Genomic DNA, 143,801 nt, shown 5'->3' on the forward strand with positions numbered 1-143,801 from the left:
AATTCAAAGTAAAAACAATAGAGCATAAAACCCAAGTGTGCATGGGAGGATGGCTTTCTTCTGCAAGTGCTAATTGGGAAATGTTGCATCTGCTTGTTGAAACAGAAATGGTTTTAATTAGGGGCTAAGTCAGTAGTTGGCTGGTGTCTCATGGTACTTGTTCTCCTAATCAGTCAGTTAGGTGGCTCATTCATTCATTGAATTCATTCATTCATTGGTAGTTTAATTCATTCATTCACTCATTCATTCATTCAACCAAGCAGCAAATGTTGAGCTCAGAATAGCACTTCACAAAAAAAGTCATTGAGCTGAGCTCTGTGGCTCACACCTGCCATCCTGAGGCTGAGATCTCAGGAGAGTGGTTTAAAGCCAGCCTGGGCAGGAAAGTCCGTGAGACTCATTATCTCCAAGGAACCAGCAAAAAGCCAGAAGTGGCGGTGTCTCAAATAGTAGGGTGCTAGCACTGAGTGAAAAAGCCAAGCAAGAATGCAGAGGCTCCTAGTTCAAGTCCCAGTACTGGGGCAAACAAATGAACAATAGAACAACAACAACAATAAAAATGGCAGCTGTCTCCGCCTCTGTAGAGTTTGTCATCTAGCATTGAAAAGACAGGCAATCAACAGACATGTAAAGGGTCGGACATAGTGTGAGGTGGTGAAAGTTCTGGAGAAAATAAAGCAGAACAAAGAGTTACAAATTTCCTGGGCTGGGGGTGAGGGGAGAGATTGGGGGTACGCTCCAGAGAGGCTTGAGAGGTCTTGTGAGAGCCCAGGGGCCTTGGAAGAAGGAGCTCCCAGGTAGAGGGGCAGAGCTGAGCCTAAGTCTGGGGTGTCCTTGGGGGTCCCCTCTGACTCTCAGGAGCCCCAGATCTCCCAGCTGCAGATGGGCACTGTGATAGACACTGCTCGGTGGGCTTGTTCCTCACCGTGGGGTAGACACAGTGGCTGTCACCCCAACTCTGCCAGCGTGTTCTCTGAGGGTCAGGTTGGATCTTTGCCGTCAGTGTCATTAAGCATCAGTTCTGAGCTGGGGATTGGAATCTCAGAGCTTGATCTGCAAACTTGGCCCAGAAAATCAGATCTTGCTAAATAGAGGGTTCAGTGAAGAGGCCCGGCCTGGGAGAAAGGAACGGAAACTCTATCATTGCTCTCTTGGCATGGTGCTATTAGGAGCAGTTTCTCTCATTTGCTCCTAGTCTCCAGAAGGCACTCAGTGATGAGCACCATTGAGATCATTTGCTGACCTCAGAGCCCCGACACTGCCTTCCTTCCTCCTTATCCCAGGCTGTGATGCTTGTCCAGCATGCTCTCATGTCTGTCTTAAAAAAAATCATGCTTGATGCTGGAGGGATCTGAGCAGGTTTGTTTGAATTTCTGCCTCGGCTACTTTTAAGCTCTGTGGCCTGAGAGAGCGCCTGCCTCCATTTCCCCAATCTACACAGATGGTGCAGGCCATAAATAGCAGCCTCTGTGATTCTTCCAACTACCAGCTTCCAGATTCTTCTGCTTGGAAGAGGTGCCTGTCTTTCTACTTTCCTGAGCCCTGCCTTGGAGCCCTCAGAGACGGTCCGGAAAGAGACCTACAAAACGCAAAGTTCAGACTCTTGATTGCCCCCCTGGGGAGCAGGAGGTAATGATCCCGGGTGGTTAATGCACTTCCTTCTTTGCTCTCCCTGCTTTGCAGGTGTCCAGACAGACTGGCAGGCCCAGAGGCTGCTCCCCTCCACGGATTCACTGGTGGCATCACCCTAAAAATCTAGGCAAGTGGACAATGGCTTCTTCCCAGACTCTCACACTTCCACACCACTATCCGGGTTGTTTGACCCCCCCCTTCGCCCCCCAAATCCCTGCCTCTCCACTCTGCATCTGTAGGGGGACACTTGGTCAGAGGGTCTGGCAAGATGGCCTCTTCAGGACTGCTCAGGGGTGGGGACATACAAGGCTGAGGGGCTCCTCTCTGATACCCCTGAGCTGGTTCCCTGTGTTTAATCATGGTTACATTATGACCTAATACATGCTGACAGTGGTGGCCTGAGCCTCAGAACGGGCCAGGAATCGGGCCGACTGGGGGCTATGTTTTTTAAATTCTACATCAGTGTGACTGAGTCCTGGAGATAGCCACAGAGAGGCAGGACTAAATGGCCAGGCAGAGCAACTCACAGCATAGTAGACAGGAAGTAGAGGAACTGAGGGTACATGGGGGACAGAGAGAATGAGAGGGGCCAGGTGATCTCCTTCCTGCAGGCCCCTTTGAACATTTCCAGAACCTTCCAAAAAATTGTGCCACTGGGTGGAGACCAAACATTTAATACATGACCCCCCCCCACTCCTTTGGGGGAGTGAGGGGGCACTTCATATCTAAGCGATAACAAGGACAATGTAGATTGTTCAGGCATCTTCATTTCCCAGCATCCTTTGTAGCTAGTATGGCCATCTTCTGCATGCCACACACAGCAGTGGGTTATTTACTCAAAGATTCTGGCTTGGTATCTACTTGGCTGTCATTGTCTCTGGTCATGGACGGTGGACTTGAACTCTGATGTGGGTGAGACCTGTGTGTGTGTTCTCTAGGGAAGTGGCGTACTGAGGTCAAAGGAACCGGGCGCCGTAATGACAGTATGGAGCAGAGCATCCATTTCCGGGAGGTTCCCCTGAGAGAGATGAATTTCGGTTCCTCTGTTTCAGGAACTTATTCTGTGCTGTAAGTCAGTAAGCAGGGATCTGAGCTAGCAAATTACCAGCAAATGTCAATGTGACCTCATTTGTGCCCCCAGGCTACTGAGGCCTGGGGACATTTAATTTACATAATGACCCTGTGGCTTGCTCAGCCTGTAAGCCTGGGAATTAGGAGAGCTCCTGGGGACACTGCTGTCTCCTCTGGGGCTCCTCTGGGGCTTGTCACAGACCTCAACAACCCTCGGCTTGAGATCCCCGTCCTGCAATGCTGTCTGTCTCTGGGTCGCATCTTCTTTGCCTCTTACAGAGGGGGCTTGAAGAATATAGGTAGCATCTGTCCATGTAGTCAATCGGAAACAATTGTTTCTGCCTTGCTCTGGGTATGTGTGTGTGGTGTGTGTGTGTGTGTGCGCACGCCTGGGTACTGTTAGGAAACTGAGTCATGAGTGTTAAGAAAGATCAAGACTCATTCTTTGGAATTTCTTTGTCGAGTCCTGTTGGGGGTTTTCTTGTCCGAACTGTCCTGCTTGGCAGGTGTCACAGTAGGGGTGTCCTCCTGACGCTGGCAGTCCTGTACTTTGAAATAAGGTCCGGGGTGAGGCTTCCATGACAGTCAGGAGGAGTCCTGGGTGAGTAGATGCCCAGCACTATGGGATTGAATTTAGGGCCTCATAGTCACTTGGCTTTTTTGCTCAAGGCTAGTGCGCTACCCTTTGAGCAACAGCTCAAATAAGAATATCAAATAAGTCTCAAGAGAGAAGAGTCTCATGGACTTTCCTGCCAAGGCTAGCTTGGATCCTCGATCCTCAAATCTCAGCCTTCTGAGTAGTTAGGATGACAGGCGTGAGCCACTGGTAGTACCTGGCTGTGGTGGTTAATCCTATCCACTGACAGCATTGACAGGCAACTAGGAACTCGGTAAAGTACACTATTGGGTGAGCCTGTGAGGGTGTTTCCAGAGATGATTGGCATGTAGGACAGCAACTGTGGGTAGAATGATTGCCTTCAATGTGGGAGGAACCATCCAATTGGCCTACAGCGCAGATGGAACAAAAATGGGAAGAAATGGAAGCTCCTCCCCATACACAAGCTTAGTTCTTGGGTAGGATGCAATTTTGCTGCAGCATTGCTGTGGACTTCCAGATTTCAGCTTTCTTGGCTGCTGCCTCCTCCTTCTCCTCCTCCTTTTCCTCCTCCTCCTTCTACTCTTCCTCCTCCTCCTCTTCCTTGTCCTCCTCCTTCTCTTCCTCTTTCTTCCCCCTTCTCCTCCTCCTCCTTCTTCCTTCTCTTTCTCTTCCTCTTCTCCTCCTTCTTCCTTCTCCTCCACTTCCCCTTCCCTTCCTTCTTCTTCTTCCTCTTCCTCCTCTCTTTCTCCTCCTCCCTTCTTCCTCTTGCTCTTCCTCCTCCTCCTTTTCTGTGGCATTTCTTTTTTTTTGGGGGGGGTCTGGTCGTGGGGCCTGAACTCTGGGCCTGGGTGCTGTCCCTCAGCTCTTCAGCTCAAGGCTAGCGCTCTACCACTTGAGCCACAGCACCACTTCTGGCTTTTTTCTTTTTGCTTATGTGGTGCTGAGGAATTGAACCCAGGGCCTCAGGCATGCAAGGCAAGCGCTCTACCACTGAGCCACCTTCCCAGCCCAAGACTCTTTTTTTTTTTTTGGTTGTGGGGCCTAAACTCCACTTCCAGCTTTTTCTGCTTATGTGGTGCTGAGGAATCGAACCCAGGGCCTCATACATGCAAGACAAGCATTCTACCACTGAGCCACCTTCCCAGCCCCCTTCCTCCTCCTCCTTTTGTGCCAACACTGGGACTTGAACTCAGATCCTCACACTTTTACTTGGCTTTTCTGCTCAAGGCTGGTGCTCTAGCACTTGAGCCACACCTCCACTTCATGCAGTTTTCTTAAAGCATCTTCACAATAACCAGGGCCTGCATGTCCGAATGACTCCCACTGCTTCTTGTGGTGATAATTACTCCTTGTCAAATCAGGCCTAATGGCAGTTATTAAGTACTGCTCACAGTCCATGGTAGTGGCAGGTGTCTGGACACTGGCACCTTGCTTCTGAACCATTGCTCCTGGTGCTCAGCCCCCTGGCTGCCTTTGTTTACCTACCTGCTTCTAGAAGTCCAGGAGGAACTAGGCCTCTCTCCACTCCCAGCACATTACTTGGTTAACTCCTAGAAGCTGCAGTGTAGCCATTAGTCTGCCCTTTCCAAAACAAATACAACACAAGCCACCTCAGTCATTTACAAGCATTTGGTATCCATATGAAGAAATGCAAAATAATCGGGGCATGGTAGCGCATGCCTGTCATTTCAGCTACTCAGGAGAAGGAGATCAGGATGATCAGGGTTTGAAGCTAGCCTGGGCAAATGGTGCAAAATGGTAGGTAGTGAAACGTCATCTCAACCACTGCATTAAGTGTGGTGGTTCACACCTGTTATCCCAGGTAAGTAAGGGGTCTTAGTAGGAGAATCACAGTTCCATGCTTACCTCGGCAAAAGCACAAGAACCTAGCTGAAAGAAATAATGAAAGGAAAAAGGGTAGTGGTGTGGCTCAAGTGGTAGAGCATTTACCTAGCAAATGCAATTCCCCGAGTTTAAAGCAGTTAAAAATGATTTTTAGTCAGATGCTGGTGGCTCACGCCTATAATCCTAGCTTCTTGGTTCCAAGCCAACTGAGCTGTGAGACTCTTATTTCCAGTTAACCTCCAAAAAGCTGTTGAGTCGGTGAGACTCTTATTTCCAGTTAACCTCCAAAAAGCTGGAAGTGGTAGAGTGCTAGTCTTGAGCACAAAAGCTCAGGGACAGCGCCAAGATCCTGAGTTCAAAGTCCTCTCTCTCTCTCTCTCTCTCTCTCTCTCTCTCTCTCTCTCTCTCTCTCTCTCATACACACACACACACACACACACACACTAATATGCTTCTTTTAAAAATGATATATGTTCTGGCCATATGAGGATCTAGTTGAAGTTTTGCCAAGCTTCTTTGAGGCTTTCCTATTGTCTTTCTGATCTAGACTCTGCATCTGCCGTATGATCACACACTTCCTCTGTGTCCCTGTCTTAATCTAGGGGAATCCCTAGCATGGAGTATTACAGGAGGAACTCACACTCGTGGGGACATTGAGTCCCCTTAACTTCATGGCCACACGTTCTAGAAGGCGTAATGTGCTACCAGAGCCTCGTCACCCCATTCTGCTTGGATCTGCTTCTCGGCCCCATGTGTCCCCATCTCTTCCTAGATGTGTGCTCAGAGGCCAGGGCTGGGGCAGGGGAGGGGAGAGAAGGAGAGAGGGGAGAGGAAGAGAGGGAAGGGAGGCCTTGAAGACTCATGCTTACAATTCTAGCCACTGGGGAAGGTTGAAATCTGAGCATCAATGTGTTAACGTCAGCCCAGGGAGACAAATCCTGTAGGGGAGAGGAGGAAGGAGGAAGACAGGGGAGGGGAAAGAAAGAGGCTTTCAACTTCAATTCTCAGCCTCCTTAACAGCTAGAATTATAAGTGTGAGCCACCAGCGCCTCCCTTCCCCTCTCCCCCCTCCCCTCCTTCCCTTTCTCCCCTCCCCTGCTCCTGCCCTGGCCTCTGAGCACACATCTGCTTCCTCATTTGTTAACAGACACCCCAACTTGAATGCCTCCCAAATGGAGTTCTCAGTCCTCTCACCCCTTTTCAATTCTACTTTTTTTTTCTTTTTGCTGGTTGTGGGACTTGAACTCAGGGCCTGGGAGCTGTCTCTGAGCTTTTGCTCTCAAAGCGAGTGCTCTACCACTTTGAGCCTCAGCGCCACTTCTGGTTTTCTCCTGGTTCATTGGAGATAAGTCTCATGGATTTTCCTGCTCTGGCTGGCTTTGAACCTTAGTCCTCAGATCTCAGCCTCCTGAGTAGCTAGGACAACAGGTGTGAGCCACTGGTGCCTGGCTCCCCTCTTTTCAATTCTTTTTTTGGTTGGTTGTGGAGCCTGAACTCTGGGCCTGGGCACTGTCCCTCAGCTCTTCAGCTCAAGGCTAGCGCTCTACCACTTGAGCCACAGCGCCACTTCCAGCTTTTTCTGCTTATGTGGTGCTGAGGAATGTAACCTGTCTCATGCGTGCAAGGCAAGCACTCTACCACTGAGCCACCTTCCAGCCCCCCTTTCAATTCTTATTTGAGGCCCTGGTGCTGTGTGCAGAGTCTGTTTTCATTCTTTTCTGAACTTCCCATTTATCACCAATGGATGGGGAGTCTGTCCACTGCTCCTGCTGTCCGTGGCCCCCATGCTGGGAGGGGCTGGCCTTGTCTCTTGCCTGGTTTGCAGCCCCCGTCTGTGGTTGGTCTGTTTCCTTCTGAGCAGCCGGAGCCTCTGGCCTTTAGAAAACATAAATCCAATGGGTCATTCTGTTGCTTACGCCTCCTCGTTACCATGGCTACGGAGATCCTGCGTGAGCTGACCCTGGCTTGCTTCTTCAATGGAATCTTGAAAAGTCCTCCTCCCTGTCACATCCCAGTGGCCCAGCATGTTTCTTTCTTATATCCCAGCACAGCAAGCCATACCTCCAGCCCTTTCTGCTTTCGCTGGTTTCCAGATAGGCTCTCATACTTTTTATTCAAGCCATCATTGGACAGTGATCCTCCTTCCTGGCATTTGCCATCCTGGGATTACAGGTGTACTCTACCATGCCTAATTTATTGGTTGAGATAGTATTTCCCTAGCACCTTTAATTTTTTTTTCTTTCCTGAATACCAGAGTCTCTCTCAGCTTTTTTCACTCAAGGTTGGAGCTTTACGACTTGGTCCATACCTCCACTTCCAGCTTTTGGCTGATTAATTGGATATGAGAATCTCTTTGACTTGTCTTCCTGGATTGGCTTCATACTACAATTCTCAGGCTTCAGCTTCTCAGATCTCAGCCTCCTGAGTAATTTAGGATGACAGGCACGAGCCACTGGCACTTGATTTAGTGTCTTTTAGAATGTGGAAATTGGTTGGAAAATGCAATGTATTCTGTTGTTTTTATTCCAGACAAATGCCCAGGATACACAGGCGGGGCAAAGGAATCAGGGAGAGGAAGAATAATAAGAAAAAATACCAGGTTTCAAACTGGAGTTTAGCCCCATTAGTTTTAAAAAAATGAGTAGTAGATGAATAATTAAACAGAGTGAAGCAAGGTGGTGGGCAGCAGGCTTTGGAGAAAGATGATCAGTTGAAGGTTGGATCACAGGCTCCGCCCCAGCCTTGGGGATGGCAGTGAGGCACAGGCCATTGGCCAGCAGCCAGTGCTGGTGGGAGGGGCCCTGCTGGCCCTGGCATGCAGAGAAGACGATCCATTGCTGGCTTAGCTATTATGCTCAAGGCTAGCTCTCTACCACCTGAACCACAGCTCTTCTTTCAGCTTTTTGATGAGATTTGTCTACTCTGGCTGGCTTTGAACTGCGATCCTCAGACTCAGCCTCCTGAGTAGTTAGGATTACAGGCCTGAGCCACTGGCACCAGCCAAACAGCGTTTTTTGTTGTTGGTGGAGGTGCTGGTCCTGGGGTTTGAGTTCAGGGGTTCATGTTCTCGCTTGGCATTTTTTGCTCAAGGCTGGTGCTCTACCACTTGAGCCACACCAGCCTGCAATTTTATTTATGTCACATCCCGGGGAGTAAGAACAGAGCTATGGGCATCTCTAGCAAACTTGAGGGAGTCACACACGTGTGGCAGCATTTACTGTCAGCAGCCGGGCCTACCACTCTTCCCACAACCTCGATGCCCACCGTTTCAAATGTCAGGGTGGGCCTTGACTAATCAGAAGTGGCAGCTGATGCAAATCCCATGTCCACATAGTTTCTTTATATTTCTTGTGCCTGTGATCTCAATGACCACAACACCGAGCACACAGTAGGCTGTTTACTGCAAAGCTCCAGGCAGGACTCATTCTAAAGCTGGGATCCAATAGTCTCACTAGCTCTAGCATGAAGAAATGACACAAATTATTACAAATATTACAATTAAGAAAGCCCAGCGCTGGTGACTCACGCCTGTAATTTTTGCTATTTAGGAGGCTGAGATTTAAGGATTGCAATTCAAAGACAGCTCTGGCAGGAAAGTTCATGAAACTCTTCTCTTCAATGAAATTTCCAAAAAGCCAGAAGTGATGCTGTGGCTCAAATGGTAGAGCTACTAGCCTTGAGCTCAAAAGCTCAAGGACTGTGCCCAGGCCTAGAGTAAAAGTCCCAGGACTGGCACATGCCCATGCATGTGCGCGTGCACATATGCATGCACACACACACACACACACACACACACACACACACACACACACGGCAATGGGTCATGAGTCAATAAAACTTTATTTGTACAACCAGGCAGTAGACGAGAGTTTGGTTTGTAAGCTGTGGGTATCTGACCCCTGCTTTAGGGGGTCACTTTAATAAAGTAACACTAACTCTCAGTTTGGAGCACAGGGAGTTGGGGTCCCCCCACATAGCTGAGCTTTCTGGGGGCCATTCTGGTCAGTGCCTCCATTCGTGATCTCTTTGTATTGTGCTTCAGTGGGATGGGTTTGGGCCCTTGGAGTTTCCTCCTCATCCACATGTAGCATTGTGGGTCAGACCTGATAGGGTGCTGGAGAGTTAGTTCACTCACACTCCAACTTCTCTGTCCCTCCCAGGCACAGTTTGTACTGGATGAAGATGGGGTGGAGCCACGAGGGGGTTATGTCTCTCTTTTATTCATGTGACACCATCACTAGATGGCGCCCCTGCTCAGCTCCATCACTGAGAGTGGGGGCTGGCATCTCATGATGCCTTCCAGGCCCAGAGCATGGGCCTGGACTTGGGGCCCTCTCGCGCTGCATCACACTCTTCTTCCTCCCCTTCTCCCTCTTTACCTCTTCCAGCCACATCACCTCTCACACTGTCCTTTAAACATATCCTACACACTCCTGCCACAGGACCTTTGCATTGCCTGTGTCTTCTGCCTTGGATTCTCTTTCCCGCTCCTCACGTTACTGGCATTGTTTGCTAGCTCACCTTGGTCAGGGCTTTTAGGTCATCTCATCCTGTCTTTCTTGTGTGTGTTGCCTTCTCATTCTCTTATTTGAAACGGCAGCTTTTATGTTCTCCACCTCCTCAGACTCTACTCCTCCTCTAAAACACAGACTCCAGGAAGATGGAAGGCTGTGTTGCTCACTGTGACATTTGTAACAGGATAGAATCTGGCACAAAGTTCTCCACAGAGTGGTTGCAAGTTTCTGGTTGATGTAATTCAACCAGAACTTTTATGAATGAGTGAACTAATTTACCAGACTTCCGTTTGATGGGTGGATAGGGGCTCCAGGTTTGTTTATTTATTTATTTACTGCTTTATGTGGTGCTGAGGAATGGAACCCAAGGCCTCATGCATGCAAGGCAAGCACTCTACCACTGAGCCAACTTCCCAGCCCCTGTTGTTTTTGTTATTTAAAGTAAGGCTGCAAACTCTAGGCTGTGAAAAATCTTCACAGACAAATGACCTAGTTTCTTTAGCAAGGACTTGCCAGGAGGGAGGAGAAATGGGTGGAGACGGAGGTGGCTTACAGATTCAAGCGCATAGCAACATGCGAGCCTCTGTTGGACCCTGATGCGAAGAAATAAAGAAGAGGCCTTGCTGTGTAGACCGTCCTGCCCTGAATCTTTCAATCTTCCTGCTTCAGCCTCCTGAGTGCTGGGATTACAGGTGTGCACTATCATACCCAGCCTTGAACAAATTCTTACAAATAGGAAATTTGAATGCAGGAGAAAAATATTGTGCATTGTAGCCAGGTGCTTGTGGTTCACTCCTGTCATCCTAGCTACTCAGGAGACTGAGATCTGAGGATCGTGGTTCAAAGCCAGCCTGGGCAATTCCATGAGACAGCTCCAATTAACCACCTGAAAGCTGGAAGAAGTGCTGTGGCTCCAAGTGTTAGAGTACTAGCCTTGAACAAAAAAGCTCAGAGATGGGCTGGGAAGGTGGCTCAGTGGTAGAGTGCTTGCTTTGCATGCATGAGGCCCTGGGTTCGATTCCTCAGTACCACATAAGCAGAAAAATCCAGAAGTGGTGCTATGGCTCAAGTGGTAGAGCATTAGCCTTGAGCTGAAGAGCTGAGGGACAGCACCCAGGCCCAGAGTTCAGGCCCCATGACCGGCAAAAAAAAAAGCTCAAAGATGACCAAAACAACAACAACAACAAAACAGAAAAAAAATATTGTGCATTGTATTGGTGTGTTATAATGGAACCGTGGCTGTGGTAAAATTAGTAAAGTTCTACCTGTTTTTTGTTTTTGTCAGTCCTGGGGCTTGAACTCAGAGCCTAGGCACTATCTCTGAGCTTTTTCTGCTCAAGGCTAGTGCTTTACTACTTGAGCCACAGGGCTACTTCTGGCCTTTTCTGAGTATTTTGTTAGAGATGAGTGTTTCATGGAGCTTCCTGCCCAGGCAGGCTTTTGAACTGTGATCCTCAAATCTCAGCCTTCTGGGCAGCTAGGAGTACAGGTGTGAGCCATCAGCACGACTGGCTGACATGTGAAGCTTTTTGAATCCAAAACTTCATAGGTTTTGCTTTTTCAGGTTAGGGATTCTCAACTGGAAAAGTTCTGGCATGCATCTAGTCCCAAACACCTCACATAAGGGGCCCTCAGCGTCTACTTAGTTTGTTTTTTATGTTTTTGGGTTCAGTCATGGGGCCCGCACTCTGGGCCTGGGCACTGTCCCTCAGCTCTTCAGCTCAAGGCTAGCACTCTACCACTTGAGTCACAGTGCCACTTCTGGCCTTTTTTTTCTTATGTGGTGCTGAGGAATCGAACCCAGGGCCTCATGCATGCAAGGCAAGTGCTCTACCACTGAGCCACCTTCCCAGCCCAGCGTCTACTTAGTAAAGTGAGCGCAGGAGGTGAGCTGGTGGACCTGCAAGCTTGGTCACCCAGGAGTGGGGAAGGAAGGAGAGGGACTGAGCGAAACGAGGCCCTCCAATAACATTGCCCCAGCCCAGAGGCGCCTGCCAGGGCCTCTGCAGAGTGCACGAAACATTCTGCCATTTTCCACGGGGAGGAAACATTTAAAAGTCGCAATGAATCATCTCTGTGGAGGCAACGGGGAGAAGATGGCGATGAAACAACAGGGAATCACCCCAGCTCTCTCTCACCAAACAGAGATTTGGGGTCTTAACATGCACTTTTCCCCTAGAGATCGACGACAACAAATATATAAACAAGCAGAGAATCACAGGAATGGAAGAAAAAAAAGCAACAACTAATAACTTGTGTACATAAGGAGGGGAAATCACAAAGAACTCTTCCTCATTCTGCTCTGCAATGTGGCTAATCCGTGAAAGCAGCCCATGGCTGCCCAGGACTCCGACCAGAGCACTGCAGTGTCCAGATGCATAAAATGCCCCCAGCACCAGACCCCGACAGCACAGAGAGAGCAGAGACCAGCAGTGAGCCACCACGACACCCAGACCCAGAGAGTTCCCGTGGTGCCACTGCTCAGCCCACAGCCAATTCCAGGATCAGTGAGTATCCTGACAGGGATCCCGCCCATGGGAGACCAGAACTGATGGTGAGCCACACAGGTTGGCCAGGACACCTCCCTCCCACCCAAGAAGGGACACCATGCTTGAAGAGGACAAAGAAACCAAAGCCCTCCTTTGTCCCTCCCACCCCACCTGTTGGCTTCCGGTGTGAGGCCAGTGGGACTCACACTGGGTGGACGCAATGACTCTGCATCCATCACAGCCTTGGGTATTGACAGGGAAGCCAGGCCTGTTTGAAAACAACACAGAGAAAAGTCCATGCACCTGCAGAAGCCCGCCCCCTTCTGAAGCCTCAAACCCAACCTGGAGACCTGACGTCAGTCTCCTCAGCCCTCCACAGCAGGCAGGTCTAAGCCCAGCTGCTGGAGGATCACTCCCTCGTCCTGAGCTGCAAAAGGTGCATACATTTGTGCACAAGCTAGAGGCCAGCTGCTAGCTGCCTGGGGGACAAGAACCAACCCAGGGCCAAAGCTCAAACAAACTCCTGCTCACCCATGGGAGCCCATCCCTTCTGAAGCACAAGGCTATCCCAAAGGCCCAAATCCAACCTTCCCATCCCCCACTGCAGACTGGACTGAGCTCCTTTCAGCTAGCCTGGGGCCTAGTGCACGCACAGGCTTGGGCTAGCCCAGGGACCCAGTGTGGGCTAGTCTACCCAGTGTGAGCTAGCCTGGGCCAAGCACGGTTGCGATCTGTAAGGCATGAACAGGCCACGGCCCTGACAGTCCCTGAACCCAAATGTGTAAATCACAATGGAAGATGACAAGATTTATGAACAGTCAAGACAAACCAAATCCAAAACCCAACATCAGTCCAGGGAAGGACCCTATGACAGTGAAAAAGAGATGGAGGATAAAAGAATCATGAAAGAAGTGATGACAAAAATGGCCAAGGAATTAAAAAGGGAGATGCAAAACCATTTCAAGAGTACAAAGAAGAAATGAAAAAATGCAAGACCTCCAAAAAGATCCAGAGATACACATAGACACGATATACACCTCATTAAAAGATGAAATTAATACTGTAAGAACTGATTCCAGAAGCCTAGAAGATTCACTTTCCACAATGCAAACCATAGTGGAATCCATAGGTAACAGAATAAGTAAAATGGGAAATAGAATATCAGGAGTGGAGAATAAAACAGAGGAGCTAGAACAAAAAGTCAAAAGTATGGAGAAAACACACAGAACCTACCAAGAGAAATCCAAGGAATGGCATTCAGCTAAGAGATCAAATTTATGCAAAATTTGGGATCAAAATTATGGGATCGACAAGGGGGAAGGAAGAATTGGATAGCATCGAAACCTGCTCAGTAAAATAATAGAGAACTTCCCCAATCTTAAGAGATGAAATCTCACCCACCTAACGGGAGCATATAGCACCCATAGTAGACAGGATCCAAGAAGAAACATTTCTTGATACATCGTAGCAAAAACATTAGACTTGAAAAGCAAGGAATTGATTTTAAATGCTGTAAAATCAAAGAAGGAGCCATATTACAATGGAAAGAAAACCAGAATCACTGCAGACCTCTCCACACAAAGCCTCAATGCAAGGAGAGCTTCGAATGGTATAAATCCAAGTACTGAAGATCAACAACTGCCAATGTAAGTTGGTGTACCCAGCTGGTGTACCCATTCGATGGTGAAACTAAAACCTTTCATGACAAAAGTTAAAGGAATTCATGAACACTAAACCAGCACTACCAAAAATACTAAGGGGAGATATACAATGCGAAGAAAGCAATCAAGGAAACACATCAGACAAAAATCACTAGACCACCAATTTAGCAAGTATAGGAAGAGGAAAGAAGCAAAATATAGGAAATCAAGAAAATAGTAGGAAACCTGACCCATCTCTCTATGATAACCTGAAACATTAACTGACTCAATTCCATAATCAAAAGAAAAAGAACAGCAGATTGGATTAAAAAAAAAAAGATCTACCCATTTGTTGTCTCCAAGAGACCCACCTCACAGTCAAAGATTAAAAACAAACTCTGCATGAAGGGATGGAAAAAGATCTTTCATGCAAATGCACCCTACAAGAAGGCAGGAGTAGCCATATTGATATCTGATAAAATAGATTTTTCATAAAAATCAGTATGAAGAGACAAGGAAGGTCATTACATATTAATAAAGGGAATGATCCATGAACAGGAAATCACAGTGATCAATATCTATGCACCAAATAATGGAGCACCTAAATCCATTAAATACTTTCAGACTTGGGGAACAAGACAGATGCAAACACAATAATAATGGGAGATTTTAATACCCTGCTCTCACCAAAGGACAGGTCAACTGAAAAAAAAGATAAGGAACCCTGTGAACTAAATGACACCATAATCTAAATGGACTAACTTGGCATCTACAGAGTTTTCCACCCAACAACAACCCAACTCACATTCTCAGCAGCCCATGGAGCATTCTCCAAAATAGATCATATCTCACAGTACACACAAAGAACCTAAGCAAATACAAGAGGATTGGCATAATTTCTTATAACCTATTAGATCACAGTGGACTCAACAACAAAGCATACTGCAGAAATCACTCAAATACATGGAGGCTGAATAACACACTACTGAAAAACACCTGGGTCACAGAGGAATTAAGGAAGAATTTAGAAAGTTCTTACAATTCAATGAAAATAAAAACACATAGCAATGGAACCTCTGAGATACAGCAAAAGCAGCGCTGAGGGAAGGTTCAGAGCCCTCAGCACACACATAAAGGAAACAGAACCAGCTTAAGTAAATAACTTCATGATGGAATTAAAACTGCTCAAAAAAATCAAATCTAAAACTACAGATGGAGAGAGATAGCAAAGATTAGGGCAGAAAGCAGCAAAATAGAAACTAAAAAACTACATAAAAAATCAATGAAACAAAAAGCTCTTTGGGGGGGGGAATTAATAAAATTGACAGACCACTTGGAAGATTAATGAAAAAAAGAAGAGAGGAAATGCACATCAACAAGATCAGAGATGCCACAGGAAACATAACAAACATCCGGGAAATCCAAATGATTATCAAGTACTACTTTAATACCCATACTCAATAAAGAAGGAAAACCTAGCAGAAATGGATGAATTTTTAGAAACATATAAATGGAACCAAGAAGATATAAACCAGCCAAACAAGCCAATATAGAGGAATTAATCAGAAGGCTTCCAACAAGGAAAAATCCAGGTCCAGATGGATTCACTGTGGAATTCTGTAAGACTTTTTATTTTATTATTTTATTATTTTGTCGGTCGTGGGGCCTGAACTCTGGGCCTGGGCGCTGTCCCTCAGCTCTTCAGCTCAAGGCTAGCACCCTACCACTTGAGCCACAGCACCACTTCTAGCTTTTTTCTGCTTGTGTGGTGCTGAGGAATCGAACCCAGGGCCTCATGCATGTGAGGCAAGCACTCTACCACTGAACCAACTTCCCAGCCCTGTAAGACTTTTAAAGATGAAGTAATACCAACACCTCTCAAGCTTTTCTGTGAAATAGAAGCAGAGGGAGCAATCCTAAACTCATTCTATGAAGCCAATATCAATCACACTCATCTCCAAACCAGGCAAAGATCCAACAGAAAAAAAGAGAACTGATTTCTCTGATGAACACAGATGCAAAGCTCTTCAATAAAATATTAGCCAACAGAATCCAGAAACAAAAAGAATCATACATTATGACCAAGTAGGCTTCATCCTACAGATGCAAGGCTGGTTTAGCATACACAAATCAATAAATGTACTTCACCACATCAACAGAGCCAAGGTCAAGAACCAGATGCAGAAAAAGCCTTCAACAAAATACAACATCCATACATGTTAAAAGCCCTGGAGAAACTAGGAATGAAAGGAACATTCCTTAAAATAATAAAGGCTATATATGATAGACCAACAGCCACCATCATACTCAATGGGGAAAAACTAAAACCATTCCTCCTAAAATCAGGAACAAGGCAAGGATGCCCACTCTCTCCACTCCTCTTCAACTCCTCTATATAGTTCTGGAATTTTTAGCCAGAGCAATAAGGCAAGAAAAGGACATTAAAGGGATTCATATGGGGAAAGAAAAATTAAACTATCCCTATTTGCAGATGACATAATATATTGAAAGGAGCTCCAAAATAACACCAACCCCAAACTCCTAGAGCTAATCACGTCAGCAAAGTAGCAGGATCCACAATTAATCCACAAAAGCCTTTCTGTATGCCAGCAACATACAAGCAGAAAGGGAAATCAAGAAAATCCCATTTGCGATAGCTCCCAAACAATAAAATACCTAGGAATTGATCCAACCAAAGATGTAAAAGATCTATATAGTGAAAACTATAAAAATCTAAAGAAAGAAGTCAAAGAGGACACCAGGAAATGGGAAGACCTTCCATGTTGATGGATGTAAAATCAATATTGTGAAAATGGCCATACTGCCAAAAATGATAGATAAATTCAATGCAGTCCCCTTCAAAATCCCAATGACATGCTTTACCAAGATAGAGAAAACAATCCAAAAATTAACATGGAACACAAAAGACCTAGAATAGCCAAAGCAATTCTCGGCCAAAACAAAACAAAAAACAAATTAAAAAAAAAAGCAATGCAGGTGGTATCACAAGACCAGATTTCAAGCCCTACTACAGAGCCATAATAACGGAAACAACTTGATGTGGCACAAAATAGACCCAAAGACCAATGGAAACAGATTAGAAGACCCAGAAATAAAACCATGTTTAGTCATCTGATAATTCGACAAAAGAGCCAAAGACATACAGTGGGAAGAAAACAGAGCCTATTCAACAATTGGTGCTGGGAAAATTGGGCAGCCACATGCAAAAAAGCTAAAAGTGGATCTCAGCTTGTCACCAGGCACTAACATCAAAGTGGATCAAAGACCTCAACATCAGACCCCAAATTGAAACTACTACAAGACAAAGTGTGAGAGACATTAGGACTTAGAGGCACTGGCAGGAATTTCCTGAGTAGAGTCCCAGGAGCACAACAGATAGGAGAGAGATTCAACAAATGGCACCACCTTGAAATAAAGTTTCTGCACAGTTAAGGACATAGTTACTAACTTAGAAAGACAGCCAACCAATTGGGAAAGGCCTAACATCCAATCTATACAAGGAGCTCAAGAAACTAACCCCTCCCCAAACTTAAGACACCAATTGCTAAATGGGCAAGGGAGCTAAAAAGAGACTTTACAGAAGAAGAGGTAAGAATGGCACAGAAAGACATGAGGAAATGCTCATCATCCCTGGCTTTAAAGGAAATACAAATCAAAACAACCCTGAGATACCCTCTTACCCTAGGTAGACTGAATATTTGGAATTCTGATGGCAACACTTGCTGGTGGGGGTGTGGGGAAGAGGGAACCTTACCGCACTGCTGGTGGGAATGCAATCTAGTACAACCACTCTGGACTGTAGCCTGGGGGTTCCTCAGAAAACTAAGCCTGGAGCTTCCTTATAATCCAGTCATATCACTCCTAAGCATCTACCCTGAGCAGCATGAGCTGCAGGAGTGAGGACACCTGCACACCCATGTTCATTGCTGCACTATTCTACTCAAATAGCCAAGATACGGAAACAGCTCAGATGCTCCACAATAGATGAGTGGACCCCCAAAATGTGGTACCTATATACAAAGGGATCTTATACAGCCACTAGAAATAATAATGTCATCTGCAGGGAAATGGATGGACCTAGAACAAATCATGTTAAATGAACTAAACCAAGTTCAGATAGGCAAATGGCTCATGCTCTCTCTGATAGAAGTTAGATCTAAAACGCACTGGGACATGACAAATTACACAGGATTCTAGATACAGTGAGACAAAAAGAGGCTAGTCATAGGAGAGAATCACAAAGGTGCAATACCCAAGCACCTCTTTATATGTATATAAAATAATAGGGGGCTGGGAAGGTGGCTCAGTGGTAGAGCACTTGCCTTGCATGCCAGAGGCCCTGGGTTCGATTCCTCAGCACCACATAAGCAAAAAGAAAAAAAGCCGGAAGTGGCGCTGTGGCTCAAGTGGTAGAGTGCTAGCCTTGAGCTGAAGAGCTGAGGGACAGCGCCCAGGCCCAGAGTTCAGGCCCCATGACCGGACCCAAAAAAAATAAAAAAAAGAATACAAATCTTAAAAAAAAAAAATAATATACACACTGAAACGAACTCCAAAGATATGGAAACAAAGGGCTCTTTTCTTAATTTGTTTTTCTTTTTTTCTGATGACTCTGTATTCTGTATATATGGTGTATTCCTGTGCACATCTATAGGGGATGGGGGGAGGGGCACGATCAGGAAAAAGGGTGAAAAAGTGCAGCAGTAGAGCTCACTGCACATTTTTGTTTTGTTTTGTTTTGTTTGTTTTTTGGGCCCGGTCGTGGGGCCTGAACTCTGGGCCTGGGCGCTGTCCCTCAGCTCTTCAGCTCAAGGTTAGCGCTCTACCACTTGAGCCACAGTGCCACTTCCAGCTTTTTTCTTTTTGCTTATGTGGTGCTGAGGAATCGAACCCAGGGCCTCAGGCATGCAAGGCAAGTGCTCTACCACTGAGCCATCTTCCCAGCCCACTCACTGCACATTGATGAAAATGAACTATGCAACTCGTGGGTGGAGATGGGAGAGGGAATGGGAGGGAATGAGGGAACAGGTGATACTACACGAAAGGAAATGTATTTATTATCTGATGTATGTAAAGGTAACGTCACTGTAGGTCACCTCCAAAACAACATTAAAGTAAATTAAAATCTATGTGGGGGCTGGGAAGGTGGCTCAGTGATAGAGTGCTTGCCTTGCATGCATGAGGCCCTGGGTTCAATTCCTCAGCACCACATAAGCAGAAAAAGCCAGAAGAGGAGCTGTGGCTCAAGTGGTAGAGCACTAGCCTTGAGCTGAAGAGCTGAGGGACAGTGCCCAGGCCCAGAGTTCAGGCCCCATGACCAACAAAAACAAAAACAAAAACTAAAAAACAAAATCTATGTGGAGGTAAGGTGAGGTGGAATTGGTGATCTATGTATATATGAAATAAATAAAGTATATAATAAATATGTAATATAGAATATGTATAGAAATATTTATTGGTATAAATTGAATATAGGAATATATAGAATATATAGAGAAATATGGAAAATGTAGAATTCAATATAAATATGTAAAATATAAATATATAAAATATATAAGAAATAAAGCATATATATTCACATACATACACAAGCACACACACACACACACACATGAGAAATAAAATTGAAGCCCGACACTGGTGGATCACACCTGTAAACCTAACGACTAAGAAGGCTGAGATCTGAAGACTGTTTCAAAGTCAGCCTGGGCAGGAAAGTCTGAGACTTTTTCAGTTAACCACTATAAGCCAAAAGTGGATCTGTGGCTCAAGTGGTAGAATACCAGCTTTAAATGAAAAAGCTCAGAGACAGTGCCCAGACCCTAAGTACAAGCCCTAGGACACACACACACACAAGAATCCATAAAAGTGCAAAAAACCTCAGTCAGTTTGAAGTGTTCCCACTTTCTACTGAGGTTCAGGGAAGCTCTGTCTTAGGTGCTGGCTCCTTAATCATTTGAAAAATGATTTGAAAAATCATTTGAAAAATGTTTCGTGTTGAATCCCCATGCTTCAGGATATCTTGTCTAGTAGAGTAACAGAAATGCAATTTCCTTTGTCTCCTTAATAAAATTTAGTGAATGTATTTGGAGCCAATAAATAATCATTTATAACATAATTTTTATGAATGAAAGTATGTATCTATTTACATATTTCTTGGTACATTTCTATAAGAGTTATTTATTTATTTTTTTACATAGACAAATTGGAACATATCGGTTGGGTTTTGCATTTTGAAAGAGAGTATTTGTTTTGGACAGCAAACGATTTTGTGTATATGTGTATGGGCACTGGTGCTTGAACTCAGGGCTTGGGTGCTGTCCCTGAGCTCTTTTGTGCTCAAGGCTGGCACACCACCATTTGAACTAGATCTCTATTTCTGGCTTTTTGGTGGTTTCATTGGAGATGAGATTCTCACAGACTTTCCTGCTCAGGCTGGCTTTGAACCTTGATCCTCAGATCTTAGCCTCTTGAGTAGCAAAGATTACAGGCATGAGCTGTGGGATGCTCCTTTGAATTTCTGAGCCCAGTGTGGGTCTTTTTGTCTGTTCCTGTGTCAGCTGTTTTTTCTTCTTGGCTAGTTCTCAGACGTCATTATCATTTGCTTGCTTTTTGCCAGTACTGTGTATAAAGCAAGGGAAATGCACAGAATGTGTGTCTGTGTGTGAGGCAGACAGACACACAGACATAGAAACAGAGACAGGGGATGGGTGCCTATCCCTGCCTCATTGAAGTCTTTTTTGGGGGGGTGGGGTCAGTCATGGGGCTTGAACTCTGGGCCTGGGCGCTGTCCCTCAGCTCTTCAGCTCAAGGTGAGCATTCTACCATTTAAGCCACAGGGTCACTTCCGGTTTTCTGGTGGTTCATTGGAGATAAGAGTCTCATGGCCTTTCCTGCCTGGCCTGGCTCTGGACCTTGATCCTCAGATCTCAGCCTCCTGAGTAGCTAGGATTATGGATGTGAGCCGTGGGCGCTTGGCTCATTGAAGTCTTCCTGAGGACAGTGGGCCCCTCACCTCACTGCAGCCCCTTATTCCAGCCTCGAACTCCCGAAGCAGCACCGTGGCCTCAATGGGGCTGTTCGTGGTCCTGTCTCGAAGCCAGACTCAGAATTCACAGTTCATTGTTTCAGAGGCTTCGTCTGTGGAGATCAGAGGGGATTTGGTTTCTTGTGAACTTTCTTGGTCCACGACACCCGTGGCAGGAGCCTGTGAGCCCAAATGCTTGCCAGTGAACATGCATTTCCTCTCGGTGCACGAGGAGGAGTCAGGGTGGAGTGTTTGGAGACTACGCTTCCCTCCAGGGCCTCGCCAGAATATCCTGAACTCCACAGATTGTTCACAGTTCACTATGTGTACTCTGTAAGTTGAACAAGAGAAATGGGGAGAGCATCCCTGACATTTATCTACCCATGATCTGTCATCCATCCATCCATCCATCCATGCATGTGTCCATCCATCCATCCATCCATCTATCCACACATCCCTACATCTATCCACTCACCCATCAATTCATCCATCCTGTGTCTATCCATCCATCCATCCACACATACACACATACATACATACATACACACACTCATCCATCCATGTGTCCATCCATCCATCCATCCATCCATCCATCCATCCATCCACTCACTCATCAATTCATCCATCCATGTTTCCATCTATCCATCCATATGTTCACCCATCCATCTAGCTGTCCATCCATCCATGTATCCATCTATCCATCCATTCATCCATCATCTGTCCATTCATCCATCCATCCATCCATCAATCTATCATCCATTCATTCATCCATGTATTTATCCATATGTCCATCCATCCATCCATCCATCCATCCATCCATCCATTATCTATCCATGTCCATTCATCCATCGTTCATCCATCCATCAATCTAGCATTCATCTGTCATCTGTCCATCCATCCATCCATCCATTCATCCATCCATCCATCCATCCATGTCTATCCATCCATTCATTTATCACCTATCCTTGTGTCCATCCATCTATTCATCTATTCATGTATCAGTCTATTCATCATCTGTCCAGTCATCCATCCATTTAAATTACTTATATCATTTGTATCCATCTCTCAGCTGTGGAATGTAGGTCCAGGAGAGCGTGGATACTTGTCTTTTTCTTTTTTTCATCCATCCATACACCCACCCATCTATCTAGCCATGTATCCATCGATCTGCTCACTCACCCAGCCCCTTGTCCATCCACTGAATACTGTGTGTCCACAGAGCATGGGGCACTGAGCTGGGTGCTTGGACACAGAATCAAAGAGTCAGACACAGTTCGTGACAGCAGAGTTTATGGTCGATCAGGGGAGCTAGATGGAGACTAACTGATCCACTGTTGAGTGCACTGGGAGCCGCTGCTGTGTGAGACATGCTGGCTTCCTGTAAGCCCAGCACTAGGCAGAAGCATGCATGGATCGCTGCACCTCTGTACCAAATCCCCTCCAGGATGGCTCCTAGCTTCCGCCCTCCTCAACCTCAGTCTGGCTCCATCTAGTCCATTTCCCCTGCAGCACCAGAGCCAGCGGGCAGTAGACTAGATCTTACTGTGCTCACCCACAGACCCTGAGGGCCCCCCCAGCACCCCAGCTCTAGCCCACCCCAAGCCCCTACTCCTCTCCCCCCTGACACCTGCCCCGCCTCACCAGCTGCCTCCCCCCCCCCAAGAGCAGGCATAGTCCCTTCCCACAGCTCTGCATTTTCCTTTCCCTCCACCAAGAATACTCATGTGGGGCCAGCCCTCCCCTCCTTTTGTCTGTATCCAAATGTCACTTTCCCCTGTCACCTTCTCCCTTCCCTGATTAATTTTTTCCTCAATGTTTATGCTAACACCCTATGCATTTTAATGACATATCATTTATTATCCATTGCTTGGCTATGGAATATAGGTCTAGGAGAGCCCACATATTTCTGGTATTTATTTATTTATTTATTCAATGCCGATCATTGGGGCTTGAACTCAGAGCCACAGCTCCACTTCTGGCTTTTTTTTTTCTGGTTAATTGGAGATCAGAGTCTCATGGATTTTCTTCAGGATGGCTTTGAAGTGTGATCCTCAGACTTCAGCCTCTTGAATAGTTAGGATTACAGGCGTGAGCTACAGGTATGAGCCACTGGTACCTGGCTACTTGTCTGCTTTGTTATCAGCGGGATACTCAGGACTTGGAACAGGGTCTGGCATACCCAGAGTTCTGTTTCCTCCTCCCTCTTCTTCTCTCCCCCTCCCCTTCCTCCCCATCTGTCCCTCTCTCCCCCCTCTTCTCCTCTTCCTCCTTCCCTCTTCTTTCTCTCTCCCGCTCCCTCTTTCTCCTTCTCCTCCTCTCCCTCTTTCTCCCTCCCTCCTTTCCTTCCTCTCCTCCCCGCTTGTACCCACTAAGAAAAGCCTATGCAAGACACAGCTAGGATCAGAGCGCTCTTACCCAGCCACCTGACATGCTGGCCCCCTGGCCTTGGGTCTCTAGATTCCAGAATGGTGACGATTACCATGTGGCACATCTGAACTGTTGGATGCAACTATGAATCCAAGCCAGGTGCCAAGCAGCTCTGCCCAGGGCCCCGCTGGCCACACAGGGTGGGGAGAAAAGGCCTGGCGGGATGAAAACACCCAGGGTTGTCATCCAGGGTTGTGGTGAGGAGCAGGATGCAAGGGCGGCTGGGGACGCATTCCAGGCGCGTCCTGAGTCCTCTGGGGCCACAGCTTTGGCCTTTTATTCCCTTAAGCCCTGCAGTTACTCCCTTCGACCGCTAGGTGGAGACCGAGCAGAGGGGAGTCAAAGACCCCAGGCCCTTCCTGGAAGCTGGGGGCCCGGGGAAGGCAAGCCCCTTGCTTTATCTCATATTCGCCATACCCTCCTCACACCTGGCTCTCCCAGGGCAGGTGGGGCAGGAGGCAACAGGAAGAGGCCCAGAGGAGGATCACGGGTGGAGGTTCGCAGCCGTGGATGGAGTCCTTCTGCTGTGTCTCAGATGCTGGACACACTGGAATCTAACCTTCAAAGCAGTCTAGACAGGTGCTGGCCAGCTTTTCCATCCTGGAGGTTTAAGTATGGGACACACACAGTTTGTGAGATCTCCCTGCCCCCATCTTAACAAAGAAGCTCAGTGTTGTAGTTCACGCCTGTAATGCTACTCAGAAGCCTTAAGTAGGATTGTGATCTGAGGTCTCCCTGGGTGTGTGTGTGTGTGTGTGTGTGTGTGTGTGTGTGTGTGTGTGTGTGTGTGTGAGACCCTAAGTAGCAAATAAAGCCTTATGATAAAGGGCATAGGGCTGGGGGAGAGGTGGTAGGGCACTGTCTAGCCAGCATGAGGTGCCGAGTTCAATTCCCAGCACCACCAACAAATAAAAAACAAATAACATAGGCCAGATGCTGGTAGATCACGCCTGTAATCTTAGCTACTCAGGAGGCTGAGCTCTGAAGATCATGGTTCAAAGTCAGCCTGCGTAAGAAAGCCCGTGAAACCGTGAAACCCATAACTACCCGAAACAACAGAAGTGAAGCTGTGGCTCAAGGGGTGGAGCTCCCAGGCCCTGAGTTCAAACCTTGACTGGCACAATATGTAAATATGCGTATATAAAATATAATGGATGCAATTACATATAAAATAGACCAAGTATATATTATAAATAGATTATACGCTTATGTGTTATCTATCTCTATCTGTATGTATAAAATACATATTGTTTCTTGATCCACCCAGCCCTTGTGGGCCCTTGGGCTGTCTCCACACCTCAGCTCTAGCTGACTGGGCAGGGATGAACTTGCAGGCCAGGCAGGAAACAGGAGGGAGGAGGCACCAGAGCTCCTCTAGGCTGGGAAGGTCGGGCTGCCTGCCCCCAGGGCTGGGCTTCAGGGCTGGCTCCTGAGGCCCAGGGTGAGGGTGGTTTGGAAGGTTCTGGATTGACTTGCTTCTACCCAGTGGCTGGCTATTCGGGATGTGTTGGTGATTGCCGGCTCCACGGCAGCCCCTGGGGGCCATGGTGGCACAGTAATGAGTCCGGGCCTCTGCTCTGCAGAGCCTGGAGCCCCCGACAGCAGGCAGCGAGTGCTTTAAGCCCTGGTCTTGGCCCACTTCACAGGGGAGAAGAGCAGGCTGGGGAGCCAGCGCCAGCGGCTGGGCCGGGTGGGGCCCAGCGGTGGGCCTGGGCCGCAGGGCTGAGCCCCTCAGTCTCCCAGCTGATCTCCACGCTGCCATTTCCCGGGGAGAAGGGAGGTCAGTGTTTCCTTACATGAAATCTGTCTTTGGGGAAGTTCCTCTGCTTGCCTCTGGGGCAGAAGGAAAACCCACATCCGTTTCAACCATCTCCACGTTCAGACAAGCGGCCCCCCCAAACTCACTCTCCCCCCAAAAAACCCCAACAAAGCAGCAAGAAGCCCTAAGAAGCACACATGCAATGTCCAGGGAAGAAAGTGACTTTGGAAGGCAGGGCATGGTGCTACATGCCTGTAATCCCAGCATTCGGGAGGCTGGGAAGGAAGGTCAGGGCTTGGAGGCTAGCCTAGAATGTTTACCTAGAAAGACTGTCTCAAACAAAGCCCACAGAATAAATGCTAAGATCAAGTTAGAAATGTGTGTGTATGTGTGTGTTGCACACTGATCCTGGGACTTGAACTCAGGGCCTGGGTGCTGTCCCTGAGCATTTGTGTTTAAGGCTGGTGTTCTACCACTTGGGCCACAGCTCCATTTATGTGGTTCATTGGAGGTAAGAGTCTCAGGGATTTTCCTGCCCAGGCTGGCTTTGAACTGTGATCCTCAGATCTCAGCCTCCCAGGTAGCGAAGATGACAGGAGTCAGCTAAAGGCAACTGGCATATTTAGAATTGTAAAAAAGATAGCAGCAAAGCAATCATGTGAGCAAGAGACTGGGAAGACTTCCCAGTCCATGTGCGTCAAGGATTCTGGGTGACCCTTCTGTGTTGTGTGCTAAAATGTACTTATTTTTAATGTAAAACAATCTCTAAAACAGTTATTATTTTTTAAAGACAACATTGAATATACATTCTTACCAAGTCAGCTGTCATCAGAAACGGTTTCAAGGAAATGAAAACGACATGCAAAGTCTTCGATTTTTACAGGGTAAGCTAATGCCCGATTCTGGAAAAAAGTAATTTTCTTGAGTGTCTTAGTTTCATTCAATAAGCAAAAGGTGAAGGCAGGTGAAATGAGCGTTGATGTTTAGCCTAAACATTAGAGCTACTAAATAAAGCAAGGAGAGAGCGGGAGGAGGGAGTTCAAAAGGGGAAAATCACAAATGGAACAAGAAAACCTAAGACCAATAACAACTGATAATGGCCTCCAAGACTGGATTCTTCAAAGAAATCAACAAGAGAGACGCAACACCTCTTGCAAATCTAAGAAAATCAGCCCAGTTCAGAACAGAACAAGAATCAGAAGCCAGGCGCTGGTGCCTCACACCTGTCATCCTAGTTACTCAGGAGGCTGAGATCTGAGGATGGCAGTTCAAAGCCATCCCAGGCAGGAAAGTCCATGAGACTTTTTTTTTTGGCTGGTCATGGGGCTTGAACTCTGGGCCTGGGCACTGTCCCTGCACTCTTCAGCTCAAGGTGAGTGCTCTACCACTTGAGCCACTGCACCATTTCCAGTTTTCTAGTGGTTTATTGGAAATAAGAGTCCCCAATGACTTTTTCTAGGAAAACACAAATTACCAAACTTGACTAAAGAAAGAAGTAGGACATGTTTAGTAGACTTACATGTCCAAAGAAATGGTTTGGGCTGGGAAGGTGGCTCAGTGGTAGAGTGCTTGCCTTGCATGCATGAAGCCCTGGGTTTGATTCCTCAGTACCACATAAGTAAAAAGAAAAAAGCCGGAAGTGGTGCTGTGGCTCAAGTGGTAGGGCGCTAGCCTTGAGCTGAAGAGCTGAGGGACAGCGCCCAGGCCCAGAGTTCAGGCCCCACGACCGGACCCTCCCAAAAAAAAAGAAATGGTTAAAAGTTTTAAGAAAACCCTACTTCCCCCAGAAAGATTTGGCAGCTGAGACAATTTGCTGATGAATCCTCTTCAATATACAAAGGAAAAGACAAGTCCAAAGGACTTTTCATCGTTATGGCAAATACAACAGAGGGTTTTAGCTGGGCGCTGGTGGCTCACGCCTGTAGCTACTCAGGAGGCTGAGATCTGAGGATCGCAGTTTGAAGCCAGCCCAGGCTGGAAAGTCTAGGTGACAGAGGGGCTGGCCCATTCGCTGCTAGTCCTCTTCTTTTCCCAGCACCCAAGGCAGAGGCCGGAAGCTCAGAGAAACCTCTGAGCCCACAGGTGCCGCGGGGAGCTGGGAAATGTTTTCCTCCTTCGGGTTCCTGGAGGGGAGGCTGGGAAGAGAGGCCAGGCCAGGCCAGAGCTGGGTGAGATGACCCCAAAAGGTCTTCTTTTGGCAGATGTACCAGCCTCCATAGCTCTGTTTGTTTCCTAGCTTCTCTTGGAAAAAATAATAATCCACTAGTAGTAGCACATTGCTTAACACTTCCTTGCTTCGTGCTGTGTGTCTAGGCCATCCGGTATGGATACTCAGTCTGCACACTGCACAATGCCAGAGGGTGCCATTTCTGTAGACTACAATAAGAGTCTGGTTCTCTGGACTGAGGGAATCTCAACACTGCACGTGTCCTTTACAACCCAGATCATCTCACAGAGGGTCAAAGGCCCAGCTCCGTCTATTAGCAGAGTTTATTTCTAGCAGGTGCATGAGGGTTGAATTTTCTTCTCTTCTTTGGGATCCCTCCCCCATCCCCATTTTCCCGCCATGAACACTCCTTCTTTCTTTAATCAGAGACCAGAGGGAAAGCGACAATAAAATATGACATTAAGAAAAGAGTGCCTTGCGGGCAGAGCAGGGGCCGGTGTTTACTTGGAAAGAAGAATCAGGGAGGCAGGTAAGAAGAGGGCGTGCGTGTGTGTGTGTGTGTGTGTGTGTGTGTGTGTGTGTGTGTGTGTGTGTGTGTGTGTGTGTGTTTCAATGAGGCCAGGAGCCCAGGGAATATTCTGGAAGGTAGGGTGTGTGTATGATTACCATCTGCATCTCCCGCCCCTACCCCTCATGCTGGGGAACCCACAGCCCCAGCGGTGGGGGGCTGGGATGGAAGGCTGCTTTTCCTCCCCATCTCTAAGCAAGGCCAAGGAGAAAGGCTGAGCAGGAAAAGCCTGATTAATTGCCAGCCATCGGGGAGCGAGTCAGAGTTCAATTAGGATTGTGCTTGCTAATGAAATCCAAGCAGCTACAAAAGCAGCTCTGGTTTTGGGGGGGGGATGTAAATCTAGAATTTGCAAAGGGTTGAGGGCAGAAACGTTTCTGTGCATCAGTGGTGGGGATGGAGAGGCCCTGTGGCCCTCCACTGAACATGGCAATGCTAAGTTCTTCTTCCTCACCAGACTATTGGAAAAGTTAAACAGTGTGGATTTCTTTTGGTCCTGGGACTTGAACTCAGGGCCTGGGCACTGTCCCTGAATTTTGTTTTTGTTTTTGTTTTTGCTCAAAACTAGTGCTCTACCACCTGAGCCACAGCAACTTTTCTAGCTTTATTTATTTTTATTTTTGGCGATTCATTGGACATTAGAGTCTCACAGAGTTTCCTGCTCAGGCTGGCCTCGAACTGCGATCCTCAGATCTCAGCCTCCTGAGTTGTTAGGATGACAGGTATGAGCTACCGGTAGCCAGTAATATTTTTACATTAGGTATGCCTGAGTACAGTTCATGCGCGACATTAAATTAACATGTCATAGGGCGTTTTGATGGTAAGGCTAGAGCCAGAGATCAATGGCGCTTACAATTGTATGGAATTCCTCCCTTTTCTATTTTCCAAGACTCTCAACTCATAAAGCTATTCTCGGCTGATGAGAAGATGCCATAACACGACTGCTGAAGGTATTTATTACTAACTTGTAAAACGGCAGGAACAGTCTCTACACACTGCCAAAAGCTCATGAACACGTTGGAGCATTTATTTAGTGAACCGATGCTTCTTCATTTGCTGGTTTATCTGTTTGTTTGAATTCAGCCTCAGACTTGGTACACAGGCACCCGACCACTGAAGCCACAGCCTCAGTCCTTTTATGCTTGGTTTTTGTATTTTTATTTATCTAGTTATTCATTTGGTCTGGTCGTGGGGCCTGAACTCTGGGCCTGGATGCTGTCCTTGAGCTCTACAGCTCAAGGCTAGCACTCTACCACTTGAGCCACAGCGCCACTTCCGGCTTTTTCTGCTTATGTGGTGCTGAGGAATCGAACCCAGGTCCTCATGCATGCGAGGCAAGCGCTCTACCACTGAGCCACCTTCCCAGCTTTTAGTCTTAAAGAGGGTCTTGCATACCTCTCCCCTCCAGGCAGGCCTCAGCCCTCGATCCTTCTACCTCTGTGTCCCTGATAGCTGGGACCACAGGCGGGAACCCCTATAACCAGCTTATTAACATGGGTTCTTGCTAAGCTTTTGGTCAGGCTGAACCATGATACTTGCTGCTGGGATTACAGGCGTAAGCCACAACACCTGCTCAACGACTGCCTATTGAGTGCCTCACATATACCCGGGAATGACAGAATGGCTGGTTTTGTCGAAGGTCCATGAGGACAAATGAGCGCTTCACAGGAGGTCTCTAGGGCAAGTATTATGGCTGAGTAAGTGGACTTCATTCTTTGTCCCTGGGCCTTAGTTTTCCTATTTACAAAATGAGGATGCTCGCCCTTCACCTGGTTGTCTGAAAAATGATTACAGTCATGTGTAAAGTGACCTAGGGCCAGCAGGTAGAAAATACTTATTTAAGGCCAGTGGTGGTGGCTAATGCCTTTAATCCCAGCTACTTAGGAGGCACGTAGAGAAGGATTGTGATTTGAGGCCAGCCTGGTCAACAAGCTAGCACAAGACCCTAACTCAGAAACTTAGCCAGGTATGGTGGCTTTAGTCGGCAAATCCTAGCCCACAGTTAGGAGGATCATGATCTGTGATCAGCTCCAGCAAAAGCACAGACTCTGTCTGGGGGGGCGGGGGAAGTAAAAGGGCTGGGGCTCCAGTGTTAGCACATACAAAGCCCTGAGTTCAAGTCCCAGTACTATAGTGGCCAGAAAAGAAAAAGAAACACACAAAGCTTATTTAGCTCATGCCCGTAATCCTAGCTACTCAGGAGGCTGCGATCTGAGGATCATGGTTCAAAGCCATCCCGGGGAAAGAAAGTCCGTGAGACTCTTACCTCCAATTAACCACCAGAAAACCAGAAGTGGCGCTGTGGCTCAAGTGGTAGAGCATTTGTCTTGAGCTGAAGAGTTGAGGGATGGCACCCAGGCCCAGGGTTCAAACCCCATGACCAACAACAACAAAAGCTTATTTAGTGGTAGCCCTGGTGTTAGACAAATGATGGGAAAGGGGGAGGGAAGGGGGGCAGAGAGGAGGAGGGGAAAGAGGGTAGTCCTGGGACAGACAGCTTGAAGTATGTGGGAAAAGTAGCTCGGTGCAGGCAGCTGATCCTGGGGCTTGGCCAGGGGACCACAGGTGCCCGCCCACCCAGGCCCAGGGGTAGAACATCTGTGTAGCTCCTCTCCTGCTCAGCTGCGCCCTCTTCAGGCCAAGCCCCAGGATTTCCTGTGTGAGTTGCCCTCTGCCCCAGGGCTTCTGGGGAAGAAGAGGAAGCTGGGCAGGTTTCTTATTGCTTTGTCCTGGGGTAGAGATGGGCCAATCAGGACAAGTTGGCTGCAGGGGGTGGGGAAAGCCGGCCTGGGGGCGCACACCAGCACTCTGGAGGCTGGGGCAGGGGAGTGGTGAGTTAGAGGCCTGCCTGGGCCCATGGTCCGCAGCCTGGAGGGGCCTGAACTCACCTCAAGGCCTTTGCTCAGGGGTGCCCTCTGACTAGAATACACTTCTTCACCCATCTTGGCCTGGGTGGACTCACAGGTATGAAGTCTTAATTCTGGGGCTGCTGAGGCCGCCCTCCTCTCTCTATTTCCTGTGGCTTGTCCTTCCTTCCCTGGTTCTGTTTGTGTGTCTGTCCCCTCCCACACCCTGTAGGCATTTGTAGCCTCCAGCCCAGCTCTGAGCTCCGTGCAGAGAACAGATCAATAAAGACCTGAGGGCTGACAGTAATAAACCAATAAATAAACGCATACACTCCAGCCAGGAGCCAAGGACGCAGGGACCAACTGTGCCCCTAGGTGGCGCTGCTGGAGAAGAACAGCTGTGTAAGGCGCAGGCTACTGGGTTTTGTGGCTGAAGGGATGGACTTGGCATTATTCAATAATTTAGTTCTGATGAGTCAGATTGCTGGCATTTAGCCAGGTGGGGTCGCTCACGCCTATAATCCTAGCTACTCAGGAGACCGAGATCTGAGGATCCTGGTTTGAAGCCAGTACCAGGAGAAAAGTGTGTGTGATTTCTTTTTGTTGTTGTTTTATGCCAGTCCTGGGTCTTGAACTCAGGGCTTGAACACTGTGTGCTCTAGGCTACTTCTCTACCAGTTTGAACCACAGAGTCATTTCTGGCAATTAATTGGAGATAAGAGTCCCATGGACTTTCTCCTGCCCTGGCTGGCTTTGAACCACAGTCAAGGTCCAAAGCCCACGTGAGTATAAACGTCTTCAAGAGTCCATGTCCAATTAACCAGCAAAAAGCAGGAAGTGGAGGTGTGGCTCACATGGTAGAGTATCAGCCTTGAGCCAAAGAGCCAAGTGAGCGTTAAGAGGCCCTGAGCCCAAGCCCCAGTGCCAGCAAAATTGAAAACAACATACAAATTGGCCTTGGAGTTGGAACGTTCGAGTTGAAGTCCAGCTTTTACCACTTAGCCAGCTGTGAAGCCTCGGGCAAGTCATTGGCCCCCCAGATCTGCGCCATTGGCAGCTGAGGAATTCATAGCCCCTGCGGGCACCGAGCAGGGGCGCAGATGGTTTGGGGGTGATCAGGAGGGGAGTCGGGGCTGGACCTGCTCACCCTGCCAGGAGGTCCCTGGGGCTGGCTCTTTCCCCAGGCCTCCCTGATTGCACCAGCCAGAAAAGTAGAGTTTGGGGGGGCCGGGGGGCTGGACTGGGGGCGCTGGGAGGAGCCCCCTCTCCCGGCCACCAGCCTGAGGCTTCCCCTGCCCGCCTCCCCCACTGCCAGGCAACCCAGCACGGCACAAAGTGGCCCTTTAAATGGTTTTTATAGCAGCATAAAAGCGCCGGTGGGCGGCCGGGCTCCTCCGAGTCACCCCAAGCTGGTAGTAAATTGCGTCTCTTGGCAGAGGCCGCTGCGGGCAGCGCCTGGATCAATAGCTGAGCCCTTGCTGGGCGGAGGGCAGAGCCGTGCAGGGGGACAGGGCGGGGGGCTGGGAGGAGGGCGGGGAGGAAGACTGCGTGCAGGGCTCTTGGTGGGTCTTTAGGGGACAAATGGAATCTGGATTTCAGAGCTGGGGAGGGGGAGCTGTAACCACATCCAGAGGCTTCCCTTGTCCCCGCTTTCTCTCCCCTCCAGGAGCAGAGGTGACATTAGGATACCGTTGTGATGCTTCCCTGGACCCCACAAACTCAGATGTGACTCCAGAACCCCCCCCCCCATATCGGCCTGGAGGCCTGCGGCTCAGGCAGTGGAAATGCCTGCCTAGCTAAGATAGGTGCTGAGTTCAAATCCCCAGCGCTGCCAAAGCTTCCATGTCTAACAGTGCCGAGGCTCAGGGTGCTCAGGATGAAAGGGACAGGCCCCTCTGGTCCTGGGACAGCTCTTCAGAAGAACCCAAGGTATTTATATGAGGGTGTTGCAGCTCTGATCCATGCTTTGATCTAAGGTCTCCTCGTCCGAGGTAAACTGAGAGGAGAGGAAGAAAGAATCCAGGGAAAGAGGAAAGCTTTTTGTAGTTAGAGATGACCAAGCAACTGGTTGGTACACCTGTCATTCTAGTCAGGAGGCTGAGAATAGGAGGATCCAGATTTGAGGCTGGCCCACACAGCTGTTTTCCCCAGCTGACACAGAAGGCTGAGGGTGGGAAGATGGTAGTGGCCAGGCCAGCCTGAGCAGGAAGGCCCATGAGAGCCCAGGTCTGCAGAGGGCACACTGGGCTTCGGGGTACCTCTCATCTGTTTCAGTGATGCTAGGAGGCCTAAAGTGGCAGGTTGTGGGTCAGGGGCCCACTTAGGTGGAAAACAAGACCCTATCCAGTAAAAAGCTAAAAACAGGGCTGGAGGTGTGGCTCACATAACAGAGCTTCTGCCTAGCAAGCACTAGGCCCTGAGTTCAAACCCCAGTACTGCCAAAACAATAAGAAAGGCTATGAAAAGAACTGTCCATATACGTATTCCAGGGATGAGAACAGATGGATATTCACTCTAATGTCATTATTATTAATAGTGGTGCTGGTAACTGATTTTTTTAAAACTCAGTTTTTTTCTTGTTCTGGAACTTGAACTCAGGGCTTCGGGGTCCAATTAACTACTCAGAAAATTAACTGGAGATAAGAGTTTCATGGACTTTTCCTTCTTCTGTTGGCTTCAAACCATGATCCTCAGATCTCAGCCTCCTGAGTGAGTAGCTAGGAATTCAGGCATGAACTACCAGTGTCCAACTTGAAGAATGAGGGTTTTTTTTGTTTTGTTTTGTTTTTGACTTTTGCTGGTTCTGGGGCTTGAAATCAGGGCCTGAGCACTGTCTTTGAGCCTCTTTGTGCTCAAAGCTAGTGTGCTGTACCGCTTGAGCCACAGCACCACTAGCTTTTCCTGAATAGTTAATTGGAGATAAGAGTCTCAGGGATTTTTTTTTTTCTGCCTGGGCTGGTTTCGAACCACCATCCTCAGATCTCACCTCCTGAGTAGCTAGGATTACAGGTATGAGCCACAGGCACCTAGCTTTGAATATGGAGTTTTGAGGACTTTTCTGCTTGAGCTAGCTTTGAATCATGATCCTCCAAATCTCAGACTCCTGAGTGGCCAGGATTATAGGTGTGAACTACCAGGGCCCAGCCATCTTCTCTTACTTTTGTTCAACAAGCACTTAACATTTCATCTAGGAAGCTCTTTGTCCCCCGGCCTCTTACCTGCATCTTTAAAACCAAAGGAGGATCAAGAAGAAATGGCATGATTCTCTTCCCTGAATTTCCCTTCCTGCCACTTCCCTAAATAATGATGTCACACAAATCCTAGGCAGAAAAGTCTGTGGGATTCTTACCTTCAATTAATCACCCCCCAAAAAAAGCCAGGAATGGAGCCATGGTTTAAGCAGTAGAGCGCTATAGCACCTTGAAAAAAAAAAAAAAGCTTAGGGACAGCGCCCAGAGTTCAAGCCCCAGGACTGGCACCAAAAGAAAATAAATAAAATTAAATGCCAGGCCCCAGTGGTTGTCGCGTTCTGTCTGCTGAGATTCACAGCATTTGACATCCAATTATAATTGTGGGGTCCTATAAAACAGCCCATTAACTGCCACGATGAATTCTGATCGCTTGTGGCAGGCATGGGGGGGGGCTGCTTTAGGGCTGAGGATTCGCATGTGGTTCACAGACAGCAGAGTCTTTCTGCTCTGGACGGATGGAGGGTCTGGGCCTGAGGTTTGAAGGCGTGAACCACATGCAAATCTTACGGGCTTTCCTGCCTAGGCTGGTTTGAAACCTTGATCCTCAGATCTCAGGCTCCTGGGTAGCTAGGATGACAGGTGTAAGCCACTGGGGACCCAGTCCCAGGAAACACTTTTAAATAGTCTTTAAAGAACAGATCACATTCTTTATCTGGCCCTGAGTCTAGCTGCCCCCCTCTCTCCCTCCCCACTCAGCAGCAGCAGCAGCAAAGTTTCCTGGGAGAGCAGAGCCAGGTGAGGTACTTAGGTGACTGGGTGACCGGATGAGCAGAGTGGCTGGGGTGACCCAGGTGACCCTGGCTCTTCTTACAGAGGACTCCATGGCTCTGGGCACGGGTGCGGGCATTCTGGTTGCCTGGAGCAGGGGTATAAATCAGGCAGATAAAACAGAGTCCATGGTTGCAATAGACACTTGTGAGACCAGTCCGCAACTTCTACCCATGCCCAAGGAGCCCCCTCCCAGCTCCCCACTCATGAGCATCAAAAGTACTGATAAAAGCTGGGCGCTGGTGGCTCATGCCTGTAATTCCAGCTACTCAGGAGGCTGAGATCTGAGGATTGCGGTTCAAAGCCAGCCTGGGTAGGAAAGTTCATGAGACTCTTATCTCCAATAAAACCACCAGAAAACTGGAAGTGGTGCTGTGGCTCAAGTGTAGAGCGCTAGCCTTGAGTGAAAGAGCTCAGAGAAGAGTGTCCAGGCCCTGAGTTCAAGCCCCAGGACTGACAGAACAAGGTGTTGACAAGGGTCCTCTGGGCTAGACAAATGGGTCTCACATTTGGATACTCAGCAAAATGAATTCTCCTTTAATGGCACCTGCTCAGTGCTATGAGCTTGGTTGTCCTTAAGTGAACTTCCAAGAGAGACCCCCCTCCCCCAATTAAGGCCTCATGTTTATGCACCACATCTCATGAATCTCATTATAACAGAATGCACCGTGGCCATGGACATGCGTAGTTGGAATGCTGCAATGTAACACCACCTGCCACTCAAAGCTGTGCATCATGAAGGGCCTTCTGGTGGGAGGGGCCTTCTGGTGGGAGGGGCCTTCTCTCTGCCTTTCCTCCCCCTCCTCCTCCTTCCCTTCCCCTCTCTGACCCCTTCTCCCTCCCCCTCCCTCAGCCCAAACCGACCTTCAGTGGTCCCAGATGCCCTTTCTCGGGGGGGCCCAGAAGCTCTCAGGTCCAGCTTGGCATCTTTCCAGAGCACCCCAAAGCTTCCTGTCAACTTTCTCTCCTCTCCATGTTTACATGCCAGTACTACCTGGGCCAGAAAAAGACACAGGCTTCCTGCTCTCTCCAGATTCCAGATGTTTTAAGTTTGCTCTGTGTGTGTGTGTGTGTGTGTGTGTGTCTTCTGTGTCTGTGTGTCTGTGTGTCTGTGTGAGTGTGTGTGTGTAACAGCAAGAGTATGTGACTGCCAAATGGCCACTGGTTATCATCACATTTAATGGCTCCTAGAATTCTGTGAGGGAGGGACAATGGCAATCAGCCCCTTTTACAGATGGAGGAACTGAGGCACAGACATCTTTCCTCGATCAAACTTACTAACAAAAAAAAGAGAGAGTCAAAATTAAAAACTGGGTCATTTAAATTCAAAGCTGACCCTTGGGATTTAAGCCATGTCTTTTATTGGCTAAAAATGATATTTTTAAATTTTTCTCTCTTTCTCTCTCCCTCTTTTTATTTTTCCTTTAAAGCAATGGATTTTCAACTCACAACAAACTGTGGGCTAGGGATCAATCAGAAAAGCTCTTTTCTTTTTACATTTTTCTTTTCTTTTCTTTCTTTCTTTCTTTTTTTCTTTTTGGTCGGTTGTCGGAACTCTGGGCCTGGGTGCTGTCCCTGAGCTCTTCAGCTCAAGGCAAGCACTCTACTACTTGAACCACAGCACCACTTCTGTTTTTTTTTTCTGGTGGTCAATTGGAGAGCAAAGTCTCAAAGACTTTCCTGCCAGAGCTGGCTTTGAACCTTGATCCTCAGATCTCAGCCTTAAGGCGTCAGCTACTGGTGCCAGGCTATCAGAAGACTGTGCCTGCTTAAATTCTCCCATCTTTTCTCAGGTTTTTTCTTTTCCTCTCTCATTTTTCTTTCTGGAAGGAGATCTTCCTGTCCATTCCTGGGTTTTAAGGATGAGTTCCGAGCCAGGCGCTGGTGGCTCACACTTGTAATCCTTGCTACTTAGGAGGCTGAGATCCAGAGGATTGAGGTTCAAAACCAACTTGAGCCGAAAAACCTGTGCAACTCCTTTCTCCAAGGAAAACAGCCAAAAAGCCCCAAGTAGGACCGTGGCTCAAGTGGTAGAGCTCCAGCTGAGCAAGTGTCTACTAAATTCAAACTTGGATGCTGGCAAAAAAATGAAAACAAACACAAAGAAAGAAAGGAGGAAAGTGAATTCTGTCCAACAGCATATGCATCCTTATGGAGTCTTTTTTGTCTCCGATTAAGGAGAGACAGGAATTCTTAGTGTTTTGGAGTTTTCTTTTTCTGGACTGGAGCTGGCAGCTGGTGATGAGTAGGCCGTGGATATTTGGCTGCCCAAGAGAACTTCCTGCCCCAGAGGTGGCCTTATTTTTTCCTGGGGATGATGGCAGCAGAGGTTAGCAGGGCCTCCCGTGGGCCTGCCAGCCCATCTGGGTATTTGCCAGGGCTACCAGCTCTGGAGACCACCCACGCTGCGTGTCCTGTGTCCCTCCCAGTCCCCATTGCGCTGAGCCTGGGGATTTCTTCATGGAAACCTTCCATCTGGCTTCGGCTTGCTGCCAGTTAGCTTTCCTGTCTCTGAACACGAAGGAAGGTCTTTCTCTCCCCCCATCCATTCTTATCTCTCCGTTTATGTGCCCATTTCAGTTGGGATTTATGAAGAAAGAAGAATTAACAGCATGGGCTTAAATGATGATAATAAAAATGCAAATTGACAATTTCCCTTTTATCAAGACGAAAGACTGGAAGGACAAATGCTCTAAGGTAATCGGGGCCGGGGAATGATGGGAAAGTTTTATTCTTTGCCGTTTTTCGTATCTCAATTGGATATCTATTACTTGCACTTCATAGTTTATCTTTAATTCCCCAAATGTCAAACGGGGAGAAAATAATGGAACATACATACGTGTGCTCACCATAAGAGTTTAACACATTAGCACTGGCCTAATGGTTATAGATCTTGATTTTAAGGTCATTGATTGACTGATTGATTGATTGTGTGTCTGTGTGTGTGTGTGTACTGGGACTTGAACTCAGGGCCTGGATGCTGTCCCTGAGCTTCTTTTGTGCAAGGTTAGCACTCTACCACTTGAGCCACAACACTGCTTCTGGCTCCTTTTGGTGGTTAATTGGAGATAAAAGTCTTGTGGACTTTCTTGCCCAGGATGGCTTTGAACCAGGATCCTCAGATCTCATCCTCCTGAGTAGCAAGGGTGAATCAGAGGTTTCAATACTTATTTCAGAGACGCTAATGTGCGTGTAGGAGAAGCTCATTTCTTATGAGTGGGAGAGGCAGCGAGCACTGTTAGCTGAGTCTAGATTCCTGGCGGTGAAGGACTGAATTCTGGTTTGGGGGTAGAATCTGGGGGTGTGTCCATGAATCTGGTGTCCAGGAAGCTTTATTTCCATTTCAGGGCCTGCACATCAGTTGTCTTGGCAGATTTTTAGAAACACAGTGTGCTTTTTTTTTTTTTTTTTCCACCCCTGCCCTGCAGGCCTGCATGTCCAGGGAAAGACAGGAATCTGGCTGCAAGGCATTGCCAATCCGTGCTGTATATGGTGTGTGAGACCTGGGATTCTGCATTTCCACAAGCACCAGGTGACACAGTTCATTCAGGTTGGCGGGACACACTCTGAATACTGAGCTTTCAGGAGACTTCACATTGCTCCAAAGAGCCGCGCCCAGTTAAAGCCCAGTCCCACCGGGCAGAGTTGGCAATGTGCTGGGTTAATTTTTCCTATGTAGTTTTGGAGGTACTGAGTTTTGAACCTTGGGTTTTGTACTTGACAAGGTAGGCACTTGGCCACTTGAGCCATGTGCCCAGACCCTGGATTGCAACATTTCTAGCTAGCACTTTATTTATGGAGACTTAGGTTGGGCCACAAAATCCTCTAGGTTTTGCTTGGTGTGTGTGTGTGTGTGTGTGTGTGTGTGGTGCTGGGGTTCAAGGCTAGTGCTCTACCACCTGAGCCACAGCTGCTCTTCCAGCTTTTTGGTGCTTCACTGGAGATAAGAGTCTCATAGACTTTCCTGCCTGGGTTGGCTTTGAACTGTGATCCTTAGAGTTCAGCCTCCTGAGTAGCTACGATGACAGGGCAGTGTCTGGATTTTGTTTTCATTTCTGATTGTCCCAATCATTGCCAATTATTAAAATGGAGACTTTCATTAGAGTCCTTAAAGTATTCTGAAAGTGTGATCTACTCTAGATAGAAAAGAAGAACTTATTCATATAACGTCCCAACTCATTCCCTGCTCTTTCCAAGGGGGACAAATCACCTCATTATTAGTGCATGAGAAGATTTTGTTTTGTCCACTGATACATTTTAAAAAGCCTTTTAAAATCAAGTGCCTGCGGCTCATGTCTGTAATCCTAGTTACTCAGGTGGCTGAGATCTGAGGACTGCAGTTCGAAACCAGCCCTGGCAGGAAAGTCTGTGAGACTCATCTCCAATGAAAGCCAGAAGTACAGCTGTGGTTCAACATGGTAGAGAACTAGCCTTGAGCAAAAAAAGCTCAGGGACAGCACCCAGGCCCTGGGTTCAAGCCCAGGACAGGGGAGTGTGTGTGTGTGTGTGGGGGGGGAAACGTGTGGGAGGAGTCTTTTAAACATTTTTGTTTATTTATTTAAATTCATTTAAAGGTTTGTTGGGATTTGAGGGAGTCCAGGGAGGGGCAGCCCCACTTTTGTATCTGAATTCTGAGCCCATTGAGAAAGACACCAGAAAGCACCAGAAGACAGGGGACTGCAGAATATAAGCTGTGCTGAGTGTGTTTTTGTGGCTCCTGGCCTACCAGGAGGTTTTCTGTTTACACCCCCCACACCCTCCTCCAGAGAAAGGAAGGTGTGAATCTGCAGCGCTAACCACTCACCACGCATGCGCCTACACTACACGGCCTGGGAAGTGACAAAACAAGGCTAGTTTGATCAGTTTGCTCCTTCTGAGAAGAGGAGAAATAGCAGCGCTGTGTATTCTAATTCATTACTGTTAGCAGAACTGGTACTCCATCTTTATTTTCTTTTGTGGTTCTGAGGTTGGAACTCAGGACCTCACATTTGTTTGGTTTGCTTGCTTACAACCGATACTGTGTCTCAAATGGTGTCTCCCAAACCTTCACAAACTGAAGACTGAGGTCTTTTATTCTGCTCAAGGGATGGAAAGCTTTGGTTCAGTCTCAACACAACCTAGTTCAGAAAAAAACAAACCCCTCAGGCTGTTGATAGATTACATAAACATAAACGATCCACAGGTCCAGTCCTGGGATCTAAAGCTTTTAATTCTCTCTTTTCTATCTCTTGTTTTTCAAAATTCAAGGTAAGAATTCTGATGGGCAGGTTAGCAAGTTCCCGCTTTAAAACTGTCATAAGCCGGGCACTGGTGGCTCATGCCTGTCTTCCCAGCTACTCAGGAGGCTGAGATCTGAGGATTGTAGTTTAAAACCAGGACAGGCAAGTCTGTGAGTCTCTTATCTCAAAATAGCTACCAAGAAAAGCTGGAATGGGAGCTGTGGCTCAAGTGGTGGAGCGCTAGCTAGCCTTGAGCAGAAAAAAAGTTTAGGAATAGTGCTCAGGTCCTGAGTTCAAGCCCCAAGATTGGTACCAATTCCCCTTCCCCCCCCCTCCGTCCCCAACAAAACAAAAACAAAAACAAACTGGCATAAAAGGAAGTGGAGGTGTGGCTCAAGTGGTAGAGCTTCAACCTTCAGTAAAAATGCCAAGCAGGAGAGCAAGGCCCTGTGATCAAGCCCCAGTACTGATACCAAAAAGAAAACAAACAAAAAACTAGCATATACTGAGAAGATGCCCTTTAAAAACTGGGTGCAGTTTTCAGAAGACCCGAAACCGCGTCTTACTGCTGTGACACTTGGAGAAGCCTGTGTCCTTTCATCCAATGGGAGCCAAGGTTACATTCACAGGACCTAAGAGGCAGCTTGAAACAACCAAGCCCATTGGCTGAGTGGAGCCAACCAGCTCCATCACCTACATGTCAACTGGGACAAACACCAACCCTATATATGACAGGAAAATCTTGGCAACCAAGTAGAAAACATTAGATGAATTCATTCTAAAAGTTTCTTCACTCAGCTACCTGGTGGCCGTTTGTCATCAAATTTCCCCAGAATGTTAATTGTTATACATTTGCATTCAAAATCAAAAGGAGTCTTAATATATGATTCTATAAGGGCTAATGACCTCCCCCCCTCCCCCAAGAGAAATGTCTCAGAAAAGATGGCGCATGTTGGGTGCTGATGGCTCACGCCATCAATAATCCTAGCTACTCAGGAGGCTGAGAGCTGAGGATCCTGCGCTGAAGCCAGCCCAGGTAGGCAAATCTAAGAGGCTCTAATCTCCAATTAGCAACAAAAAGCTGGAAGTGGAGGTTGGCTCAAGTGGTAGAGCGCCAACCTTGAGAACAAAAGCTCAGGGAGCACACAGTCAGGCTCTTAGTTCAAACGCCAGTATTATTCCCTTGTACTTGTGTGTGTGTGTGTGTGTGTGTGGCCACACATGCATATGCATGTGTGCTGATCCTGACGCTTGGTTTCAGTGCCTTGCACTCAAGGCTGGTGCTCTACCACTTGAGCTGCGCCTCCACGAAGGATTTTATTTCCTTACCTCACATTAATATTCTTCAAAGGCAGAAAAAATAACCAAAGGCAGGAGAGAAGTTAAAGTCCTGGCTACACTATCTTTGTGTCTTGAAGTCTTTGCCTAGGGCATTCTATCTTGGTGTGTTCCTATTATGCAGAATCCCCTTGCTCTGCTTTTCTCGAAGCCTCTCAGCACCCCAGTCCTGAGGACTCTGTAGGGTCATGTGCCCCTTACAGCCACCCACAGGAGCCTCGGCTGGGTTCACCTGGGTTCAGCGAGGCCCAGGCGGTCGGTGGAGGTGCAGCTCGAGTCCAGCTACAACTGTGCCTCCCCTTCTTCTCTCTGTGCCTAGAGAGGAACCGAACCCCCCTTCCAGAAGCCTGGGGAAGAGCACAGCAAGCCTGCAAGATGGACAGCAGCAGGCGGACTGGCGGGCCACGCCCACCCGGCACCTGTCAGTCAGCCAGGACTCAGCCACGCCCCACCCCGCACCTGTCAGTCAGCCAGGACTCAGCCACGCCCTCTCGGTACCTGTCAGCCAGCCGGGACTCAGCCACGCCCACCCGGTACCTGTCAGTCAGCCGGGACTCAGCCACGCCCCACCCGGCACCTGTCAGTCAGCCGGGACTCAGCCACGCCCACCCGGTACCTGTCAGTCAGCCGGGACTCAGCCACGCCCACCCGGTACCTGTCAGTCAGCCGGGACTCAGCCACGCCCACCCGGTACCTGTCAGCCAGCCGGGACTCAGCCACGCCCCACCCCGCACCTGTCAGTCAGCCGGGACTCAGCCACACCCTCTCGGTACCTGTCAGCCAGCCGGGACTCAGCCACGCCCACCCGGTACCTGTCAGTCAGCCGGGACTCAGCCACGCCCACCCGGTACCTGTCAGTCAGCCGGGACTCAGCCACGCCCACCCGGCACCTGTCAGTCAGCCGGGACTCAGCCACGCCCACCCGGTACCTGTCAGTCAGCCGTGATTCAATCCACCAGACACCTGTCACCCAGGCAGACGCATCACCGGTCCTGTGAGACTCAGGGAGTAAAAGAAAGGTAGTCACACACCATCCCGCTGCCTGGATTTTTGTCAGACATGCAGTTGATGAGGAAGAGGCACAGAAGGAAGTTTCTAGAAACCCGATGGTTCCTCCTTTCCACCGTACTTTTGTCTTGTGCTTTCCTTTTCTGTGTAACCCGGTGATGATTGCTTTTGTCTGTGTGTACTTTGGGGGTACAGATCCCAAAGGATGGGGACCCAGAAGGCAGAATTGCAGCTGACTCAGAGATTGGATTCTCTGGAAAAACCCCAAATGATAAAGGGACAGAGTTTACTCCATCCGACACTTCTAGTTTTGCCTTCTGTCCTGGCCCATTCCTGCTGCATTATCCATCAATGGAGAAGGTTCGGGACGGTGGAAGATGAACGCCTGACAGGTTCAATACAACACCACGGCTTGAATGCTGTGCTCTCAAGTGGCACACCGGAGCGATGGGACAAGGGTCTGAGCTGGCTTTGAACTGCGATCCTCAGATCTCAGCCTCTAGAGTATTGAGGGTTACAGGCATGAGCCACCAGTGCCTGACACAGAACACAGTTTTTGTGTTTGAAGATATCTGTCTTTGCTCTCCTTCCCACGAGTGGTAAAAGCCACATGAACTCCTTATCTGCTAGAAAATCATAGGGGCACTGGTTTATTGGTCTAAATTGATTGGTCAGCTCTCTGGTGCTGGACTCAGGATGATTCACATCTACGTAAGTTGGGGAAAGGAGATGCTAATTTGCACATCCACATTCACTGCTGCACTATCCACAATTGCCTAGCCACAGAAACAGCCCAGATGCCCCATAATAGATAAGTGCATCCAAAACAAAATGTGGTCTCTATCCACAATGGAATTTTACACAGCCATTAGAAAGAATAATACCATGCCATTTGTGGGGAAATGGATGGACCCAGAACAAATCATGTTAAGTGAGGTAAGCCAAGCTCAGAGAGACAAACAGCACAGATTTTCTCTCATATGCGGAAGCTAGATCTAAAATACACCAGGACATGATAAATTATGCGGGACTCTAAGCATTCACACACAGTGAGACCAAAGGAAGTTATTCTTAGGAGAGGAACACAAAGGTGCCATGCCTATGTGCATCTGATCATACAAAATAATATTTATCAAAATGAACCCCAGGAAATAGAAAGAACAGGATTTTTTCATTATTCTTTTTCTTTTTTTTTTAATCTATCTTTGGGAGGGTAGGTGGGGCACAGAAATGGAGGGATACAGGGTGAACAAATGCAGCTGTGGTACTCCCTAGCCACTATGTGGAAAATGAACTATACCACTTGTGGGTGGGGAGGGAAAGGGGAAAACTGGGAGAGAGCGAAGGAAGGGGTGACATTGTCCACAAAGCATCGAAGGTACTCATTACCTGACTTATGAAATGGACAATTCCTCTGTATATCACCTTTACTATCACAATAAAATAGTAATCAAAAAGAGAGTGTCTATCTCTGCTCCTAGTACAGGGAGGTGTGTGGGGTTCATGCTAGACTGGAAAAAGAATGTGGACTGGAAAGCATTGCAGATGGACCCAGGATTTAGCCCAGTCTCTATAATTTGGTCGACACGCACCTAGACAGGTATACAGCATTCTTCCTTTTCATCCCTTTAAAGAGGCAGCTCTCCCTGGCTCCTGTCCCAGCTTTCTCTAGGATCGCCCTTCCTGTCCCCCAAGCCCAATGCAGCATAGAGTCATTGTGTCTGTGCCTCGGGTTCTCACTGATCTGAGCTGCATGGACAAGGGCCAGGAACAGAGATTAACACAGTGTGCAACCCAGACTCCCATCCAGTTCCCCTGTGCATTCAATTGGTGGAGGTCCACGCTGGGTGAATGGAACCCCCGTGACCCCTCATTTGTATAGTATCTTGTCTAGTGAGTTCTTCTTGATCTAAGTTGCACAGCAAGACCTCCCATATCCTTCTGGGCCATTGTACCCGGGTCTCTGGACCTGACTTATTCCGTGGTAGCCATGGACATTGGGTTTCTGTGGTCAGAGCCCAGAGTTTAGACTGAAGCACCCACTCGAGACAAGGTGCTGTGTGCTTGGTTCTGTAGCAGCTGCAGACTTCAGCTGACAGTGTGACAGACATTACTACCACAAGCAGAGAAGCGAGAGTAAAGGCCACATACTGAGAGCCTACTGTGTGCTGGGCAAATACATCCTCACTTTAGCTCCACAACAAACTTTCTCTTTCTTTCTTTTTTTTTTTTTTAGGCCCAAGACTGGAACTCGAACTCAGTACCTTGCTGCTTTCACTCACCGGCTAACTCTCTACCAACAGAGCCATGGCTCCAACCCTCAACCTTTTTATTTTGCAGGTCCTGGGGCTTGAACTCAGGGCTTGAGTGCTGTCCCTAAGCTTTTGTGCTTGAGCACTTGAGCCACAGCTCCACTTCTGTATTTTTTTGTTGTTGTTGTTGGTTAATTGAAGATGAGAATCTCACGGATTTTTCTGTCCAGGTTGGCTTTGAACCACCATCCTCAGATCTCAGCCTCCTGAGTAGCTAGGATGACAGGCGTGAGCCACCAGCACCCGCTCTTTCCTTATACCGCTTCTCCTTCTCTACCCTCATTTGATCCTTTGCCAGACCCAAGTCTCCTTGCGCTAGCAAGCTCTCTTTTGGGTGGTCTTCATTTACTTCTCAGTCCTTCCTTGCTGAGTGGAATGCAGATAGGTGGATCGCTGTCCCGAATCATTCCAGTGCACCCATCCCAAACCTCTTGGTTTCTTCTGAGCTATTAGTGACAGAGTTGCACATTTGTGTGGCATTGCTGGGAATTTTGAGCAATCCAGACAGAGATGGTGTCACACACACACACACATACACACACACACACACACACACACACACACACACACACACACACACACACACACACACATGCCCTGAGGAACCTTTTTGGTCTCACCCCGAATAGTCAAATTTCATCTGCTTAAACTACACTAATTTGGAAACTGCCAGTTTGCCCTGCGGCAGACTCAGTGTTCAGGGACATTTGCCCTGGATTTAAAATCAGAGCCTTCTCAGCAGATTCATGTTCTCCAGATTTCCCTCATTTCCACTCGGGTTTCTAAGGTACTAGAGCACCTCTCATTTGCATACAATGATTGATATGCTAATTACAGCAGACTCATGCCTATTCATGAAGGCTGAGAGGTCACTCAGTTGGTGCAGTTAGAGGATTCATGTAACCGCAAGGATTAAGGCTGGATTTAGGTGCATGGAATTCATAATTTTCATCTGTTCTATGAAGTCTTTACGGTCACTGTAAACAAGCATATGTCGCTGGCTGTTTCGGGTGCTGGCTGGGGTGACAGCTTTGTGTCTCAATGTGATTCTGGCCCCATTGACCACCAGGTTACCCTTGCGAGATTCCAGGACACCAAATATGTTTGAGTGGGGAATGAATCAGGATGAATTCTTGTGTGTGTGCATGTGTGTGTGTGTGTGTGTGTGTGTGTGTGTGTGTGTGTGCACGCGCATGCGTGAGTGTCAGTACTGGGGCTGGAACTCAGGGCCTCTCGTTCCTGATTGGCTTTTTGTTGTTGTTGTTGTTCAAGAGTGGAGCTCTACCACTTGAGCTTGATCCATACCGTTAGCCCAGCTTTTTGCTGGTTATTTTGGAGATGGAGTCTCATGGTTTTTCTGACTAGGCTGGGACAGTGAACTGAGATCCTCTGAATCTCAGTCTTTTGAGTAGCTTGGATTACAGGCATGCACCCGCAGCACCCGTATTCCTCCTTCAGGCCAGTGTGGTACAGTCTCGATCCTGAACTTCATGGATTGCGGTGGAGATTTTTCCACACACAATTGCACTGCAGTAACTGCAATAACACAGTAAGAGGCACTCCAAGGCCAAGGGGAGGGAGGGGTGGAGGCCCGGAAAGGCCAAGAAAGGCGATCACCTGTGAGGCAGGAGCTGGGGAATAGGAAGGGGCAGGAGAGGAGCAGAAACAAAGTTGGGGGTCCCCATGGGCTCCATGCTGGGGGGTCTGGAGGCTACCCTGAGCTTCTGGGACAGACTCAAGGCGAGGTTGGGAACTCATGTCTCCAGATGAGGCTCACTGGGGAGGGGGCCTGGGGGCGTGGACAGCCCCTGTCCACCCATGGCAGCCATGTGGAACCCTAGTGGGCAGAGTCCAGGAAGCCAGACTTCCTTTTCCTCTCGTTTGTTTTTAAGGAGAAAGTAAAAATGCATAGTTTTCTATAAATGCTTCCAGTTTTGTAACCGTTGGTAGGTATTTTAGAACATTATGCTGGCCACGTATCAAGATATCTGATGTCTCTCCAGCTCTCGGCTCTTGGGTTTGCAATTTCCAATTCAAAGCGCCTAGATCGCCTGTGCTGTGCCACGTGACCTCCTTGCAGTACCACGTGACCTCCCTTGCAGTGTCACGTGACCCTTCTGCACCATGCTCTTCCAGCGGTCCCTCCCCCTGCACCTCAGCCCTGATCCTCTGTGCACCCCCCTTCCCGGCCCTCCCCACCTTCCCTGGTGTCAGTTGCCCCATGTCCTAGGAAGAATGAATGAATGAATGAATGCATGCATGCATGAATGCATGCATGCGCTCCTTGCTGCAGGCCTGGCTTCCAGAATCAACAACATGAAGGACACAAAGTGCCATATTTATTTCACAGGGACAAGCATGATTCTGTGCATGCTGAACACGAAGCTCGTGTGAGGAAGTTACCCGTAACAGGAGAGTTATGTGCTTTTGAGTCCGTGGGGGATGGGAACAGTCACGCGTGGGCCTCCTCCTCCAAGCACAGGTGAGCGTGTGGCCCTAGAATCCAGCCTCTCCTTCCTGATAGCAGTGTCCCCTGGCCCTGCCCATCCTCAGCCCTGCTTTTGCGGCTATCCCACCCCTACTGCCCGCTGGGGGCTGCTGGGGATACTGAGGCTCCCAGGGAAGGTGCATGCCACGCGCAACCATGAGCCCACTCCTGGATGGATGGTGACAGGGACAGGTCGCTGTGCCCAGAGCCACAGAGCCATGCAGAACGGCCACCACTTACAGATACCTGTCACCATTGGAAAGAGCCACCCCTTTTCCAGCTGTGTCCCCCAGGGCTTCTCATGGAAAGAGGGAGGAAGACTCTGGACCTGAATGGACATACCAGAGGCAGATTGCCTTTGCTTGGTGAGAGCCAGTGGCAGGCTGCCTTCCCGGCCCCCTCAACCAGGGGTCTCTCGGCCTCTGTGGGGCTCTCTCATTTCAAGATGACCCCCCCCCTCCAGGGGACCCAGGTGGGGAAGCTAGGAATGTTCTTGGCAGACAGGGATCAGAGGCTCGGGGAGGACATCGGGAGGAAGGCGCGCACGCACCCTGGCGTTGGAAAAGTGGCTTATTCCCATCGGAAATCCTGCCCCACGGTTTCATAAAATTTAATATTATAAGGTCTATAAAATTCCCGCAGCTGGTCTATCACCTCGGGGTCAATCTGTACATGAGTTCTGCCTTTTGATTTGCCTAGGCACCGAGGCGAGACGCTCGATTCTGGTTTTTTCAAGCAAGGGAATCCTTTGGTCTTGTTGAAATAGAAATGCTTGTCGGTGATGAAGCGTTTGATGCCCAGGAAATCCTGCACGCGCCCCATCTCCCCCGCGGGGTCGGTGATGAGGCGCTCCCCGCTGACGAAGTGGATCTGGGCCAGGGGGAAATACCGCAGCCAGCTCTCCAGGTGCAGGGCGTACATGCCGATGCGGATGGCGCTCCACGACACGTCCACCAGGCCCAGGCTGCGGTTGCGGAAGGACAGACCCTCGAAGGTGGGGATGTCCGGCTTCTTGGACAGCGTCTGGGTGTAATCGGAGATGGCCCTGGTCACCGGGTTCCGGACCACCACGATCAGCTTGGTGTCCCTGGACATGTTGAAGATCCGCCGCGGGGCTTCTTGGGTGACAAAGTAACTGGGTGTCTTCTCTAGGGTGATCTGAGTCTCCAGGGTCCTGGGCATCAGGCTCCTGCGGGGGAAGAGACACAAGGCCGGGTCAGACAGAGCTCCCCCAACCCCCCAGAGGTCAGGACCCAGCAAAGCCTCCACATCCCTCCAACCCCCTCACCTGGTGAGGAGCCTATTTTGTTTTCTTTCTTTCTTCTCTCTCTGTCTCTTTCATAAATTAAAATTGGGCCTGGTGCTAGTGGCTCATACCTGTAATCCTAGCTAGTCAGGAGGCTGAGATCTGAGGATCGTGGTTCAAAGCCAGCCCTGGCAAGAAAGTCTATGAGACTCTCACTAACTCCAATTAATCACCAGAAAACCACAAGTGGCGCTGTGGTAGAGCACTGGTCTTGAGAGCTAAGGGACAGCGCCCAGGCCCAGAGTTCAAGCCCCACAACCGACCAGAAAAATAAAATAGAATTGTTATTATAAAGGTAATGTACAGAGGGTGACAGTGACATAATTCAGGGAAAGAGGATGTTTCTTTTTGGACAATGTCACCCCTTGAACTGGTGGCTCACATCTGTCCTCCTAGCTACTCAGGAAGCTGAGAGCTAAAGATCGAGGTTTGAAATCAGCCCACACAGACAAATGCCATGAGTGTCTTCTCTAATTAATCAGCAAAAAAGCCAGAAAGGGAGGTGTGGCTCAAGTAGTAGAGCACCAGCCTGGTGAAAACAAGAACAATAAAAACTAAGCAAGAACATGAGGCTCTGAGTTCAAGCCCCATGGAACTTCCTTGCTTAGAGAACACAGCCCTCTCTATCATTTCCCCGCAGGTCAGAGAGGAAGTTTCGATTGCTTGTTTCCAGACACTAGCAAATGGCTGAACTTCTCTTAACCTGTAATGGCTTTAAGTGTCACCCTGTCTTGTCTGCACAGCTCTGCAGAAAACACCAACAGAATGGTTCAGGGCTCACTGTGTGGATGCCCCTCCCATCTCCTGTGTGAATTCACACCACAGCCAATCATGGTTCTTACATCGGGTCTCAGCCCGAGGTAATTAATTCACAAAGAGAAAAGATAGTAGGGTGGGTGGTGCTGGTAGCTTGCTACATCCTTGCTGAAGCCCATTCGACCCCCAAATCCTGTGCCTTGTGGCATTTGTCTTGGGTCCTACTGTGTAATACACCCACGGAGGTCAGCTCTGTCTCCCTGCACCCCTTGCAATACAGAACTGAGCTAAGGGTCTTGTGCTCTACCGCTGGAACCAGGCCCTCCAACTCTTTTTGCTTTAATGACTTTTCAGATAGGGTCTCACACTTTTGCCTTGGGCCTGGCCTCAGACCACAGTCCTCTTGCATGGTTGGGATGACCGATGTGGTCTCCGACACCTGTTTGTGTGAATTTTGTTTTGATTTTGGGATAGGACCTCAAACTACAACCATCCTATCTCTTCCTCAAAAGTAGTGGGATTGGGCTGGGAAGGTGGCTCAGTGGTAGAGCGCTTGCCTTGCATGCCTGAGGCCCTGGGTTCGATTCCTCAGCACCACATAAGCAAAAATGAAAAAAAACCGGAAGTGGCGCTGTGGCTCAAGTGGTAGAGCGCTAGCCTTGAGCTGAAGAGCTGAGGGACAGCGCCCAGGCCCAGAGTTCAGGCCCCACGACCGGACCCCCCCCCCCCAAAAAAAAAAGTAGTGGGATTAATGGGTGTGAGCCACCCTACCTGGTCTTGTCGTGGGGCCATCTTAACGGTGGACTGAGCATGTGTGGAATGAAAGAGATCTTTTCTGGAAAAACTCACTTGGGAGTCCACATGGCCTGGATTTGAAGAAGGTATCAGCCATGCTCGTGGCCAGGTACTGTAAACCCCAGACACAAATAAGCACATAGCTGCGTCTCAACCATCTCTCTCGGGCTGCATAATTACCCCACGATGTGGTTTCTCACTGGGGCTGGAGGAATCTGGGGCAGACGACAGCAAATCACCAACGCAACAGTCAGCCGCAGAGCCTGGATTCAAGTGTGACTTCAGCACTCAGGAAAATGTGAGGAGAGGAAATAAAAATGATCTTGGCACCAAAACAGCCTTTCTAGGGATGAGACAAACACCCCAAAGGAAGAGACTCAAAAGTTAGACTGCCTTTAAAAAAAAATCTAAGCCTCTACAAAGGGAAAATACCCATCACTGAAATAAAAAGAAAATAGCTGATTGGAAAAATATATATATATTTGTAGTATGCATTCTAGACAGACAGTTTTATAGAATGTTCATCTACATAATCGATCTAATTTCTGTATTTTTTTCAGACCTCTTGGAAATCCAGAGAAAGAGAATGAGCCAGTTGGAGCAAGAGAAGAGCTGGTAGCAAAAGCAACAGCTGGAAAATATCTCAGTCTCACACTCCATGGTCTCTCAATGCAACTCAGTAGAGCTCAGGATTAAAGAAATGTGAATTAGAACCACCAAGAGAACCTATCATTCACTTGTAAGTCTCAAGAAAATTGTTTTCCATTTTGGAAACATGACTCTGTGTGTGTGTGTGTGTGTGTGTGTGTGTGTGTGTGTGTGTGTGTGTGTGTACACCTATGGCTCAGCATCTACCAGTGCCAGGCAATACCACATCTAACTGATCGCTAATTCCAACTGGTAAACTTCTCACTCTCCTTTGACTCTTCACCCCAGCCGGCCGAGGATCATCACGGCTGTCCTTCACTGTGGTCAGTGTTGCAGGAAGCTATTCACCGCCATTCCCTGGCTAGACTACTTTCTAGCTCACATTCTAAGCCTGTGGGCCCTGTGTGACCCTCTCCAGTGACATCAGCATCCAAGAAACAAGATGGTGCCCAGGGGAGGTGTGGAACCAAATGGTATTTGAGGGAGGTCTCTATCCCTTTGGTGTCTCCACGAGTCAATCTCAATAAACACACAGTACACATAATCAGTCAAACCTTTTTGCTGTGGTCACTTCCTGCCCAGCTGCCCATCTGGACCACGATCCACCTATTCATTCTCCTTACAAAGCTAGGATGACAGGTGTGCTGTACCATGTTCAGCTATTGGTCAAGGAGGGGGTCTCATACACTATCTTCTTCGTTGTTGTTCAGACTAGCCTTGGACTTTAGACCTTCCTATCTCAGCTTCCAAAGTAGCTAAGATTTCAGGCATCAGCCACCAGCACCTGGCACTATTCTAGTATTGTGTGCGCACACTCATACTGTGGCTTGAACTCAGGGCCTGAGCATGGATGACTTTTTTGCTTTTTTGCTTAAGGCTACCACTTGAGCTACACCTCTGTTTCCACTATTTAGTTGGTTTATTGAGGGTAAGAGTCCCACAATCTTTATTACCCAGGCTGGCTTTGAACTATCTTTTAAATTATACTTATTATAATATTTTACCATGCTAGTCAATAGTTTTCAAATACAAATTTAATTAAGTGCATCCTATGATAATCATATGTACCTACCAAAATCCTACTAATTATTCCATTGTGATTTATGTTTGTTTGAGGCCTAAAAAATGTATTAATATTTTAAATCGGAGGCAAAAACCGAAGCAAGGGGGATTATTGCCCAAAAAGAAATGGAGTCTTTGCTTGACAAGTGACTGTAACCCCTCTGTACATCACCTAATACTTAAAGAATTAAATCCTACTGTTAGCCAAGTGAGTCCCTTCCCATAGCTTAGTCCACTCCTTCCCCTCTCCACAGCTTAGCATACTCCCTTCCTAGGCAACATCAGGCCCGTGTAGTAAAGGCAGTAAATAATCAACTTCCAGCCCCTCTACCTAGGGATGGCACTTCTCTGGGGCAGCTACCACCATCTAAGGCAACAAGAGCCCCTTAGAGTGACCTTCAGGTCTGGGCAGCTGCAGGCCCCTTATCTACTACTCAGACAGCAGCCATAAATCCTAGTCTGCCATGATGAAGCCCCTGGCCCACACATCCACACCAGGGTCTCTGCCTCCTGGCCCCTTCTAGCCCTCCCAGACCTCCTAGGTCACCCCAGACAATAGCTGGTGCTTCTTCTCATTCCTCCCTTGTAAGAAGGAATCTTGCCAGCTCCCTTTCCCAGCAATAAGCCTTTCTTTTGTTCTTTGTACCTGGATGTCTGCATGGTTCTCGGGCAAAGTCTAATTAATCTTATTTAAGCTAAGACCTACTGTAATAAAAATATCATGCAAAAGCTGGGAACCAGTGGCTCACGCCTATAATGCTAGCTACTTGGAAGACTGAGATCTGAGGATCATGGTTTGAATTCAACCCTAGACAGGAAAGTCCATGAGACTCTCCAAGTAAGCACCAGAACACTGGAAGTGGAGCTGTGGCATAAGTGGTAAGAGTACTGTCTTTGAGCAAAAGAGCTCAGGGACAGTGCCCAGGCCCTGAGTTCAAACCTCATGACTGACCGGAAATAAAAGAAAAAAAGAAAAGAATAACATCTGCCATCTTGGCTCCAAGTACAGCTTTCCAGGCCAACCAGCAGCCACTGACTGGAGGAGAAAATGGCCACCCAGTGGTCTTTGGAGCCTGTCTCTCAGATCTGAGCATCTTTACCTTCAACACACAAGTCTCTCATGCCGTAGCACGTGCCCCACCCAGGAGTGCTCAGATCCACTCTAAAGATTCATCGGTACTCACGCATTCTAAATACTTCCAGAAAATTCCCGAAACTTCCAGATTCTCCAGCCAATGACTGGATAAGACCAGGAGTTTACTCTGCTTTTTTTTTTTTTTAACACCAAGCCTATGACCTCACACTCCAGGGCCCCCCCGGGGGTTGGAATGGTGTGGCGAAGATGAGCTCCATCACCTAGCCCTACTTCCTGTGGTACTGCAACTCCTCTTAGTGGGAGATGCTCAAACAACAAAGTTGTAAATGCATTTATGTATTTTGGTATTGGAAGCCACCTGTGTAACCATCAGCTCCCCAGGTCTGAGGCCTGATCAACTTGGAGGAATCTGGACTCTGTGTCTGGATCTCTGTCTCTGTCTCTCTGTCCTTGTCTCTGTCACTCTCTCTGATGCTGGTGCTAGGGCTTGACTGTAGGGCCTTGTGCTCTTGCTTGGCTTTTTTTGCTCACGACTGGTGCTTTACCACTTGGGCTGCACCTTCACATCCAACAGCTTTTTGCTGGTTACTTGAACTTTCCTGCCCGGGCTGGCTTTGAACGGTGATCCTCAAATCTCAGCTTCCTGAGTAGCTAGGACTCCAGATGTGAGCCCCCAGTGCCCAGCTTGGGCATGCCAATCTCGTTCCTCCAGGAGCTTTCCTGCCTCTCTACCCAGGGACAACGGCCAGCTCCATCCCTTATGTCCTCAAGTTCTTCAAACCTGGTGACTGGCCAGCCTGGGTCTGCCTCTGCACGGGGCATCATCTTCAACACCGCAGCCTTGAGGGAAGCCCCAGGGAGAGGCCAATAATCTGACTCGCTGATGGTCAGGGGAGAAAGATAGATCTCCAAAGATTTGTTCTTCATATCCTTCACCAGGGGCCCAGTTTCATGATGGAGATACCCTCCGTGAGACCCCATGATCGTGACCTCAAACCCTTACAACCTCCCATCCCTGGACCCCAGGGCCCCTGGGTGTTTTCCCAGAGGAGATGCACCAATGTTACTTTCTAAAGCCTGAAGTTTATCTCTCTCACATCTCCAGGCATGAACATGCAATTGTCCTGCACATCTGCTTCCCCCCAGTGGAAAACATCTTCCCATCAGGAAGATGGTGGCCCCTCACTTCTAGGGGTCTTTAGTGCCTGGCTCTGTGGCATCCTATTCCAGACAAGCAAGAGAAAGAATCAAATGCACCAATGGAGTGTGTGTGTGTGTGTGTGTGTGTGTGTGTGTGTGTGTGTGTGTGTGTGTGTGTGTGTGTGTGTGTGTGTCCCAGGGCTCCAACTCAGGGTCCCTGAGCTTTTATGCTCAATGATAGTGCTCTACCACTTGAGCCACAGCTCCACTTTGTCTTTTTTGCTGGTTCCTTGGCAGTAAGAGTCTCATGGACTTTCCTGCCGGAGCTGGCTTCAAACCGTGATCCTCAGATCTCAGCCTCCTGAGTAGCTAGAATGACAGATGTACATCTGGCTTCCACCAGTGCTTTGTGTGGAAAGGCATCGTGATGGAAATCAAAAATGCCTCCATTCTTGATCTTAAGAGTTTTTCAGCTGGGAGCAATGGCTCATGCCTGTCATCCTAGCTACACAGGAGCCTGAGATGGGAGGCTCAAGGTTTGAAACCAGCCTGGGCAAGAAAGTTCATGAGATTCCTACCTTCCATTAACTAGCAAGTGGAGGCGTCACTCAAATGGTAGAGCACTAGCCTTAAGCTAATTCAAGCCCCAGTACTGGCACAAGAAAGATTAAAACAAAGGAAGAAAAGAAAAGAAAAGAAAGACAAAAAGGAAGGAAGGAAGAAGGAAAGCAAGCAAGCAAGGAAGCAAGAAATAAAGAAACTGGGCACCGATGGCTCACGCCAGTAATTCTAGCTACTCAGTAGGCTGAGATCTGAGGATTAGGGTTGGAAGCCAGCCCAGGGAGGAAAATCTGTGAGACTCTTATCTCCAATTAACCACAGAAAACTGAAAGTGGTGCTGGCTCAAAGTGATAAAGTGCTAAGCCTTGAGCACAAAGAGGCTCAGAGACAGCACCCAGGCCTTGAGTTCAAGCCTCAGGACTGGCAAAAAAAGAAAAGAAATAAAGAAATGGACCCAAAGCCCTTTGATGGTAAGCACTGGACACCAGGATCTAAACCTCAGCACTGATGCCATACTTATTCTCATAACCTTCGGGCTATGAACCTCATTAAAGTGAGGTAAGACAATGATGCCTGCTAACAGGATTAATATTTAATATTGCTCTATAATTTATAGGCAACTCAAATTAAAGCTTTAATAGATGGAGAGATGGGAAATCATAATATTAGAAAGACACCAATTTTTTTTCTCAAGTTAATCTGTAAACCAAGTGCAATTCCAGCTCAACTCTCAGAAGGACTTGAAAACATTGAACTTGACAAAATCATTATGTTTCTTTTGGAGTAGTAAATGAATGCAAAGAGCCAATGCATTTGTTAGAAGGAAGAGCAGGAGGGAGGAAATGGTCACATTGCATATGAAGATGCATGTAAAAATTTAAAAAATGAACTCAAGGCTGGGCACTGGTGTTCCAAGCCTGCAATCCTAGCTACTCAGGAGGCGGAGATTTGAGGATCTTGTCTTAGAATTGGCCTGGGCAGGAAAGTCTGTGAGACTCTTGTCTTTAATTAAGCAGCAAAAAGCCAGATGTGGAGGTGTGGCTCAAATGGTAGAGTGCCGGCCTTGAGCAACAAAGCTAAAGGACTGAATTCAAGCCCCAATACCACCACACACACACACACACACACACACACACACACACACACACACACACACACACACACACACACAATAAGCAGGATCATGTTGCGATTGGCAAGCTAATATTCTCAGGGAATGGAGCTAGCCTTTCTCATTCATAGCGGACTCCACAATTAAGGCCAGATGAGTGACCTAACCTAATGTCAGAAAGAATGAAAACTTCATTGGGCGCTGGTGGCTCATGCCTGTCATCCTAGCTACTCAGGAGGCTGAGATCTGAGGATCGTGGTTCAAAGTCAGCCCAGGCAGGAAAGTCCATGACACTCTTATCTCCAATTAGCCACCAGAAAATTGAAGTAGTGTGGTGGCTCAAAGTGGTAGAGCACTGTGCTCAGGGACAGCATCCTGGCCCTGAGTTCAAGCCCCACAATGGACAAAAGGAAAAAGGAAAAGAATGTCAATCTCAGCAAGCGTTGTGAATGCTCAAGGATGATCGCTCACAGGAAGAAGAGCCAAGGAGCCACAAATGTGGCCATCCAGAAACTTTCATGTTTTAGAAGACCAAAACTCACCATAAAGGAAGCAAACAAAAATCAAAGTCTGCCTCATAAGTAATACTCAGATATTGAACATCGCCAGTACAGTGTTTTCATAAATCACCACCACCACCACCACCAAAATGTCCCTAACAGAAAACTGAGAAGACCATACAATTCCTGCAAGAAGACAGAAACTTGGCTAGACACTGAAATCCATTAGGTAGTTAAGGCTTACAAATGAAATCCAAATAGATAGCATTCTGACCTATCACAATACTAAACTTTCCTCGGTCACCTGTGGCATGCTCTCCCTGAGCAAGGACGAGGGTGGCAGCAGATCCGCTTACTGTGCCAGGCCTCTGTCATTCTCAAAATACGAAGATGGTTGCACAGCATTTGTCTGAGGATACTCAGCAGGGCTTTATTTACTTAGAGTGGCAGAATAATTAAATGTTACCCTGTGAGTATAAGCAGCACTTTACAGCTGGGCTCGGTGGCTTATACCTGCAATCCTAGCCACTCAGGAGGCTGAGAGCGGAGGCTCACGGTTTGAGGCCAGCCCAGGCAAAAAAGTCCACGAGTCTCTTCTCTCCAATGAACCAGCAAAAAGTTGGGCTGAACTCAGGTGTTGGTGACTCACACCTGTAGTCCTCGGTACTCAGGAAGCTGGTTGAAAGCACCCCAAGCAGGAAATCCATGAGACACTTTATCTCCAATTAACTACCAAAAAGCTGGAGATGACTCTGCAGCTCAAAGCACTGGCTTTGAGCACAGAAGCTTAGGGACAGCGCCCAGGCCCTGAGTTCAAGTACCAGGTCTGGCATAAAAAGTTAGGTTGGAGACATGGTTCAAGTGGTAAAGTACCTGACAAGCAAGCAAGCCCAGCAAGTAAGTGCAAGGTCCTAAATTCAAGCCCCAATTTGCCAGGAAGGAAGGAAGGAAGGAAGGAAGGAAGGAAGGAAGGAAGGAAGGAAGGAAGGAAGAAAGGAAGGAAGAGCAGATGTTTGAGACAGAAAAATGCTGATGTTAAATTAAAAAGTTGGAGACTCATTTGTACGCGAGATAATTAGGCTGGCATGTGTGCGTGCGTGAACGTGCACATGTGTGTACATTTGTATGTTCAAAGGCAGGACATGATATTCTGCTGTCTATGGCCTCTCTACCAGTGCATATATGTTTATATCCCTTGCTGTTCTAATGAGTTTTCCTGAAAGATGACAGGAGAACAATCTTTTTTGTTTGATATTCATCTTCAGCTCTCCCATGCTTCATGCCTAATGCGCTTATACATTCTAAATAGGAACACAGTAATAGTCCATTTCTGCCCAGCAAATAGAACAGAGACTTCAAAGGGAGCACTATGGAGGAGGGGGCTCCCAAAGACCTCTGAGAGGGGAAAGGAGGAGACGGGAGGCTGGACGAGAACTTCCTTCTCCCTGTGAGCCTGAAAGTCCAAAGGAGACACAAGGTTCAAGTTCATATGCTGTAAAGAAATACAAGTTAAGGGCTGGGAAGGTGGCTCAGTGGTAGAGCGCTTGCCTTGCATGCCTGAGGCCCTGGGTTCCATTCCTCAGCACCACATAAGCAAAAAGAAAAAAGCCGGAAGTGGCGCTGTGGCTCAAGTGGTAGAGCGCTAGCCTTGAGCTGAAGAGCTGAGGGACAGCGCCCAGGCCCAGAGTTCAGGCCCCACGACCGGACCAAAAAAAAAAAAAAAAAAAGAGAGAAATACAAGTTAAATCCTGCAAAATGTTAATTTTATGGCTAAATGTAATTAAATTAAAACAAAACTAAATCGTATCAGTGCTTTGTGATTTTACTGCACTGAAATACAAATTATGTAATTTTTTGGGGTATTCTTCTTTATTTTGTTGGTGACATGTTGGGGCTTGAACTCAGGGCCTTTGCGCTGTTGCCTGGCTTTTTCAGTCAAGTCTGTTGCTCTACCACTTGAGCCACAGGTGCACTTCAAGCTCGTGTGTGTGTGTGTGTGTGTGTGTGTGTGTGTGTGTGTGTGTGTGTACTGGTATTTTGAACTCAGGCTAGGTGCTGTTCCTTAGCTTTGTTTTTTCTCAAGGCTGGTGCTCTACCACTTGAGCCACAGCTCTACTTCCAGTGTTTTGCTGGTTAAGTGGAGCTAAGAGTCTCATGAACTTTTCTGGCTAGGCTGATCTTGAACTGCAATCCTCACATCTCAGCTTCTGGAGTAGCTAAGATTACAGGCATGAGCCACGGTGCCCCACTTTTAATTCTTTAACGTTTTTTTCCACATGAAGAGTGAAGGAGAAAGCTTGGAGCCCTGTTTGGCTTGTTAGCTGTGGGGGGGGTCTCAAGGAAGTCACTGAACCTCATTCTGAGCCTCAGTTTCCCCATGAAAGGGGGATGAAATGCAAAGGCTCCCTGCTGGGTTGTTGTGGGAAGGTTTGGCGATGAAGAACTGCATTTTACACCACAGAGACTCCATTTGTAAAATTCCAAAACCAACTAGAATCCTGAATCACAATCTCTACGTGGATGAACTCTGCTTGTCAGCAAACCCTAGGCTCCTTCGCTGTACCTGAGAGAGTTCCTTTCTGTCCCTCAGCTTTTACACTCCAGGCTGGTGTTCTACCATCTGGGCCACAGCTCCACTCTGGCTTTTGGGTGGTTTATTGGAGATATGAGTCTCCCAGACTTTCCTGCCCTGGCTGGCTTTGAACCTTGATCCTCAGCAATCAGCCTCCTGAGTAGCTAGAATTACAGGATTACAGGGTCAATTTAGGTGGCTACCTAATAGGATTATTGCCATAGTTACCTTGAAGATGAGAACTAATATGGATGAGGGCTAAATGAGGAAATATGCCAAGTAAAGAGCACCTGGTCTTTGGCTAAGTCCCTTCAAAAGAATGTTAACCAAGACTGGGCATGGTAGCACATGCCTGTAATCCCAGCTAGACTGGAGGCATTTCAGGAAGAAAGATCATCCTCTGGAGCCCAAAAGCTTGAGACCCTGTTTAAAAAATGAATAACTACTAAAGCACAGGGGACCGGCAGATGTGGCTTGTATGGCAGGGCGCCCACGTTGAGTTCAAATCCAAGTGTTAGCCAAATGTAACATGAACAAAGCCCAAGTATGTGGGTGCTATTGGATTAGAAGAACCAGAGGGAGGAGTAACGTGGAAGGATGCTTGCTACCAAAATATGCATGGAGCTGAGATCTTTCTTTTGTTTTTTGGTCGGTTGTGGGGCTTGAACTCGGCCTGGGTGCTGTCCCTCAGCTCTTCAGCTCAAGGCTAGTACTCTACCACTTGAGCCACCGTGCCACTTCCGTTTTCTGAGTGGTTCATTGGAGATTAGAGTCTCACGGACTTTTCTGCCTGGGCTGGCTTTGAACTGTGATCTTCAGATCTCAGCTTCCTGAGTAGCTGGGATGACAGGCGTGAGCCACCAGCGCCCTGTGAGCTGAGATCTCTTTAAGCAAATCCTGTAACAAATAGAGAAAAAAAAAAAAACAAAAACACAAGGTCTTGGAGAACATTCACCTCTCCCCGGTGATAAGCTTATAAATAATTTGTTTACTAGATAGCCCTAAAAGGAAAATTGTGAGCAAAGCTGTTTAAAACTATAGCTCTATTAAGGTCAAAAACCATTCAATGGTATCAAGGGGGTGTGTGTGGAAATCAATGCTCTTTTAAGAAGAAAATGTCTTTAGAAAAGCCCAAAGTCTGGTTAGCAGCAATTCTTAAATAATCTATGGAAACTTAAATGCTCACATTTTTTCCCAAGGAGTGGAGTGTAATAAAAATGTAACTAATTAATAATTTTGCGCGCGCGCGCGCGCGCGTGTGTGTGTGTGTGTGTGTGTGTGTGCGTGTGCCAGTACTGAGACTTGAACTCAGAGCCTCATGCTCTTCTTTAGCTTTTTCCACTCCAGGCTAGCGCTCTACCCCCTGAGCCACAACTCTACTTCCAGCATTTTGCTGGTGAATTGGAGATAAGGGTCTCCTGGATTTGCCTCTCTGTGCTCACTCTGATCTGGGGATATTCTGATCTCAGCCTCCTGAGCAGCTTTGATTGCAGGCTCAAGCTGAACTTTATGCTTTTGAGGGAAAAGAAATCTCTGATTAGCAAGGCAGTCAAAGGGAGGTACTAGCTGGCATCCTCCCTCCCTCCCTCCCTCCCCCCTCCCCTATCCCCCCCTCTCTATTTGTGCTTGTCCTGAGGCTTGAACTCAGTGGCTAGACACTGTCCCTGAGCTTTTGGTATTCAAGTTAGTTAGTGCCCTACCACTTGAGCCACAGTTCCACTTCTAGCTTTTTGGTGATTCGTTGCAGATAAGAGTCTCAGACACTTTCCTGTCTAGGCTGGCTTTGAACTGTGATCCTCAGATCTCAGCCTCTTGAGTAGCTGGGATTACAAGTGTGAGCCACCACCATCTGGCTGAAGCCATGTTTTGGAACCTCATTTCAGGAGCTCATAGTTTAGCTAAGGAGGCCAATGGCTCCAGACATGGTGAACTGTAGTGAGAGCAGGCTGAGAGGTCCTTCCTAACTCTCCCCAGGGCCTGTAAGAATGACCCGGTCATGCCAGCATTGATCTGGCTACGTGTGCGTCTCACAAATGAAGAAGTGGGAAGCAAGGGAAGGTAGTTTCTAGCAGGAGACCATGCACAATGGTGTCTAATGATGCCATCAAGTCAAAATAGTTGTGGAAAGTGAGACCTTGTACCTGTGAGCAGCCTGTGCGAGAAGTATGCACCAGGGCTGGGAAGGTGGCTCAGTGGTAGAGCGCTTGCCTTGCATGCATGAAGCCTTGGGTTCGATTCCTCAGAACCACCTGAACAGAAAGAGCCGGAAGTGGCACTGTGGCTCAAGTGGTAGAGGGCTAGCGTTGAGTAAAAGAAGCTCAGGGACAGTGCCCAGACCCTGAGTTCAAGCCCCAGAAGTGATGAGAAAGAGAGGGGTGGGGAGAGGAAAAGGAAGAGAGGCAAGGTGAGGGAGAGGGAGCGGGAGAGGTATGCACAAGAGAAGAGATCAGTTAGGGGCTGGGAAGGTGGCTCAGTGGTAGAGCGCTTGCCTTGCATGCCTGAGGCCCTGGGTTCGATTCCTCAGCACCACATAAGCAAAAAAGAAAAAAGCCAGAAGTGGCAGAGTGCTAGCCTTGAGCTGAAGAGCTGAGGGACAGCGCCCAGGCCCAGAGTTCAGGCCCCTTGACCGGACCCTAAAAAAAAAAAAATTAAGCTGGGTCCTCCAGCCAGGGCAGCAGAAGGCCGAGCCTCTCTTCCTGAAGCTCAGACTCGTCCTGAACAAGAAGGCGGCAGTGTTTATGCCTCAGCCCTGGTCTGTCATTGGTAGAGGACATTGCCAGAGAGACAGAGTCTCTGGAATCTTCCCCTTCCCTCTGCAGATCAAGGATGCCCCTCTTGAATTACAGCTTTCACCTTGGAAAGCTGAGGTAGATCAAAACAGCTCTGAACATAGAGCCCAATGTCTGGGACAGACGCCTACCCGGATGTGAACAGGGGGGTGCTGTTATATGCTCAATGTTTATTTCTATTTTTGATACTGGTTGTGGGGCTTGACCTTAGGGCCCGGGGACTGTCTCTGAGCTCTTTAACTCAAGGCTAGCGCTCTACCACATTGAGCCACAGCACCACTTCTGATTTCTGGTGGTTCTTTGGAGATAAGAGTCTCATGCGCTTTCCTGCCCAGGCTGGCTTTGAAGTGCGACCCTCAGATCTCAGCCTCTTGAGTAGCTAGGATTATAGGCGTGAGTCACCAACACCTCTGTTGCTCGTAAGCCATCAGTTTATGGTATTTTGTTGTAGTAATGGAACTAAGACAATAGGAAAGGGAAGCGGTTATGGTGCAAGTCACCTGTCACAGGGCTGGTACCAAAGTCGTGAGGTGGATGGAAAGGGTTAACAAGATGGCTGCGGGAATGGACGTGAGAGGTTAGCTGTTGTGCACACAAAAGCTCCCACGAATGCTGGGGACATGAATGAACTGTCACTCAACCCAAAAACGAACTCAGGGATATAATGAAATGTTGAGACTTGAACTGGCAAAGGAGGAGGGATTAAACGACTCCCTTCCTGTCCTTGAGTCAATTTGTTTCAACCCATGAGCCAGGAGGTCTCTTTCTTTCTTTCTTTCTTTCTTTCTTTCTTTCTTTCTTTCTTTCTTTCTTTCTTTCTTTCTTTCTTTCTTCCTTCCTTCCTTCCTTCCCTTCTTTCTTCCTTCCTTTCTTCCTTTCTTTCTTCCTTCTTTCCTTTCTTTCTTCCTTCCTTCCTTCTTTTCTTTCTTTCTTTCTTTCTTTCTTTCTTTCTTTCTTTCTTTCTTCCTTCCTTCCCTTCTTTCTTCCTTTCTTTCTTCCTTCTTTCCTTTCTTCCTTCCTTCCTTCCTTCTTTTCTTTCTTTCTTTCTTTCTTCCTTCCTTCCCTTCTTTCTTCCTTCCTTTCTTCCTTTCTTTCTTCCTTCTTTCCTTTCTTTCTTCCTTCCTTTCTTTCTTTCTTTCTTTCTTTCTTTCTTTCTTTCTTTCTTTCTTTCTTTCTTTCTTTCTTTCTTTCTTCCTTTCTTTCTTTCTTCCTTTCTTTCTTTCTTCCGTTGTGGGGCTTGAACTTAGGGCCTGGGTGCTGCTGCCCCTCAGCTCTTCAGCTCAAGGCTAGTGCTCTACCACTTGAGCCACAGTACCACTTCCGGTTTTTTGAGTGGTTAATTGGAGATAAGAGTCTCACTGACTTCCAGCCCGGGCTGGCTTTGAACCACAATTCTCAGATCTCAGCCTCCTGAGTAGCTAGGATTACAGGCATGACCCACCGTGGCTGGTTCAGGAGGTCACTTTCTGAGTAGAATAGAAGTAGCCAGCATCCAATTCTTTACTGTGTGTTGTTTTCTGCCCAAGGATTTATATATAGATAAGGAAGAGATGAAAGCTCTTTCCACTTGCCTACCTGTGGCTGGGCTCACCAGGAAGTGGTGATCTTTGTCTATTGTGCAGAAGCTGGCATCAGCCCTGGACTTCATATAAGAAGTGTCTTTTGAATGGAGGGGGAAACAATGCTCAATAGGAAGTGTACTCATTACCTTGCTCATGTAACTGTAACCCTCTGTATAGTATCTTTACGATAAAAAATTAAAAAAAAAAGAAGTGTCTTTTGCTTTTTGAGGGTACAAAATAGATGTTCAAAAGTGGGTATTCAGCCGGGTGCTGTGGTGCATGCCTGTAATCCTAGCTACTCAGGAGACTGAGATCCGAGGATCAGAGTTTGAAGCCAGTCCTTGCAGGAAAGTCCATGAGACTCTTATCTCCAATGAGTCACCAAAAAACCAGAAGTGGAGCTGTGGCCCAAGTGGTAGAGTACTAGCCTGGATCACAAACGTTCAGGGACAGCACCTAGGCCCTGGGTTCAAGCCCTAAGACTGACACACAAAAAAGTAGGTGGTCCAGGCTCCCTGTCCAATGGGCTGATGCAAACACACCCCATCTCCTAGTATTCCTCCCCCACTCCCAGTTGTACACCCCAGGATTTTCTGCCTACTGCTAGTAAAGAGAGACGCAAAGCTCTCTACTGATGTGTTTATGGCAGGGAAGCGTTGGTTCCTTTGCTATGTTCTGCAGGAAATGCCCGCATCTCATATTCGTAAAGGGGCTGCTTTAGGTTTAACGACACAGCAACCTGGAGCTATAAAGCAGAATCTGTGGCTGCCTGGAGAGAATTGAGAGAGGGAGAGAGAGAGAGAGAGAGAGAGAGAGAGAGAGAGAGAGAGAGAGAGAGAGAGAGAGAGAGAGAGAGAGAGAGAGAGAGAGAGAGAGAGAGAGAGAGAGAAACAAATGAGCGTATAAGCCCCTTTTTGCTCAGAAGAAAACCCACCTGTCAATCGCATTTCCTGAAAGTGAGGAACGGTTAGCTCTCAGTCTTGGGAAATGAAGGAGGATCTCATCTCATGAGCACAATGGAAGCTGGTAAGGAAAGGTTGAGTTCTGACCACTGACCACACACAACAAGGCTGAGCGAGCAGGGTTGGGCCAGATGCCCTGTTGAAAGCCATGATACCCACACTTTTGTTGTTATTGTTTTCGGTGGTCATGGGGCTTGAACTCAGGGCCTACACGCTGTTCCTATGCTTTTTTTTTGTTGTTGTTGTTCAAAGCTAGCACTCTACCGCATTGAGCCACAGCACCACTTCTGGATTTCTGGTGATTCACTGGAGATAAGAGTCTCACAGACTTTCCTGCCCAGGCTGGCTTTGGACTGTGATCCTCAGATCTCAGCCTCCTGAGTAGCTAGGATGACGGGGGTGAGCCACCAGTGTTGGGCTATGCCCACACTTTTGACATCTAATGACCACAGGAAGTTGGTCAGGTGACCATGAGCTAGATCTCCCATGCAGTGAGTGCCACACCCACCCACTGTCCCAGGGGAGGGGCCTCTGTGGAACAAATCTAGGCCACCGCAGACGCTTCAGGCTCCCATGTGATGCTGAGTGAGATCTGAAGCTTCTGTTTTTCCTGGGGTTTGTGTTTGCTTCTCAGTTTCATCTCCGAAGACCATGGGTTGGGTTATGAGTGAGGGCATCGCCCGGGATGGAGGGGAAAGGGGAAGGCTTTCCTCTTCCCTCCCTTAACAAATGTAGAGGGAGTAGCCGGCCACACCAGACAGGAAACACATGCTTTAGGACTGAAGATCTATCTAGCTGCAATGATGGCCAGGGTGAGCGTCCACAAAGGGTCCAACTGCCTAACTTTTCACAGGGCATAAGAGACAGCTGATAATTCTTTTCTCAGTGTGTATGTGTGAGAGTGTGTGCTGGTCCTGGGGCTTAGACTCAGGGCCTGGATGCTCTCTCCAGGACCTATTTTGCTCAAGGCTACCACCTGAGCCACAGCTCCACTTATGGATTTACTATTATTATTGTTGTTATTGTTGTTGTTTTCTTAATTGGAGATAAGAGTCTCACAGAGTCTGGCTTCGATCTGATCCTCAGATTTCAGCCTCCTGAGTAGGTAGGATTACAGGTCTGAGCTACTGGTGTCTGGCTTTTCTCCATTTTTCAGGTGGGGTAACTGCAGCTGGGGAAGTCTGTGTCGTCAGAGGTGACAAGGCAGAATTTCAACCCAGCTGTCTGTGGGTTTCCATGTAACTCTGAGGGAATGTGCCACTCTGGAACTGTCTCTGGGGACAGGGAGGGATCTGGGTGGAAGACAGAGGGTGTGCAGCTCCTCTGAGCCCTGTGACCTTGCGGTACTCAGGCCACCCCTTGCGTCCACTCAGAAATCTGTTGTGAGAGAAGCTCTTGCTTTGTGTTCTCCATCCTAGCCGGAGGCCTGCTTGACAGTCATCTGAGCCTGGGTTTGAAAGGCAGTCCAACCTCTTCGGCAAGTTACTAAAGCCCTCTGTTCCTTGGGTTACTTGTCCATAAAATAGAGACTGCTGGGCATAGAACTGCTTGTCTATAGTCCTAGCTATGTGAGAGGAATAAGGAGGATCATGGTCCGAGGCTAACCTGGGCAAAAGCACAAGACCCTATCTGAAAACACAAACTCAAAGCAAAAGGACTGGGGGCGTGGCTCCCGTGGCAGAGTTCTTGCCTCGCAAGCACGGGGCCTTGAATGCAAACCCCAGTACTGTAGAAACAACAACAGAAACAAATACAAACCAAAATCGGAGACAATAATAATAATTATACCAGCCCAGGGGATTGTCGCAAGGATTAAATGAGATAATACAATTTTATAAACGAGATAGCATAAAACTCCTCGAATGGTCCCTGACACAAGACAAGGCCTCTGTCCGGGTCCAGCACCACCATGTGTGTGTGTACGGTGGAATTGGGTCCAGTGTGTCCCTAGCTTCCTTCTCCCTGGCTTCTCTTTTCCTCGCTTGGTACCTCGCCTACTACAGAGAAGGGATAAGTTTCCTTATCTCACTTGGATGGCAGCCCACCTGCTCTGATTGCTCAGGTTCCATCCCATGGCTGTTCCTGTACGAGATCTAAAAGGGAGGGGGTCCAGATTCCTCCTGGACTGACTAGGTAGCGCCCCAACTTTTCCCAAAGGCAGGTCCCAGAGTTCAAGGGGTAGCTGCATGTTGGTCTTGCTTTCAAGATGCATTATTCATCCTTGTTTGACCAAGAAAAAGTAATATTTTAATGTCTGCTTTTAACAAGGTGACAATGTCTTTTAACATGTTTTAATGTCTATTTTTTTTTTAAGTTCAACTTTAAAACCAAGAAATAAAGAGAAGGCCTGTGATGGAAGAGAGGCTCATGTACAGTTCAACCAACCAACACTTTCTATTTTATTCTATTTTTTTTGGGGGGGGGTTGTGGGGCTTGAACTCTGGGCCTGGGCGCTGTCCCTCAGCTCTTCAGCTCAAGGCTAGCACTCTACCACTTGAGCCACAGCACCACTACCTCTATTTTATTCTTGAGGCCAATAAGAAACTCACAAAATAAAACTAGGTAAGTGGCTATTCCAACTGCTCTAGTTACAGTCACTCCATTTCAATTGATGTATTTATTTATTTTTTATTTTTATTTTTTTGGGTCCAGTCGTGGGGCCTGAACTCTGGGCCTGGGTGCTGTCCCTCAGCTCTTCAGCTCAAGGCTAGCATTCTACCACTTGAGCCACAGCGCCACTTCCAGATTTTTTCTTTTTTGCTTATGTGGTGCTGAGGAATCGAACCCAGGGCCTCAGGCATGCTAGGCAAGCGCTCTACCACTGAGCCACCTTCCCAGCCCCCCATTGATGTATTTATTTATTTGCTGGTGCTGTGGCTTGAACTCCAGAGCCCCCTTCTCTTTCTCTCCCTCCCTCCCTCCCCTCTCTCTTTCTTCCTCTCCCTCTCTCCCCCTTCACCTTTCTTTGTCAATTGGAGTTTCTCTATAGCTCCCGATTCCCACTGTTTTTTCAATTAATTGGAGATGGAGACTTGTGGACTTTTCTGCCTGGGCCAGCTTGGAACCCTGAACTTATAGATCTCAGGGTTACCAGGTCACTCGGTACTTTTTTGGATGGTGCTATTGATATCTCCTGGAACTGTCCATTCATCCTGCACATCCCAAGTCCTCTTCTATGAACAGTGTTTCAAATACTTGTATCTTTGATAACTCTCCTGCCCTGGCACAATTGCTTCTGTTCCTCCAGACCATTGGTCAAGGTCATTGGTCAAGGTCATTGGTCAAGGATGCCCCCAATCCTCTCTTCCTTTCCAGCCTCCTTCTAAGGGAGCTGGGTTCTTGGTAGCACTTGCCTGATATGGCTGGGGTGTTGGACTTTCACTGAGCTCCTATACCAGTGGTTCTCAGAGATACAGATGGTCATGGGTGTCTGCTTGCTGGTATTATTATTATTATTATTATTATTAGCCAATCCTGGGGCTTGAACTCAGGGCATGGGTAGTCTCCCTGAGCTTCTTTGTGCTCAAGGCTAGTTCTCTCCTACTTGAGTCACTTCTGCCTTTTTCTGAGTAGTTAACTGGAGATAAAAGTCTCATGGACTTTCTTGCCTGGGCTGGCTTTGAACCACAATCCTCAAATGTCAGCCTCCTGAGTAGCTAGGATGACAGGCGTGAGCCACTGGCATGGGCCTGCTTGCTGCTCATGAGGTTCTAAACTATGCCAGGTTTTCCAAATGGGGCACATCTGGACAGCACGGCTGAGTCCACCTTCCGCACGCATCCCCGGCACGCTCCGTGGAAATCCCACACACGCTATTTTTAAGCTGTGAAATCAGAAATAAAGATATTTCATGTGCAATCTCTCAGTTATGAGATTTTGGCAAATATTTTTTCAAGAACAACATCAACAGCTACCACACAACACGCTGAGGATGAAATAAAATGTGTCTCCTGGCCACCAGCTCGTAGGCACCGAAGCACTGGCGTCGGCTGCTTTACCAATGCTTTGCAGCACCCCCAAAACGCCAGGGATGTGAGGAGAGGCTGAGAGCGGACAGGCAAGCTGGGGACTCGGCCCTGTCTCTTGCACAACTGGCACAAGCTCAGAACGGTTCCGTAAGGGCTAGGCAGGGTCTTCTTGTACCCAAGACCACTGGGTATCTTTATGTTCCCTTTTGCTGGGACATGAAGATTCTGTCATGGAAGTCGCCTGTCTGTATACAGAACCCTTTGTTCCTCCTCTGTTAGTTCCTCCACTCTGAATGGCTTCCTCTCTCTCTTACTCTCTTTTTTTCCTCCTCCTTCTTCCTTCTTTTGTTCCTTTCCCTCCCTCCTTTCCTCTCTCCCTCCCTCCCTCCCTCCCTTCCTTCCTTCCTTCCTTCCTCCCTTCCTTCCTTCCTCCCTCCCTTCCTTCCTTCCTTCCTCCCTCCCTTCCTTCCTTCCTCCCTCCCTTCCTTCCTTCCTTCCTCTTTTTGTGCCAAAACTGGGGCTTGAAACTCATATATAAATATATACATATATACATGAGTATATATATATATATACATATATATGTATATGTACATATATATACACACACACATATATATATGTATGTATGAATACATATATTTATATATGTGTATATGTACATATAATCATTATCTTTGAGTAGTTACAAAGGAGTTGCTATTCATCAAAGCAGTTTATGAATATAATGCATCTTGATCCCTTAGCTTTTTTGATCAAGGATGGTGCTCTACTCCTTGAGCCAGAGTTCCAGGTCTGGCTTTGTGTTGGCTGATTAAAGGTAGGATTCTCATGGTCTTTCCTGCCTTCGCTGGCTTTGAACCTTAATCCTCAGATCTCAGCCTCCTGAGTAGCTAGGATGACAGGCGCGAGCCACCAGGTCTGGCTCAGTGTGCTTTCTCGGACTCTTAGCGTTCCATTATGGCAGACGGGGCATTCCCTCAGAGCATGGAGGGTCTGGGGACTGAGGGGACACGGAGGACAGAGGAAAGGGGACAGTACTAGGAACAAGACCTGCACACAGTGCTCTGCCTTCTCCTGACACCACCGCCCAATGTCTGTCCCGTGGGTAGAGAGTGGGGTTCTTCCTTGTCTCCCTCTGCCTCAGGAGTGGAAGGGACCCAGCTCTTCACAGAGCCCCATGTTAGCGTGGAGGACCACCCGGGAGCACTCACCAGCACTTCCACTGTCCCTCCCGACACTACACAAGATGCCACTTACAGTTCTTCGTGGACACGACTTTTAGGCAAGCTCAGATCTTTCCAAGACCCCAGAACTAGCGTAGCAGAGCCAGGATTTGAGCTGAAGTCTACTCTGGGGTTACAAGTGACAGAAACTCAGCTCAAACCACTAGGAAGGTATAAGTTTCACACCTGGCAGTCCAATCATTAATTTCATGTCAGGCCCATTTGGATAGGGTCAGTGATCTGGGAGCTCTGCTACTATCACTTCCGGGTCAGATGGTGACCTTGGAGCTCTGTCTTTCTCCCCTCCTTCTCCTGCCTTCTGCCCATGTCGGTAGACACTTGTTCCCTGTACCTGCCACTAGAACTTTACTTCACAATACAGGCAGCTGTAGATTCCAGAGGAAAAGAAAGCTTTCTGACAGAGCATTCAAACCCCAGACAATCTGAAATTATCCCAGGTGGAGTCACTCACCATCCCTGAACAAATCACCATGGCTCAGGGGTATGGGATTTCTCTGACTGGCCAGTCCAGGCTGCGGGCCCGCCTCCTATGGGAGGAGCAACATCTAATATACTCTTCAACCAGACCACAAGGCACAAGAGATTCCCTAATGGAAGAATAAGATCTGGTGGCAGTCAAAGATGCGTACGGTAGCCAAGTGTCAATGGCTTACGCCTGGGATCCTGGCTACTCGAGAGACTGAGTTCTGAAGATCACAGTTCAAAGCCAGCCCAGGGAATGAAAGTCCATGAAAGTCTTATCTTCAATGACCTACCAAAAAGCCACAAGTGGAGCTGGGCTCAAATGGTCTTGAATGAAAAAGCTCAGGGACAGCATCCAGCCACCCCTCCCTCCCCCACCCCCCAAAAAAGACAGGCATGGAAGCTGGGCAGGCAAGATCAGTAGCTGTCACTTGCACTTTGTGATGTTCGAGTGATTTCCATACTTTCTTGGAGTGAAGAATGAAGGAGCCTAAGAATGGAAGCCTCACCTAATGCTACTTGGTGGGTCTCTAATATCGAGACTTCTTTAAGTGGTAACCAAAGCTGGACTTCATGTTCCGTGGAGTTCTGTAGGTCTGTGGAACCTTCTCGTTCTTACTCATTGTGATTCACCCAGCCCCTGGTGGAAGGTCGGCTCTCCTTCCCAGGCCAACAGCCAAGAACTGTGTCTAGGGTTCACCACCTTGGAAAAATCTCTATCCTTTGATGCTGTCGAGGAGTTAGGGAAGATTTGGGGCACAAATATAGTTGGAGGAAGGATTCAGTAGTGGAGTTGCAGCCTCTAGATTAATTTACATCCGGGCATTCCCTTGTAACCCCCCCCCCCCCCCCGCAGGCTGACCCAGTGATGGCTGGAACTAGCTTCTAGCGTGTACCTCCCCATCTGCCCTGTTCTACCAAGGACCTGAGGCATGGGACACGTGGCAAGAATGTAGCTTGTGCAGGAACTTAGCAATGTCCCCGTGGGGAGCTCAGGGACGTGGAAAGGCCGAGAGCTCTGACACCCCCCCCCCCATCCTACCTGCAGGCTATCAGGAAAACAAAGGTGGCAGAGGTCAGGCATGGAGGGCTCACACCTGTCATCCTGGCTACTCAGGAGGCTGGAAGCTGAGATCATAGCTCAAAGCATGTCTGTGCAGAGAAGCTGTGAGATTCTACTTCCAATTAATCAGCAAAAAGCCAAGCTAGAGGCATAACTCAAGTGGTAGAGGGCTGAACAAGCAAGCCAGGTGAGCCTGAGACCCGAGGCCAGGTCCTGGAACAAGAGAAGAAGCAGAAGTGGAGGAGGGAGGGGGGGGAGGGAGGGAAAATCACAGACTGGCTGTGTGCTCAGAAGACAGGGCCCACCACCAGGGGGCGTGTCGATAGAGGGGCTGAGGTAGTAATGACACATGCATTTGTAGTCAGACCCAGCCAGCCTGACCTCCCACAGCCACTCAACCAACCTCATCCTTCCCCACCTGGGAGCTCTGAGGTCATGATGCAAGGCCCTGGGGTCAGGCAGCCAGACTAGGGCCTGATCTCCCTAGTCCCCCTCCATCGATCAGCACAAGTGACTTCCACGTCTCAATTTCCTTAAAAAAAAAAGTGTGTGTATGGGGGGCGGGGGAGCCAAGTGGGTGCCAGTGCCTGTAATCCTACTTGCTTGGGAGACTGAGATCTGAGGATCACGGTCTGAGGCCAGGCCAGGCCAGAAAGACTGTGAGACTCTTCGCTAAACTACAATCCTCCCTCCCCTCCCCCCCAAACCCCAAAACAAACAAAACCAAGCACAAATGGAGCTGTGGCTCAAGTTGTAGAGCACTAGCCTTGAGCACAAAAGCTCAGGGACAGTGCCTGGGCCCAGAGTTCAAGGCCCAGAACAGGCAAAGAAAGAAAAAAAAGGAAGGAAGGAAGGAAGGAGGGAGGGAGGGAGGGAGGGAAGGAAGGAAGGAAGGAAGGAAGGAAGGAAGGAAGGAAGGAAGGAAGGAAGGAAGGAAGGAAGGAAAACAGTAACACAACTCCTTCGGACTCAGCCCTATTTGGATGAAAGCCCTGGAGGAGCCAGACCAGGCAATGCACCCCCATTGCCTTCCCAGGGTCCCCCCACATGGCCTTGATTCTGGCAAAGCCAAGGGGTTTCTATCCTGGCAAGTCTCTTCCACAAGTCTTGGGGACAGGGCAGCTTCCGGGCTGGGCGCTGTCTGGCGGGGTAGGCTCCACCCTGGCAGGTGCATCTGCCAGTTCGCAGCAAGGCGCTGCCTGTGAACTATGTGAATGATGGCCTCTTCCAGACGGCAGATGGCCCTGGATGTCTGGCTTGGGAGGGAGACACAGACTCAGGGCCCTATGGGCCCATTAGCAGGCTACCCTGGTCAAGCCAGGCCCTGTGGGGAACTTAGGGGCTGGAGGATTTGCATGGAGCTAGTGGGGACTCAGGCTTGGAGCCAATACTGGCCCTGCCCAAGGAATTTGCATATAGAATATGGAGGAAGAAAAGTCCCCTTCGGTTCTCTGGCTTCCCAGAAGCAGTTTTCTAGCACATTTGCAGGTGGTCATGGAATCTATTATTTGCACAAACAGACACAACACCTCCCCTTCCTCCAGTAGCCCCTGGTAGTGACTCTCACACAGATTCATGACTTGATGACAGTGTTTGCTTTGGCCCATAGGACAGTAAGAAATGTGAGCCAGGCAGATGCCTGAAAAACTCTCAGGCACTGAGACTTGCCTCTTGCCACTTCTGTGGCTGCCACTGCGCCAGCCAGACACCCTTCAAGAAGATGATAGCTATATAGAGACAGGACCTCAGTGTTCTGCACCAAAGCTCCCACAGGCCACCACGGGCCAGCCATCCAAGGGAATCCATAAGTTGGTTCTAGATTCAGGAGTGAACCTAGTTGAGTCTGGCTCAGCCCAGAAGAATTTTCTAGGCAATCTCAACTCAAGGCTAGTGTTCTACCCCTTGAGTCACACCTCAACTCCTTGCTTTTTTCATGGTTAATTGGAATTAAAATTTCATGGACTTGCCTTCCTGGGCTGACTTCAAACTGCGATCCTCAGCTCTCAGCCTCCTGGGTAGCTGGGATTACAGGTGTGAACCACCAGCTCCCTGCCCTGGGTGTTGTTTTGAGCTATTGAATTCTGGTTCCACGGTAGGAGCACCCAGAAGCACGTGGCTTTTGTGTCATTAGAGATTGCCAAAGTAGACTAGGGTGAAACAATATCCCCAATATCAAACCTTATGTGTAAGGCTTATGAAATGAAGCGTGTGACTGTGTATTCAAATGACCCAGCAAAAGAAGCTAGTTCACACTGTTCATGGTTCTGTTTTTTTGTCACCCAACGGTATAATTCGGATGTTAAGTAGAGATCCAGGACAATATGGCCCAAGAAATCAAGCATTGTGGAGACAAGATGGCGGACATTTCCATCACTGCCATGTTCCAGGCTTTGAACTTGATGCTTTAGAGCTGATTGGTTTTTGTCTGTAGCTAGCATTTTTCATGTTATAACCTAGCTAATAGCTTTACCCGCCCCACTTACCAAAAGCAAAGCTCGCAAGTGGGGTTTTCCTTCGACGTGGGAGAGCCAGGCTGCTCTCCCCTTGCCTGGCTTTGTCTGGCCTTCTTTTCTTCCTTCCCTTTTCCCCTCCCCTCCTCTCCGATTCCTCCTCCCCTCCCCTCCCTCTTTCCTTCTCTGGTTTTTTGAGACAGTCTTTTGTCATACAAGCCAAGCTTTCCTGGAATTCAAGATCTTCCTGCCTGATCTTCCCTAAGTGCTGGGATTACAGGTATGTGCTACAACAGACTTTGAATTCCACTCTGAGAGCCTGAAGTTGAACACCACAGGATGCTAACTCCAGCCATTTTGGGGGGGGGTTGGGGAGGGGGGCACTACTTACATGCAGGTATTTTTTCTGAATGTTATTAACACGAGCAATTAACTCTTCCACAGTAACCCAACAGGATGAAAAATGGCTGCTATCATTACTTCACAGATGAGGAAACTGAGGCAAGGCAAAGTCCAGCAGCTTGCTCAAGGTCTCCCGTCCAGAGGCTGGCTGAGACAGATCTGACAGGCAGCAGAAATCAGTACCTGCAGGGCTTTCTAGAAAGATTTCTTTCCCATTTCACTTCTTACAAACCCACACAAGGACGCAGTAGATTGAGAGTAGATTGTTCCGGAAGGCCATTGGGGTCACAGCAATGGGATTTGGGAGACTCTTGGAGTTTAGAGACCAGGGGTACGGCTTTCCCGTCCTCTATCAAGCCTCCCAGAAACCATTGCTACTTCACACATTTGTCCTGGCCTGGACAGGGAACGGTGGGTGGCCTGGTCAGGGGGCCTAAGAACCATCTTTGTTTAAGAGGAAACCACACCAGGCACATGCCTGTAATCCTAGCTACTCAGGAGGCTGAGATCTGAGGATTGTGGTTCAAAGCCAGCCTGGGCAGGAGAGTCCATGAGACTCTTATCTCCAATAAGCCACTTAGAAAAAAGCTCAAGTGGTAGAGCACTAGCCTTGAGCAAAAGAAGCTTGGGGACAGTACGCAAACCTTGAGTTCAAGCCCCAGGACTGGCATACACACACACACACACACACACACACACACACACACACACACACACACACACACACACACACACACACACACAGACATAGGGAACCATTTCTTCCCAGTTGATTGTTAATAAGAGAAAATGAGTCGTGTTGCCTAAGTTTCTCTTTTTTTTTTTTTTTCCAAAATAAGCCAGAAATATAATTTTTTTTGGGAGGGAAGGGAGAACAGATAAATGTTTCACTTTTTAAAAGTTGGCATCCAATCAACTTTCTTTTCCTCAAAATACTACATGAGCCAAATCAAAAACTTTTCTGGGCCATGTCACAGAAGAGTGGCATTCGCTATATTTGGTTGAGAAGACTTCAGGGTATATGTCCTTCATAATCAGAGTGAGTTTAAGGGGAGCCTTATCTCGTGGAGATGCTGCCAGGAGCCGTCATGTCCAGGGTCAATATGGGAAGTAAAGGACAGATGATCAAATGGCCTTCTCAGAGATGATCTTTAGGCTGGCATTTGACATCGTAAGGCTTAGCGGACACATCACACGGCTGCCCGACTTCTGCGCAGAGGACAGATTTATGAGCCACACTGGGGAGCTTTCATCTCTGAGTGTCTGTCTGCTGTTGGCTCTCTAGGTATGGGAAGTACACAGCTCTCATTTTCACCAACAATACACAGACTGGAAGAGGAACAGGTGCATCTGAAATCCTTATGTTCACACCCAAAGAAAGGCTTGCGTGTCTGGCCATTTCCCCAGCAGGGCAGTTCTGGGCCTGTTGGCACCTCCCAGGTCCACCTGCTTGGCCCTGGAAATCTATCCTTCGTCCCTGCCAGTGTCAGGATCCAAGCCACGTGAATTTCTAGCCTGTGAGCTGTTTCCACGAACAGCTGCTATGGGTGGTGTCCTGCTAGCTTCCCTGAGACTTTGCCTCCCAAATCCCAGACCCAGGTGAACAAAGACCAGATGGGCACCCAGGGGCGCACGCCTGTCACCCTATGCTACTCGGGAAGCTGAGATCTGAGGATCGTGATTCAAAGCCGGCCGTGGCAGGAAAGTCCATGGAACTCTTAATCCCCGACGAACCACTGAAAAGCCAGAAGTGGAGCTGTGGCTCAAATGGTAGAGCACCAGCCTTGAGTGAAAAAGCGAAAGGAAAGCATTGAGGCCTTGAGTTCAAGACACATGACCAACACACACACACACACACACACACACACACACACACACACACACACAGCATCATTGATTTTATCAAGTATTGATAACATTGATTATTGATAAGACTGAGTATTATGGGCTAGGACTGTTCCAAAGTCCAGAGACAGGCTAAGAGAGATGGAATTCTCCAGGTGGCTGCGGGGAGGTATCTGTTAGCCATGAGGTATCTGGGAGCCTTAAGCAGGAGAGGCTGAGGAGGGACAGGGAGGTTAAAAATGCCCAAACATGGTGGAAGAAGACACCTTCCCTCTGAAGGGGACGCTTCAGCAAAGACAGAGGAAGTGAGGGAGGCAGGCACCCCAGTCTCTCTGTGGAGCTAGAGATCCAGGAAGGGAAACTGAGGCACAGTCCCAAAGGTCATGTTCTCCAGACAATACTACCAGCAGGCAGTATTGCTCGCGTGGACAGGAGAAGAGGCTGGAGAGATAAAAGCAGTGGGAGGCGGAGGGCTTCGAATGTTCTAGAAGGGAATGTTCTAGAACATTCTCCAAACATTCTAGAATGTTCTAGGCTTTGGAGTGCCGCTGCCAGTGTGATAAGAAGCCTGGGTGGGCTTCTGGGGCCCAGAGAGGCCTGGGCATTGTCTGTGTGTGGTTATGCGTGAGTGGAGAGCCGTCACTGTATGCACCTGACACATCCCGTGTGTGCATTTAGGATTATGGTTGTGTAGAACTTCATGGGTTTTGTTTTGAATCCAATTTCCTTCAAGAATGGCTGGTTCCGATGGACTCAGAGGCTCTGCTTTTAAACTGGGCTGTCTCAGAGTTGGTAAATGACATCTTTTCCTCCCTGGATCTAAATGAGAAGGCTGAAGAGCTTGTTGTTTGAGCTGAGGCCGGCTCTATCATGGGTGTGCGTGCATGCGTGTGTGTGCATGGTGGACTTGAACTCAGGACCTCTCCACTCACTTGGCTTTTTTTACTCACAGCTGGTGCTCTACTATTTGAGCCATGCCTTTACTTCCAGTTTTCTGCTGGTTCATTGGAGATAGTCTCACAAACTTTTCTGCCAGGGCTGGCTTTGAACTACGATCCTCAGATCTCAGCTTCCTGAGTGGCTAGGATCACAGGCGTGAGCCACCGGCGCCCAGCCATTCTCTATCATCTTGAATCAGAAAACGGAGTCTTAGGCTGGATTAGAACTCATGACTGGATAATGCTACGAGTCCAAAGTGCCTTCCAGATGCTCTAGGAGCTCCTCTACTTACAGTTGAATCTGGTGGGGCCGGAGGGAGGGGATGGGGGTGGAGGGGGGGAGCGGCTTTTAATAGAAAGCAAAGAAAGAGTTCCCTTTGCTTTTCTCGTGCTGGTTTGAGGAAGGTACTTTCTCCTCCTCCCCGGGTCTGTACACTGCTCTTACAGCCTCACACATCACATCTGTAGCTCCCGCTGCTCAAGACCTGTTTGGAAGATGCTCATTTTGTTCCTGGTCCCCTGGCACTTGAGATGCTGGCGGGAAGATGTGTCATAAATCCATGGGGCCGGGGTTCATAAGTGAGGCCCCCAGAAGACTTTCCCAGCACAGCCTTGAACACTGCTGTGTCCTTAATGGGGCATCTCCACACTTGCTCTTGTCTAATTCCCGGTGCTAATGGACCTATGGATTTTTAAAATGAAATGATGAGCTTTATTCAATTAGGAAAAGCTCTTGATCAACCCACTGCATGCACGTGGCTAGAGACACAAAGATGGGTTGTTAAACAGGCACCCCCCAGCTCAGGGACCTCAGCATACTGCCAAAGCCAAAATTAACTCCAAAAAGCAACGAATTCCTCTGTGTGTGTGTGTGTGTGTGTGTGTGTGTGTGTGTGTGTGTGTGTGTGTGCGTTGGAGCACATGCAAAGCTGAATTAATCTTTAGATTAACAACAGGCCTGGGAAAAGCCCTGGCTGAGAAATCCACTGATCACCTGACTGCCACGAACTTGAAAACATTCCCAAACTTCACATCTGTGGCGGATGCGCATGGAACCAATGCATCAGAAAAGCAAAGCAAAACAAAAACAGCTGGGCACCAGTGACTTAGGCCTGGAAATCCTAGGTATTCAGAAGGCTGAGATCTGAGGACTTGCAGTTCGAAGCCAGCCCAGGCAGGAAAGTCCATGAGACTCTTACCTCCAACGAACCAAAGTTGGAAGCACACACACACACACACACACACACACACACACACACACACACACACACACACACACACACACACACACACACACACACACACACACACACACACACACACACACACACACCCTTATGCAGGGACTCAGGATGTACCCCAGCTAACCTCTAACTTTTGGTTAAGTATCAAATATATAAACTTGTAACCGTGTCAGCATTTAGGGATTGGTTTTGACACAGGTGGGAGAGAAATTATTTTGCAAATGTCCAGCCATTCATTGCAACACCTAATTGGGTCAGCTTTTTCTCACCAATTCAAATGCCACCATATTGCTCATTGCATATTGAATCTCAAATATGGGAATGGATTTTCTCTTCTATTGCACTGATTTTCCATTAGCAGCACTATATACCTTTGTTTTACACTAAGATTCAATACATCATCTCTCTGTTCATCATATTCTCCGCTCTCCTCACTAATCCCTGATAAACTTCAAAAAGTAAAACTTTTCTTGTAGCTGGATTTACCTGAATAAAATGAGCAGATTAATTCAAAGAGAATAAGCATGTCATGTCTTCCATTTATTCAGGTCCTTTGTTTAATTACCTACTAATGTAGTTTACTTCATATGAATTCTTTATGCACAATTATTGCAGTATGGGACATGTGTTTCTGTTGTAAATAACCATCCTCCCCCCCACATCTTGTATAGCTGATGATTTTGTATTTGTGTATGTGTAAATTCTTTCTTCTACCAAACTCTTTTAATGACTTCTTTTTTGTCTGTGCCAGGATTAAGACTTGAACTCAGAGCCTTGGTGCTGTCCCTTAGCTCAATGTTGGCATTCTACCATTTGAATCACAGCTTTACGTCCAGTATTTTGGTGATTAACTTGGAGCTAAGAATAGAATTTCCTTTCTTGGGCTTGCTTCAAACTTTGATTCTCAGATCTCAGCCTTCTAAATAGCTAAGGTTACAGCATTGGCCACTTGGCTTCTCATTTTTAGAAATCACTTCTAAATTACTTCTAATGCATTAATTTTCTTTAGTTTGCAGGCATATAAACTTATTCTCTGGCACCCATGAAAAAAATACAATTTCTTTTCTGGGTTTTTATCTGTTTCCACACACACACACACCGCCCCATGTCTTATTGCATTGTCTATACCTTCCGGAACAATACCAAATAATCACAGTCAGGGTTTCTAGTATTTAAATACTGCCTTGGGCAAAACATATTAGATAAAGTTTTTGTCACATTAAGTATCCTGCAGTTATGATTTAGTATTTTGTGATGAGATACGACTTGACTTCCACCCGTGATCAGTGTCTGATTAAAAGCTATCCGTCCATCACCCATGATCACCCAGGGTCATCCGTGTCCCCTCCCCCTGCCCACTAAAGGAACTGTATCATGAACCTTCTAATAACAGGGCATTCTCGGCCTTACTGGCAGGAGCCCCCTTGGCTACCATCTATTTTTCCACACTCCCTAGATTCTTAATTCTCTTTGCCAGTTTAGCCGAATCTTACTTGCTCTGGTATTATTCAGATATTCCTGAATCTGTATTCAGGTAATCTTGATGCTAGCTAGCAAAATAAACAGGGAAGTACATGTTTTCAAATGTCTAGAAGCAGCATAAATAGCTTAGTTCCTTGAAGATTTGATGAAATTCGTACATAAAACCTTTTTTGGCCTAGCAGCTTTTAAAAGACACACTTTTAGGGCTGGGAAGGTGGCTCAGTGGTAGAGTGCTTCCTTTGCATGACTGAGGCCCTGGGTTCGATTCCTCAGCACCACATAAGCAAAAAGAAAAAAGCCGGAAGTGGCACTGTGGCTCAAGCGGTAGAGTGCTAGCCTTGAGCTGAAGAGCTGAGGGACAGCGCCCAGGCCCAGAGTTCAGTCCCCATGACTGACAAAAAAAAAAAAAAAAAAAGACTCGCTTTTAAAAGAGACTTATGGTTCTTGACTTCTCAGTTTTTCTACCCTTTGTGTTGAATCAGTTTTTTTTCCTTCCAGAAAACAATCTTCCTAAACAAGATTTCATCAATTAATAAATACAACTTTAAAAAAGCTGGCATGTTAGTTCATTCCTGTAATCCCAGCTACTCAGGAGGCCGAGATCTAAGGATCCTGGTTTAAAGGCATCCGGGGCAGACAATGCCTTGAGATTCTTATCTCCAACTAACCACCTTTCTCCTTCTCTCCCTTTCTCTCTCCTTTTCTTCCTCCCTTTCTCCTCTCTCCCATCCTTCCCTCCCACTCTCCTCCTTTTTCCCTCTCTTTTTCCCTCCCTCTCTTTTCTTCCCTCCTTCTTTCTTTCCTTCCGTCCCTCCCTCCTTCTCTTCCTCTTTCCTTACTTCTTCCTTCCTTCCTTCCTTCCTTCCTTCCTTCCTTCCTTCCTTCCTTCCTTCCTTCCTTCCTTCCTTCCTTCTCTTCCTCCCTGCCTGCCTGCCTCTCTCCCTCCCTCCCTCCTTCCTTCTCTCCCTCCTTCCATCCCTCCTTCTCTTTCTTCCTCCCTCCCTCTACAGGCACCAGAATCCAACTAGGATGGGGGGCCCTCTGCGATTGTGGGGTGGGGAGGCTGTCCACATGCCCTCTGCCGGGGCCCCACAGTGGACAGCACAGCTTGGTGATTCCCTGCAGAGCTTTCCAGCCCCATTCCCCACCCTGCCCCTCGGCCAGCCTCAGGCCTGTCCTGTGTGTCCCCTGAGCCCATATCCCAGGCTGGCATCCTGGCTGAGTCCCCGTGGGAGCGCTCCCTGGGCAGCCCAGGTCTCAGGATGGACTGGGAGCCAGGGCAGCAGGGAGCGAGGCAGGGTTTGCTCTGGGTCTGAAGCATGCCAGGGCCGGGGCCAGGGCTGGCCAGCTCCAATGCTGCAGAAGCCCTCAGGGGCCTGGTGGAGCAGCTGAACAGGTGTTCACCTGCAGGCCAGCAGGTGCCTGGTTAGGTCGCTTTCAGCCACAATGGGAGGCCCATCAAACCACTTCAGCAGGCCAGCCGGCTCCACAGGCCCAAATCAACCTGGGCTGCTGCTCTGTTCAAAGCCAGCCTCCTGAATGAGGCCCACGCCGAGGCCTCTGGCTCCTACAACGGGGAGATCTAACTGGTTTGTCAGTGCATTCATTCATTCACTCATTCATTCAACAAATGTGTCCTGAATGGCGGCTGAAACACAAGGCACTGGAAAGGGTCAGCACTAGCTCCCCACTCATCCCTCTGTCCTCTTAACTGCTCAGGAGGAAGGCTGAGATCTGAGGATCACGGCTCGAAGCCAGCCTGGGCAGAAAATCCCATAAGACTCTCCAATAAACCACCAAACAGAGCTAATTCACCCCCACCCCCATGGAGAAACTAAACAGGAGGAGATGGCTGCGTTAGGCAGAAGTGCTTCCTCTCCTGGATTCACTGGGCTGAAGTCTGAATAATGAGAGGAAGCCAAGCCTGGAGAGCAGAGCACTCTGGGAAACAAGTGCAAAGGCCCTGAGGCAGGGAAGTGGTTCCACAGGATTTAGAGGCAGATGGGCTGCAGCCGGAGGGTCAACGAAGGAGAAGATGGAGGTCTATGTAAGATGCTTGGGATCATGGTAAGAAGTCTGCATTTTATTCAAGTTCTATTCATCCATGATCCCTAGATGTATGCTTCCTCCCTCAACTCTGACTTGAGTTAAATTCCTTTTAGTTTCCTTCCTTGACCTGACAATTTCTTCCAGCTCAGGTCTCTGTGTGTGAGCTAGGATTGAGAAGATGGAACTTTCCAGTCACAAAATGCATGCATGCATCTGTAACTACGACACATGATGTGTCTGCTTAATATGATTATGAAGTGCTGGGGTCTCTAGAAATGTCTCCACTTGAACCTCACTGTTGGGAGAGTGAGTTGTAAGTACAGGACCTCTAGTGCATCTCCCCCTTCCATGAGTTTTCTGGAAGCCAACCATGGCCTGAGATGTTTCTAGAGTCTGAGGATCACAGGAGGTCAAAGAACAGATGTCTGGGGGGAGGAAGGACACTGGGAAGAACATGGAGACTTGGAAAAATAAACACTAGCCAGGTACCTGAGGCTCATGCCTGTCACCCTAGCTACTCAGGAGGCTGAGCCCTGAGGATCACAGTTCAAAGCCAGCCTGGGCAGGAAAATCGGTAAGACTCTTTTCTCCAGTGAACTACCAAAAAGCCAGAAGTGGAGCTGTGTCTCAAGTGGTAGAGGGCTAGCGAGCCTTGGACAGAAAAGGTTCAGAGTCAGTGTTCAGGCCCCAAATTCAAATCACAGGCACAGGGACGTAGACACACACACACACACACACACACACACACACACACACACACACACACACACACACACACAGAGTCTCATAAAAGATGTGAGGCAGTCTGGCAGCTATGACAATGAAAATTTAAATGAGTAGTTCATTATTGATCCAATTACACTTTTCAGGAAATCATAACAGAATATGTCCTAGTTTTGATTGTCTTGCCTTCTGAAAGCTGGCAAGCCCCTTCCCTGCCCACCCCCCCCCGCACCCCCAAATCGTTCCCCAGCATCTCCTTTGTGTTAAGAATTAGTGGCAGGAGTTTGCAAACTGGAACAACATATTATGGTGTACACACTGTGACATACTTGATACTACGCTCCAACAGAAGGCTTTGATCCTTTTAGTATGTGGGAAACGTTTGGCTGGGGAAATGAGAAGAGAGAGAGAGAGAGGGAGAGAGAGAAAGAGAAAGAGAGAGTATCAGGTAGGATTAGGAAGTAAGGACTTTGTATTAGGGTGTGTGTGTGTGTGTGTGTGTGTGTGTGTGTGTGTGTGTGTGTGTGTGTGTGTGTGTGTGTGTGTGTGTGTGTGTGTGTGTGTGTGTGTGTGTGTGTGTGTGTGTGTGTGTGTGTACTGGTTGGTACAAGGGTGAGTTTAGCGTTGGATTTTTGTCCCTTAGCTCAAGGTTAACCAGCACTCTATCACTGGAGCCACAGCTCCATTTTGCTGGTTAAACATAAGAATCTTACAGATTGTACTGCCCGGGCTGGTTTCCAACCAGGATCCTCAGATCTCAGCCTCCTGGGTAGCTAGGATTACAGGTGTGAGCCCTTGCTGCCTGGTTCTTTTATTGTATTTCTGAAAAGTACGATTTTGAATTTTCTTTTTCTTTTTTTTTTTTTGGGGGGGGGTCCGGTCGTGGGGCCTGAACTCTGGGCCTGGGCGCTGTCCCTCAGCTCTTCAGCTCAAGGCTAGTGCTCTACCACTTGAGCCACAGCGCCACTTCCAGCTTTTTTCTTTTTGCTTATGTGGTGCTGAAGAATCGAACCCAGGGCCTCATGCATGCAAGGCAAGCGCTCTACCACTGAGCCACCTTCCCAGCCCCTGAATTTTCTTCATTATACAGATAGCATGCTTGGTAATCTATCCAGTGGTTTACACATCTTGTTGCAGGAAAGTCCAGGGAAGGGGCCATTTTCCAATGTGAAAATATGCTCAGAGAGGTGAAGGGAGCTATGTGAGGTCACACAGCACAGAGCTGGGACTTGGATTCCAGCAATCTGAAGATTGGTTTAGTTTCTACTCAACCTTCCTTACCAAATTGCCCTTCTCCTTGGAATAACTCACTCTCTATGGTTTTTGTGTACGCATGCACAGGTAGTGGAGCTTGAACTCAGGAACCCCCACTCTCTCTAACTTTTCCACTCAAGGCTAGTGTTCTACCACTTGAGTCACAGCTCCATTTCCTGCTTTTCTGGTGGTTCAGTGGAGATAAGAGTCTCATGGACTTTCCTGCCTGGCCTGGCTTTGAACCAGGATCCTTAGCTCTCGGTCTCCTGAGTAGCTAGGATGATAGACATGAACCAGTACCAGTACCTGGCACCCTCTTTCTATTCTAGAAACTGGTTCTAGAATAGACATTTTGAAACTTACACGTGGCATACTATGGTCATCTAAGAATCCGGCCCTTCGTCATTCACAGACAGAAAACACCTTGTTTCCACAGCTGAGTTTTTTGATCAGCAAGGGCACAGACGGAGACCAGCGAAGGGTTGCTGAGTGAGTGAATGAATGAATGAATGAATGAATGAGTGAGTGACTCGGAGAGAGCTCCCCTCCCTGAGTTCCCGCAGCCTCCCCCCTTCCTGAGCTCCCGGCAGCTTATTAATTATGAATAGGAATGAAGGCACTCCACAGAAGCCGATGTGGGTATAATCGCATTCTGTGTTTGCATGATCATAAGTAGATTATTAAAAATGGATAAGGCAGCCATAATTGGGCTCCAGCTTAGCAGAAATCTTAGAGAAAGCAGATGGAACATTTGGACATTTTCTGTGCTTTAATCTAAACCAGCAGGAAAAAAAAGCAGGGAGGGGGGGGAAGAGAGGAAATTGATTAGAAGATTGTCATTCTAGCTCCATTATTGATGCCCGGGCTACCATTAGCAAATGAGGGACAGAAAACTTCCCCTCACCGGGTAAGAGCCTGGAAGGTTTTATTTACAGACACTCAACTTAGTCCTGTTTACCTGGGCTCTTTATGAAAGTTCAGGCATTTGGCCAAACTGATAAGGGACTTTTTTTCCCCCCCTAAACATATTTCCTTTTTATTTTGAAATGAGGCTGGAAAGGAAATGATACGAAGACATTTTCCACTGAGAATGCTTTCAAATCATCTCCAATACTCATGTAAGAGGGAGTGGAGAAAAGAATCAAGGAGTTTTCTTCAAGGGGAGTCATTCAAATAGGGTGCCAGTGGCTCATGCCTGTAATCTTAACTACTTAGGAGGCTGAGATCTGAAGATCAAAGTTCAAAGCCAGCCCAGGCAGGGAAGTCCATGAGACTTATCTCCAATAAACGACCAAAAAGCTAGATGTGGAGCTGTGGCTCGAGTGATAAAGTGCTAGCTTTGAGCAAAAAAGTTCAGGAACAGCACCAGGTCCTGAGTTCAAGACTGGCACAAAAAAAAAGTGGAGGGAGGGGCATAGTCTTCTATCTGGAAACGATGCTGGTGATTGAATAATGGGTGAAAGATGTGGGAAAATGCATGCTGTGTCTAGTGAAACAGCTCAGATTTTCCCAGCCAGGGAAAGCATTGTAACTATGGGGTTAGCAATGATCTTTCTCAGAGGGAACAACTGATCTCCTAGGTCACCAGGATGATGTTGTTCCCCAATGTTCCATGGACTCCTGTATTGCATGGTTATTATTATTATTATTATTATTATTATTATTATTATTATTATTATTATCAACTGGTACCAGGATTTGAACTCAGAGCCTCACACTGTCCACTGGCTTGCTCAGGGCTGGTGCTCTACCATTAGAGCAACACTGCTGGCCTGACTTTTTGCTGATACCTTGGAAATAAAGTCTATTGGACTTTTTGTCCTTCCTGGGCTGGCCTCAAATTATGATCCTCAGATCTCAGCCTCCTGAATAGCTATGATTACAGGCGTGCGCCACTAGATGCATTTGTTGACTTACGATATTTTCAGCTGGGTTTGTGGGGACCCAGTACCCCTTAGTTTTGCAACAGGCAGCATCTCTAACACTTTGACGATGCGGTCTCCTGTGTGTGATGTGGGGCAGCTGACAAAGGGCTTTGCCCAGGTTGTGTGGCATGGCTTAGCTGGCAAGGATGATCTCATACTGAGAGAGGTTGGGCCTTCAGCACTGATCCAAAGAAAGACGCAGAAAAATGACAAGATGCCCAAAATGCTCGGTGGATGCTCAGCCTGGACTCTTGCCAGCAAAGATCACTTCCTGGATGCTGGATGGTCAGTGCAATGTACCAATCCGCCAGCCACCAAGCAGAAGCAAATGCAGGTCTTGCCTGTTCTTCCTCAGTCTAACCTACCCACCGCACGATGGAGGAGGAACTTTTTGTTTTTGTTTTTGTTTTTTATTTCTGGGCTTGGGGCCTGAACTCAGGGTTTGGGCACTGTCCCTGAGCCTCTTCTTCTTTGTGTTCAAGGCTAGTACTCTACTGTTTGAGCCACAGCACCACTTCCAGATTTTTCTGAGTAGTTTATTGGAGGTAAGAGTCTCACGGGACTTTTCTTCTCAGGCTGGCTTTGAACTGTGATCCTCAGATCTCAGCCTCTTGAGTAGCTAGGATTGCCTTCTTCTTCTTCTTCTTCTTCTTCTTCTTCTTCTTCTTCTTCTTCTTCTTCTTCTTCTTCTTCTTCTTCTTCTTCTTCTTCTTCTTCTTCTTCTTCTTCTTCTTCTTCTTCTTCTTCTTCTTCTTCTTCTTCTTCTTCTTCTTCTTCTTCTTCTTCTTCTTCTTCTTCTTCTTCTTCCTCTTCTTCTTCTTCCTCTTCTTCTTCCTCCTCCTCCTCCTCCTCCTCCTCCTCCTCCTCCTCCTCCTCCTCCTCCTCCTCCTCCTCCTCCTCCTCCTCCTCCTCCTCTTCCCTCTCCTCCTCTTCCTCCTCCTCCTCCTCCTTCTTCTTTTCTTCGTTCCATTCCTGGGTCTTGAATTCATGGCCTGCATGCCTGTCTCTGAGCTTTTTTTTTTTTTTTTGCTGAAGACTAGTGCTCTATCACCTGAGTCACAGCTCTGTTTCTTCTTTTTAGAGGTTAATTAAAGATAAGATTTTCCTGGCCTGGCTAACTTTGATGCTCAGATCTCAGTCTTCTGAGTAGCTGGGATCAGAGGCGTGAGCCTGGCTGTCATTGGAAATTCTTAAAACCAAAAGGCCAAGGACTGGGCTGTGTGTGTGTGTGTGTGTGTGTGTGTGTGTGTGTGTGTGTGTGTGTGTGTGTGTGTGTGTGTGTGTGTGTGTGTGTGTGTGTGTGTGTGTGTGTGTGTGTATGTTTGGTTGCTATATTAGGAATAGGATTTCTATCCTTGGGGCAAGAGTGAAGATCGAAGACTTTCAAGCTAAATAAAATAATCTGAAGAAACAGCATGGCGATGACGGCTCCAGAAAGGAACTATGGCTCATGGAAGGCCGGGCTGAGTCTCATCATCTTGAGAGAATTGTCACCTTGCCAGTCTATACGGCACTTTTACACAATTAGCAAACGCCCCCCTCCCTTCCTCAAAACACCACTTCCATCTGTTGGAAAAGTTATGCACAGCACCTATGGTGTGCAGTGTACAACCTGAGCAACTGTTCCATGACAGACCTGTGAAGTCCGTCTCCAGCTCACTGTGCTGAGAACACAAAGTGCTGTTGCAGAAGTAAGTGGAAAAGCCTTCTGCAAAGCCTTTGTTCTCTATGCCACCTCACAGTGCTGGGTATAACATCCAACATTTTTCTTTAGGTTTGGGAGTCAATCCCAACGTCTAGCTTCAGAAGTGAGCAGGTGAGTGAGGCTTAGCCCCACCCCCTGGATGTGATGGGCAGCTCAAAGGCCGATGAGTGATCCAATCAGAGCCAAGGAGGCAGAATAGACTTTCTGAGGATTCTGAGCCCAGAGAAACCCTTCTTTCTCTTATTGGGCATGTGGAGGCTGAAGTGGACGGAGGAGGGATGTATTTTTCTGAGATCCCACAGGTCAGAGCCACCCCCTGCACTTTTCAGCCATGAATGAATAAAAGGATTTCCTTTTGCCTGAGCCAGGCTAGCTGTTTGTTTTATGCCAGTCTTGAGGCTTTAAACTCAGGGCTTGGGCTCTACCCTTTTAGCCACAGCCCTACTTCTGGATTTTCATTGGAAATAGGAGTCTCACAGACTTTCCTGCCCAGACTAGCTTTGAACTGCAATCCTCCGATCTCAGCCTCCTGAGTAGCTGGGATGATAGGCGTGAGTTTGTGTTCAAGTCACTGACACACAAAAGAGCCTTGAGCCCCACAAACAGCTCCTGATTTTTTTTGGGGGGGTGGGTGACTTGCATGGTGGGGGGGGGACAAGCAGAGGGGAAGTATTCTTCTGTAAGGTGTCTAGAGGCCCGGCAGGGGCGACAGGAAGTTCCCCAGGCAACAGGACTTGGTGAGACCTGCACAGAGCACCCCTTAGAAAGGACGTGGACATGGGGTGTGTTTGAAGCATGCTGTGACAGTCTGGGGGGACCCTGGGGGAGCGGATATCAGGGCTGTGGGTGTCTTCACTTTGCTGCTGGGAGCCTCAGCCTCTGAATTTGTGAGACCCTCCCCACCCCCTATACACCAGCTCAAAGTTCCTGTGGGCAAATACAAGACTTCGCTGTCTACGTGTTGGAAAAATGCGTGCCAGGCCTGAAGGGCATCTAATCAATTCGAAGCAGTAAGAAGGGAAACCAAACCAAACCAACAAGTGACACCTATTAGAAATGCCAGCCGCGCCTTTGGAAACAATCTACAAATCCAAGTCAGCTCTGGTAGCATTTGCTTGGCTGACATGGAGACTCCATGAAATTAAAGTACGGTTGGGATGAGAAGCCCGAGAGGAAAATAACTATGGTTTACAAGCAGAGAGATGTAAAGCCATTGAGACATACCTTCTACTTAGTCACAGCTGAATTAACAATGCAGAAAAGCCACGGAACCCAAGGAAACTGAAGCTTGTAGCCAGGCGAGTTGCACATGCCTGGAGTCCCAGCACCTGGCAGTAGAGGTGGGAGGCTCAGAAGTCTGAGGCCAGCCTGGAAGCATCTCCAGAGAGAAGCATCTCCACACCAAGGGTTTAGAGATGGAGTCCTGCCTGCCCTGTACTAAGCCTTGGGCTCCATCCCCAGCCAAGGAAAGAAAGAGGGAGGGAGGGATGGCGGAAGGGAGGGAGAAGGAGGAAAGGAAGGAGAGAGTAATGAAAGAGAAGGGAGGAGGAAGGAAGGGAGGAGGAAGGAAGGGAGAGAGGGAGGAAGAATGAGGAGGGAAGAGAGGGAGAAAGGAGGGAAGAAAGGGAGGGAGGGAGGAGCAATAAATTCCACAGGAGAAGAATGTTCCTAAGTTAGATAAAGATGTGGGTTTGTATTTCAGAAGAGTTCAAATCCTATCACAGAGATGGAGAAACCCTGCAGTGCGCATGCGTCCTGGTGTGGTTCCTGCGCATGCCTCGTGGCGGGTCCTGGATATGGGAATCCTCAGAGAATGACTCCCAGGGAAGAGGTCGGCTTGGCCCTGGAGTGACCTCTGTACCACTGGACACAAGGTCCGGCCAGCCCGTACCCCAGCTCTGCATGCACAGCCTCCCTTCCCCCCCTGGGGTGGGGAGATACTTTGTGATTCACTCAAGAGCCCCGAAAGTTCTGCAGGGTGCCGGCCACTGGTGATCCAAAATACACCATGGAGTGTAGGGGTGGCTCAGGCCTGTCATCCTAGCTGCTCAGGAGGCTGAGATCTGAGGATCGTGGTTCAAAGCCAGCCTGGGCAGGAACATCTGTGAGACTCTTAAACTCCAATTAACCAGCAAAAACCTGGAAGTGGAGCTGTGGCTCAAGTGGTAGAATGTTAGCCTTCAGTGAAAGAGCTCAGGGCCAGTGCCCAGGGCCTGAGTTCAAGCCCTAGAACACTGGCACACACACACACACACACACACACACACACACACACACACACACACGTGTTCAAGCCTTTCAACTGCAAGGCTTGAGTCATGACTGCTTTTCTAGGAAAAGATTAATCACTAAAAGTGACTAAGGGCCAGTGAGCCTGCTCAGAACTCACACCAGTGGGCGGACCCAGCCTTTCATGTGGTCAGGGGCATTCTGGTGGGTGGGCTGGCATTTCTCGGGGTTACCAGTGCTGGCAAAGCCTCTGTGGCAGGGTTCCAGTCTTGGAGGCTCATCTCCAAGACTCTCCAATGTCCTGAGGCCTCTCTGCTCCCCTCAGGCTGAAGAGGAAGACCCACATCCCTCGTGATCTCAGACGACTACTCTCATCTCACCTGTACTGGGCCAGGCAGAAGTTTCTAGAAGTTTCCATTAGCCATTCTGAGCAAGCGCAGGCCGAATTGTCCTAGTGCAGGATGCCTAGGATCAGATTTGTTTTCCTGCTTTCGCAATATTTGCACAGACATAATGAGATCCCTTGGGGATGGGATCTACGTGGAGAGGTGAGATCATTCACTTCACTTGTGTACCTTGCACACACTGTCCCTGGTCACACGAGATCATGTGTGGAATCTTTCCACTTGGAACATCTGATTGGCTTGGATTCTGAGCAGGTCGGATTTGGGATCGTTTTGGATGGTGAATGCTGAGCTGGGGCCTGAACACCAATGGTTATTTTCTCCTGGGTGCGCTGTGGTGGCTTACTCTCATTGGGTCCACCTGATTGAGGGGAGGAAGAAAAAAATGCAGAGGACTGAAACCTGCGATTAAATATCCATTCACTTTAGAAGTCTTCTTCCTCTTTCAACATTCACAGACTCACAAATATCAGGAGTGGGGTTTTTCCCAAATCTTTCCTCTTTCCTGTGACAGGAACCATTGAGAATGGCCACTGATAGATCTTAACATTCTGATTTCAAGAAGCCAAGAGCAAGGGAGAAGATGTAAAACTTACTGAAGGATTTCATCTATGCATCCAGGAATAAGCAGAATGAATCTCCCCCCCCCCTTTAAATCCCAGTTTGAAGCCAGCCCAGGCAGGAAAGCCCATGAGACTCTTTATCTCTGATGAACTATGAAAAAGCCAGAAATGGAGCTATGGCCCAAAACGGTAGAGTAGCAACTTTAAGCAGAAAAAGCCAAGCGTGTGAAGCCCTGAGTTCAAGTCCCAGTACAAGTAAAATGAAACTAAATCAGCTCCTAGCCAATAGAGTTGGTGGGAGGATGAAATGACGTCAGGTGCATCCAAGACGCACAAGGTCCACTGTCTCCAAGATGGCGCCGTGCTCACCTGGAAGAGGGTCCCATTCTTCCTCCCCTGCATCTAGACCCACCTTGGTGACTTCCCTGGACTATGAGACTCAGTCATAAGAATTCCTCCTGTGCATCTTGGCACATTTGCTTCTCAGGACCCAGCTGAGTGTCAGAAGCTTGAGCCCCAAGGAAAAGGCTTCGTGTGGCCACTGCTGAGTTCCCAGCTAAGTCAGCAAGACTTCTGGTCACAGAAGGATAGTCCTCCCAGGGGGCTTCAAGGTGATTCCAGCCCCAGCTGACAGCTCCTGGTGACAGAATGTATTCAACATGCGAAGGAAGATCAGTTTCAGCTGAGCCCAGCCCCCCTGGGGAGCCACAGGAGATAACAGGAGACCGTAGGTGATGAGCTTTGTAAGTTTTGGTGTGCTTTGTTACCGGAAGTAGATGACCAGAACCCTGCCATGTGATTGCACAGTGTCATTTTTGGAGGACTATCAGACCTGTCCCCTTAAATACTTTGAAATATTCTCAGCCCTGGTGAGGTTGATGGGCAAAGGGAAGCTAAAACAGCTAATGAATTGCGGATCAACAATAAAATTAAGTGTAAATGCATGAAATATATGTGTGTGTGTGTGTGTGTGTGTGTGTGCTGAAACTTGAACTCAGGGCCTGCGTATTGTCCCTGAGCTTTTTTGCTCTAGGCTGGTACGCTACTACTTTGAGCCACAGCTCTACTTCTGGCTTTTTTTTTGGAGGTTAATTGGAGATAAGGAGTCTCATAAACTTTCATGCCCGGGCTGGTTTTGAACTGAGAGCCTCTGATCACAGCCTCCTGAGTAGCTAGGATTACAGGTGTGGGTCACTCATGTCCAACTACCCCATGAAATACTTAAGACTGACTTTAACCAAGAGCTGTTGTTTTTGTGAAACTCAGCTATAACAAGGGATCCTGTGTTTTGTCCTGCAGAACAACACAACTCCTGGGCCCCACCCCAGGGGGAGGAATGACCTACAGGGGGCGCCATCTATACTCAACATTTCCCAACAGCTCTGGTATTCAATCCAGGGTAGTGGGAGAGAGTGGAAGAGAGATCACAGTCTAAACTGACCCTCTCTCTTTTGCTGAAGTGAAGGCAGTTAAGTTTCTCTAGATCTGAGAATGGAGATCAGCTGGAGTCAGACTGATGGAGCACAATGGCATTGTTTGGACCTGAATCAAGCCTTTCCTGAAGCCGGCTCGGGCAGAACTAATGCACTCTTTAACACATTCCCCTTCCACTTTGGTGGCAACCTTAGAAGTGGATGTTGAGATGGATCCTCTATCTATCACCTGGCACGAAGTGACCACATTGAGTACAGGCCTACCAACCTGAAAGGACACGTAGTGTAAGCAAGTGATAAACTATTGCCGAGCTAAGCAATGGCTACCTGGGGTTGCCTGTTACTGCAGCGCAACCTCGCCTATACTGTCTAGTCTTCGATTGAGAACCAGATGATGAAGCAGGTGACTATTCCCACAGACAGCAGAAGAGCTATGTTTTAAGTATACCGCAGTCATTTTTGTAAAAAGTTTATTTTCACAAATTCGTGCTCTTAGTCTCTGAGTGAGCTGGCGTTGCGTGTGTGTGTGTGCATGCGTGTATGTGTATATGTGTATGTGTGCACACATGCACCAGAATTGGGGCTTGAACTCAGGGCCTAGGCACTGTCCCTTAGCTTTTCTTTGCTCAAGGCTGACTCTCTACTACTTTTGAGCCACAGTTGCACTTCCAGCTTTTTGGTGGTTCACTGGAGATAGGAGTCTCACAGACTTTCCTGCCCAGACTAGCTTTGAACCACGATCCTCTGGTCTCAGCCTCCTGAATAGCCAGGATTCAAGGCCTGTGGCCTTGGCCCTGGGCTGGACTGTCCTATTTTAAAGAGACAGAGGAGGGCCTTGTGTTAAAGAGGTGCAATCTACATGCAGCCGTGTGCATGGCTGGCCAGGAGAAGGGCAATAATGGGACAATCTTCCTCCAGGGTGGGGAAACCACCTTAGCCTAGGCCACATCTGCGGGCTGTGTATTTAAACACACAGCCCTCCGGATCGTTCCCAAAAGCGTGGAGAGGTCCAAACACGAGGCCCACGCAGGGTGGATCAGCCTCATTGTCCAACCCCACTGCCTGTCACGTGTTCCAAACGGGAAAGCTTTTCAAGACTCTGGGGTTTGAATGTGAGATTTCAGAAGGAAACAGCTGGAGAGCTTTCAAGCCGCGCATGACCCACTGCGAAGATGAATGCCGTCAATCTAAAGGCCTCAGAAATCAGCGCCAGCAGCAGTGCTGGGTCGGGAGTTCTCGGCTGGGAGAGGGCGCAGGGATAATCACACAGGCTGGGCATTAAGTGAGGGTCTCTCGTAGCAGAGGTAGGGAACAAAAGAAGGAGAAAAATGCGCCTGAATGCTAAGAGTACTTCTCCGTGGGACCAGCAGGGAGGAGGCAAGTGAGAAGTCATCGTGTCCTCCAGACGGAACACAGAGAAACAGAGCCGAGGGGACATTTCTTGACTGCATCAGAAGCAACCTGATGCTTTTGGTGCGGAGGGGAGGGCGGGGAGAAAGGAATACCAGATGGAAGTTCTTTTTTTTTTTTTTTTCTTTTTTTGAAAGCTGGAGCTAAAAGCCACCATGGTTGGCATTTGCTGGTTAATTTGGTGAATGTCAGCTAATTTGTGTTCAACAAATGTTGACAGCCGGGCATAGTGGTACACGCCGGTAATACCAGCAATTCGGCAGGCAGTGACAAGAAGATGGTGAGTTTGAGACCCTCTTGGGCTTACCCTAATAGCTCAAAACACAACCACAAAATTGGAAAAGAAAATCTTGGTAGAATAGCTAGAATGCTAGGGGCTGCGGGAGCTACAAAGAAGGAGTTTTTGTTAGGAAAAGGCAGGAGAAAGGAAGGAAACAGGCCGGACTGGATCTTGGACAGATGAGGACTGTTTATTGAGATAGAGCAGTGAGGGACCCAGCCTTCACACAGGCGTGGGAGACTGGGCCAAAAGATGGGCTCAGGAGCTGGGTTTCTATGAAGTCTGAGCAAGGGGCAGAGGTTAATGGAAAAGCCATTAGGTCTAGGCAGGTGGGGGGGCGTTTATGGTTAGGCCCACCATGGGATGTTCGTGGCCAGGCTTAGGTAGATTGCCTGGCCTGTGTCAGGCAGTCTGTGGCTTGCCTGAGGTCTGTATGCACCAGGGAAAACAGGGTGAGGGGGGTCAGTCCTTCATATTCTACCCTTTGGATACATTGGAAGAATGGGTCAAGAGGGAAGACAAGGCCTTTGGTCATCAGCATGACCTGGATGTCTGCTGTAGACACTGTCTTTAGAAATAGCCCACAAAACAGCCTTCAGAGGTCTTGTGTGGCTTCTAATTAGGGAACTGAGGCTCAAAAGGTAAAATGACCTGCCAGGGATAAAGCACCCAAGTAGTGGCAGAGACTCCTTTGGTCCCCAAGTCCATGTTTGATCGATCCTTCCTTCCTTCCTTCCTTCCTTCCCTCCCTTGCTTCCTTCCCTCCCTTGCTTCCTTGCTTCCTTCCTTCCTTCCTTCCTTCCTTCCCTCCCTTCCTTGCTTCCTTTTCTTCCTTCCTTTCTTTCTCTCTCTTTCTTTCTGTGCCAGTCCTGGGGCTTAAAGTCCTGGGGTACTGTTCCTGAGCTTTTGTGCTCAAAATGAGGGCTCTCCCACTTTGAGCCACAGCTCTGCTTGTGGTTTTCTGGTGGTTCATTGGAGATAAGAGTCTCACAGACTTTCCTGCCTGGGCTGGCTTCACCACTGTGATCCTCCGATCTCAGCCTTCTGAGTGGCTAAGAGTTCAGGTGTGTGAGCCAGGAGCCCTGGGCTAAGGCCATGCCATTTTGCAGCCATGGCCAGGTGTCTCAGGTCCCTGGGTTCGGTGATGGCATGTGTGTGACAGGCCTTGCCAAGAGCCATGCTAGGCTCCACCCACAGAGGAGGAGGCCATGTAGGCTCATGCGTACTTACTGCAGGCTGCGTTCTGTGTGGAGGCTGTGTGGGCTGGGCAGTGGACAGACTGTGGTGGTATAAGATTATGTGTGAAGCAAACGAGGCAGGATTTCCCAAGATGCAACGGTATGCCCAGAATGCTTTCCCAGACAGTGAGAGGCAGATTCTGTCTTCCAGAAAGAGCTGACCTCCGCCTGCCCGGCTGCCTGCGCACATGTCTTCCCTTACACACAAATGGCCTCCTCGCTCTGCCACCTGTGTGCCCTTCATCCCGACCCCTGCCCTTTCATAAATGCAATGCCAGGAGTACCTGCCACAGAGCGCACACAGCTGTGGACAGCTAATCAATCGTTCTTCATAATGAGTTCCCCATTTCTAGGACTCTGGCCCAGCATCGCTGGACTGGATTGGACAAGGATATCAACAGGGCCACCAAGGCTGACAGAGGGGACAGGCCACCTGTCACAAAGCTGCTGAGAGCCTGTGTGCAGGACATGGTGCACGGGGACAGATCAACTCCAAGATCTCCTAGGTACCAGCTATGCCCCGTGGACAGCTCACCTCAGTGCTCTGTGCCTTGCTGTCCCTTGGGGGTGGTGACATTGGCCTCCTGGGGACAGTGGGAGGATGGACAAGAATTACCCCAAGGAGTACTCAGAAGAAAAGCTAAGCCCACACGAAGGGCCAAAGAGGACTTGATTACCTTGAGAGGAAAATCACCCATGGCCATGAGGTTCCAAGAGTCAACTTCCTTATTATTTCTTTATAGATTCATTTATTCAAGAGGTACTGGGGTTTGAACTCAGGGCCTCACAGTATTCTCATTTTGCTTGCTTGACTGGTGTTCTGCTACTCGCACCACACCTCCAGCCCTGCTTTGGGCTGGTTATTTTGGAGATGGAGTCCATAGTTAACTTTCTGGCTGGCCTTGAGCCACATTCCTCTAGACCTCAGCCTCCTGGGTAGCTACCAAGATTTTACTTTTTAATTGAAATAATAATAAGAGGAGGAAAAAATGATATAAGCCGCCAGGAGGCAGGGAGAACAATGCACAATCAAAACAGTGCTCCTATAAAAGGGCAAGAATGAACCACGCTTCCATCCAGTCTCTCTCTCTCTCTCTCTCTCTCTCTCTCTCTCTCTCTCTCTCTCTCACACACACACACACACACACAGACTATTTGCCTTGATTCATTCATTTCTGTCCTTGTCTTTCCAAACGATTTCCTCCCATCGGCTTTCCTATTTCTCCCACACAAGGGTTGATTCCTTCATCCACTCATTTTCTGCATGCGATAAAGAAGCTAAGTCTCTGTGAAAGGCAAGCTCTGTCCACATCCGACCCCGGGTAAGTGTTATACAGATGATCATTATTTTCTCCATGTTGGCCAGTCGTGGCGTAGAAATCCTTCTTTCACCTGAGTGAATGACAGGTGCAATTTCCCCTCCCCAGGTTGTCCTTTGTGTGATTTATAAGACGTTGCCACACAAACATGTTATTTACCAATGTGGAGGAATAGAGAGGTAGAGAGGCGAAAGAATTGCAAACCGGTTGCTTCCATTAATCAAAACCAGGATGCACAGAAGTCAGGCAGGGGCTGCTTTTTTTTCTGCCAAGACTTAAGATGTTGTTTAAACTATGTCCACATATTGTTTGGGTAAATGCTAAGATCACAAAAGCCAACAGGAGTAACGTGTCTGAAAGACTCCACCTTATAAACGGTATTGGGCCAAGGGAAGCTTTGGAACTGCCATCCTGTGTGGATCTTTATTAAGTCTTTGTTTGACCAGACATACAGGGACCTAGTAAAAGTGTAAAAACAAACAAAAAACAACCCATAATATCCCTTTAGTAATGGAAAGAAAAAGAAGCATGAAGACAACTCCACAAGCTCAGCTGGGAGAGGATGAAAAAGAAAGCAATGAGAATGAATAAAAAGAAATGATTTTTTAAAGTCCAAATATATTAAGGCATCAGAAGAAATACAACACTTAAACTTGCTTACTGAAAGAGGAAAGTGATCAAGCCAGAACAGAGCATAAAATCCAAGCAAACTCAGCTAAGAATCACCTGCAATAAGAAAGCTGATGCTAAAAGATGAAGTCAATTCAGAATAAGACTCATTAGACATCAGGCCTCATCTTGTAAGAATGAATGACTACTTGGGAGGTAGAGATGGGGAGGATTGTGGTTTGAGGTCAGCCTGGGCAAAAGATAGTGAGACCTGCATCTCAACTAACAAACCAGGCATGGTGGTTCAAGCCTGTGATACCAGTTTCCTGGGAGATGTAGACCTCTGGTCTGAGACCCACCCTGTAAAAGCGAGTCCCTACCTGGAAAATAATGAAAGCAAACAGAGCTGGCAGTCTGGTTGAAGCAGAAGAGTACCTCCCTACCAAGTACAAGACCTTAAGTTCAAATCCTAGTACTGCAAAGTAAAAGAAATAAATAAAAGAAGGATTACCAGCTGGGCGCCGGTGGCTCACGCCTGTAATCCTAGCTACGCAGGAGGTTGAGATCTGAGGATCACAGTTCAAAAGCCAGCCCAGGCAGGAAAGTACATGAGACTCATCTCCAATTAGCCACTAGAAAACCAGAAGTGGCGCAGTGGCTCAGAGTGGTAGAGCACTAGGATTGAGCTGAATAACTCTGGGCCAGCACCTAGGCCCAGAGTTCAAGCCCTACCACCAGAAAAAAAAAGGGGGCAGGGAGGACTTCCAAAAGGGGAAAAATTCAGAAAATATAAATGGACAATACTTGTTTTAAAGTACTTGTTGAAAAATTCAAATTAAGAGGAGGTAGTTTTTGTGTGTTTGTTTGGCAAAGGCCAAATGATGGTTAACAGTGTGCAAAGTAGCACTTCACCCTATGATTGAGAAGGAAGGTGGAAAGACCTCCCATGTTCATGGATTGGGAGAATTAATACTGTGAAAGCACCCATACTCCCAAAAGCAATCTGTTAGGTCAATGTCCATCAGAATCCCAATGCCTTTTTTTTCCAGAGATGGAGAAACCAATCATAAAGTTTATAAAAGATCCCACATAGCCAAAGAAACCCTGAGAGCAAACAAAACAAACAACAGCAACAAAACTGTCCCGAGGAACAACAACAGCATGACACTGACACAGAAGCAGACCCGAAGACCAAAGGCACAGACCAGAAGATCCACAGCCATCTGATCTTTTGTATAAAAAGAAAAAAACAGGGTTGAAGGAGGGAGGAACAGACTCTCCAACAAATGGAAAACTGGAGCTCCCCATGCAGAAGACTGAAACTACATCCCTGTCTCTTCCATTATATTCACAGCAATTCAAAGTGGATTGAACGCCTCCATGTCAGACCTGAAACCTTGAAACTACTGCAGGAAAGAGTAGGGAACACATTAGAACTTGCTGGCATTGGTAGGAACTGTCCAAGTAGAATTCCAGGGGCAAATTGGAAGAGATAGTTGACAAATGGGATTGCGTCAAGTTCAAAAGTTTCTGCACAGTAAAGGCCACAGTTACTAAGCTTAAAAGACATTCTACGGAATGGGAGGAGATCTTTGCCAAATGGATATCTGAAAAGGGAATATACAGAGAGTTTAAAAAAACTAACCCTTCCAGGCAATCAATAACCCAATTAATAATGAGACAAATAGACATGTCTCAGAAATGACCAGTGAATACATGAAAACATGCTCAACATCTCTAAGCAAGATGAATCAGAACAACCCTGAGATTCCATCTCACTCTAGTCAAAATAACCATCACCAAGAATACAAGCAACAACAAATACTGGTGAGAATTCAGGGAAATGAATGAACCCCATTACTCTGTTGATGGGAATGTTAACCAGTGCAACCATGATGGAAGCCAGTATGGGATTCCTCAATAATCTAAGCATAGAGTCAGTTACCCTGTGATCCAGCACTCCACTGTGGAGCATTTAGACTGCAAGTCAGGGTTCCAATAAAAACACTTGCACGTTGATGCTCACTGTTGCAATATTCAACAACTAGCCAAGTTATGGAAATGATGGAAGTTATTGTGGAATAGAGAGCTTATGGAAATAATGGAAATCATCCAAATGCCCTACAACAGACGCATAGATCAAGAAAATGTCACACACACACACATTGGAATTTTATTCATCTATAAAGAATAATATCTCATTTGCAAAAAAAAAAGGATGGACTTAGAAAAAAATCATGAGAGTGAAATCAGGCATATGTGGATGTTATCCTAAAATAAATACTGTACACACATCCATACAGGGCCATATGCATATATGCACATATATAAAATTAAACTAACTAAAATATATGACACAGGTGAGTGAGAGTTCATGCAATAATACCTTTGAACAATTAACAGACAGCACAAGACATGTCTTTTTGGGAGGTGACGGCTAAAAGGAGGGAAGCAAACAAATAGAGGAAGAGAAGGCAAATATGATTATAATATTCTATTCGTGCAGGAAAGTGAGCTAGGAAACTTGAAGAGATGTATGGGGATTTGCAAGAACTTGAGCAAAATAAGCTAAGAGACAGCTCCCAGGCCCCGAGTTCAAGGATCGGCACCAATACATATTAAAAGATGCATTGCATACATAAATGAACATGGTAAATTACACTGCCTCATACAACTACTTGAAGATCATGTATACTTAGGATCATATATGAACATACATGCACATAGATACATGTTCACACATACATGAGCAACCGTATAGGTAAGAGGATCTTTTCTGAGATGTCTTGTGCCTCGCCCGTACCCATAGACCTGGAGACAACCCAGCAATTTCTATCAAAATCTCCACTCTTCTTTCTCAGGGTGCTTATTCTCAAAGCTAAAAATTCATGCAAAAGAGATTTATGCTGAGAGAGAGAGAAAAAAAACCCTGGGCAAAGTGCTTGTTGCTATCCTTTTATTTATCAATTTTTATTATTCTTTAATGATTTTATTTATTTATGCCCATCCTGGGGCTTGAACTCAGGGCCTGAGCGCTGTCCCTAGATTTCTCAGGCTCAAGACTAGGGTTCTACTACTTGAACCACAGCCCCACTTCCAGGTTTTTCTGAGTAGTTTATTGGAGGTAAGAGCCTCACGGGCTTTTCTGGCCAAGCTAGCTGGCTTGGATTACAATCCTCCCATCTCAGCCTCCTGAGTAACTAGGATTCCAGACCTGAGCCACCAGCGCCCGGCTTATCCTTTTAGTTTTTCAACACTAAGAAGTAAGCCCAATCTAAGTGCTCCTCTGTAGACAGTTTGGTTAAATAGATAATGATGTATCTATGTGACTAAATGTGGTGCTAGCATTTAAAGCGATGGCACAGCGGTGGATGTGTTGGCATGGGAAGAGAGCATGTCATTTTGCTAAATGCAATCACCGGTTATAAAACCACACAGAAAGCGTTCAATGTATACCATACATGCTGATCCGTGGAGCAGTATAACATGGCTTAGGAAATATAGACTTATCAGCAGGATAAAAAGCAAACTTCTAAGAATGGTTGCAGTGAGGAGTACAATGTGAGTGACATTTTTATTCTTGGATAAATTTCCTAATTTTCCCATAATACATCATTCCCTGGTCATTTTTTCCAAAGACTTAGTTAGTAATATATATAAAAATAATATATATAAATATAGATAAAGGTTTATTGTGCAATGACATTCTCCTCTTGAAAAGCTAGGAGACTATGGCTTTGGTTTCTTCTGGAAGCTTTCAGAATTGATGCATAAATAGGAAATCTTGAATATATATTATTTCCCTTTTATTACAAGATTTTTTATGCTTTCCACTCCATCGTTCTTCCTAACTGGATGATATATCTTGGGAACTTTCCACACAAGCTCGGTTTTCTTTATCTGCTGGACTTAGTTCCTCTGAATCAGTCCTCATTTGCTTATTTGCTGACTTATAGATCAATTCTTCTTCTAACCAAAAACAAAAGTGTTTCAATGTGGGAGGCAGCGATGCAAGAGCAGACCTCATATGTAGTGTAACCATGACTTATTTTCCCCCCCTTTTCCAGTCCTGGGGCTTGAACTCAGTACTTGGGCCTTCCCCTTAGCTTCTTTCACTCAAGACTAGTGCTCTATCACTTGAGCCACAGCTCCATTTCTGGCTTCTTTGCTGCTTAGTTGGAGATAAGAATCTCCCAGACTTTCCTGCCCAGGCTGGCTTTGAACTGTGATCTTCAGATCTCAGCCTCCTGAGCAGCTGGGATTACAGGCATGAGCCACTGGTGGCTGGCTATGATCATGATTATTTTGGAAACAGATAAACATGAATAGTGAAATCTGCCACAAGAGTCCAAGGAGACAAGTGTCTGGAAGAAGGAAGACACAATGTGTTCCCCTGAGAGACCAGGATGCTGGAGGATGCAAGAGGATGCTGGAGGCGGGACACTGTGGCATGTCAATTCCTTGGGGTTTGGGGAAGCCACACCCCCTGTCATCCTTCCACCAATCCCCACCTTCGCTTCCTCCTAGCCTTGTGGCCACGCCCATGAATTTAGTTGCCTTAGAGGCTGGGAAGGCCTGGTTAAGGGGAGAGTTAAACATCCACGTGGCTTCTCTGTCATCTGAGGAAAAGAGAGCTCTGTCATTAATCCAGGTGGATGTGGGGTGCTTGGAAGGTGTTCAGGAAGAGCTCTCCTGCCCGACCTGGATGGTGACTGTGTCTTGGGCTCATGGCCTTGGCATGTAGCTCCAGATGTCTTGAGAAGAGGACATGACCAGGCCTCCAGGAAAGGGTAGGATATCTACAGAGTCCTGAAAAGAGTGTGGGTCTCTCTGTCTCTGTCTCTCTCTCCCCAGCACTCCCCCACCCAGGCCAACAGTGTGGGGGGTACTCCTCCCTGCTTACCGGGCCCCTGGGTTCTGTGGTGCTCAGGGGGGACAGAGGTACTGTGGGAGATCACAAGCTGTATGGTGATACCCTTTCTCTGTGGCTTTGAACCCCCATCTCTTCCCATCCCGGACAGCCTCTGAGTCTCCCCACCAAAGTTCCTGTGCTTACCAGACTTGTCTGACTCCTCAACTGCTCTCAACGGAGGGGTTGTGTCTTCTTAGGTAGGCTTTGCTACTTTATGCCTACAACCCTAGCTACTCAGGTGGCTGAGATTTGAGGATCAAGGATTGAAGCCAGACCAAGCAGACAAACCTGAGAGACTCTTCTCTCCAATCAACCAGCAAAAAGCAGGAAGTGGAGCTATGGTTCAAGTGGTAGAGCCCTAACTTGAGCAAAAAAACAAACCCCAAAAAAACAAAACAACAAAACCCAAACCTCAGGGAGAACACCCAGGCTCTGAGTTCAAACTCTAGGACCAGCACCAAAACCAAAACAAACAGATGAATATTACCGATCATTCCTTCTGCATAAAGCCACAATGGTTTTTAAGAAACCTTCAATGCAGGTTTTTGTTTTTTGTTTTTTTTTTAAAGGCAATTTAAATGGGGATTGTAAAGAAACCCAGCCCTCGGGTAATCCATCAGAGAGCAGATATTGAAATGTATCAAACCTAGAATCCAGATTCGAATTATGCAAAACCAGATCTGGGGAATAGATCTAAAAATACTGCCGAGCTGGAAGCTGGATCTTTTCCTTCTCTCTTATGGCATCCCCATCATGCCCCCATCCATTTGCAATTTAAATTGAAATCGCAGCTTTTTAAACCACTCAGACTTTGGAATGTCAGCCAGACCCTCCCAAGCTGTTGATGGACCCTGACAACCCAATATGATAAAGGAAAAAAAAATACAGACACCAAAGCCTGTCCCGGTGGTTCAACAGCTCCCCAACTGCGTATTTAAATGACATCTAAGCACACCATTAGGAAATAATGACCATGCCTCTTTCTATTCCAGTCAACTGTTTACCTCCCAGAGATGCTCACCTCCCAGAGATGTTCTAGGTGTTAGAGTGTGGTTAATGTCTCTCTAATTGTTTTTGTTCACCCTCCTTAGGAAAAGGAGGGGGGGCAGTTTCTGGCAAAACATAGTGTCAGGCTGGAATAAAAATTGCATGTGTGATGATAACTTTGTTTTGTTTTGTTTGTTGAGTTTGTTCTATTTCTGGCAAGAGAGAAGGGAGGCTCTCACTTAAGATGATAACAAAATGTCATGTGTGCGCATATGTGTGAGAGAGAGAAAGAGAGAGAGAGAGAAAGGGAGAGAGAGAATGAGAGAGTGTGAGAGAGAGAGAGAGTGGGACTTCAATTCTGGGCCTCACAGATCTTCTACTTGACTTCTGGGCTGGTGCTCTACCACTTGAGCCACACTTCCACTTCTGGATTTTTGCTAGTTAGTTGGAGATAAGAGTCTGACACATTTTTTTCTGTTTGAGCTTTGTCTTCTAACCACCATCCTCAGATCTTAGCTTCTTGAGTAGCTGGGATTACAGGCATGAGCTACCAGCACCTGGCATGAAGTTTTTTACTTTTAAGTAAAGCCATTTGAGTAGAATTTATGCATGGACTGCACTGGGATGCAGAGTCAATGAAGGTATTTGTAACTGTGTCCACGCAAATGACTGAAGGCTGGGAAAGGCATTGGGGTTTAGAAATGGCAGGACAAAGAGGCCAACAGGCAGCCATGATGATCTCCTACAGCGTCCGCCTGTGATTTCCAAATCTGGGCTGAATCCCCAACGTCAAGCCAAGCCTAAAGGCCTGCCCTGTGCATCTGAGCTTTGCCTAGATTTTATTTTTTTGAGGGGAACAGTCTGGTACTGGGCCTTGAACTCAGGACCTTGCATACTCAAGCTTTTCCACTCAAGGCTGGTGCTCTACCACTTGAGCCACGATTCTACTTTCAGATTCTTCTGCATGTGCTGCCTTCAAATCTCAATCCTCCGATGTTAGCCTGCTGAGTCACTAAGATTACAGGTGTGAGCCACCAGCTCTTTCGAGCTAGCTTTGCCTGGCTCTGAAAAGAATCATACTGTGTCGGAGTGGTGCTGGCTTTCTCGCTCCTCAATCCTCCTTCTTGGGCTCAGGCCTCAGTCCTCCTCTGTCTTTTTTCGCAGACGCTAAGCAATGCTGAACAGCAATTCTAGGCTGACCTGCAGGGTCCAGCCCTGCTCATCCCAAAGCCGCTCTATTGGCCATGTTGCCTTGTGTGGGCGGGGCCCATCCACACCACTGCTTCCAACCTAGGCAGGAATGGCAGGCCAGCCTGAGCCACATGATCTGTGAGACCCGTCTCCAAAAGAACCAGCAAGAAGCAGGGCTGGAGGTATGACTCAAGTGGTAGAGCGCCAGCCTGGCAAGCAAGTCAAGTACCAGTACCTCAGTACGACCAAGAAATAATCATAATTATGACCTCTCCATTTGTAATGGAGTCTCACTTGTGAGGAAGAAAGATTGTAGTAAGAACACGATCCCCCGAGCCCCTGGGCCTTCAGCAGGCAGCTGATGCACGCACAAGTGTGTGGAAGGATTCTGAGCTTCAGGGCTGTTCCGCACATGGCTTTGTAAGTGGGGGCAGTGACAGAGCGTCCAGAACCTTCCCTGCTAGGGAGAAGTGATTTGGAGCAAGAACAGTCCCATCAACTTTTAATTTTTCTGCAAGGATTCTAGGGGCATACAACCAATGAGGAGCTGACTGGCTTCTTCCTGGGGTCCAGTTCCCTAATCTTGAGTCATGGAAAGGCAGCAAAGCTGTAACCCAGTGAGACACAATTGTAAATTGGGAAAGCATCATGGTTACTAATTTTTAGTGGTAGTAGGATTTGAACTCAAGGCCCTGAGCTTGCTTGTAAGGCTGGTATGCTACTACTTGAACCATGTCTCCAGCCCTAGTTTTTTGCTGGTTACTTTGGAGATGGAGACTCATGGACTTGTCTATTCAGGCTGGCCTCGGACTCCGATCCTCTGGAACTCAGCCTCCTGAATAGTTAATACTGCACGCGTGAGCTGCCGGCATCTAACATTTTTGTTGTTGTTGAGGAAGGGTCTTGCTATCTGTGTCACATAGACTGGCCTTGAATTTAAAATCCTCCTGCCTCAATCTCTTGAGTGCTAGGATCATATGTGTGCAACTGCACCTGGTTATAATTTTTAGAGACATATTTTGAGTTTCTCATTAAAAAAAAATAAACTAATAAATACAATCAGCTGGGAGCAGGGTGCAGATGGCTCACACTTGAAAATCATAGCTACTCAGGAGGCTGAGATCTTGAGGATCGTAGTTCAAAGCCATCCCAGGCAGGAAAGTCTGTGCAACTTTTAATCTCCAGTGGGCACCAGTGGCTCTTGCTACTCAAGAGGCTAAGAGCTGATGGTTCGAAGCCAGCCTAGGCAGGAAACTTTCTGAGACTCTTATCTCCAATAAACCACTCAAAAACCAGCTGTGCTGCTATGGCTCAAAGTGACAGATCGCTAGCCTTGAGCAAAAGAGCTCAGGAACAGCACGTAGGCCTTGAGTTCAAGCTTCAGGACCTGCCCAAACAAAACAAAACAAAACAAAAAACAGCTAGGAAATCTGACAATACAAGAATGACACCCCCCCCTCCCCAATTAGTTAAAGAAACAAAAACAAAATACAAGAAAACTGGCATGGTCTAGTGGCTGTCTCTGTCACATAGGCCTCATGTGATTGGGACACGTCCTTTTGTCTTCTCATTGTCCCCTAGTCATCATCTGTCATCCATTTGTGCCCCGCAGAGCCTTTGGGGACACCAAGTCTCGGCTGCTTTCCCTGGTCGGTGGAGGAGCAGCTCTGTGAAGACACATCAGTGACCAGATCACCAACGCCACACAATGTACAGACCACCGCTCTCCACGTCTCCACACACACGGCGCTCCCCGCACAGGGCCGGGAGCACAGGGGGCGGGCCTTGCACTCTCAGTGTGTCCACACAATCCTCACCAGGTCACGAGGCCCAGATCGGTGCACTCCCCCCCGCCCCCCGGGAGGCTGCGTGGAGAAGCGTGAAGAAGGACTGTTCAGGGGGGACCATGCCCCCCCCAGAGCTCCTCAGTGACATAGCTCACCCACAGCACCCCACCACCCCGAATTAATCATTCAGATCCCGCACTTACTTCGAGTGAAACGTGGCTGTGGTGAGCAGAGGTCAGCCCAGCACTGGGGAACATGGGTGGATCCTGGGAAATGCCATTTCCACCCTCAGCCAAACCCATGGTTTCCCATCCTCACTAGGGGAGGGGAAGGGGGATCAGTCAGAAGTCAGCTGGCTGAGGAAGCGGGGCGCCCTGCTCGGCTGTGTGTGAAGAAAGCCAGCCAGTGGTGTCAGCAAACCAGTAGCAGCAGGCTGAGACCCAGAGTGGCATTCACAGGAACATCACGTCCAGGTTGCATCAGAATGAACTCAGCCCTCAAGCGCCCCCCTCTAGAGGTAGCCCAAGAACCCTATGTTTATACAAGGGGCTTCTATGGCTCTAGAAAGTGGGGGGGGCTCCACTGTCTCCCACAAAGTTGGGGAACAATGACTCCATCAGATGGGTGACTACACATCTCTTTCTTTGGACAATGAAGACAGACTTACGGAGGGATGCCTGAGGAGTCCAGCTGGGGGCTGGACCGGGCAACAGGAGAGCAAGGTCAGCCTGGCATTGTGCAGCTGGTAGGTCTCACTGGTGGGGACATCAGACGTGACAGCCTGATGCTTAGCTGGGTCCTCAGAAGCAAGAATGTCAGTCACCATCACGATCATCCTCCCCAGCTCAGTGCCGGTAGCTCAGGCTGATACTCCTAGCTACTCAGGAGGCTGAGACCTGGAGGATCACAGCCCAAAAGACAGTTCCTTTTCCAATGAACCAGCAAAATGCTAGATCAGAGGCATGGTTCAAGTGGTAGAGAGCCAGCCTTGAGCAAAAAGGCTGAGTGAAAAGGTCTCAAGCCAGAGCAGAAAGTCCCTGGGTTTAAGCCCTGGTGCACATGTGCATACATGTATGCACACACACACATACACACATGCGGCATCCCTATATTAGGCAACCTCTTTTCAGTCTCTGGTTCAACTTCTCCGGTTCAAGATATCCTATCTGCCCCCTTGGGTCCTAAATAACACAAACCACCTCTTCCAGGAAGCCTGAATTTCCCCCAACAGGGTTTCATTTCATTTCAATGAGACAATTGCTCTCCCCTTGGATCTACCTTCCTACCCTCTCCCGCTTGTGTATGATTTTTCTTCCATGAACATCTCAAAAACCCGTCAGACCTCAGAGAACCCAGAGACAACGCTGCATTCTATCCATCTCTGTGTGCTTGCTATTGAGACCCACAGAGGCTTGATGAAGGAAAGTATGGTCAATGGACACTTGCTGGAAACTTCTGGCATGTCAGAAAGGTCCAGAGCACTTTGACTCTACTCATTGGTGTATGATCTTCAAGCCTATGGACAGTTGATTAGCCCCAGTATGCAGATGGGGAAACAGCCCCAGAGAAGCAACCAGCCTGCTGGTGGACACACCTCTGGCCGGTGGTAGAGCCGGGACTCCAGCCCTCAGCCTCCGATTTACAGAGACATTCTCATGCAGCACTCTCCACCCCAAAATATCATACAGAAAATTCCAGAAATGTAATCAGGTGCTGGTGGCTCACACCTGCAATCCTAGTTACTCAGGAGGCTGAGAGTTGAGGATCTCAATTCAAAGCCTGCCAGGGTAGGAACATCCGTGAGACTCTTATCTCCAATGAACCACCAAAAAACCGGAAGTGGTGATGTGGCTCAAAAGTGGTAGAGCACTAGCCTTGAGCCGAAGAGCTGAGGGACAGCGCCCAGGCCCTGAGTTCAAGCCTCATGACCTACAAAGCACATAAACAAACAGCAATCTACAAAACCCCACCCCTCCTGTACTCTGATTTCTGCTGTGTTTTGCTTGTCTTTCCCAATCATGAACACATCAGTAGGACTGGGAAAACTGGAGCCATGCTGGTGTGTTCCTAAGCTGGATCCTCTGTAAACCTCAGGTTTATAGGTTCTACAACGCCCCTCATGTCAGCTGCCGTGTAGACATAGTAAATGCCATGGAATCCCAGGGAGGACAGATGCTATTGCTCATCCTTTCCCTCCAGATTCCATTAACAGGAGGAAAATCTCACATGGGTGTCAGCTTTTCGTTAACCTCCCAAGAGTGTCTCCTGACCTCCATCCTCTGTGAAAGAGCTAAAAAATGACAGTGCAGGCTGCTGATATTCCATTCACGCCAGCCACGTAGCAAAAATTCAATAACACCACTTTGTTGTCAACCGATCTATTTTTACGGTTACTTTCTAATTATGGCAAGCGACGCTGGCTTTTCATTTAGGGAGGTTTTTAAAATACAGTTGCTTTGTAAAAATATTTATTTTAACTTTGTTTGCAAAAGATGTGTCAGACTTACAAATACACAACCTATTTTTAGAAAAATATTCCCAAGCAGGTTAGCATCACTATTCCTGGGTAAAGGGGCTTGGTGGCCAAAAGAGGAGACAAAGAAGAGGAAAGTGTTCACTAGACACTTCTTTATCCCTTTCATTGTACTGTCTACTCTATACAAATATAAAGAGAAATAAATGTTCTTTGTGAAAGACTGTAACTGTGTGTGTGTGTGTGTGTGTGTGTGTGTGTGTGTGTGTGTGTGTGTGTGTGTGTGTCCTGGGGTTTGAACTCAGGGCCTGGGCACTGTCCCTGAGCTCTTTTGCTCAAGGCCAGTGCTCTACCACTTGAGCCATAGCTCCATTTCTGGCTTTTTGGTGGATGGTTGGAGATAAGAGTCTTCTGGTTTTTCCTGCCTGGGCTGGATTTGAACCATGATCCTCATATCAGAACCTCCTGAGTAACTAGGATGACAAGCATCAGCCACAAGAAACTGGCTTGAAAGACGGTAACTTTCAAAATTACATTGGTTTTTAGCTGATACGTAAAAACATAAAACTTGTATATATGAATGGTGGCATGAATTGGGAAATTTAAAGCTTGGTGCTCAGCTTGGTGCTGTTAATTATGTTATATCAGGCCCAGAAGGACAAAGGACACGTTTTCTCCCATATGTGGGAAGTCAGATCTGCTTTATAAATATACAGGTAAACAAATATGGGGTTGTATGCAAGTGTGCACAAAGGCATGAACCAAAGTATAGGATTAGCAGGGGAGAATTCAAATGGTGGAATTCTTCAGAAAAACTCAATTCAACACAATGAATACCAGGAAATGGATACTTGAGATGTAGGGTAGACCAAGGGTAAGGTGGGGGCGGTGGGGGAGGGCACAGAAGGAAGACAGGAAGGGGAAAGAATACCATCATAACAGTCAGTACATATCCTGTAAAATTCAGAAAACCACCAGGCACCTTTGGCTCACACCTGTAATCCGAGCTACTCAAGGAGGCTGAAATCGGAGGATAGCCATTCAAAGCCAGCCCTGGCAGGAAAATCTGTGAGATTCTTCTCTCCAATTAACTACCTAAAAACTGGAACTAGAGCTGTGGTTCAAAGTAGTAGAGTGCTAGCTTTGAGCAAAAGAAAGAAAGAAAAAAGACTCAGGGACAGCACTTGGGCCCTGAGTTCAAGCCCCACAACTGACAAAATAAAATTAAGGAAACAGAGGGGAAGGTTGAGGTTGAGGGATGGGGACAATGTTGAAAGGGGGACATCCACCAAGATGCACTGTACTTGTGTACAAATACGCAAAGATTAAAATAACAATCTAGGTGGAGGGACCTTTAAGAGGTGGAGCCTAGCAAGAGGTTTTAGCCTTGGGGGGAGGGTCCTTGTAGGTCATGGTGTGAATCCAGCTTCCTTGCTTTTCTTCCTGGACATGCCTTTCTTAGCCACACACTCCCTCCGCAGTACGGTACGCTGAGTCGCCTAGGCCAGAAGCAAGGTGCCCACTCACCAGGGACTGAAAGTTAATATAAACCTTTCCTTTTTTTCAAGTTAATTGTCTCAGGTGTTTTGTTACAGTCGCAGAAAGCTGACTAACACAAATGGAGTACCATGTGATGTTCTGATAACATGCATACCTTGTGAAATGTTTAAAGCTGGTATAACATATCTGTTGCCATTTCTTTAGAGTGAAACATCCTTTCTAACAGCTTTAGAATGGTAGGTATAGAACATTGTTGTTATCTACAGCCATTCTGTGCAAGGACACACCAAAACCAACTTTCCTTCTTTCCTTCCTTCCTTCCTTCCTTCCTTCCTTCCTTCCTTCCTTCCTTCCTTCCTTCCTTCCTTCCTTCCTTCCTCTCTCTCTCTCTCTTTCTTTCTTTCTCCCCCCCCTCTTTCCACCCCCTTCCTTCCTTCCATTCTTCCTTTATTCTGTGTGTGTGTGTGTGTGTGTGTGTGTGTCTGTCTGTCTGTCTGTCCTGGGGTTTGAACTCAGAGCCTGGGCACTGTCCTTGACCTTCTTTTGCTCTAGGCTAGCCCTCCACCCCTGAACCACAGCCCTATTTCCAGCTTTTTGGTGGTTAATCGGTGACAAGAGTCTCAAGGACTTTCCTGCCTAGGCTGGCTTCAAACTTTGATCCCCACATCTCAGCTTCCTGAGCTGCCAGGATTACAGATATGAGCCACCAGTACCCGACCACACACCAGGATTTCCTGTTCCTATCTGACTGTAACATTGGCCGGCCTTCCTTTCATCTACACTCCCTGGGGTCTGGTAACCACCATTAGTTATTTTAAATGAGAAGAAGTTGTATGGGGCTTTAGGTATGACTGGAATCTGGAAAAGTACCCCATCCTCATCACTTTCCAGAGACAAGCAGCAAGAAGTGCTCAGGCCTCTCCCACCTATAACAAGACACCCCTCATTTTCTTACTTAGGGTGTTGAGATGGGGCTGGCAGCCAGGGGAGATGAGCAGGAACACTCCTAGCTGCTTGGACCCAGAAGACTTTTGGACAACATTCCTGCACCCCAGAAAACCAAGCCCCCCAGCCTTCACGCCTGGCCAGCGCGCTTGATCAGCAGCCCCTGGTCCCTCTCCCTGTCTCCTGTTCCTGCTGAGAACACCGGGATTCTGCAGCTGTGGACCCCCAGCCCAGCTGTGCGGCCCGACAGGCAGCAATTACCTCGGCAATGCTGAGTTATTTCCACTCACTGCTGGCTTGGCCCACTTGTCAAGCTGCTCCGTGGACTACAAAGCACTTCAGCCCATCAGAGAGGCCCATTAAGAGAGAAGACTGGCAGCAGAGCCGGCCTACAGCGGCCTGGCACCGAGCCTGGCAAATGGTAGGCGTTAGACAAATAAATGGATTAACCTGCCTGGAGAATATGGCTCGGGGAAGGATGGGAGGTGGCGGGGGAGGGTGTGGGGGGGAGACGGTACAGTGAATCCACAGGCTTGGGTTGGCTGTATGACCTTTCAGAGCCTGCCAGCCTGACTCAACAGCTCTTGAGTCTGCAACTCTGCCACCGTGGTCCCTGCCCCCTGGATTCAAGCCCTCACACAGAGACGGATCCCTTCCAGCATATTCTGATGAGTAGGAAGGCTAGGCTTCCTCCCAGCCTCAGCCATTCCACGTCGCCCACCCCCCACCAGTCCCTCAATCTTCCCAGGTGTTTTGTGGAAAGAGGAAAGACATTGAACACTGCTGCCTGCTAGGGCAGGGGACCTGAAAAAGCACACCCCAAAACTATGAGGGACTCATGGTTGTGCCCCCAAGAATGGGGGGTACATTTCCTGGCAGGCATCCGCCCCACACTTCCCCCTCCTTTTAGGATAGATGCTCTCCAGGAGATGGCCCTGGGTACCACTCCAGAATGCAAATTAGGCAGAGCTCTCTGACCAATCAGAAGACTGCATCCTGGCCATAGAGATGCAGTAGGGTCCTGCTGACCCTTCACTTGTTTTATGGAAGGTCTGGTGGATTTGGGGGCTCTGGCCGGGCAGCCAAGTCTGTAAGGCTGAAGACCCCTTGGGGGAAGGGGAGAAGAATATAACTTTGGTCGGTTGTATTTCATTCACTTTCCAATGCACACCAACAACTGGTAAGATACATCCTCATCTCCACATCGTTACAATACAAAAAGCAGCTGAATGCCACTATGGATGGTGCCTGTCATCCTATCTACTGAGGAGGCTGAGACCTGAGGATCACAGTTCAGAGCCAGACCAGGCAGAAAGGCTTATTAGACTTTTATTTCCAAATATATATATATATATATATATATATATATATATATATATACATATATATATTGAACTGGGCCTCTTAAGTTTTCTGAGAAGTAATACTGCCTATGTGAACCCCCAAAACACTCCTAGTGATGAGTACATGTAGATTTGAAAAAGCTTGGGGGGCTGCTGAGCCCCTATTTTAATATCTACACCCCTCTATCCCCCAAAAGAAGCCAAGACAATGTTTTTGAAATCTTGAACAATGACAGCTCTGGCTGCTTATACTGTGTGTGTGTGTGTGTGTGTGTGTGTGTGTGCGCATGTGCACACATATATGCAGGGAGGGGGTGGGTTTACTAGGACTTGAAATCAGGGCCTGAACACACTCCTTTAGCTTTTTTGATCATGGCTGGTGCTCTACACCTGAGCCACATCTCCACTTTCAGCTTTTTGGTGGTTAATTGGAGGTAAGAGTCTCGCAGGCTTTGCATCCTTGGGCTGGCTGGCTTTGAACCATGATCCTCAGATCCTGGCTTTCAATAGCTAGGATTACAGGTGTGAGCCACCAACACCAGGCTCATGGTTTGCCCATTTTGAATGTCTCTCCCCTCCCCCAGCCCCAGTGCCTGACAAGAATGTGGTGTGTGTTAGAACTACGATTTCTCCAGCATGCTAGGAGGCTGGCCCACAGCTACAAGACCAATGGGGGACCTGAGGATCCAGTGATTTCCTTGAATCAGAGCATGTGACATTTTCCCAGACCAAGGCTGGAAATCTCCTTATAGAGACTTAAGTCTGCATGGCCAGTATTCATATGTGTGGGAACACACACCATGTCTGCATACCGGAGGGCACAGGTCAGTCTGTGGCATGTGTTGATCAGTTTCTTATAAGATAAAAAACCTATTTCTCATCCTCTGCCTCATGCTGGGGTCCCTTGTCTTCTGTTTTTTGGGGGAATATCTGTCTATCCAGAGTTTGGCCTTTTGGCTAGCGTATGATTTTGTCGGACTGAGCCTGGTAAGTGATACATTCCATTCTCTGCCTTTTATCCTCTCTCACACTTAACACTACAGTCTCTGGGGACTGGGGAGGGGGGGAGAGAGAGGAGGGCACAAATCCTGTCTCTTCTGGGTCGTACAGACTGTCAGGAACGCCAGCTATGCCGAACAAATAAATAACCAGAGTTGTGAAATGGAGTTGAAAATTTAAACAACAGGCTCATCGATCAAAATTTGGACACTAGAGAACAGAGTCAATTATCAGGTATTAACTGGCTCTTGCTGGCCATTTTAATGCATTTAGAAAAGATTCACTTCCTTTATGGGCATGTGTGTGCGCTCATGTGTGCACGCGTGCGCATGCACACACACAGACACAGAGTTAAGAATGCTTTAAACAGCTCTTTGCCTCCCCCTTGGACTTTGAAGATGCCTGAGCACAACCTGACTTGTTTCTTTCTGAAAGATGAAGACATTGAAGAGCTTGTACCACGTGTAAACTCTGGTAAACAGCATCCTAATCACGAATCTCAGGTTTGGAGAAGCGCTTCACCTCTATGGAAGAGATCATAAAATAACACTTGTCTCATTTTCAAAGCGGGAAAACTGGTACACACAACTATAAGCTGGCTTTTTATAAATCCAGAAAGAAAGGAATACAGGAGGGAGAGAGGGAGGGAGGGGAAAGAGGAAAGTAAAAAGAGAAGTAAGAAAAGGGAGATTAAGCGCATTGGGCACCAATGGCTCATGTCTATCATTTTAGCTACTCAGGAGGCTGAGAACTGAGGATTTCCTGTTCTAAAGTCAGAGGCAGGAAAGCCCGTGAGATTCTTACCTCCAATGAACGCCAAAAAAGCCAGACGTGGAGGTATGGCTCAAGTGGTAGAGCACTAGACTTGAACAAAAAAAAAAAAAGCGAAGGGATAGGGCCTGGGTCTTGAGTTGAAGCCCCAGGACCTGTAGAATAACAACAAAAAAGAATAGGAAACCATTTTTCTCTAGCAATGACTCTGCAGCCCTGTTTGGTAAAAGTTCGGGAACCAAAAAGGAGTGGTTTTTAATAGTAACAAAATTCATGAACCGAGGAGGAATGACAGTAGCACCCCTACCCCACCCCCTTGGGAGCAGGGTCCCTGAGTCATGTTGTTTGTCCTTTCCATACAAAAGCCTCTTTGAAAGTAGAGCTGTGGCTCAAAGTGGTAGAGCACTAAGCTTTGATCAAAAGAGCTTAGGGACAACACTCAAAGCCCTGAGTTCAAGCCCTAAGACTGACAAAAGAAAAAACAAAAACAAAAAACCAAAAGCCTCTTTGAGGACAATTACTCTGGGTCCTTATCTCTAAGGATGCGCCTGAGACTTCGGGACACTATCCTCTCTTCCGCTCAAAGAGCATCTGGGGGACCACTTCGGTCTGGCACAGGCGATCCTGGTCTGGTGTCCTCATGGACCTGCTGCCATTCAGCCCCCCACTTCCTCCCTCCCCGGGCCAAGCAGCCAGAGGGTCCCCCTCTGTAGGGCCACTGACTTCTGTGAAAATGAGAGTTTAGGTTAGACACACAAGCACCAGGGAGCCATCGGTCCACAGAGGGCCAGGCTCTGTATGAGTCTCGGGCTGGGGACAAGCATGGGCCAGGCTAAGTCTCGGGGTTGCTCTCACATGGATGGCATCTCCCTAGGGATATCACTCAGCCACCAGAGCCCTGGCTCTCCAGGTATCCTCCAAAAGAAGTCACACTTGTGGGTTCAAGATGATGGCTTTGATGTTTTTTTTTTTTTTCCCCCGCTAGAGTCTATCTGGATCTAGCCCTCCAGAAGCGCTTCCCCATCCCAATCAGAGCCGAGTAAGCCCCACTGGCTGCATGCAACTTAGTAATGCCTAGCTCAGAGTGCACCAGGAGGGGTGCACGGCTTCTCCCGTGTCTATCATAGTGGGCAAGAAATGAGATGGTCTAAGGGCAGTGAGCAAAGAGAGTACCCATGATGCCTCACTTACAGAATTCAGAAGGAAAAGCAAGACACGGTGTTTAAAGAGGCCAGGTGCTACAGGCTCACACCTGTCATCCTAACTACTCAGGAGGCTGAGATCTGAGGATCCCAGTTCAAAGCCAGTCCAGGGAAGGCAAATCCCATGAGACTCTTTATCTCCACTTAATTACCAAAAAGCTGGAAGTGGTGCTGGGGCTCAAAGTGATAGAGCCCTAGCCTTGAGCATAAAAACTTAGGGTCCTGGGGCCCAGAGTTCAAGTCCTCATTCCAGAAAAAAAAAAAGGATAAAAAAGCAAGAAGAATCTCCATCATTTCTACAACACATGTATGTCACTTGAGTGACCCTCTAAGGCTGAAACATCCAGAGGAAGGTTCTAGAAATTGTAGAAACATTGTCCACATGGCACACAGGATGATCCACAATCCACAGATGAGACCTTCCCCCCCCCCCCCCGCCATACACACACTGCACTGTGGATTTCCATTAATAATGTTTTTATTTGTTTGTTTATTTGTTTGTAAGGCACAAGGTTCACAACCTGATTCCTCAGCCTTGCTGGGCAAGGGCTGGAAAATAGTTATAGCCAGGCTCTGGGTTCATCTTTCTTCTAGAAATATCCAGGAGGAAAGGGTGATGGGGCAGGGGAGGGGGGAGGAGAGAAGTAGAGCTGTCAGTGTGCTTGATGTTAAATAAAACCTAAAACCTACCAAGACTCAGCTGAGAATTTTAGCAGCATCCAAATGTGCTAGGAGAGAGAAGGGGGGGTGGGGGTGGGGAGTATGGCTTCCATCTCTAAGGTTCACAGCTAAGCTGGCTTAGCATCACACATGCCAAGGTTAAAAATAAAAAGCAGCCATCCCTGAATGGCACAGGAAGGAAGGCTTGAGGTAGGCTTTTTTGGTGGTGAAAGGGAGGAAAAGGGAGGGAGAAACTGGTTGCAGACTCGAGGTGTTTATTACCTCCAAGCCAGATGCTCAGACTTGGGCTATTTTGCACTCTAAAGGCATTTCTCAGTGGCACAAGATTTCATAATGATCTTCAATTTTTCCTCCATTGAGGAATCCTTGGTGTGCAGTAGAGCGTGTATTCTCAGGCAGGACATCTCTGCCTCTGCCCCAGCCCTGGGCTAGCCTCAGACCCTGCCCTTATACACCACCATGCGGGTACCAGAAATCACAGTGGGATGACGGCATCGGCACACAGCCACCTCAGCCACGGTGCGGCTCTCTGCTCCCCTAACCAGACTTCATGAAGTCTGGGACCATCTACTGGCTGGCTCCCCGCTGCCTGGCTCTGCTACACTGACTGTGTGCAAGCCTCTTGGAGACAGTGTCCCCGCCGTGACAGTGTCACCCCTACGCCACAGTCACTGCTGGCCAGCGCTAGCTGGCAAAAACGACAGGTGGGCCCTGTGGTCCTCCCCTACCATGCCAATTATCATGGCACCCCCTCCCCAGTTCCATGATGCAGAACGATCATCTCCCCCTTCGAGGGCGATGGTGAGAACGCTTTGATCCCCCAGTCTTGTGCTTTCACATCACACGGGGTGGCAGGAGGTGGGTGGGCACTGGAAAGCGAGGGTGCCACCTTGCATTAGCTCTGTGTACCGTCTCCACCTGCCCTTGCAAAAACTTGTCCCTGGAGGTGCCAAGGAGGTGTGTGAGTATGTCAGATTGCTTCTGGGACCCTGGGCAGTCTTGAGCACCTGAGTGCCTTCCTGTAGTCCCAAGTTTTGGGCTGCTGATTTGGAAACACAAAACCCCAGTGCTATATGTCCCTGGCCACTTCCAAAGTGCCTTCCTTGCAATGCCTGGGGGTGATGGGGCAAGGGTTGGCATTGGCCCTGGGCACCCATGAGGAGAGGCCGGGAGGGCTGGGTGGGCTCAAGCCAAGGGAGAGAGTCAAGACTAGAAGCTAGCGTGCTCGCCATCCTCCAAAGATCACGCATCCAGATTTGGTTAGAGCGAGAGGGGGAAGCGACTTCAAGAAAGCACCAAATATCTTAGGCTGGGAATGAGACTCCCCAAGACTTTCTCATTCCCTTTCTGGCTACCTGACTTGTGTGTGTGTGTGTGTGTGTGTGTGTGTGTGTGTGTGTGTGTGTGTGTGTGTGTGTGTGTGTGTGTGTGACTCTCCCAAGCCCAGCCTCACCCCAAGAGGCTCCCAATTCCTTCTCTGGGTCTTTGGGGGTGTAAGAGATCGGCAGAGGTCTACCCAGAGACAGGCCGACTGTGACCAGAAGATGCATTTACTGAACCCTGGGCGGGGGGGGGGGGGGGGATCTCCTTTCCCTTCCAGAGACTTCTAGGCAAGAAAGACACCCCCCCCCTCCTTGTTCAGAATCCCCGGGAAGTTCCTGGTAGATCTTTCTGCTACAAGGCTCCGGGCTCCCCAATTCTGGCACGTGTCTGATTGAACCCACCCAGCGAGCCCCAGAGAGAGGGAACGTGGTTCCCCCCCACCCCCACCACCCCGAGGAAGAGGAACCCCAATCTTTACCTGTACCAGTCCAGCCCGCGGCCGTAGTTCCGGTCGAAAAAGTGGGGCTCGGTACCCAGGGCCCGCACGTCGGGGTGCACGCGGATAAACTCCAGCACCGCACGCGTGCCCCCCTTCTTCACGCCCACGATGAGGGCTTGGGGGAGCCGCTTGGTGCCCAGCTTCGGGGAGCCGGAGTGGTTGGAAGCCGGGAGGCGCGGGGCGGGCGCGGCGGGCGCGCTGGGCGGCGGCGGCGGCGGCCCCGGGGGATCGCAAGGGCGGGACTTGGGGAGAAGTTTCTGGGCGCCGGCACGGGGACCCCGGAGGCACCGAGGCGCGCCCAGGAGGCGACTGCGGCCCAGGTCGCCGCAGCAGCACAGGAAGCTGTAGCACAGGTAAGTGCAGGACAGGGACAGCGTGAAGGCGAAGAGCAGCCTGCGCGCCCTCCGCGGCTGAGGTGGCCCCGCGCGCCCCAGGACCCTATAGGCCATGGTGGCTCCATGGGCCCGCACCGGGGGACATGGTTCGCCGGCGGGGGTGGGGGGGACCCCGCGGCCCAGCTGCGGCGCCGCCCCAGCGATCGCCTACGGGGCTGCGCTGCCCCGGGCGCACCGATCGGGCGTAGGGGGCGCCGTCGTCTTCCCGGGGTGCGCACCATGCCCGGGGGGCCCCGGCGCCGGCGTGGCTCCGGGGGGGCCCCGCGGCCGCATCCCCAGCATCTCCGGGGTCCTCGGCGATGGGGGGGGGCTCCGGGCGGCGCTGCTCGGCCCCTACGCGCGCCGGCTGCGGAGCGCGCCCAGCGCCCGATGCCCCATTCCCGGAGCTCCCGGGCCGCGCGGCTGCGCCCGCTGCGGGGCGGAGCGGACCCGACCCGGGCGCCGGCGCCGGCCGCGCTCGGGCTCCGCGGGCTCCGCGGGAAATGCCGGGCGGAGCGCGCGGCCGCCGCTATTTAAGGAGTCGCCTGACGTCAGCCGCGCGGGTCCCCCGAGCCCGCGCCGCGCCCCGGGACCTGGCCCGCCCCCCGCGCCCCCACTTCTCTGCCCCCCCCCCAGCCAGGGACGCGCGTCCCGGACCCCGGCCCGCAGGCCGATCCCCCGGGAAGGGGGTGCGGTCCCGACTGCTGCGGGCGGCCCGGGGTGCGGGGCGCGTCGGGCACTCCCTCCCGCCGGGGGCGGGGAGGGGGGCGGGCGCCTCCACGCCCAGCGACCAAGACCCCAGTTCCCGGAGCCCAATCCGAGACCGCAGAGTCTGAGCCGAGACCCGAGACCCCAGACCCTAGACCCAACCCAAGACCCCAGACCCGAAACTCCGAACTCCAGATCCCACCCCAGACCCCAGACCCCAACCCCAGACCTGAAACTCCAGACTCCAGACTCCAGACCCCAAGCCCAGACCCCAGACACGAGACCCCAGACCCCAAACTCCAGACCCCAACCCCAGATCCCAAACCCCAGACTCGAGACCCCGGATCCCGTCCCCAGACCCAGACGGGAGACCTCGATCCCAGATTCCGATCCCAGACTCCAACCCCTAGACCCCAGATCTCAGATCATAGACCCCAGATCCCAACTCTAGACTCCAAACCCCGATCTCAGGCCCCACACCCTGACCCCCCCAGACCCCAGAACCCGATCCTGGCCCCCGGCCTCACACCTCGATCCCAGACCCTGATCCTGGCGCATGGTGCCGCCACCCTGGCCCACCCACCCTGCGCGCTCCAATCCAGACCCCCCCCCCAGGGGCGTGGGGGGGAGCACCCCCCGCAGTCCCGCAGCCCGCAGTGGGACTTGGTGCGGGACCAGGGTGGCGGGCGAAGGTGCGGGACTCCCCGGAGCTTCCGTGACTCCCGGCGGGGAGCCCCGGACCTCGGCGCGCTGACTCACACTCCCCGAAGCGCGCCTCGCGGGACGGGCCCCCCGCACCCCGCGCCCCCCGCACCCAGCGCCCCGCGCCCCCGCCGGTCCCCGCCTCGCGCGCGCCCCCACGCGGCGAACGGCGCCGCGCCCGCAGCGCTGTCCAGGGCTCCCAGGCCCCGTGCGGGTCAGGGTGCCGCGGGCTCTTCCCGAAGAGCATGGAAACAGGGCACAGGGCGCGATCACCCCCGAGACCCGCGCGACACTCATCAGGGCCCATCCTGATGACCACAGCCTCAGCGTGGGCACCCTGGCTAGGCCAGGCGTGGGGGTTCGCCCTCTCAACACAGCTACTCAAGAGGATGGCAGTTCGAGGCTAGCCTGGGCAAAAAGTTAGAGAGTCTCATCTCCATGAATAAGTGTGTGTGTGTGTGGGGGGGGATTGTGCAGGTGTGTGAGCCCAGCTATGTGGGAGGTATAGTTAGAAGGATCAAGGTAAAAGTGCCCGGCCCCATCTGGAAAAAAAAAAAAGGGGTGGGGGGAGGCTGGGACATGAATCAAATGTTGGAGTACCTAGGCCTGAGTTCAACCTCCAGTCCTGAAGAAAGAAAAAGAAAGAAAGAAAGAGAGAAAGGGAGAAAGAGAGAAAGAGAGAGGGAGGGAGGAAGGAAAGAAGGAAGGAAGGGGAAAGAAAAAGAAAGAAAGAAAGAAAGAGAGAAAGAAAAAGAAAAGAAAGAAGAAAGAAAGAGAGAAAGAAAGAAAGAGAGAGAGAGAGGGAGTGAGGGAGGGAGGGAAGAAGGAAGGAAGGAAGGAAGTGGCACTGTGGCTCAAGCAGTAGAGCGCTAGCCTTGAGCTGAAGAACTGAGGAACAGTGCCCAGGCCCAGAGTTCAGGCCCCACGACCGGACCCAAAAATAGAAAGAAAGAAAGAAAGAAAGAAAGGAAGGAAGGGAGAGAGAAAGAAAGAAAGAGGGAGAGGGAGAGAGGGAGGGAGGAAGGGAGGGAGAAAGGAAGGAAGGAAGGGAGGAAGAAAGAGAAAGAAAGAAAGAGAAAAAGAGAAAGAGAAAGAAAGAAAAGAAAGGAGAGAAAGGAAGAAAGAAAGAAGGAAAGAAGAAAGAGGAAGGAAGGAAGGGAAAAAATGGAAGAGAAATAGGAAAGGGAAGAAGAGGAGAAGGGAAAAAGTAAAAAAGAACCCTGACCTCTGACCTCTTGTGTAGTTGGGACCCTAGAGATGTGTAAACCAGCCTTGCTTACAACAAAGCCATTGTCCTCAACAAAGCCCAGTCATCATGCCCACGTGTAGCCAAAGTATGCCCTCCACACCCCTCTCCCCAGCTCCCTTAACTGCAAGACCGTGGATCTTAGCTGAAACCAGGAAATATTTTGCCCCTCCACCAGACAAAACCATCTCAAGAAAGCTTCATGGTTACAGATTGTGCCACACCTGATGTGTTATACCATTTACATTATTATTATTATTGTTGTTGTTGTTATGGGTGCCAGTCCTGGGGCTTGGACTCAGGGCCTGGGCACTGTCCCTGAGCTTAATTGCTCAAGGCTAGTGCTCTACCACTGAGTCACAGCTCCACACTGCCAGTGGTGTGTGTGTGTGTGTGTGTGTGTGTGTGTGTGTGTGTGTGTGTGTGTGTGTGTGTGATGAACTGAAGATAAGAGTCTCACTGGCTTTGCTGCCTGGGCTGGCTTTGAATGTGGATTCTCAGATCTCAACCTCCTGAGTAGCTGGGATTACAGGTGTGAGCCACTGTTGTCCAGTAAGGTTCAAGGTCTTAATGACAGCACATCCACATTCCCTCCCTGTCTCTGATCATGACTCACAGGCTCCATCTGAGGCTGCTCTCGGGGATGGGACCTAATTTGTCCAGGTCTTCCTAAAGTTTCGCATCTAGCTGAATGAACATCCCAGGTACCAGTGGGAACTTCCAGCAGCCATCACTCCACTCTGTGAGCTGGTGGGGCCATGTCTAAGATCCCATGGTCTTTTGTCTGGAGCTCCATCACACCGGCTTGCTGTGCAGTAATGTCATCAAGTGTTTCTCATAAGGGCTGCTGATTGAGGCCCGGCTCCCTGCTCCCCGCTGGGCTGGGACAGTGGGATCTCTGGGACACCCAGTGTCAAGCCCTTGAACATTTGACCTGATTAAATTTCATCTCATCTCATCAGTTCCATGGCTCCAGTTTTCTTCCTATTTGAATCTCAAGTCTTGCCTGATGTAGATTGATTGATTGATTGACTGATTGATTGATTGATTGTGTGTGTGTGTGTGTGTGTGTGTGTGTGTGTGTGTGTGTGTGTGTGTGTGTGTGAGTGTTTGCAGGTCCTGGAGTTCGAAATCAGCGCCTGGGTGCTTACGCTCAGCTTCTTTGTGCTGCAGGTTAGCGATCTACCACTTGAGCCACAGTGCCACTCATGGCTTTTTCTGTAAGGGAAGATAAGAAGATTGGAGATCATTGTGGCACGGACTTTTCTGCCCTGGCTGGCTTTGAACTGAAAATCCTCAAATCTCAGCCTCCTGAGTAGCTAGGATTACAGGCGTGAGCCACTGGCCCCCAGCTGTATAATTCTGTGATTATATGATTTCATTATCCAAAGCATGAACCGTCTTTCCTGGTATCCTGTCATCTCCACATTTGATTACAATTTAATTAATTCTTCACTCAAATCATTAATAAAAATGTCAAAACAAATACGTTGAAAGGAATTGTAACACGCACACTTTCGTGATTTTTTTTCAAGCCACTGCAACTTGGCTAGCATTTCCTGAGGAATGAGCCAGGCCAGGGGCATGCCTGCTCATTGCCACCGTTCTGTGATTCCACAGCTTCTCTACATAGATCTTTGAGAGCAGTAGGTAGAATGATGCTGGCACACATGGACTTTCAAATGATGCTCACGTGAAAGTATAGACCACAGTGATGCAGAAGCCCCCCAAGACTGGGTCCCCAGTCTTCTCTTACCTTGTCACCTCAGAAGTTATCCTGTAAGCTGGGTGCAGTGGCCCACACCTGTAATCCTAGCTACTCAGGAGGCTGAGATCTGAGCACTGCAGGTTGAGCTCAGCCCAGGCAGATAAATCCAAGAGACTCTTAACTCTAGTGAACCAGTAAAAAACAGGAAGGGATGGAGTAGCTCAAGTGGTAGAGCATTAGCCTTGGGTAAAAAACCTCAGGGACAGAGCCTAAGATCATATAGATGGAGGAGGAGGAGGAGGAGGAGGAGGAGGAGGAGGAGGAGGAGGAGGAGGAGGAGGAGGAGGAAGAGGAGGAGGAGGAGGAGGAGGAGGGGCAAAGAGGAGGAGGAAAAAAGAAGAGGAAGAGGAAGAATGACAAGAAAAAGAAGGAGAGGATGATGGAAGAAGAGGAGGGAAAGAAGAGGCAGAGGAGGTTGAAGAGAAGGAAGAGGAGGAGGAGGAGAAAAGGAAGAAGAAGAGGAGGAGGATGATGACTATAACGAAGGAAGAGGAGGAAGAAGAAGAGGAAGAGGAGGAGAAAGGAAGAGGAGGAAGAATAACAAGAACAAGAAGAGGAGAGAAGAAGAAAAGGAAGAGGAAGAAGAAGTGGAGGCTGAAGAGAAGGAGGAGAAGGGTTGGGAAGGTGGCTCAGTGGTAGAGCGCTTGCCTTGCATGCATGAGGCTCTGGGTTCCATTCCTCAGCATCACATAAGCAGAAAAAGCCAGAAGTGGTGCTTGCCTCAAGTGGTAGAGCGCTAGCCTTGAGCTGAAGAGCTGAGGGACAGCGCCCAGGTCCCGAGTTCAGACCCCATGACCGACAAAAAGAGAGGGGGGAGGAAGAAATAGAAAGGAAGAGGAGGAGGGGGAGGAACAGGGGAGGGGGGTAAGAGAGGAGGGGGAGAGAGAAGAGAGGGAGGAGCTGTCCATCCCCTCTAATATGACTTGTTGGCCTCCAGTCCCTTTGTCTGCACTCTGGCCACCACTAAAGAAGGACAGGGCTGAGCAGCTGTTGTATTCTGTAAAGAAGGACAGGACTGGGCAGCTGTTGTATTCTGTAAGACTCTTTCCTTGGATGTCTTCTGCATTCATTCCAACCATGTTCAGCCAATCTGAATGTTGGCATACCCAAATAATCTCACCCCTTCTGCTGGTCACCTCTGGCACCAAAAGGAAAGACTGTGAGAATAAAGCCAACCGAGAGGAAAATCGGGACTGAGAAATGGAGCATCGAATTCCCACAGACACCCTTGACGCATGGTACCTGGATGTTTCTATTCTGGTTAAATAGGTGCTTTTTTCTGTTACTAGTAATTGACAGTGTCCTAATTAAAATCAAACAAAGGAGCAATTGCCACCTTAATTGCCTCATTGTAATTAAAAATTGGTGGAGATTGGGGTACAGTCTTTTTTTTTTATTTTTATTTTTATTTTTGGTCGGTCATGGAGCTTAAACTCTGGGCCTGGGTGCTGTTCCTGAGCTCATTAGCTCAAGGCAAGCACTCTACCACTTAAGCCACAGCACCACTTCTGCTGGTTAATTGGAGATAAGAGTCTTACAGATTTTCCTGCCCAGGCTGGCTTTGAACCACGATCCTCAGATCTCAGTCTCCTGAGTAGCTAGGATTACAGGCATAAGCCACCGGCACCTGGCTGGTCTTATTTTTAAAGTATATTGGGAGGCAGAGATCAGGGAGAATGCACTTTGAAACCCATCTGGGCAAAAATTACAGAGACCTCCATCTCAACCAACAAGCTGAGCATGGTAGTATATGTCTATAATCCCCAGCTATGTGGAAAGCATTGGGAAGGAGGTTTGTGCTCCAAGGTAGGCCTAGGCAAAAACATTGAGATCCTATCTGAATAATAAGGAAAGCAAAAAAGTAAATAAATAGCTGGAGGCATAGCTCAGGTAGTAAAATACCTGCCTAGCAAGGGTCAGGGCCTGACTGCAACTTCCTAGCACCCCCCTCCCCAAAATATAAATAAATGCAAATGGCTGTGAACAAGCAAGAACTAGAACCTTTCGAAACTGGAGCTAGAGCCGCCTTTCGATTTTTCCCCTTCATCTTCTCCTTTTATTCTGGCATTCTATTTACACAGTGACGGGGTATGCTCTAGAACAAAGAGAAGGAATTGTGTCTTTGATACTGGATCAGGAAGGGCTACTGATTTGTGAGTCATGGAAATGGAATGGCAATTATAGGCAACCAGAAGAATTAGGGAAGGCATTCTGGGAAAGAACATGGAGATGGCCCAGAGAAGGCCAGGCACCCTAAACAATGACAGCCACAGGGGACAAGGCTTTCCCATTCCTCTCCCTTCCCCGCCTGGCTCTGAGCCCCTCTTTCTCTTTTATACCAGTCTTGTTTCCCTCCCACCCCATACCCTGCATGAAGTCCCTGAATTTGAAATTAGAAACCAAGTTTTCTTTCCCTTACATCTTTGCACCTAATCAAGCTTTATTATTCAGTTGTATTTCAGCACTGAGTTTCACGTCTTTGCCTAAGCCTGGAGTTTTGTACAATGTGAAAGAAAAATTGTTCTCAGTGAAGGTGGTTTCTGAGGAGCAAAGGGAGGAAAAGGGCCCCCTCCATTCTGCCAGGGGCAGGGGGCACAGGAGAGCTAAGAGGATGAGGGAGACAAATCCACATTTAAGAAAAAGGAAGAAATCCCCCCACAACAAATCCTCAAAGAAACAACTGCCCAATACATAAGTGGGCTAAAGACTTAGAGAAAGTTCTCTGAAGAGGAAAGAAGGATGGCCAATAGACACATGAAGAAATGCTCAACGTCCCTAGCCATAAAAGAAATGCAAATCAAAACAACATTGAGATATCACCTCACCCCAGTTAGAATGGCTATAATCAAGAACTCTAATAACAACAGATGCTGGAGGGGGTGTGGACAGAAGGGAACCTTACTGCATTGTTGGTGGGAGTGTAAACTTGTTCAACCAATTTGGAAAGTAGTATGGAGGTTCCTCAAAAGACTCCACGTAGAGCTCCCCTATGACCCAGTAATCCCACTTTTGGGCATTTACTCAAATGTTCACAAACAAGACCACACTAAAGCTACCAGCACGACTATGTTTATTGCAGCATTATTTATTATAGTTAAGATATGGAACCAACCCAGATGCCCCTCAGTAGATGAATGGATCAAGAAAATGTGGTATATATACACAATGGAATCTATGCCTCCATCAGAAAGAATGACATTGCTCCATTGTTAGGAAATGGAAAGACTTGGAAAAAATTATATTAAGTGAAGTAAGCCAGGCCCAAAGAAACATAGGTCCCATGGTTTCCCTTATTTGCAATATCTAGTATATGTCTGAGTCAAGCAGAAAAGGTCAGATAAGGTGATGTTAGGGAAATGAACCCTAAGATATGTATTCAAATGTTTTTTTCTTTCATGCGATTGTTTCTAATGCATTTATAAGATTATTTCTTTGTTGCTTTGTATGTCCCTCCCCCACAGTATAACCCCTGCTTTCACTGTATTTGATGTCAGTATAATTTGTGGAGGAAGGGGAAAAACAAATCATTTAAATAGGGATTCATTATCTTGCCCATGTAATTGTAACCCCTCTGTACAGTATTTTCACAATAAAAAAATGAAAGAAAGAAAATGGAAGGCCTGGGAAGGGATGATGACTCACATCTGTAATCCTCACTACTCAGGAGGCTGAGATCTGAGGATCGCAGTTCAAAGCCAGCCCAAGCAAAAAGTCCATGAGACTCTTATCTTCAACTAATGAGCAAATGCTGGAAGTGGAGCTGTGGCTTAAGTGGTAGAGTGCTAGTCTTGAGCAAAAGAGCTCAGGGATATCACCCAAGCCCTGAGTTCAAGAAAGAAAGGAGGGAAGGGAGGAAGGGAGGGAGGAAGGAAGGGAAAAGAAGGAAAGGAGGGCAGAGAGAAAGCTCCAGGGGTTTCCAGAGAGTGACTATGGCTAGTCACTAGGAGGCTAGTCTAAAAGAAAGTGTCCACCAGGGATTTGGCCTCTGATGGAGGTCACTTCTGTAATTTGTCATCTCTTCTTCCTCTCCTCCTCCTTACTTGGGGTGCAACTGGGATTTGAACTCAGGGCCTCATGCTTGTAAGGTAGGCACTCTACTCGTTGATCCATGTCCTCAGCTCCTTTTAGCTTGAATTCTTTTCCCTATAGGGTTCTGTGGTTTTCCCTGGGGGACTAGCCTTGAATTGTGATCCTCTTACCTAGACAAAGGTGAAATTACAGGTGCTAGGCACACGCCCGGCTTGTTTATTGAACTGAGACATGGCTAATATCTTTTCTTTTTTTTCTATAGCCAAATGAAGGACTCAACTGTTGGTGTCCCCCAAATCTAGACCCCTTCAGTATAGGAGGAGATTTATGGTAGAATACACAACTGCACAAGAAATATAGGGAGAACTATTTTAAAGCTTCCTTTTTTAACATTCTTTTTGTTGTTGTTATTGTTGTTACCTGGACAATATAAGCTCAAAGTAGAAACAAATGAAAATATTAAGAAACAACAACAAGAAGAAAAATAAAATCTACATTGTAGCCCCCCCAAATTGTTACTATTTTATATACTGATCATTTCATTCATATTATTACTCATGTACGTTTAGCCTTCTAATTACACAATATATTCATTCAGCCCACCTCTACCATGTTGTCATTTTTCTTCCCCTTCACAATACTGTGAATCGATTTTATGTCATTAAATGTAGACTTACTTAATACGTCTTCCTTTTAGCAAGAGGAAATACTTTCCCCTGGAAATGCTAGGTGTTAAGATGGTGGCTCTTTCAACCAACTTGAAGCTTGTATTGGTAATGAACTAAAATCAATCGCTGTCTTCAGAAATCATCTAAGACTCCTCCTGCTCTAAATCCAATGGAGACGGCTGGTTCTTCCCACACCCCTAGGGAAGTAGCAAATATCAAGACACAGAGGTGGAGAATACCTCAGCCCGTTGCCTGGAGGACAGCCCTTGAAGCCATGAGGACAGGATCCTGAGGGAAAGTTAGGCCTGTTCTGTTAGGTATACAGGATTAAGTAAAATGGTGGAGGGAACAGTTGGCCCATCATGGTACTTCTTCTTCCCATCATGCCCTGGGTTCCTCCTCAGATGTTTCTTCTTCCCACAATGCCCCTGGATTCCTGCTCAAACACTTTTACCCAGAATTTCCTGGTTTCCACTCAACCAATGAAAAGAGCTGGGGGTGGGGCTTACACAAGCCATGAAGCAATCAGCAGAAAGTCCTGGGGAGGAGTGGTGGGAGGGACCCTGAGCTGTAATGACCACCCTGGAGAGGATGCTTTGAACTCCTTTGGGGCTTCTGTCTGTGGAGTGTCTATACTCTGTTTATAAACTTGCTCTGTGTGCTTTAAACACTTCCTGCTTTTTAATTCTTTAATCACTGGAGAAACAAGCCCATAGTTCTAGATGGCATCAATCCACCTCAAAGGACTTACCAGTCACCTTCCTTCCTGTCCCCCCTCCCTCTTGATGCATCTGACTTCTGAGACCAAATCTGATGGATTGTGGCTGAGTTGCTTAATCCCTGTTCCTCTCCTGGGTGGAGCCAACCCTCTTACAATGCACCCACATGCTGAACACAGCCAATGAGCAAATGCCACGTAAATCCCTCCTTTCTAATCTCCAGTGGACCCTTGTCACTTCCAAGCAATCATGTTTCATTTTCTAGTCGGTCCACCTCCAGGTCTCTCCTCTGGAAACATTTTGTTTGCCCCATCCCCCTCTCCCACCTGGTCCCCACCCTATTAGCAGGTGGCCCCTCTTCTACCCCCTAGGGGACCATGGGAGCAATGAGTAAAGAACTTTCTCTACGTCCTTCCCAGCTATCTGCATGTTCGCTCCTGTTCATGGGCTGTTACTGACTGGGTTTCGGCTAAATGCAGTGCCTCAGCATCCAATCTTCTTAAGGGCTCCTTTCTCTCCTTATTGTCAGTTCTAGGCTCCCCACCACCGCATGAAAATGTTGTCCCTTTTTTTGATGGTCAGTCATGAGGCGCAGGGCCTGGGTGCAGTCCTTGAGCTTCTTTGGCTCAGAGCTAGTGCTCTAGTACTTTGAACCACAGCACCACTTCTGGTTTTCTGGTGGTTCACTGGAGATCAGACTCTCATGGACTTTTCTGCCCAGGCTGGCTTTGAGTGGCGATCCTCCAACCTTAGTCTCCTGAGTAGCTGGGTTTACAGGGATGAACCACAGCGCCTGGCTGAAAGTTGTTCTTTTATTCTGACCTTCACTGCGCTGTCCCCCAACGGCTCTTTTGGTTGTCTTCCTGTTACAGCAAGGTGTCTGGGACCCTTTCCTCACAGAAAGCTCCCCAGTGCTCTAATATTTTTTGTCTAAAACCTGGACTCAAATTTGGCATCTGACCTTTTGCTCACTAGCTGGTGCTCTAGCACCTGAGCCATTCCTCAACCCCCTTGCTCTGACTTTTGCTCCCACCTCTCCACTAAAACCTTATGGTTACCCATGGCTCTTATTGGAGGAGTTGATGCATCCTGGACTCTCCAATGGATGTCTCTTTCCTCCTGACCTGTCAACTTCCTTGGCTTTCTACTTCAATGTTTAGTAGATTTCTCAAACTAAACATGTTCCATGCTGACCTCTTATATTTCCCCCAAACTTGATTTTTGTCATAGTCTTAGATTTCTAAGCCAATGACAATTTCTTGGCTTCTAATTATTTAAGCCAAAACAAATCTGGTTAGCGTTGATTCTTTCCCATTTGATTTGCAAGCAACTCCTGTTCATTTTCCCAGTCTCAGAATATAGATGAAGCCAGGTGCTGTAATCCTGCAATCTATGCCTGTAATCCTAGCTATTCAGGATGCTGAACTCGAAGGATCATGGTTTGAAGCCAGCCCAGACAGGAAATTTGTGAATGTTATCTCCAATAACTACCAAAAAAGCCAGAAGTTGAGCTGTGGCTCAAATAGTAGAGCACTAGTCTTGAACACAAAAGCTCAAGGCTAGCATGCGGGCCCTGAGTTTAAGCCCCAGGACTGACGCACATACACAGACACACACAATAAAAATATATATGAGTTGGGAATCAATGGCTTGTAGCTGGTAGTAGTCCTAGCTACTCAGGAGGCTGAGATTTGAAGATATCAGGCTGGGCTGGGCAGGGCAGGAAAGTGGTAGAGCATGAGGCCTGAGTAAAGAAGTGAAGGCCCTAGTTCAAGGCTGGCACACCACAGACCACACACACACACACACACACACACACGTGTGAAATTTGAGTGATTCCCTACATTCATTGCTGCCATCCTGGCCCCAGATCACCCCCCTTTTTTTGGGGGTCCGGTCGTGGGGCCTGAACTCTGGGCCTGGGCGCTGTCCCTCAGCTCTTCAGCTCAAGGCTAGCGCTCTACCACTTGAGCCACAGCGCCACTTCCGGCTTTTTTTCTTTTTGCTTATGTGGTGCTGAGGAATCGAACCCAGGGCCTCAGGCATGCAAGGCAAGCACTCTACCACTGAGCCACCTTCCCAGCCCCTTGGTTTGTTTTTTGAAAAACATAAAAATTAAAACAGAGGAAATCAAGTGTGACAATATATCTTAGTTAACCTAAGAAATGCTGTTTCGATTCAATATATAATCTGTACAACAAATGTTAATGAAGAGCAAGTACCAGGGCCTAAATTCAAATCGATGCTACTTCCCTCTTCTCCCTACTCCCCCACCACCACCAAAAAAAAGGAGTTAATGAGGCCCAATATGGTATTACATGTCTGTAATCCCAGCTACTAGAGAATCCCCCCTGCCAAAGAGGCTGTTCCTCCTCATCCAAGCCTCCAGTCCTGACAACATTCAGCTGTGGACCCTGTAGACACAGGTGAGAATATAGTTTAAAGAGGTAGCTGGGTACTGGTGTCTCATGCCTCTCATCCTAGCTCCTCAGGAGGCCAAGTGCTGAGGATTGAGGTGTGAAGCTAACCCTAGCAGGAAAGACCATGAAACTCTTATCTCCAATTAACCACCAAAAAGCCAGAAGTGGAGCTGTGGCTCAAGTGGTGTAGCACCAGCCTTGAGCAAAAAAGCTCAGGGACAGTACCCAGGTACTGCGTTCAAGCCCCAGGACTAGCACACATAAAAATAGATATGCATTATAGGATATCTCCAGTCGTGTATCATTTGTATTTATTTCACAGTTACTAGGTATTTAGCTTTGTAGGGGGATGAAATCTAGCTGCATGTAGCTGAGAAAACCCACACCACAGAAGTTTTTGAGGAGCTACCAACTTATTTGTCTTAAATAAAGGAAGTTCAGAGGAGGCGGCCAGGCAGGTGTTTTCCAGCTCTCTGCAGCCATGAATGTGTTCCACCTCCTGGCGGGAGGGTGAAGATGAAGCTACACTTCCCAAAAGTGTATGCCCACACTGAGTCACCACATGGAGGCGGGAAAGATGGGGCCTCTGCCTCCCATTCCCTCAGGAAAAATACCCAGAAGTCTATGCTGCCTGGTCACCTTTCATTGGTTAGAGTTTAGTCACCTGACCCCACATGGCTGCTACAAATGCTGGAACACTTCCACATTTACCATTTGAGCCACAGCTCCACTTCTAGCTTTTTGTTGGTTCATTGGAGGTAAGAGTCTCATGGTCTTTCCTGCCCAGGCTGGCTTTGAAATGCGGATTCTCAGATCTCAGCCGCCTGAGTAGCTAGGATTACAGGTGTGAGCCACAGGTACCTGGCTGTTTGTAATTCTTAACAAGGCTTTAGTGAACTTTTTTTTTTTTTGTCAGTCATGGGACTTGAACTCTGGGCCTGGGCACTGTCCCTCAGCTCTTCAGCTCAAGACTAGCACTCTACCGCTTGAGCCACAGCACCACTTCCAGTTTTCTAATGGTTTATTGGTGATAAGAGTCTCAGGGACTTTCCTGCCCAGCCTGGCTTTGAACCATGATCCTCAGATCTCAGCCTCCTGAGTAGTTAGGATGACAGGTGTGAGCCATGGGCTCCCAGCTCAGTGAACCATTCTTTTGACACAGGGATCCAATTCAACCAGACCTGGGTCTGAGACTGGAGTTGGGTGGTAGGAGCTTGCTTCTCTGCTAGTTATTAACTCTGAACCAGCTGGATACTGAAAATGATGGAGGTGAGAGGGTTTGGCCCAGGAAGGAGGAGTTAAGGCACTTGACTCTCTGCCATCCATTTTAGCAATGGGTAGAGTCCTGCTTATACTTTCCCAGGAAGTGAGTGATCACATGGTATTGTTTCTCCTAAGTGACTCACTGGGTCAAAGGAGGTGGTGTGAATAGTCTCAAAGTGGCTGTGTTAATCTGCATGCATCAATCTTGTCAGCTCTACAAATTAAAAAATTATATCTGAACAATAATTTTGAACTGAGCACGGTGGTTTACACCTATAATCTCAGCCCTTGTGAGATGGAGCAGAAGGGTCATGAATTCAAGTCCAACTTGGGCTATATAAGGAAATCCTGTCTCAAAAACAAACAAAAAACACAAAGAGTTAATGAGTGGCAAGCACCCACCAATCATATGAAAGAAAAAAAATGGTATCTAATTGTTATTTTTCAGTGTGATTCCCTAGTGCCAAGGTAGAGAATATCTTTCTATGTCTCTTGGCCATTTGGACTACTTTGTCTGTAAATTGCCTACCCACTGAATTTGCCAGTTTTCCTGAAGCTTGCTTTGGTGTATAATCTGCATTTGAAATTATTTCCAATTGGATAAGCAATTGTCCAAAATCAATTACTGAATAATTCTCTGTTCTCATGGATATAAAATGCTCCATTTCTTACCTCTTTGCTTCCATAAATCTACCCACCAATATTTACAAACAATATTCTCTTCACATGCTTTGGCTTAGTAATGTTTTTATTAGATTTCAAAAAGTACTATTATTTCATTACACTTGATATCCAAAGCAGAATAGACACCAAGAAAAATATCGCAGCCTAAATGACATAGAATTTTAAAAAAAGAAGTAAAAAGTAAACACCACTTTATAAAACCAGCTGAAACACAAGAATTGAAGTTCCAGGGGCTGGGAAGGTGGCTCAGTGGTAGAGCGCTTGCCTTGCATGCCTGAAGCCCTGGGTTCGATTCCTCAGAACCACATAAGCAAAAAGAAAAAAGCCGGAAGTGGCGCTGTGGCTCAAGTGGTAGAGCGCTAGCCTTGAGCTGAAGAGCTGAGGGACAGCGCCCAGGCCCGGAATTCAGGCCCCACGACTGGACCAAAAAAAAAAAAAAAAAAAAAGAATTGAAGTTCCAGAAAAGGAGGAACAGCTAATAAACAAACGGAAAACTCAAATATTAAGGAAGTGCAAAATAAAACAATAGACTTTAAATAGAATCTCTTCCCTATTGCATGGCCCAATATTGTTTTTAAAAGTAAGTTCTAGGCCAAGGAACTTAGAGAAACTTTTTTTTCTGGGACCGGGACTTGATGCTTTTGTTCACAGACTAGTGTTCTACTATCTAAGTCACATCTCCAGCCTGTTAAAAAATTTTAAAATTGCTGGGCACTGGTGGCTCACTCAGGTAATCCTAGCTACTCAGGAGATTGCAGTCTGAGGACTGAGGGTCTAAGCCAGCCTGGGCAGGAAAGTCCATGAGACTCTTATCTCCAATAAACTATAAAAAGAACTGTGGTTCAAGTGGTGGAGCACTAGCCTTGAGCACAAAAGCTCAGGGACAGTTCCTAGGCCCAGAGTTCAAGCCCCAGCACTGGCAAAAAAAAAAAAAAAAAAGTTCTAGAAGATAATTTGGTGATGGATATTGGAAAGTATCCATGCCTTTTTACCCAGGGTAGAAATGTATCAAGAAAATGGCTTGTAAATATGTACAAATATGTACTGATTGGCTTTTGCTCAAGTGAAGGCTTGTTCCACACCAGCCTCCTGTCCCACTGCCTGCTCAAAAGGCAGGAAACAGTAGACTACACAAGATGTCGTTATCAGGTACAAGTGTCTGAATTGATCCCCTAGTGATGTGGCCTTCTGGCTGGCAGCCCTGACTATACATTAAAGTCCCCTGGGGGAGGGGGCTTTATCATAATGCACATAGAGCCGGGTGCTGAGGGCTCATGCCTGTCATCCTAGCTACTTAGGAAGCTGAGCTCTGAAGATCACAGTTCAAAGCCAGCCCAGGCAGAAAAGTCTGTGTGCCTCTTGTCTCCAATTAAGAGACAAATGGAAGTATGGCTCAAGTGGTAGAGCACCAGCCTGGAGTAAAAAGTCAAGGGGCAATAGCAGGACCTGAGTTCAAGTCCTAATATTGGCATTACACACACACACACACACACACACACACACACACACACACACACACACACACACACACACACACACACACACACACACACACACACACACACACACCTCAGAGTCTGGCTCAGCTGGCCCTGGGCATTAGTTTTAAAAAAAGTTCCCAGGATGATTCGTACCCACTGCCAGGAGCAAGGTCCATTGCTAACCAGAACTCCCTTTAAGGTGATTAATTACAGAAGCTATTGACCAAAGCTGGCATGAACAGTCCTCAGGGAACCCCAGGGAAGCCGGGCCACCGACCACGGCCAGAGTCTGGCCGATCATCAATGGGCAGTGGCCATCCTCTTCCCCAGGAGACCAGCCTGCCTGACCATGCAACAGCCCGGCTAGCCGAGCGCCGATTCCATGAATACCAAAGAGGTCACCGGTGGCTTTGTCAAGGACACTTGCCGGGAAGGGATTCCTCGCTGCACCTGACAAACTGCCACACTAGGAGTTTGCTTTCCATTTTTAGCCTCTTTATGACTGCCATCTGTTGATGAGGTGAGGATGGCAAGCTCGCTAGGCGTGAGCTGCAGTTTGGCTGCTATTGTGTAAATACAGACAGACAGACAGACAGACAGACAGACAGATTCCTCCAGAGCCTCCCACTTATTGGGGGCAGGGAGCTGATGTTTCCTAAGTGAGTCCTCGCCTTCTCAGTCTCCCTTCTCTACCCCTTCATACAAACCACTCAGCTCACAGGGTGATAGCTTCAGGTTGGAAATGGTCTCTCTCTCTCTCTCTCTCTCTCTCTCTCTCTCTCTCTCTCTCTCTCTCTCTCTCTCTCTCTCTCTCTCTCTCTCTCTCTCTCTCTCTCTCTCTCTCTCTCTGTCTCCACTGCCAGTTTGGGGGCTTGAACTCTTAGCCCCACACTCTTGCTGGTCTTTTTTTGTTCCAGGTTGGCACGCTACTCCTTGAGGCATACTTCTACTCCTGGGTTTTGGCAGTTAATTTCATGGACTTTCCTGCTCCAGGTTGACCTCCAATCTCGATCCTCAGATCTCAGCCTCCTGACTAGCTAGGATGACAGGTGTGAGTCAGCACCCAGCTTCTTTATTTCCATCCACAGATGCTTCTCCCTTGACTCCAGCTGCCCCTCCTCTGCTTCCACTCCGCCGTCTCCCGTCTGACCTTGTGAACTGCAAAGATCCTCACTCACTGAGGATAGTTTATGAATGCACGAAAGGAGGCCATGTCTACAATCGCCCATCCTGAGTTTCAGATAGAAGGATGAAGAGGATGGGGCAAGGTATGGGGTGGGGGGTACTTGTCTTTGATCTTTCTGGGCCTTTTTCTTCCCAAGGATAGATGCTTTGTCTTTTCTTGGTGGTGGTGGTTGGAGATTGAGCTCAGGGCCTTGCATTTGCTAAGCCAGCACTCTACCACCGACACCATGAACCCAGTCTTTTTGTTTTTTATCTTTTTCAGATAGGGTCTCGTGCTTTTGCCCAGGCAGGGTCAGACAACAGTCCTCCTATCTTGGCCTCTCGAGTAGCTGGGATCACAGGCATTAACCTCCACACCTGCCTTGTGTATGTATGCTTTTAATGGAGCCAGGCCATTCATTATTCACTGTAAGAGACCAGAGCTGTCTTCCACCATTGAAGATGAGCTTAAAAACATATAGGATAAAGCCACGAGGTGTTATGACTGTCTTTTGATTCTGTTGCCTACTAAAGGCCAAGTTCAACATTTGTTCTCTCTTTATGTAACAAGTGAGGGAAGCCAGGGAGGTATTTTAGTGCCAGATTGATTCTTGGTCATCAAACCAGGAGATGCCTGTACATGAACAATGTACTCTTTGATTAGAGGGCTAAGTGGGGGACCTCTGCTACTCTCTTGGTACTTATAACCCCCCTCCAAAACACAAAGTCTGGAGATGTCTTTCTTGGCCCACACTTACTTTAATTCCTAGTGAAAGCCACTATTTTTAGCAAAGCTGGAACCACAAATAAGCTTGAATAATGGTTCTGGACTCCCCCCGCCTTTAAACCGAGCCAGCCATCAATTTGATCAATAAAACCTCCCCGAAAGAATCTACCTTGGCAGGTCTGGATCCCAGCTTAATGTTGCATTTCTAAAAAGTGCTCCGGTTGATTCTGCTGGGAAAGCAATCCGGGGAACCTCTCACCTAGGAGTTTCCCTTAGCAACCAGGTAGTACCTCCAGCATCCCCAGAAACACCTGGATTCCTCCATCTTTTTCTCCATCACTCAGTTCAACAGCCCTCAGACCAACCACTGAGAGGCTTTAGCCAAAAATCTCCTCTGTCAAGTCCTACCACCTCCTTTGCCACTATGCATGAAGAGATCCCTAAAAGCATTCTAGCTTCAGTGCATACCTAGGGGAAAGGAGAAAAGGAAGGAGACAAGAGAAGGCCTCGCTCCACTGTGACCACCATAAGAGTTACATTTCCCCTCTCTCCACCTTCTCTCCTGGGATGCCTTAGTTTCTATAAGGGCGTCCCCTCTCCCTCCCCGTGAAGCTTTGGTGCTAAAGAGAGGCAGAAGGCCAAGCCAGCCCTGTGAACTCAGGTTGGAGGTTATTGCCTGCCCCAAGGGACACACCACGCAATGAACTCACCCCCCATCAACTCCTGATTCAGAATCTTGACATTTGCAGGGAGCATGAGTCATGTTTTCAACTGTCAAGGCAGATAGTTGCCAACATACATTCTGACTTTTTTTTTTTTTTAAGTTCACAATCATCTCTCCTGGTGCACCGGTAATAGCAAAAGCTTGTAGGTTCAGGATCCACATCAACTTGAGTTTAGAGTCTGTTTTTGCCACTTGCTACCCAAGTGAATGTGGAAAAACGATGTAACCTTTCGGCATCTGTTTCAGCTTCTGTTGGGGTGGCGGGGGGAACAGTAAGAAAAGGAATAACAAACTGGAGTTGTTCTGAAGATTCAGTCAGAAAGTTTGTAAGGAGATTTACATCTCAGCTGCCCTAACTGTGCTCCTCCTCATTCATGAAGCTCTGAGCAGACAGTGAGTAAACTCTGTCCAAGTCCAAGCATTGCACTAGACTTGCTTGTATTGTCAGCTGACGAGGTTTGAGCACCTTTTCTGTTATGGAATTTGGTGGCAAGCAAAACCTATCCTACACTAAGGAGATGCAAGTGTCTTACTTGCCTGTACTCCCTAGCAGCTATGAAGACCCAGGCTTCTTCCTCTGACACTTCTCCTGGGGTAAGGAGTCCAAAGAGGAGCCAAAGACATGACCCATCTATTACCCCTCCTGATATTCCACAATCCAAGTACTAAATCCTGGAATACCTGGCTAAAAGGAACCAACCCATTCTCTTCCCCACGTCTATCCCTCTCAAGGTGGACTGGACCAAAGGGAGTGTGTGTGTGGAGGGTGAGTCTGGACTAGAAAGAAAAAGGGTTTGGGTTATAAGCCAGAGGTTGACACTCCCTATACCATTGCATGCATACGAAATTGGCCTTCCAGAACATTCTAAATATATATATCAGCATGGGGTTCTAGAACATATTTCAGGTGATTGTAGGGTTGGGTTATAACTGTTAAATGTTTAGACATAGTTACATATTTATATATAATTATATATAAAGCCATATATATGTATTATATAAACATATAACTATATATATATTCTAATATATAATATATGAGTATACGGTACACATATAATTATATTATATTCTGATAGATAATAATAAATATTATACAGATTATATAAAAATAGATGACATATTATATAATAAACATTATTATGGACAATATATACTTACATATATGATTGTAGGCATAGATATAAAGCTGTCTATATACATATATAACTATATATCTATACAAACATATGCATATGTTTTAGCCTCTGTTTGAACCCCTGGTTCAATGCTGAAAATTTTAGGAATTATCTGTGTACCTGCTCCAGGCTTTGGGACAAGAACAAAAGACATAAGGAAATAAAGGCCAAAAAGAACCTCTCAGTCTCTGTCTCTGTCTCTCTATCACGTTGGCAGCAGTGTTAAAGTTCTAGAGACCAGGGCATCAACACTTATAAGGACCAAGAGTCCATTACCCACAGTGCTTTGTGGCAAGCAGAAGCAGATCCTCATCTGGGGTATGGACAAAAACCTGTTGTTGAAATGAGCTCTTCTCCATTCAGTGTAATTCTGAGATCCACCCACCTGCCACTGTGGACATAGTAGCTCATTGCTGTTTGGGCCATGATGCGGCTACATCACGGTCTCTTCAGCCATCCACCTGTCGAAGGACACTTGTGCTATTTCCACCTTTTGATGATGACAAGGTACACTGCAATGCACATCTGTGAGCAGGTTGCAGTGTGGCTGTAAGTTTCCCTTTGTCCGAATAAATAAATGAATGTCCCAGGGCCCAACTGCTAGATCCCATGGTAGTTTAAAAGAAACAGCCAAAGCGCTATCTAGAATGGCCAGTCCTGGAATGAACCAATTCCAAATATAGTCTAGCTATTCGTGTGAGCAGAAAAAGAGCATAGCTGAGCAGTCAGGGTAAGAACCTCCCATGGAGGTTCTTCACCACCTCACCATACCTGTGAGCAGTCCCCGGTGCAGAATGTGGGACATCACATCACCATGGATCTGAGCAGTCATACATGTGAGTCTTGGGCATTGGGCCCCATTGCCTGTGTGTGAGCAATGGGCTGATTGCATCCCAGAGTTGTGCCCCACAGCAGGTAACCAGTCATAGGGGCTAAAATTCACAGGGAGAGCTTATGCAGGCTGAGTGGAGCCTCGGATGGGGTCTGTGGACTAATATGGCCCATAGGCTGTCCAGTGACTTTGAGAGTCACATAACTCTGTCCTAGAGATATCATATCCTCCCCTGCACAGTGCACCCCTCCCTTGGGTCTCCTCCTGTCTTGTAGGAGGAGCTCTGCTTATCATATTCTTCAATAAATCTTTGCCATTTTACATGAGTCCATGGAGACAAAGGGCCTGATCTAGGTGTTGCAGTTGTACAGTATCACTAAGTGCTTTGAGTTGAATATACGGTTTATAGGCATTTCCTCTCAGTCTGCCACATATATATATATATATATATATATATATATATATATATATAATTCTTCTCATGGCTTGTTATCTAGAGCAAAGGAATTTTAATTTGGTAGAAATCAAATCTATCAATTTCTCCTTTTATAGACGCGCAGTTGGCATTAAGAACGCAAATCCTTAAAGATTTTTTTTCCCTTAAAAGTTTGATCTTTAAAAATACACTGTATGTTTAAGACGGCGACCCACTTTTCAGTTTTATATATAGCTAATTATATACCATTAATCTAAATACACTACAAAATAAAAACGGTGTCCTCTCTTCCATCCTGTTCCATGATGGAATGATCCCGCAAGCCCCATGCTGTGGTACCTCCTCTCTGAATCTGTTCTAACTTGTCTGGTCATTTTCTAATGACTGCTATCAGTAGTAACCGCACTGAGGTGTCATCCATAAGGCCGGCATGTTTTCAACCTTCTTTCACAGTGCCAACACTCATTTCATCAAGTTCTTCTGAGCTTATAGCAGGCAGCATTAGTGTCTGTGGCTCGAAGCTAAGACCTCTCTCACCAGTACATAAGCTGCTTTCTGAGGTTACTTAAGTAAACATCACATGTGGAGAAAGTCAGTAAAGGAGCTAGAATGTGAAAACCGAGTTTGGAGGTGGGAGGGGGGGTTGGATTGATTTTGCCCTGAATCTGTTAGGGTTCCGTGTTCGACTGCATCAGAGAATCTTGAAGCTTCAAGCCCAAACCTCATCTTCTGCGAGCTCACCTCTCCCATAGTCGTGTTGCCCCTGTTTCTATTTGAGGGCATGGTGGAAGGTTTCTTTTTAAGGACTACTGTGACACATGGGCAAGGTTGTGGTGAGAGGCATGTAGAGGTCATCCCCCTCCCCCAACGGTCTCTCTAGGGTCCCCAATTCACGTTGTCCAGGAAGCCTTTCAACGGGGATCTGCTGAGCTTGTGCGATTCTGCAGGAGGGGATGCTCAGGTCCTCCGGACTCAGGGCCACGAACCACTTCGCTTTATTCAGTCTTGTTTTTAAAATTCCAAACATCCCCAAGCTTGTTTTGCTTTGGGAGCTTTCCTCCAAAGCAATCCACTTAGCACTTCAAATTATTTGCAGACTAAGCCAGGTGCCAGTGGCGCACACCTGTCATCCAGCTACTCAGGAGGCTGAGATCTGAGCGTCATGGTTCAAAGCCAACCCTGGGCAGGAAAGTCCCTGAGACTCCAATAAACCACCTGAAAACTGGAAGTGGCAATGTGGCTCAAGTGGTAGAATGCTAGCCTTGAGCTGAAGAGCTGAGGGACAGCGCCCAGGCCCAGAGTTCAAGCCCCACAATCATCAACAACAACAAAGTGCGGACCGCTGGATAGATGTCTCCGCATCCCCTTCCTGCTCTATTATCCACAGCTGTGGTCCTGACCCGATTGCTCCTTCAGACCCCTTGGCAGAATGAGGAATAAACACCGAAGCCCAGGTCTCTGGCCCCCATAGTCAGATGCAATCTTCATGCTGTGTGTTTGTCTCTGTTCATTTATGCTTTGTTTTTGATGGTGCTGGGAATTGAACCCACATGCTTGAACTTGTTCAAATAAGAATTCTACCAGTGAGCTAGCTGCAGTCCTAGCCCAGTACTGGGAGTTTTAAACCTTCCTGGACGGCCGAAATGCTCAGATATGGTAGAAAAGCCCTGAATCTAGGCTCCCCAGGGGTCACATAATCAAACACCTGCAGTGTGACAAAACCTGACAACTATGGTGAACAGGAGAGTTCTCCATCCGTCCGTACAGTACACCAGCTACCCAGCTCCAGGCAATTACTGACTGCAGGAAAGAGATCCCAGTATTACCACATAGGCTGATTGGGGAGGGGGGGGGAGAGGGAAGAGAGAGCCTGGTTTCTGTAAAAATCTGAAGTTTCTTGAGGCTGGAGGCATGGTTCAGGTGGTGGAGCACCAGCCAATGAGCAAAAAGCATCAGATACCAAGTTCAAGTCCCAGTCTTGGACCAAAACAAAAAACAAAACCCAAAGATTCCTAATGGCTAACAACAGACAAAAACAAAAACACAAATCATCAGGCTAGATTTAACAGCCTAGTCCCTTTGCTCTAAAATATTTTAGTTGAGGATTCCTACAACAGCAGGAGTCTCGAACTCAGAGCTGTGAGCATGGGGAACTGCCCCCTGCCTTTTTTTCCCCCCGTTGAAGGGTGGAGTCGTTGTGACAGACTTCTATGCAGAGTGGAGCTCCTAGCAACCTCCTTAGTAGCGACCTCTCCATCCGCCTGTGTGCGGATGTTTGCAGCTCAACCACCCTGGCTTAATTCTGTTCTCTAAGGCCTTCTAGGATCTCAGTCATCACCTGTGCCACCCTGTAGAGTTGCTAAGGGTCCAGCCTCCCTTCTTTATTCCCATGGCACACTTTCCAGACCATTCAGCCTCTGCCAAATGGCCTCCTGCTTTCTGATCCCTCTCACACCCGGTGGTGTGGAGGAGGTAGGCTCAGCATTACCAGGTACGGCCCGGTTCTTGGGGGTCTGGAGATGAGCTATTTCCTGCTCCGTTCTCGGGGCTTCTATTAATGCACTTGTGGGTCACATTAGCTGCTTGTTTGGTAACCACATCCCACGGTTGACTCAGACTGAGCTTGTGGTCAATTAAAACCCACAACGACTCTTGTTCGTGCTGCTCTTTGTTGTACTCCATCCTGTGCTCCTGCCAATGTGTGTGTGTGTGTGTGTGAGAGAGAGAGCATGTGTGTGCAAATGCACTTGTGGTTGGATGTATGTGTGTACGTTAGCCTAATGTGAGTATATTGCATGTAACATGAAAAATCATCGCGTTGGTGGCATGTTAGTCTACTCCATAATTGGTGTCTGTGTTCAACATCGAACAGAAGGGCTCATGTGTGTCCAGTTTGGGGTCATTCACAAGGGATTCGTGTGGTGGCTCTCCGGTGTCATTGCTAAGGTCACTGTGGGAAATGTCCGGAGCAGTGTGGACAAGAGCACCATAGAAATGCCCACGAGACAGCTTGTCTCAAATGACTCAGATTCTGTGATGTGTCCGCACCACGTCTTCTAGCTTACTTTCCCAAGGTTTATCCACATGGCATCAGGAGAAACATAGAAACGGAGGTACATCAGGAGCTTTGGTTTTCATTCTCTTTAAGTCGCTGTACCAAGGGGTTTCAATTCAGTCTGTCAGTTTGTGTGTACAGTGCATCGTGATCTGTGTCACCCCTTCCATCTTTCTCTATCTCTCCCAACCCCCTTCCATTCCTCAAGTTACCTACCTTCCAAAGGAAGGGAAATCAGGCCCTGGTGGCTCACATCTGTCATCCTAGCTACTCAGGAGGCTGAGATCTGAGGATCATAGTTCAAAGCCAACCTGGGCAAGGAAAGTCCAGGAGACTCTTATCTCCAATTAGCCACAGAAATGGTAGAAGCACAGCTGTGGCTCCAGTGGTAGAGTGCTAGCCTTGAACAACAAAGCTCAGTAACAGCACTTCCTTCCCTTCCCTCCCCCCCCCCCCTTCTTCCTGGCCACTGTAACTGCTCAACTCCCGGCTTCAGCCACCATGAAATGGCAGCAACTGACTTGAGACAGAACCTTTAAAACTGTGAGCCAGGGGCCGGGAAGGTGGCTCAGTGATAGAGTGCTTGCCTTGCATGCATGAGGCCCTGGGTTCGATTCCTAAAAGGTGCAAGTGGTGCTGTGGCTCAAGGGGTAGAGCGCTAGCCTTGAGCTGAAGAGATGAGGGACAGCACCCAGGCCCAGAGTTCAAGCCCCACGATGGACAAAACAAAAAACACACAGAACTGTGAGCCAGCATAAATCTCTCCCTCTGTTTGAAGTGGTCCTCCCAGATAATTTGTCACAGTGGACCAAATGCCTAACCCAGGCAGGAAGGATAGCACGTTTACAGCAAGATGAAGTAGGTAGGAGACTGTGATAGAAATTCTCTCGCTAGGAAGTCCAATCTGCGAGGTGCAGATGCCAGGGTGTGGCCTTTTGCAGTCATGGTTTAAGTAGATGGCTGCTGGGCACACGGCTGCTGTAGGGAATGACACGGGTAGGATTAAAGACCCCAGAGGACAGAGCTCAGCTCTCGCAGAAAGGTCTCCCTGGGAGAGGTGGGTCTTGTCCCCCAAGCTGGAGTTGGGATGGTGGCCATCCCCACGGGCGATGGGAGGCATAGATAGTGTATAAGACTAAGCTGAACACGAGAGAGTGAGGGAAAGGGGGACACTGTCCATAAAGACATGTACTCTTTGCCTGACTTATGAAACTATAACCCCCTCTGTATATCACGTTTGCAATAACAATACAAAATTAAATTTAAAAAGAATAAGATTAACAAATGTAAGTTGGGCATCGGTGGCTCTGAGGATCACGGTTCAAAGCCAGCCTGGGCAGGAAAGTCCCTGAGACTCTTATCTCCAATAAACCACCAGAAAACCGGAAGTGGCGCTGTGGCTCGAGTGGTAGAGCGCTAGCCTTGAGCTGAAGAGCTGAGGGACAGCACCCAGGCCCAGAGTTCAAGCCCCATGACTGAAAATTAAAAAAAAAATAAAAAGGAAAAAGAAAAAAAAACAGCAAAACTGGGGGTCCACAGTGGGCTAGGGAAATGGGTACACCTTAAGAGATCAGTTTAAGAAAGCCCAACTGGTCAGGTGACCACATGGACATCCAGTGACCATCCTAAAATCAGTCTATCAGAAAGACTATGGGTGAACTATGAGTTTGGCCTACAAAAGAGAAAGGTCAAGAAAGCCCATAGAAGCCAGGCACTGGTGGCTCACACCTGTAATCCTAGCTACTCAGGAGGCTGAGATCTAAGGATCATGATTCAAAGCCAACCCAGGAAGCAAAATCCATGCAGCTCTTATCTCCAGTTAACCACCAAAAAGCAAGATGTGGAGCTGTGATTCAAGTAGAACACCAGCCTTGAGTGTAAAAGCTAAGAGCTCAAAGCCCTGAGTTCAAGCCCCAGTACTGGCACAAAAACAACAACAACAAAGACGTCTTGGTTTGGTTTCCCTGGTGTTTGTATTTTCTTATATTTGAGGCTAACTAGTGAATGTTTGCTGCATCATTCTTTTCTCTCAAAAACATAAAAGATAGGGTTAGGTCGTACCTACTAGCCAACCAACTAGCATTTGGTCTTATTTCTCCAGGAAAACAAGGAAGAAAAGAGGGAATTTCTGCTGTTATGTGTTTTCAATTTCTGTATTCACTGGACTGCCATTTCCTGCTCCCAGGGTATTTTATTTCCACTATTGATGGCTTCTCTCTACACTAAAGACAAGCCTTAAGTCTCAAGACTCAAACAGAGCCACAGCTGGTCCAAACCCAAGACCATTTTGGCCTATCCCGATCCTGGAGACCCTCCCCCCCAGCATTTTTTTTTGAGGCCCAGCAGGACACTCCTTTTGGAGTTGCTATGCCAGACATAAAGTATCTACTGAGAGACAACACAGCCCTGACCTCAGGAAAAGTGGACCCACAGGGACTGAGTCTGGAAATATCAAATAAGATTAGAAGCAATATTGTAGCCTTCATGTTTTATCTGGTTCTTAGTAGAATACATCAAAGTTTGTCTTTATTTCAACAGTCAAAAAAAAAAAATAAAGAAAAGGCCTCAGACCAAAAAATGTCACTGCTAATTCAATTTTCATTTTCTAACGTGTAGGTCAGTCAGCACCTTTTCATTTTTGTAGACATCTACTCACTGTATATATTTTTAATCCTATTAGGACTAAATTTCCAAGACCAGTCACCCCTTTGGTCTTCAACACCAGGAGATCCTGTGGGCCACTCTCTACCTAGCAGGGATTCAGGGTTCCTCGTTTTACAGAATCCTAGAACAGATACACAGTCATTGGTTGAAGCCTTTTGCCCTGGGTTCTGATACCTGAATAGCTAGAATTACACGCATGAGCCACTGGATCTGACCATTTCCACCTTTTTCCTTTTAAGCACAAAAGTTGATTCCCCTA

At 48.0% G+C, this 143,801-nt stretch overlaps 1 protein-coding gene across 1 annotated transcript; it reads right to left on the reverse strand.

The window, feature by feature from the left end:
- Positions 1-46,835: 46,835 nt before the first annotated feature.
- Positions 46,836-117,364, reverse strand: Hs3st2 (heparan sulfate-glucosamine 3-sulfotransferase 2). Its single transcript, XM_070004014.1, has 2 exons — positions 116,680-117,364; positions 46,836-48,174 (listed from the first exon to the last, which is right to left on the reverse strand). The coding sequence occupies exons 1-2, from the start codon at positions 117,147-117,149 to the stop codon at positions 47,556-47,558; spliced, it is 1,089 nt and encodes a 362-aa protein (XP_069860115.1). The 5' UTR covers positions 117,150-117,364; the 3' UTR covers positions 46,836-47,555.
- Between the last annotated feature and the right edge of the window lie 26,437 nt (positions 117,365-143,801).

This window comes from Dipodomys merriami, unplaced genomic scaffold, assembly GCF_024711535.1.
Source record: "Dipodomys merriami isolate MVZ:Mamm:240054 unplaced genomic scaffold, mDipMer1.0.p SCAF_62, whole genome shotgun sequence".
NCBI classification, from domain to species: domain Eukaryota; kingdom Metazoa; phylum Chordata; class Mammalia; order Rodentia; family Heteromyidae; genus Dipodomys; species Dipodomys merriami.

What these genes read in the sequence shown, in the direction of transcription:
- Hs3st2 (XM_070004014.1), bottom strand. Translation starts at nt 117,149, where the DNA reads ATGGCCTATAGGGTCCTGGGGCGCGCGGGGCCACCTCAGCCGCGGAGG. An exon ending in CGCGGGCTGGACTGGTACAG is followed by an intron (nt 48,175 to 116,679) that starts GTAAAGATTGGG and finishes CTTCCCCCGCAG; the next exon opens with GAGCCTGATGCCCAGGACCC.